Raw genomic sequence first — 143,539 nt, forward strand, 5'->3', positions numbered from 1 at the left:
TGTCTGCAAAATTAGGTTTGATAAATTAAAAAGAAAATGATATTTGACAACTAAAGTTTAAGGCTAAAACACATCTATTTGACGTGAATTGATGAATTTATCTTATCAATTTGTTCTTGGATTTATTTTAATTTTTCTGCCTTTGATAATTCAAGGTAATTTCATTTACCATCAGAAATTTTAAACGTGAACTGAAAATATGACAACATGAATTTATGCTAAATAATATGTTAGCCTAATATATACTTTTCTTTTGATTGTATGTATTTTTTCTTGGAAATTTTCCATAAGCTTGACCAAAAGGTTCGGCTAAACCGATATATTTTACAGTGGGATTGAAGCTAAACAACCAAACTATGCTACTAAAAAAAAGGTGCTCGAGCTCAATTAATCATAAATTAAAGAATATTGGAGTCATTGTGCAAAGAAAATGTAAGTTATCCTAGGTGTGTGTATTTGTTTGTGAAAAATTGATTTTGGTTATGACTCATACTGGACAAAGGGCATGCTATTGGAGTTAAGTTTAAGGTTATTGGAACCATTAGCTATGATACTAGTTTTCCTTATAAAGAGTTCTAGGTAAGCTTGTTCGTTAAGATGACTTGCGATACAAATGGGTATTCGTGGTTAGAATGCTATCGTTGGAAGAGGAGCGTACCAATTCCGAAAGAACTCACCATTGAGAGAGAAATTGTTAGGAATCTAAGTTGTAAGTTCAAGTTTCACATTAAATAAAAATGAGAAAGTAGAACACTGTATAAAGATGAAAAACTCGTTAACTCATTATCTTTAAGATTTTAAATGTTTTTGACATAGGTGGTATCAATCACTTATATGATTAGACTTAGATTTCATTGGTGTTTATGTCTCAAATGACCTTCATCCTCCATCCAACAAGACATGGGGTGTTTCTTCTAGCCCTCTTCAAAGAGAAGGAGAAACCTAATCTTGAAATGTTGTAATAAATCTTTATACTATTAATCTTTATTAGTAACGGTTGAGATATTTTGTCGACATGATTTTGTACTATATTGACCGAAATGGTTTCGTTCATATAGTATAAATTATTTATCAGTAACATATTTGTTTATTTCACATTATTTGTTTCTTTAACCACTCGCTTAGGTAAAACCTCTTGTGGTAAATGATATCTAATTATCTACGTAAGTTGTTATAATGAGTACCAATGTTTTAGTGTAACACGTGAAACTAAGGTTGAACAGGAACTTCTCATTCCAAGTTTGAATAACTGATGTAATTATTGTCTTACATCAGAGAATTTCAAAGACAGAATATGGCATTAGTCTTCTCTGAAGATTCTTTGTTGTCATTTTAAAAGGATACTAATAATATTATCAAACCAGGAACAACTTACGTGCCCATCTGGTTAGAGACTCTCAAGTCTGAACAAGCGGCAAATATGTCTCATCGCTGTTACAGTTTCATTTGATAGTTGGAATATAAATATACAGAAAAAAAAGAAAAACATTGAAGGTGAAGCATTATTTAAATTGTGAGGTTAAGAAACATAGGAAAACATTTAGCTTTAGATAGGAATATAGTATGATGTTTGTGGCATGTGGTTTGTCAGATAAGCAAGAGATAGTGCTAGTTGAAGACTTTGACTAGCTGTACTTGCTCCACCTCCTTCTCATTTGAAACTCCAACCAAAGTAGGGCCAGTACTTGTTAGTTGCTCTTTGAGGTGAATGAATGTGACGGTCAATTTAAAAAAATTCAGTCCCTTTAGTTCTATAATAATTTCTCATATCACAATCATCTAATTAAATATCAACATCACTTCCCACCAATCTCTCTACCCTTAATTCAGGACACAACAGTAATCACTTCTTCAATGCTATACAGCTGCACAGAGGGTGTCTATTTTCATGTTTTCATACCCAAAACAACGATTTTTCTCAAAGGGTGACAACCAAACAAATCAGATTCTCCCTCTGACTCCATTGAATTTTTTATGCCACATTTCAAACCGTGATGCAGTAATGTAGCTCATGCTCATTTGATTAAGGCACTTCAAACAATTTTCAAACTTGTTACTGACGATTTTCTCACGCCCAAATCCTATGTTGGATTTGGTCTGCCAAGTGCCAAAGAGAGAGACAAAATCCTCACCGAAGTTGGCGCTGATGCTTCACTGAAATTTCTATTCTAAAATTCTCATCACCTGATTCAGCTCCACTATCATGCCATGACATATATACAATGGAACTATGGTAACCACTTTAATTTAATTTAATACTGCATTTCAGCAATAGCAGTCAGTAGTCAGTACAAACATGTTCTAAGAATCTACCTGGTGAGAATAAGATGCAATCGTAGAAGAATATCTCGAAACTATCACTAATTATAAATTCAAAGCTCCTGAAAGAAAATGATTCTAACTGTTCAGAGAGTAGTTCTGCATTAAACCATGAAACATCACTCTCAGGCTCCCTGCTTCTCTCTTTCTCTCTCTCTCTCTCTCTCATCTGTCAAATAAGGAAATGATGATTGATGCTCTATATCTACTTCTCTCCAACTTCATTGACTTGGTTAACAAACAACCTCTGAAATTTCATTAGTCTATTCACCAATTAAAGGATAGTGGTACAAAAAATTTGACAATTTAAGGAGCAAAAAGGAGAAAAAGAAAACAACAAGAAAGTAAAAGAAGATGATTCAAGGGAATCAACCAAACCCCTATTAACCTCAGCACTCGAGAGGATTGAAAGTCCTAATTAGACTGATTTTTTTTTTCTTTTTCATCAAACACTTGAGGAATTAATTATCAGTGCCTTAGCTTGATGATTGTGTCTACATTAGAGGACTATTGAGAAGTCCATGCCAGGATGAGTTGAGAGCATTCCAATTAGCCCTTCCTGAGTCAAGCTCAGCCATGTTGGTGTCTCCATTGAGTTGCCATGGGAAACCCCACAACACCCTACTCTCACTTTGCTCCCTGGCATTGCAAAGCTCTTGTTTCATGGTGGTGACTGTGACTGCTTGGGTGGTGGCAACACTCATTTCTTGATCATAAGGCAGCATCATCTCTCCACTAACCCCACCACCACAAGCATTGCCATTGTCCACCTCCCCCATGTCTCCATTCCCATATCCATAGTACAGATTCTGAACATTGCTTTGTGTTCCAAGGAACCCACTTCTAAGAGAATCCAAGAAGCCCGGGTTTGTGGAAGAGTGGTGCATGCCAGGGTTGCCAAGGATATCACATGGGGTGCTTGTGGGATTCCCCAAAATTGAAAAGTCATGCTCATCATAACCCAATTGCCCACATGACTGCTTTTGCAGCCTTGCTAGTGCAAGAGTGAGGTCGCTGGAGTCATAAGACAAGGAAGGAAAACCAGTGAGAGGGTTGTTTGGATTGGGTGTGAATCCTTGATCTTGGATTCTCTTTGAAGATGAAGATGATGATGATGACCTCTTGTTCTTCCTGCACCCTCCTCCCACTGGAACATTCCTCAGTGTTCCTCCTTTGGTCCAATATCTTCTGCAAGACTTGCAGAAGTACCTTGGCTGGGAAAGGCTGTAATTGTTGTAGTAACAAAATTTGGTGTTGGTGGAGTCACATCTGGGGCACTTTAGAGCTTGTTCTGGCTGAGGCCTTGGCTTCCTCTCCTGCTGTGCTTTTGAACATGCCAACATGTTCTCCAATGACTGGTTAGACATTTGCTGCAACAAACAAAACACAAAAAACATCCAAATTAACCAACTCGTCACATGTCAAATGAAACCCAACCACTGACCAACTAATCCTCAACCCAATTTGACTCCATGGTAACATGCATACAAAGGGTTAATTTAAACTTCCAAATTTTGTACTTTATTACATTCAAAGGGAATTTTTCCCTTACTTTTAAGCTCGAGAGACATATCAATTACATGGAAAACACCATGAATAGTAAAGTATATGGTTTAGAATAACGAGGGAGGACAGAAGTTTCCTATAAAAATGTTAAATATAAAACAAAACCGATCACAAACCAAGATAACTGCCATGTTCTCTGTTCCAAACTGATCTCAAGTATGAACTAAAAATTCAAAACCCAAAACCAGACAATAAGAAGCAGCCACGAAAGACACAATTAAAATACGTTGTTTTATATTTACCTGGTGTTGTCCAGTAGAAGGATCCATCCATACAAAGGAAATATATGCACTCCTGATCGAAACGATGAGTTTAACTCAACTAAAGAACTCAAAAGGTAAGAGCTTTTGGTAGATTGTGTATGTGGGTATGCAGTTTGGTGTGTTTGTGTGTATGAGAGTACTTGAGAGAGAAGGGAAAGTGGAGAAAGATAAGTATAGAAGAGAGACCATGCAAAGTGAGGTAATAGAAACCTGTATAGGACTAGTTATATATATAAAGCACCCCACAAGCAATCCCAAGAGAGAGAAAGAGAAGAGAGAGAAGGGAGTTTAATGCAATGATGTTTTTTGCCGTACACGATGATGGATGAGGTTGGCTTGCACGCAGAGAAAGCATTAAGATAGAAAGAAAATTCTAGTGCATTCTCACTTCCTTACTTACCCAATTCTGTTCTGCAACGGTTTCATACGAACCAAAAAAAACACAAAAACAAAAAGAAACATAAACATAAACCCAACATACAAGGTCCCTCTCTCGCGTGGATGCAACTATTCATGGACCCCACCTCACCATAGGTCCCCACACATCCACCACTCTCTCTCTCTCTCTCACTATAATCCACTTCACCACCTTAACAAAATCCAAACACCAAAAACAAAATAAAAAAACCAAAACCTCTGCGATCTTCTCAGCCCCCAAACACAAAACCTCGTCCTCCCGCGTCCCTATGTTCGTCTTCTTTGTTTTTAATTTTAATCATTCCTTCCATCTAATCTAATCTAAACCCATTTGTTCTTTTCAAGTAAAGAAAAGAGGGCAATAAATAAAACGAAGAAGGGTATGTTGCAATGAAAAAAAAAAGGATTTTGTTTGGTATGTGTGTAAGTATGATGAAGTGGGACCAAGAGGGTGTTGCAGGAAGAAGATATTATTAATTGAAATTGATGGAAGGGAAGGATTGTCGTCGTTTGTTGAATGTCCGGGTGATGTGGATTTGTAATGATGTTGGGGACAGGCAAGGGGACACTAATGACAGTGACAGAGGATCTCCATTTTCATCTTCATCCTTCCTTCGTCTTTTTCCTCCCTTCATTCCTTTCTTTTCCATTTCCTCTTCAAACTCCAAAATTCTTCTTCCCATTATTCACATTCCATCCCCACATCACAAAAACTCAACTTTTTAACTCATATTATCCATCAACTATACTTCAAACATTCTGTAGCTGTGTAACTCTGCATAATGTTTTTTTGTTTGAAGAAAACCATGTATATATGTATATATATGTATATATACAAATAACAGTAACGTAAAGACAGATAGATGGAAGGGAATTAACACGTTATATTGGTGGCTGAAAGTTATTGGTTGATTCTTCACACCTAACAAGTACTACTGTCACCACTCACTCACTCATTCACTAACTCACTCACTCCATATTCATGAGTCAATTTTTGCTTTACCTGTTTTGGGGTCACTTGGGCCTTCAATTTTGGTGCTTGTGGTCCCTCTTCCTGATGATGATCAATAATAATCTGAAACACAGTCACTGACTTGTCTTACTCAACTCCCACTTATTGGATTGATGCAATTCCTCCTGCATGCCCTTTCTTTTCCTTCTCACTCCACACGCATTACAATTATTTCCTATTATAACACTTCAAATACTTTACCAAAATTAATTAATACTCTTCTTCTTCTTCTCATCTTTAGTATAACATGTTTTTAACATAATCAATATGCTAAATTCACGGTTTTTAATATAGAACAACACTTTTTCTGTTAATGATTTGAGAAAAACACCAGCACTCATCGGTGTAAATGAGAAAAATAAACACCATGCAATTGAGGTATCTTTTTACATTGCTAACCACTGTCATCATGTCTTATCCCGCTTGTGCGTTTGTTGGAATATCTATCCATGTGGATTCTTAGACCACATTCACTCATGGATTCATCTTGTTGCGATCGTGACATTCACTGTAGAATCGTGCTCGATCTGAATGGACATTTTGCATCCATACGTCTGAATAAACATCTCAGTAAGTAAAAGAAAATTAAATAAGGGTTCTTTTCACAGTGTGCTAAGAACTTCATCTTCAATACTTTCATTAAAAATTACATACTGTTCATGTGTTAGTTTAGTTCAACAGCTGATTAGGGTTTATGTAGAAAGTAAGATTATATATCCTAACTAATCAACATGAAAGATTAATAAGATAATTAAGAGCTAACCAATCTGAATTTATCCATGTAAAAATCCGATAAAAGTAGTATAATTAGAGATAAAAAGATGCTCAGTTATACAACATTTTTTTTTACTTTATTTACATACACACACACTGGCTAGGGCAAATTCTTGTAAATACTGAACTATTAGTCAGTTTTTTTTTCCAACCGTAAGCAACACGATTAATTTAGAAAAACAACAGACTCGAAGATTCATCTGAACCGCCAAATATATTACAGGGAATGATTGAATAATAGTTACCGATATTTGACAATGCAGAAGAGAATGATTCTTTTCGTCTTCTTGTTTTCTTTAATCAATTTGCAGATTAGTAAGATTCATTTCCTCACACATGGCGTTTTGTCGCTTAGCTGGTGGAAAAAAGAGCCACTTCCTTTCTTTTTTTCCACAACCGTTTCTAAAATGATTAGGGAAAAGTTAACGATCATCATTGCATTTTATAAATATTTAATCACTGGTTTACATGAATCATGGGTCACTCTATTTCTTTCTCTTTAGTTACAACAATTAACACCAACATGAACTGATTGCTAACCTAACAATCATAGCTATTATGTCCATATCCCGCATAATAGTTAAAAAGAGGAACACACATAACCATATAAGTTTTGTTGAATTGTAATTATTCCAAGTTAATTATAATTAAAATTCTTTTCATACACCTAATAGTGTCATATCATTTACGATTATAACAATATTATTTTAACGAATTTAAGATCAGAACAACAATAAACTAGTATGACTAAAAAGTTTAAAATTTAAATAATCTATATATGGGTATCAAGTTCAAAATTATAGTATAATTTTGTTACATTCATTAAATGAGTTAATAGAATCACATAGTTTGTAACTTGAAACACCCAAAAGGCTTGATGCTAATATACAACTCACACTAGCACACCGTTTTCAAAAACTTTGCTACATAACATAAGAATCTATAGATTATCCCCACTCAAAAGAGGAAAGAAAAAAGTAGAAGAATGGGCCAATTATGTGGTGCTAGTACGTTGTATACGGTGTGATTTGTTGCTAAATTGGGTGTAATGTCTCCGTAGCAATTGGTATCAGATTCTTCGGAGAGGCACCTAGTGGAAAAGTACACTAGTGCAAAAAAGACCTTTAACGTCACCCTTTAGACGTCTGACCCTCGAATATCCAACATTAAAAATGACCGGTGGCATTTTTCGTAAATAAAACAACTATTTAGACGTCGGTTATGGAAGGGCCCGACGTCTAAATATTCATATACGTCGGCTCCCCCGAATAGACGCCAAAACTAAACGAAAAAGTTAAAAAAAATTAATTTTTTATTCTATTTAGACGTCTGTTATGGAGGGAACCGACTTCTGAAGCACTTTAGACGTCTGTTAATTGGGGATCAGACGTCTAAACCCTAAATCCAAAAATTAAAAAAGTCACTTTTTGACTCCATTTAGACGTCTGATCCCGCCACTCCGACTTCTGAAGCACTTTAGACGTCTGTTAATTGGGGGAACCGACGTCTAAACCCTCAATCCAGAAATTTAAAAAGTCACTTTTTGACTCCATTTAGACGTCTGATCCCGCCACTCCGACTTCTGAAGCACTTTAGACGTCTGTTAATTGGGGGAACCGACGTCTAAACCCTCAATCCAGAAATTTAAAAAGTCACTTTTTGACTCCATTTAGACGTCTGATCCCGCCACTCCGACTTCTGAAGCACTTTAGACGTCTGTTAATTGGGGGAACCGACGTCTAAACCCTCAATCCAGAAATTGAAAAAGTCACTTTTTGACTCTATTTAAACGTCTGATCCCGCCAATCTGACTTCTAAAGCCTTTAGACGTCTGTTAATTGGGAGAACCGACGTCTAAATTTTGGCATTAAAACACCGTGAACGCGAGACAGTTGTTACGCGCACTCATTGTTCATCATCTTTGTCGTGTTTTCTCTCTACGGGTTACACTTTTCAGGTTCGTTTTCTCACTTTTGCACCGTTTTAAATTAATTTTACTCCGATTACATCACTCTTTGATGCATTATCTTTCATTTGAACCGATTAAAATGCGTTTTCGTTGGGTTTTGGTGCAGTTATTCTCGTGTCTTTAGGCGGCGTTCTATGGTGGCGTTCTATGGCGGTGATTTCTTGCGTTTTGTACTCCTCCAATTCCCTCCACTACGTTTTTAAAACCATCCAATAAAAAAAAATGTACAATACATTCTCTTCAACTAAAATATAAAGTTGTAAACTCGAATCACCATGAGTTAGGAACAACCTGAGAGACGTCGAACCTATATGGATCGAACGTCTATATAGAAGTCGGACCTATATAGGTCAGACGTCTATAGAGACGTCGGACCTATATAGGTCGGACGTCTATAGAGACGTCGGACCTATATAGGTCGGACGTCTATAGAGACGTCTGACCTAAAGGGCCCGACGTCTCATTAACGTCACCCATATAGACGTCGGACAGAGATTAGACGTTAAAAGCCCAAAATAACAGACGTCTAAAGTCCTTTTTGCACTAGTGGTAGTATAATATAGTAATTATAATTCATAATTCATAGTGTCATTATCACTTTGTTGAAAAAAATTAACAAACAATGATTAATCCCACTTTGACACATCCTTTGGATCCCATATAAATTTAGCTTTGAGTGCACCCTATGTAACCTTACAAGAAGAGTCCCTTGCTAGCTAGTATTCAAAGTAACCATAGATTGAAAGGAAAAAGAGAACAATATATACATATATATTATATATGCTAATAAATATGTTATCATGTGGTGATTGAAATGAACATGTGTGTGCTGAGCAATGGATATTTGAGAAAAATAATAAAAAAAATGTGGTGGGCCATGGATTGTAGGTGGGGCAATGAGGCATGAACATCATAGGGATCAGTCATGTTTGTTGACTGGTCAAATTTATACAGTCAAAGGAAACACCGAGGGCAAAAAAAAGTAAAAGTGAGTGATGGGAAACTGTGCCCAAACACTCCCTTGTCACACAACACATACGGTAACGTTGTTTGTATTAGCATTTCTGTGAAGAAAAGAATCTGGTTGGTGTTCCCACTTCTTTCTTCCGCGCAGAATCTTTGTCTCTATGGTTGAGGTTGATATGTCATCTCATTTTGTGTGCTCTCCTTCATGTTTAATAAACATAAACCATTCTCATTATTAACAACTAGGATGTGATGGCTTCGTTAGATAATTCGAACGAACTTTTAAATAAATAAATCAATGAATGAACACAATCACATAAAGCAAGATTGTGAAGACTTGAAATTGGAAAGTGGGATTATATTTTGTGGCATACAATTTCGTTGAACTAGCCAATGAACCAAAAAAGACAACAATGTTTGCCAATTACAACGCGTTCTTGGTTCGTAACAACTTCGAGATAACAATAAATAATGATGTTGGACTATTAGTCATCGATGTAAAAAGTCGTTAATTTGCATCGATATCACTTTTTAATTACGGTTCTGGCGAACCCGTGTTGTTTTTACTCATAATTTTACACCTAAGAGAGTCTGTTTTGTTTGTTGGGAAATTTTAACAGTAATAATACAGTGTTATGTTTGGTGATGTCTATTAAATGTTCCATTATGTTGTAAGTTTTACATCAAATCTTATTATTAATTGACCCTTTATTTATAAAATTTGTAATATGTTGGTTTTTTATCGGTGATATATATATACAGTACTTGAGATGTTTCTTTATATTCTATCGCTTTGTTGAATGAATAATGTTAGAGTTCTTTAAGGAAGGAAAAAGGGTCGATAACGGAAAAAAATGAGTTCCGTTTCCGATGTTTTGTCGAAGAGGGAATACTATTTGAAATTTGCTTTAAGTTATTGCGCCTCATTTTTGGAAATACCGAGCATGTTGGAAATAGTACAAACTATTTTTTGTTCTGCACAGAATGCCAAAGAAACATTCTAGAAATTCGACATGCATGAAACTTTCTTTTGAATATAAACTATTTTTTGTAAATTTGCATCAAGAAAAACTATTTTATGATGATTAATCTATGATTTTAAAATTACTTTTCTAATCATGTTTGAAAGATCAAATATTTTTAACTAGTTTCTAACCTAATCTATATACTTTTGAAATATAAATAATGCAAAAGTAATTTATCTTCTTCCGTTAATATCGTATTTCCTTTCCTGACATCAAATCAGAGAGTGAACAGTATACTTGTGCATTAAGATTGTTCTGGCTATGTTGACACGTGTTAGTTTCGCAGCATATGTAGCAAAGGTTATGCTTTGCTTCCCATATTTCGCTTCTTTTGGTTAATTTTTTAATCATGACAGTAATTTATGATTGGTTTGGTGATTATTACAACAACTTCTGCTAGCCACGTGAATAGTCAAGTAAATCTACTTATTTAAGGAGTAATCATACATAAGATTTATATATTTAATTTACACTTTTTTTTTTACATTTTCTTTTCATTTTAATACATGTTCTTCCTTTATTTATTTGGAATATCTTTTAAAAACAAAACTACAATGAAGTTTTGTATTTAAAATATTTTTATTATTGTTTTAGTTAAAAGGTAAAAATATAACTAGTTAGAGCATTTATAAATATGGTATGTTTTTTTTTCAGTTTTTCAAGTCTCTCTTTCTTTGTTTCTGATTTTTTGAGTTTTTTCTTTTTTAACACCGTTTTTATTATTTATTTTTTTAGTTTTTAATGTCTTCTCTTTATCATCTAATCTTTTAAATAATTTAATAATTACTGTGTTAATGATAGATAAAACTCAAATTTTATCCTCATGAATAATGTAATCGGTATTAGACTTATTGTCACACAGCCTCCTAACCTTTAGTTTTCAGCGCGTATGGTTAGAAAAATGTATTATCAACTTATCATGATGAGTATGGAACATTTGAGTCTATCATTATATAGCCCCCCAGACTTTATTAACTCTTCAAAGTGTATGGTTAGACAATTTTAATCGGCTCAAATGATATGTATTCTATTATGAACTCAAATAATGTTTAGGCATCCAAAAAGATCTACTAGGTTGCATGACGACCTTAATATTATATTTTGCAATTTTTAATGTTCTAGAATATGAAATATTAAAATGTTCCCACCTATGGCTCAATGTTCTTTCAAGAATGAATTTAAGTTGTTTGTTTTACCAAGCAAAAATATTATTTCCTTACATAGATTTTTCAATTTTAGATCCCCTGAAAGAAGTTGTTGATGACCAGATTTTAAATGGTTAGCTCTAGACAATGTTTTGTTCTTCCTGTTCACTTTGCTAGAGAAAAATTCATGTATTTTTGTTGTTGTGTTGCTTTTTGAAAAACTTTGGATGTATCATCTACGCTATCTCATGCGAATTGTGGTAATGTTGCTTGTTATCACGATTTCTATTTCAAAATATGGTTTAGAGCATATCATAAAAAATATAAAAGGTAAAGACATCATTTTGTACCTGAAAAACTATAAATCACTTATAAACTTAGAATTCTTTTTGCTCTATTGATAATTCTTCCCATCAAATATGCAAATTAGTAGTTGCCTTGTTTTCCTATTTTAAGAGCTTATTTTCTGCATTGTATCTTGTCCATTTTTTATTCCTTAAGAGACTATATAACTCTTGTCAAATTCTTCTTTATTGCTTAGGATACTTCTTTATTGCTTAGGAGACTGTTGCTCCTATTGGATTTTTTCTTGTTTTCATTTCTTAAGAGATTGGTTGCTCACGTCGAATTTTAGGAGGTTTTCTTTATTCCTTAGAAGAATAGTTGCTCCCTACACTGTATTTAGAAATTATAGATGCTTACTTTAAAGATTTATTTACTTTTTTGAGATCATTAGGGTATTATCCTTTTTCTTTAATGGGTAATGTATTTAAGAGATTAGTTCCTTCCTTAGTAGATTTCAATTTTAGGAGACTCATTGTACCCTTAGCAAATTTTAGTTTTAGAATACTTATTTTTCTCTTATCAAATTTCCATTCAAGGAGACAAATTGCTCTATCAGAAGATTTTGATTCTAGGAGACTGAATGCTCTCAGCAGATTTTGAGATTTTAGGAGTCTGGTTGCTCTTAGCAAATTTTGAGATTTTAGGAGTCTGGTTGCTCTCTTAGCAAGATTTTAGGAGTTTGTTTGCTCCCTTAGCTGATTTTGATATTTTAGGAGACTAGTTTCTCTTTTAATAGATTTCAAGATTTTAGAAGAGTAATTGCTCCCTTCAAATTTTTGCTCATTTTTTCTTTAGGAACACCTTAGAAGGTTTTCAGTTCTTCTTTGTATATGAAAATGTTTTATTCTTGGTGTTGTTTGCTTAAATTGTTATGTTGCTCTCCTCTACAAAGTGAACATGAGAAAAAAAAATCCTATAAGCAAGGGGTTTCATTTATTTGGATTTGAAATGGCACAAAATAAAACATAGTAGCAATCAAAAGAGAGTTAAAATATAACAAAATCCGAAATATTGTTTCCAATATGAGTGGACACACAACATAATATTAAATCACACTTTTAAGGTCTCATATCATATTACATCGATTGTAACATTAACTAATATAGTATCTCCTTCTTTGTAATGATTCTTTCTCTATTAAAACAGGTTGTTCTGAGCTGAGGTTATATTTATATGACATTACATCGATTTTTACCATCAATGTAATAGGTCTTGCATTTATTACATTGCTTATCGTTTCTCATCTCTTGAGTTTTTCTTCTCTTTTAACGACATCTTATCTCATCTTTTCAACATTTAATGACTTGATATTTTAACTCTTTCACTAACCACCATGTTAATGATAGGTAAAATATAAACTTCCTCATTATAAATAAGTTCGATATTGAATCTATTGCTATTAATCTTTCATCACATATATAATAATTAATTATATATTATGCTATTTTGAAATTAAAATATTAAAAATGAAGTTTCAAAAATAAATTCTTATTTAATGAAAAGATTGTTTCAAGATGAATATCTATTAATATAACCTTCAACCAAAAGAGTTTCATAGATTTCGATCTAAGAGATTTTTTTTTAACATGTCAAATAGTTTCATATTCTTACGAATTAATATTAATGAATATAATTCTTTTCTTCTATCCAAGCAATATGACCGGTATTATCTAACCAATGATTAAATTCTCAACTTTTAAGAAAAATATTTTAAATACAATGACCTAATGACCGGTATTATCTCAATTTATCTGAGGGGAGAGTATTCGTTATCACATCTCGTGATTTCTTTCATTGTTCTCTATTTCTTTTAGGGGTCTAATAACATGTAAGACTATGTACAAAATTAATTCCTCCTTCAAGAAAATTTGAAATAATTAGTTTGGATCTTCTGTTTTTCATACTCATTTTTTATAAATTTCATAAAATTTATATAAAAATGAGTGCTTAAATAATATGAAAAATAAAATATAATTTGTATGATATATATTGTTTTCACATTGATGATGTGTGAACTAAGAATAATCGCGTGTTGGAAACCAAATTACGCGCGGCGAGGAAAGTGATTTTTAAGGTTATGGTCGGTGTGAGGTGGGACCCAGCGAAGATGACAGGTGTGTGTGATTTGAACACGTGGCATGGAAAATGCGGCTTGAAAGAGGAATATTGCAGTTTACGAGGAAGAAGCAAAGAACAGTGAAGTGGTGTGCAGTGAATAATAGATAGATATTAGTAAGTTGATTATAGAGAAAGAAAGAAAGAAGAAAAAGAGAGTGTGAAATGCACTAATTTTAGATGAATGAGTAAACAAACACAATAGCATAGAATAATAGAGTAGAATAGAATATAGCACTGTCAAATCTTGGACCCTGTTGCTGGGTGGGACCCACCCTCACTTCTCTCTTCTCAAGCAAAGAATCTATTTCACTATCCAATTCCAACAACCCCCTATGGCTTTTTTCTTTCTTCTTTTTATGTTTTCTTTTTTTTTTTGCATTTTGAGACATGTAATTTCGAAAAATGAAAATTTATCCTAACATCTTCTACTTTTACAATTAACTCCTTAAAAGATAATAATATTGTGAAGACGGTGGTTGGGAGGAGAGAGTGGGAGTGTTGGGTAACGAATTGATCGTAGTCTCTCAAGTGGAAAATGATGAACAATGAACACCATTGTTATGATGGTTTCCGTTTTTTTATTTAAATTTAAAAAATGTTCAATTATGGTTTTTTTAATTTGCGATTTTAATTTGAAAAAGCTAAATTTTAATTAAACTTGTTATTAGAGAGATTGTATACTTTCTTGGGTTTGGGTACCTAAAAAATCACACGTTACTTAAAAATTAAAATCAGAATTAGTTTTTATATGAATGTTTTTTTCTCTTAATCCAGAAAATTACACTACTTAAAGAATCTACCTCACTTATAAAACATAAAATAAATAAAAATAGTATAAACTTAGTTATGAGTTTTTATTTAAGTTTCTACGTAATATGATCATATAGTCGATTATGAATTAGGAAGTCAATAAGCTTTTAGGTTCCGCATAAATCGATCGGTGAATCAGTTGGTCGGATAGTAAACAAAGTTAACGTTAAGAATAATTATATCAATCATATATAATTTTGATATTCTGCTAATTGGTTATTTTCACTACGCATTTATTGTTAACACTTTGGAACAAACACTGACTTTAATATTGAAGTGTTTTCTATATGTAATACTATAATTCAAGGGAATGGTAGAAAGAGGATTGCAGTTAGAACTTTAACCTAAATTTGGAGATTGAAGATTTCTTTTAAAAATATACTAGACCTAAATGTCGACCTCATAGAAGCAGTTTCAGTTTCTAAACATTTATTATTATTATTATTGAAAAAAAATGAATTTCGTAAAATTAATGTGATATTTTGAAAGAGAAAAAAATAAACTATTGTAAGAAATCATTATTAAATATGCCTTGTTATTTCTTCCAAACAAACATTCTCAATATGATAAATGGTAACGGTGATGCTGCAAATTCAATGGATTCAGCCTCTATTTTTTTGTTCTTTGAATCCTTTTCAGATTTCAGCTTATCAGTCGGTCAATTTAAGGCTCTACGTTTTTCATGTTTCAATTCAAGTATCTTATAATACGAAGAAATGTTATTTTAAGAAAATTTCACTTACTTCTTTTATATAATTTTTTATAAATCGTGAGATGTTCTTAAATGAACTGTTCCAGTTTCAAAACCTTTAATAAAGTTTTTTGTTTGAAATATTTCCCCCTAGCAATCCTTTATATATATATATATATATATATAAAACAATAGCCAGCGTTTTTCAATGATTCTTAACCTTTAATTTCATCTTTAATGAACATTTTTAGTTGAAGTGTTTTTTTTTTTCAACCAAGAGTAAAAGAATAGGTAACACTGTTAAGATTTCTTTTAGTGGGTATCATTAGGTGTTATATATTTAAGTATAGAGAAGTAAGATAGTTAATCACTCTTTTGGTTAAAAGATATGATGACTTCTTTTGTTAAAGTATTATTTTCTCTTAGTTTTATTACTCTTATTTATAATCAAGTAAGACAAATTTGTAATCAAGTATCATTTTCAACTTGTAATCTTTTTTCTTAAATTAAGGTTTGTATATATTTAACTTTTATTTCATCCTATTTATCAATATTTATATGTTCATATCTCTAACTAGTCTTTGAAGAATTTAATAATGATAAAAAAAAAAAGTTCTCTTACAACTATAAATTTTACAAACTGAAACCGGGAGCGCGTGGTTAAATTTTAAGGATCAAATTCGTTAATATCATTAGAGCTGTAAAAATATGTAAAAATAGATTATCCAAATACGAATAGTTTTGCTACATTACGATTAAGTATTTAATGAGTAAATTCAATTCAATCCTACTAATTTATTAATAAATTTTAAATTTTAAATTTTGTCTTAATTGTTACCAATTTGTAGATTAAATAAATTTACTTATTTATAATTTTTTGCTTTAATATGGAAAAAATATACAATTTTAATTAAAATTTTAATAAAATAAATTCAAAATAATATTAAGTTTTAAATACAATTTAAAATAACAAAAATACAATATAATCTAAATATATTTAGATAAAAAAATATTTAAAATATTTATTTTTTAATATAATTTAATATTTAAATATATGCCAACTGAATTAATTACGGATTTAAAGTTTTAGTAAATCAGATTTATTTTTTATTTGTATCGAAAAATATAAATTTTTAAAATTCAATTCAGCTAGAACTCGTAATAAGTGTAGTTGACTTCTCCCATATTTACAAATTTTAATAGTTCTAATCATCCTTAAAAATCTACAAAATAATTAAGACAATTTATATTAAAAATTAAATATTATATATGCATAGAAGTGAAGTGCAGAGGGTTAAAGAAAAAAGCGAAAATGGACAAGTCTTCATGATTATGTATTGTTTCTAAATCCCTTTTGTAGTTATTAAAGCCGCAAATCCAAAAATTACATTCCTCATGCCACATTATAATATTGGATTATTAATATTGCTATTATTATTATTATTATTATTATTATTATTATTATTATTATAATAATAGGTGAAGGGTCTCTATTAGAAAAATGAACATTGCATATATCTGTCGGTCTAAGGTGTGTTGTTTATTTGTTTGTAATGGGTTGGTTTGTTTTGTTGGTGTCACAGTTCAAATTTTGTGAGCTGAGCATGCTTGTGTGGTCCATTTGGTAATAGTTTTTTATTGCAGAATATTTCTAAACAATGTTCATTCAAATCTATACAAAACATACACGTATCTTTATCACGTATTTTACAAATTAAGTTAATTTATGATTATCGTTTCATATGATATGATATGATATGATATGATATGATATTCTAATGATGATCACGTTTCAGCTGCTTCTCATTGACGCTTCCACTGCTTCTATTTCGACAACGCATTCAACTATAATTTTCGTATTAACTTTACTTTTATTATTTAATTAAAGGCATGTGTTGTGTATTTGCATTAGATATTTAAAAAAGAAAAGAAATTGCCAGATTTAAATTCAACTGTATGAAAAGTTATAAGTGAATCATATCATTGACAACTGTTTCCTTGAAACTTCTTCGATGGTTTTTTTTTTTTTAATTTGTAATTTAAATTAGATAATTTTTTATATATATTTTTCTCCTATGGATTTGATCTAGCTGGTAACAATTAGAGTAAATAGCAGGTAGGTTACATCAATGTATTTAAAAGATAAATAGTGAATTTTTAAGTGAGTATAGTTGAAAAGGCTTTAAAACATTAAATACTGATATTCTGACATGTGTTTTTAAATTAGGAAGAAAAAGACGAAGAGAAAAAAAGAGAATGAATAGAGGCTGAGATAAACCATCTTTTTGTTTAAATGTTAGTAGTTGGTTTTAGAAAACTAATTAATGAATAGTAATACAAATTTACATATAGAAATATAAAACAATTAATTTGATTATAAATAAAAAGCTGTATATAAATTAAAGAAGTTAATTATAAGCTTTTTCGTTGTCCTTTTTCCTCGTTAATCCCTCAAACATATCTAGAGGTAGTATAAAATTAAATTAATTTTAAGTTTATTTTATTTATTTATTTTCAAATGAATGTTTGAGTTATCCATGTACAAGAAAGATTGAATATGAATTGAATTTAGTAAAATTTTAATTAAATGAAAAATAATGAAATATTTATATAAAAAAATTTTATTTATATTTATTAGGAGTGATAAAAGAGGTTAAACTGACTTATTTAAGTCTAGTCCAATATTGTTAAAAAAAAAAGACGAGTTAAGTTAGTTCATCAATTTAAAAAGGGTTAAACGGTACAATTCAGTTTGTCGAGTTATTAGATTATTTTTTTTTTCATATAAAATTTAATATCACATTAAAATGAATTAAATTTTTTATTTTTTATATCAAAATAAATTGATGCAAAGCTGTCAATAGAAATTTTTCAATTCAATATAGTATGACAAAATAAAAAAGGACAAAAGACACGCAAAATAGAGAAGAAACTAAGTTGTTTTAGTGTAAACTATGAGTTGACTTGTCTATAGTCCACCTTTTTTTTATGAGATTGTTTTTTTTACCATTGACAAAATATATGGTTATTTGTTTACCTGTTTTGTTGATTTCTGGTGTCCATTGTGAAAAATGGTGTATTGGGTATTTTATGGGCTTTCGTTTCTGATTCTTATGGGCTGCTTTTCTAGTCCAAAGAAGATTAAATGGGTCTAATAGGGGTGTTTCATCCTCTACCTCCAATTCTTTCACTTTACACCTCCAAATTTTAAGAAAATGTGAATTTCTCTCTTAATTAAAAATGCATTTAATTTGTAGAAAATTATAAAGAATCTGGTTAAAAATTTTTAGTTCAAGGTGTTTCACTCTCTACCTTCAACTTTTTAAAAAATTCAACTTTTAATTTTATTTTTTTAATTTTTTCTCTACCACTTTAACACTGCACCCCTTTTAACAGAATTTTAAAATATGTGAATTTCAAAATCTCATTCATAACTTTTTAAATTTAAAATTTAATAATAATACAGTTTAATTTAAAATTTTAATATTATTTGATATACATTTTTATCTTAGTAATTATTAAAATATAATTTTTATTATTATAATAGTTATATTAAAAGAAATAACAAAAATAAGTAAAATAAAAGTAGTAATAATGAAAATAAAAATAGAAAAAGTAATATAAAATTTGATTTAATATATTTAAATATATCAAACTACATTACATATTAAATTAAATTAAATAATTATTAAAAATTAAATAAAAAACAAAATTTTAAACAAATTTCGTTAATTGAATATCCAATTCCGATAACATGTTAATGGATTTCAATATCCGATGAACAATTTTTTCTAATTATTTTTTTAAAATCATAATTATTTAATTTAATTAAAATTATAATATTATTTAATATATTATCATATTTTAATAAGAATTTAAAAAATAATTCATATTATAATAATAGTTATATAAAAAATAAAAATAAAAATAATAAAAATAAAAATAATAATGATATAAAAATAATATTAATATAAAATTTGATTTAATATATTTTAATATATTAACTGACAGTTTAAAAAAAAAAATCTAAAACAGACTGACGGAACAAAATAAGTAATCACGTTCAAATCTGTCCCATGGGTTGGTACCTAAGATATGTGAAACAGTTATATGATCATCAATGTATTATAAAATAGCATTCTGTGAATGCTATGTTGATCAACTAGTCCATCAATGCAAATTCTATAAATTATTAAGGTTCCTGGACACAGTCTAGATGTGAGTCAATAGCTCATATTAATAGGTTTAGATTGTGTGAAACAATTCACAAAGGTATACAGGAACACATCTAACAAGCAATAAAGAGCCCAAGAAGCAACAAGAAATTGCTTATTTAATAAAAAAGTTCATGGTACAAAACAGTGAATTGAGATTAATACACTATACACATACAAGGAAAACAGAAAACGAATTTAGATTTGAGATTATGGGCGGTAAAAAATTTTCCGAGAAATACAGCAATTAATTAATTGAAAATGTTGATATAGAAGACATGAATTCAAATTAGGAATCTCATTTTTGGGGAATCCTGGTAAGTGTTGATCCTCAGACCAAAGTTTTCTCACCTGTATCAGTGAAATAAATAAATAAATAAGTTTATATATTCTTCTTCACCTTCTTGTTCTGATAAACTAACAAAAATAAGATATGCTTTAACCTCTATATTATTTGATATTCTTTTATAAGTTAAAAATCATTATGTTAACCTCATGGCTATGAAATGAGGACATGGACACGAACATAGGGATATGGCTAAATTGCTATTCATATTTGTCTTCTGCTGCTTGATGCTAGCCTTGCTTGCCGCCTCAAAATCAGCTTGTAAGTTCTATTTGATACTGTGATTAGTTGGTTTACTTTTTAACTATTGCAAGTCTTGTTGTTTAATACATTGTTCTCTATCATGATATTCATGTCGCATGAATAATGTATTATTCTTTTTCACTTACATATTAGAGCAGCTAGTTTACTTGTTAACTGAATATTGTGAGTGTTATTACATATTTTATACTTGGCCAGTTCAACCATGAACCTCTCGTTTCTCTCGTGATAACTAAATCTTTCTTCTCAAGTCAGTGTCGGGTATGCCCACTGAATGTTTTCAATGGTCATCTATCTTGCACTGTTTAGCCTGCAACTTAATGTAGAAACGAGAATAAGCACACATATTAGTTGACTTCTTCCAACCCATGCTTACTATCTTATTAGTGTTTTCTTTAATCTTTGTTCCAATTAATTACACATCATCATTTACACAATTACATGGTTTTGAATAAAATCTAAGGCCAACAAATACAAACCAAAGCATACAATTACTTAATGATTCCCCAAAATCCACACAGGTTTCTCCTAAACTCTATCCTGCTTCAATCAAAACAAACTAATTATCCAATGTCACCCTGAAAGCCTGTCTAAACATGGAGTTAATATAAAAAACAGAGTTAACCAATTTACCCAATGGACAAAAAGCAAAAAATCATATAACACCCTTCCAAAGCAACAATCTTTCATTAGTTTCCATCAAATTCCTGTAAAAAAGTCTAAGCTTTGAACAACATACATCACTAATAAAACATACATAATCTTGAACGAAACCTAAAATAACCAAAGAAGATAAACACAACACAACACAAGTCATTGAACTGAGGACATTAACTGCTGTCTTTCTCAAAACCCTACAAAGTAAAACAGCAGCACAAAGAGGTGAAAGCAAAAATAAACAAGCTCAAACACAATAATCAAATCACTGCTTACCTTGATGGTCGGTGCGGCAGCGGCAGATCCCCTCGACAAACGACGCAGCAACAACCACGACAAGGACGATTGGAGCAATAGCAAATGTGACAGGGATCCTTGACGACTAGCCTCCCTCAACCCCAACCTCGCTTAGGCCTCAAATGTCAGAGTCACAGAGTGATGTGAAAACATTAAAAATAAGCAAATGGTTTTCAGTTAACTGTACTGAAAAAATAATATGTCCAGTTTTTCTTAACTGAACTAGATAATAGTTTAATTAGTTTTTGGTATAAGTGAATTAGTTACTTTTAGTATAAAATAGTACAGTTAATTATGATCAGTATAGTTAAAGTTATTTTGCCCAGCCCTACTCTTAACTTGTTATTAACACTTGATTCTTGTCTGTCTTGTTCACATACATAGTAATGGCTCATGTTTGTGCAGATTTTGTTCAAGGCAGCAACCAATGCTGTAATGGAAACGGTTGATCCAGACATTACTGCCACATGCAAAAACCAAGAGCTTTAGAAAAGGTTTACCAACTCGCTCTATTATACATCATTGGTTGCTGCCTTGGACAAAATCTGCAAAAAGAGCCATATGTGAACGAGACGGATAAGAATAGTGTTAACAATAAGTTAACAGTGATTTATAGCAACTAGATTTTGCAATCTTGAATAATAAGTGCAGTTTCATGGATATGTATTGGGTATTCTAAATCAAAATTGAATTTTTATCTCAGTAATCTTCTTAATAGAATGTTGTCATTGATTTCCAAAATATATATCTAAGCCCATGAAAATGTGTAGTAGACTCACCAGATGGTGGAGGTTGGATTCATTGTCAACAGCTTTTCTTCCAGTTAGCAAGTCAAGTAAAAGTATGAGACTTTGTGGGGCAGAGGCTTTTGGCAATGCCAAAATCAGTGAGATGGGGCTCAAAGTCTGCGTCCAATAAAATGTTTGATGATTTCACATCCCTGTGAATTATTCTAATAGCTTGTATTTAACTGTCAATTCCATAGTTCATGAAGTCAGTAACTCGTCAAATTATGTTTCAAAGGGTAGAGTGCAATAAAATACTGCCAGATGATTATAAACCTTACAAAATCCAATAGAGTTAAAAGTTGGCGTGTAAACTTTAATGCATACAATTACACAATCCAATCAATTTCAGATTTTCTAACACTGCTGGCTTAAGGTTAGGTACTAAAGTATCTAAAGACAGCTGAAATCTAAAAAACCCCAGCTTGCTCTTTGAACCTATGGTGATTGAAGGCCACAGCTTACAATGTGAGGATGAAACAAAGATAAGTACCTGGTTTGTCAAGTGATCCATCATGAAAAGGAGGAGTGTGTGGTCGGCAAGCTGCCAGAAATACCATTAGAAGAATCACAAGGGCACCGAGAGTAATTCCAAGAATGGCTGCCTTAAATAATGTAACTGCACCCTGAAGATTGTTGGAAGAAAGATTCCTGAGGATGACCATAACAATGTCATGAAGCCATAATAACCAATTAAACAAAAGGATAATTGGTTGAGGCATGGTAGTATAAGTTAAGTGTGCTTGCAGGAGTTCGTGTGTGCGTCAACGTGTTTATAGGAAAGACAGCATTAAAAGAAAAAAAAAACGGAATAGCAAGTCCATTAAGGTAAATGTTGCTCATGTATCAAGGTGAAACTTACAAAGAGGTCATGCTCCAAGCTTTGCAAAGCAGGGGGAATTGTTTCATTCAACTTGTTTCCATGCACATTGCTAAAAGGGTATGAAAGTGTCACCTTAACGCATTAGATAAACTACATTGTAACAAAGTACTAGTGCAAGTTTAGTTGCTTACAGGCGGTTGAGATTTTTACACGAGCTAATATTTCTAGGAATTGTTCCTTCGAGATTGTTATTAGCAACATTTCTGCAAGAATGATGGAATGATGGAATGATGGAATGATGGAATGATGGGTGACTCATAAAACTTACAACAAAAGCAAACATAATTGACGCTTCAAGGTAACCACTCTTACAAGTTGTTCCTGCATATAATGTGTTGGTCCGAGAAACATACCGTTCGGTCTACACTATATACCATACACAAGTTAAACAAATTAGTAAGTTTTCCAAGCTCAGGGGAATATGTCCACTTAAATTATTATCATTCAGTTCTCTGCAATAGGAAAATCATAGAAGGTTAATTCTAGAATAAAATTCCATCCAGTTGAGACCAGTGAACTAACAAGAACTGCCTTGAGGTAGTATGTCATTTTGCAAAGAGGATTTAGGTAAAACATAATGTCACATGCAATAGAATGAATTCCATATATAAGGTGCTAAAGAATTGATGAAAAAAATTTGATGAAAAAAATGGAAACAGAAGAGAACAAAATATTGCCCGTCAACAATGCAGTGCTAAAGAATTTTCAGCATAGGATATTGATTTTCCCATTCTAGAATGCTATTTCTCACTACACATTTTCCTCCTTCCCCACATTTAGCCTAACCTAGCTACAACTTAAACCTCCAAAAGAATATCAGCCAGTCAAAAATCTCTTCTAGAATACAATTTAATTACTCTAAACTAGGTGCAATGTGTGTCACCCACTTCACACCCTGTATATTACAAGACTTCCCTTTTTATAGAGAAAGTCAGAAACAGAAAAAGGAAAAAGAACTAAAAACAAATTTGGAAGCTTCGTGAAGTTTTCTCTGAAACTCGTCTCTACATTTGATTAAGAACCGTTCGCGTCTTCCTCAGTCCTTGGATCTTTTCTTCTTTCTTTCTGCCGGTTTGATTATCTCCTTCTCCTTTATAAATCAACTTCATTACGTGCACTGAGTCCTCTAGTCCAGCAATTACAGAATCATTAACTCGTTGCCAGAATCTCTTCGTAGCTCTTCGAATGAACCTTAGCTTCAAGTAGGGCTGGGCAAACCAAAGTATACTAAACTGTACTTTTAATAAACTAAAAAAACTGAAAAAAAATAATATATAAAAATCTGAACTTATATAAATTAACTAATAATTTAACTACTTAATGGACTGCAGTGGTAAACCGTGTTTGTTGTTCTTCTTTGTCCTCACCAAACTTGGGATCAGAACTTATCTTGTCTTGTTCTGATCCGAAATATGGGGGGGTGAACTTTCTCCAATTGTTACACTCTCTGTTCCTGATGGTAGTGTACGGCGTGTAGGGTTGAAAAAGGCAGACAACAAGTATTGGTTCCGTGACGGTTGGCAAGAGTTTATTCAGCACTATTCCATTGGCGTAGGATACCTGTTGGTTTTCAGATACGAAGGAAAGTCAGGTTTCAATGTTCATGTTTTTAATTTGGCTACTTCTGAGATAAACTATCAATCAGCCATACGATGCAATAATGAAGGGCCTCACTTTGCAAATCTTCTTAAATTTTTTGAAGAAATGTATGATGAAGATTCCATTGAAATCTTGGATTCATCACCTTCCCATCTTGCTCCAAGTTCATTGCAAAATAGAGTTCTTGCTTGTTCAGTAGATTAAATGTCGCCTCCAAAGAGTTATACACCTCCAGCATTACAGAATCTGTTCAATGGATCTAAACTTAATAGCACAAACTGGGGAGAGGATAGTGATGCGCATTGTTCCAAAAGTGCCAATTCATTGGATAATCGATTCACCAGAAACATAGGAGTACAATTTAACGCAGTCGAGTTTAAAAGATCTACTGAAGAATTTAAACTACGTGCTTCCATGGAGGAAAGGATGAAAAAAACTGCAAGAAAGAAGCGAAAATCAGGTCCTAGTAGTAGTCCCTTTTGACTCCTTTTTCTTTCTTGATCTGTGTATCTATAAAGGAAATTTTAAAACCAATACAATTTGTGAAAGTGCAGATGAACAGGAAGCCTCTGCTGAGCAAGAAGAGGAAGTTGAAATGCGCTTCAGATTTTATGAAAGTGCTTCTGCAAGAAAAAGAACCGTGACAGCAGAAGAAAGAGAGAGGGCCTAAAAATGTGCACAAGGTAGCAAGTCTCTCTGGATTTTTTGGTTCCGTGGAAACTATCTCTAAGTTGAAGTGGCCTAAGAATGGTTATAGAAAGCTGAAACCAGTGAATCATTGTCAAGAAACGGATAATGCACTATTACCATCAGCTGGATTGAATGGGGTTTGTGCTTCAGCTGCTTCTGTTTCTTAACAGAGTTTTGCTTGTGTATGTCAATGCTTTTGCTTAATTCTTAATATTTCATGTTTATTTTTCTAAATACAGGGTATCAATGCATACTATGAAAAAAGTAAGACTTGCCTTCATAATTATGAGGAATCTTATGATAAGCAACTCCACGGGTGGTACGGGGCTTTGCAAAGGCAGCTTCAAAGATCTCAATACCAAATGCAATACAATCGGCATATTATGAGTAAAAAATTAGTAAAAATTATGAGTGTTGAGGTTGCATAGTCGTCCATATAGCATGCCCGTTTGGCAGATGGGTTTGAAGCAGGAGGTGGTGGATTTAGAGAATTATCTTCGGCTTAATAGCTTATTTTGTCTCCAGTTATGATGAATTGTGTCAATTAAGTTTCTTCTTTTAAAAAAGTGTCAATTATATCCTCATTTGGTAAAATTTGTCTCAATTAAGTCCCTTCCGTTAAATACTTACAATAGGTGTTAAATTTTTTTCTCTCTCTTCTACTTTTCTGTGCAAAGATGTTTGTGTTATACAACATAGGTTGGTGTAATATTTCATTACTTTGAAAAGTATCAATTCATTTCCGTAAAAAAGTTATTTTTTTCTTCATCATTTAGCATCTGAATAAACAAGTAAAGCATTCTATAATAAATAATAAACATACGTCCCTGCACCCCTCTCCTATTCTCCTTCTTTCTTCTTAAATTTCTTTTTCATTAACCCGCGGGTCCCACTAAAAGCTACTAACCATTCTAAAATTCTTTTCACCCCTCCTCCCCTTCAGTGCCGTCAACATATGATTCTCCTGCAAATCAAGCACATAGCTAACCATCCCACTCAGCAATATGTCTATAAATCCAAACCCCACCAACACAAACAATATAGAGAAAAGTTTAGTGGTTGTGCTATTTGAAGTGATGTGACCATATCCTATTTATTTCTTAATTACTCTAAAATTAAAAATTAAAAATATTTTTTTTTAATAATTTTATTGTTTTTGTTTAAATTTTATGATCAATATAATTAAGCATGCATTTAGTAAGTGAATTTATTCAAAAATAATCATTATTAGCATATTAATAATTAGTTAATTTTGAAACAATCACTAATTATTTTAAATTTATAAAATAAAAAATATATTTTAAAAATTAATTATATATTAATACTAATTTTACCTTTAATAAATATATATTTTTTGGCTTTAATAATATATGTAACAATTCAATTAGATCAATAGAATTCAAACAAAATTAATAAAAATAAAATTTTCTACTAAAACTTTAATTATAATTATTTATTACATTAAAAATAAAATATATTAATGTTGATGGTACTAAATTGATTATTTATCTAAAAAAAATTATAATTACCATAATCAAATTTAAGTAACTTAAAGAAATTAAAATAAAATTATATTTAAATTTTAAAAACATAATTAAAAATACACAACTATATATGTAGTTTTTCCAGTACAATCACTTTTTCTTCCAACCTTAAGCTTCTTTTGAGGAAAAAAAGACACTACCATGAGATTAGGAACTACCCCTGCAACCCTTTGTATGCTGTATAAAAAAGAAATCACTTTTTAAATATATTTATTCAATTTTTTAAGTAATAAATATGAAATTATATAGTTAAAAAAGTCCTCATCATGTTTCTGAACATAATCCAAAGACAAAAGAAAAGGACTTGAGTATAGGCCTGACAAATACTGCTGTTTGCACAGAGGAGCAGAGGGGAGAGAAAAAAAGTTAACGACGTTTCTGTGTACTTAATGGAAAGGACTTGATTGAGGCAAATTTTAGTAAGTGAGGATACAATTGACACTTTTTTAAAAGTAGGTACTTAATTGACACAACTCACCAAAACTGGGGACAAAATAAGCTATTAAACCAATTATCTTCTCTCTTCCTCAGAAAAGGGTTATGTTTGTTGATGTGTGTGTATGTTCAGACTTTATGGAGGCTTTGTTTGTCTTTATGGATCTAATAGGAGGGTCTGAAAATCACATGCAAAAATTAAAACTCACTCATTTATTACAAACAAATGCTAGTCGTTAGGGAAAGATTCGCATAATCTCTTGAACAAATTTAGCACGGAATTAAATTACAAAGAATCCTATAATAGTCTCAACTTTGAATTCTAATAAATCTAGTCGTCGGCAGATTGAGAAAGATTCGTTGGGTTCACGAGAGAGAAGAAGAAATAGTTGGTAAATTCAAAAAGGAATAATAAAATAGAAGAGAAGATGGTGTGATAGATGCAGGGAATGACTTATGATAAAAGGGCGGTACGGTTTTGTTTTGAGGGAGAGAACAGTAGTGAATAAAATGGGAAATTGGAGAGTTTAAGTTCTGTGAGGGGTTTCAGAATAATGTCTAGTAATTATGTTCACAACAACCTACAACTTACATCATTCACATTACAGTAAAATAACAAAAGAAAATAACCCTCCATAACTGTTGAGCAGTTATGCACAAGAAGAAAATAAAACTGTAATGAAGAGTCAACTGCAACATTTCTCCACCTTGACACTTCAATGCAGTTTGTACAACTACTCCCATGAAATCTGATAACTTTTTGGCAAGTATACCAAATCGTTCCAAGTAATATAGAGTAAGTTCAAAGTATTGTTCTCCCAAGGGACTTGTGCAACACATGACAATTCTTTCTTTTATAACTCAATTAGACATCAAAGTGTACAGAAAAACACAAGAAACTCTTTTTGGTATTTTTATCAAACAGTTGGTGTGCAAGAAATTATATTTAAAAGAAACTTTGTTGGAATTGGGTTTATGAATCATATGAAGATAAAACTCTGTACAATATATCATTATTTCATTCAAACATTCACATCAAGGCATACTAGTCCTAATCCCTTAGCAACTAGTTCTAAATTAATATATCAAAATGCTAATCCCTTAGTCAATTTAACATACAATTTGCATTAAGTCCGATGTTAAGAATGACCAAGTTATTGAGTCTATCTCTAGATCCCAAATCACTTAGGTGCTCTATCTATGTTCATGTTCAAAGTTACTTTCCAATGATCAGAAACATTCAAATAACATTATATTTCCATACAATGATAGTAAATTCAAGAAAGAGCATATGAACGAACAACGATATATTGAACAGGAAAATTACATCAGAGTAAGTTCATTACATCCAATTCCAACGAAAGAAAAACTACTCCTATGTTCAGACTTTATGGAGGCTTTGTTTGTCTTTATGGATCTAATAGGAGGGTCTGAAAATCACATGCAAAAATTAAAACTCACTCATTTATTACAAACAAATGCTAGTCGTTAGGGAAAGATTCGCATAATCTCTTGAACAAATTTAGCACGGAATTAAATTACAAAGAATCCTATAATAGTCTCAACTTTGAATTCTAATAAATCTAGTCGTCGGCAGATTGGGAAAGATTCGTTGGGTTCACGAGAGAGAAGAAGAAATAGTTGGTAAATTCAAAAAGGAATAATAAAATAGAAGAGAAGATGGTGTGATAGATGCAGGGAATGACTTATGATAAAAGGGCGGTACGGTTTTGTTTTGAGGGAGAGAACAGTAGTGAATAAAATGGGAAATTGGAGAGTTTAAGTTCTGTGAGGGGTTTCAGAATAATGTCTAGTAATTATGTTCACAACAACCTACAACTTACATAATTCACATTACAGTAAAATAACAAAAGAAAATAACCCTCCATAACTGTTGAGCAGTTATGCACAGTTATGCACAAGAAGAAAATAAAACTGTAATGAAGAGTCAACTGCAACATTTCTCCACCTTGACACTTCAATGCAGTTTGTACAACTACTCCCATGAAATCTGATAACTTTTTGGCAAGTATACCAAATCGTTCCAAGTAATATAGAGTAAGTTCAAAGTATTGTTCTCCCAAGGGACTTGTGCAACACATGACAATTCTTTCTTTTATAACTCAATTAGACATCAAAGTGTACAGAAAAACACAAGAAACTCTTTTTGGTATTTTTATCAAACAGTTGGTGTGCAAGAAATTATATTTAAAAGAAACTTTGTTGGAATTGGGTTTATGAATCATATGAAGATAAAACTCTGTACAATATATCATTATTTCATTCAAACATTCACATCAAGGCATACTAGTCCTAATCCCTTAGCAACTAGTTCTAAATTAATATATCAAAATGCTAATCCCTTAGTCAATTTAACATACAATTTGCATTAAGTCCGATGTTAAGAATGACCAAGTTATTGAGTCTATCTCTAGATCCCAAATCACTTAGGTGCTCTATCTATGTTCATGTTCAAAGTTACTTTCCAATGATCAGAAACATTCAAATAACATTATATTTCCATACAATGATAGTAAATTCAAGAAAGAGCATATGAACGAACAACGATATATTGAACAGGAAAATTACATCAGAGTAAGTTCATTACATCCAATTCCAACGAAAGAAAAACTACTCCTATGTTCAGACTTTATGGAGGCTTTGTTTGTCTTTATGGATCTAATAGGAGGGTCTGAAAATCACATGCAAAAATTAAAACTCACTCATTTATTACAAACAAATGCTAGTCGTTAGGGAAAGATTCGCATAATCTCTTGAACAAATTTAGCACGGAATTAAATTACAAAGAATCCTATAATAGTCTCAACTTTGAATTCTAATAAATCTAGTCGTCGGCAGATTGGGAAAGATTCGTTGGGTTCACGAGAGAGAAGAAGAAATAGTTGGTAAATTCAAAAAGGAATAATAAAATAGAAGAGAAGATGGTGTGATAGATGCAGGGAATGACTTATGATAAAAGGGCGGTACGGTTTTGTTTTGAGGGAGAGAACAGTAGTGAATAAAATGGGAAATTGGAGAGTTTAAGTTCTGTGAGGGGTTTCAGAATAATGTCTAGTAATTATGTTCACAACAACCTACAACTTACATAATTCACATTACAGTAAAATAACAAAAGAAAATAACCCTCCATAACTGTTGAGCAGTTATGCACAGTTATGCACAAGAAGAAAATAAAACTGTAATGAAGAGTCAACTGCAACATTTCTCCACCTTGACACTTCAATGCAGTTTGTACAACTACTCCCATGAAATCTGATAACTTTTTGGCAAGTATACCAAATCGTTCCAAGTAATATAGAGTAAGTTCAAAGTATTGTTCTCCCAAGGGACTTGTGCAACACATGACAATTCTTTCTTTTATAACTCAATTAGACATCAAAGTGTACAGAAAAACACAAGAAACTCTTTTTGGTATTTTTATCAAACAGTTGGTGTGCAAGAAATTATATTTAAAAGAAACTTTGTTGGAATTGGGTTTATGAATCATATGAAGATAAAACTCTGTACAATATATCATTATTTCATTCAAACATTCACATCAAGGCATACTAGTCCTAATCCCTTAGCAACTAGTTCTAAATTAATATATCAAAATGCTAATCCCTTAGTCAATTTAACATACAATTTGCATTAAGTCCGATGTTAAGAATGACCAAGTTATTGAGTCTATCTCTAGATCCCAAATCACTTAGGTGCTCTATCTATGTTCATGTTCAAAGTTACTTTCCAATGATCAGAAACATTCAAATAACATTATATTTCCATACAATGATAGTAAATTCAAGAAAGAGCATATGAACGAACAACGATATATTGAACAGGAAAATTACATCAGAGTAAGTTCATTACATCCAATTCCAACGAAAGAAAAACTACTCCTATGTTCAGACTTTATGGAGGCTTTGTTTGTCTTTATGGATCTAATAGGAGGGTCTGAAAATCACATGCAAAAATTAAAACTCACTCATTTATTACAAACAAATGCTAGTCGTTAGGGAAAGATTCGCATAATCTCTTGAACAAATTTAGCACGGAATTAAATTACAAAGAATCCTATAATAGTCTCAACTTTGAATTCTAATAAATCTAGTCGTCGGCAGATTGGGAAAGATTCGTTGGGTTCACGAGAGAGAAGAAGAAATAGTTGGTAAATTCAAAAAGGAATAATAAAATAGAAGAGAAGATGGTGTGATAGATGCAGGGAATGACTTATGATAAAAGGGCGGTACGGTTTTGTTTTGAGGGAGAGAACAGTAGTGAATAAAATGGGAAATTGGAGAGTTTAAGTTCTGTGAGGGGTTTCAGAATAATGTCTAGTAATTATGTTCACAACAACCTACAACTTACATAATTCACATTACAGTAAAATAACAAAAGAAAATAACCCTCCATAACTGTTGAGCAGTTATGCACAGTTATGCACAAGAAGAAAATAAAACTGTAATGAAGAGTCAACTGCAACATTTCTCCACCTTGACACTTCAATGCAGTTTGTACAACTACTCCCATGAAATCTGATAACTTTTTGGCAAGTATACCAAATCGTTCCAAGTAATATAGAGTAAGTTCAAAGTATTGTTCTCCCAAGGGACTTGTGCAACACATGACAATTCTTTCTTTTATAACTCAATTAGACATCAAAGTGTACAGAAAAACACAAGAAACTCTTTTTGGTATTTTTATCAAACAGTTGGTGTGCAAGAAATTATATTTAAAAGAAACTTTGTTGGAATTGGGTTTATGAATCATATGAAGATAAAACTCTGTACAATATATCATTATTTCATTCAAACATTCACATCAAGGCATACTAGTCCTAATCCCTTAGCAACTAGTTCTAAATTAATATATCAAAATGCTAATCCCTTAGTCAATTTAACATACAATTTGCATTAAGTCCGATGTTAAGAATGACCAAGTTATTGAGTCTATCTCTAGATCCCAAATCACTTAGGTGCTCTATCTATGTTCATGTTCAAAGTTACTTTCCAATGATCAGAAACATTCAAATAACATTATATTTCCATACAATGATAGTAAATTCAAGAAAGAGCATATGAACGAACAACGATATATTGAACAGGAAAATTACATCAGAGTAAGTTCATTACATCCAATTCCAACGAAAGAAAAACTACTCCTATGTTCAGACTTTATGGAGGCTTTGTTTGTCTTTATGGATCTAATAGGAGGGTCTGAAAATCACATGCAAAAATTAAAACTCACTCATTTATTACAAACAAATGCTAGTCGTTAGGGAAAGATTCGCATAATCTCTTGAACAAATTTAGCACGGAATTAAATTACAAAGAATCCTATAATAGTCTCAACTTTGAATTCTAATAAATCTAGTCGTCGGCAGATTGGGAAAGATTCGTTGGGTTCACGAGAGAGAAGAAGAAATAGTTGGTAAATTCAAAAAGGAATAATAAAATAGAAGAGAAGATGGTGTGATAGATGCAGGGAATGACTTATGATAAAAGGGCGGTACGGTTTTGTTTTGAGGGAGAGAACAGTAGTGAATAAAATGGGAAATTGGAGAGTTTAAGTTCTGTGAGGGGTTTCAGAATAATGTCTAGTAATTATGTTCACAACAACCTACAACTTACATAATTCACATTACAGTAAAATAACAAAAGAAAATAACCCTCCATAACTGTTGAGCAGTTATGCACAGTTATGCACAAGAAGAAAATAAAACTGTAATGAAGAGTCAACTGCAACATTTCTCCACCTTGACACTTCAATGCAGTTTGTACAACTACTCCCATGAAATCTGATAACTTTTTGGCAAGTATACCAAATCGTTCCAAGTAATATAGAGTAAGTTCAAAGTATTGTTCTCCCAAGGGACTTGTGCAACACATGACAATTCTTTCTTTTATAACTCAATTAGACATCAAAGTGTACAGAAAAACACAAGAAACTCTTTTTGGTATTTTTATCAAACAGTTGGTGTGCAAGAAATTATATTTAAAAGAAACTTTGTTGGAATTGGGTTTATGAATCATATGAAGATAAAACTCTGTACAATATATCATTATTTCATTCAAACATTCACATCAAGGCATACTAGTCCTAATCCCTTAGCAACTAGTTCTAAATTAATATATCAAAATGCTAATCCCTTAGTCAATTTAACATACAATTTGCATTAAGTCCGATGTTAAGAATGACCAAGTTATTGAGTCTATCTCTAGATCCCAAATCACTTAGGTGCTCTATCTATGTTCATGTTCAAAGTTACTTTCCAATGATCAGAAACATTCAAATAACATTATATTTCCATACAATGATAGTAAATTCAAGAAAGAGCATATGAACGAACAACGATATATTGAACAGGAAAATTACATCAGAGTAAGTTCATTACATCCAATTCCAACGAAAGAAAAACTACTCCTATGTTCAGACTTTATGGAGGCTTTGTTTGTCTTTATGGATCTAATAGGAGGGTCTGAAAATCACATGCAAAAATTAAAACTCACTCATTTATTACAAACAAATGCTAGTCGTTAGGGAAAGATTCGCATAATCTCTTGAACAAATTTAGCACGGAATTAAATTACAAAGAATCCTATAATAGTCTCAACTTTGAATTCTAATAAATCTAGTCGTCGGCAGATTGGGAAAGATTCGTTGGGTTCACGAGAGAGAAGAAGAAATAGTTGGTAAATTCAAAAAGGAATAATAAAATAGAAGAGAAGATGGTGTGATAGATGCAGGGAATGACTTATGATAAAAGGGCGGTACGGTTTTGTTTTGAGGGAGAGAACAGTAGTGAATAAAATGGGAAATTGGAGAGTTTAAGTTCTGTGAGGGGTTTCAGAATAATGTCTAGTAATTATGTTCACAACAACCTACAACTTACATAATTCACATTACAGTAAAATAACAAAAGAAAATAACCCTCCATAACTGTTGAGCAGTTATGCACAGTTATGCACAAGAAGAAAATAAAACTGTAATGAAGAGTCAACTGCAACATTTCTCCACCTTGACACTTCAATGCAGTTTGTACAACTACTCCCATGAAATCTGATAACTTTTTGGCAAGTATACCAAATCGTTCCAAGTAATATAGAGTAAGTTCAAAGTATTGTTCTCCCAAGGGACTTGTGCAACACATGACAATTCTTTCTTTTATAACTCAATTAGACATCAAAGTGTACAGAAAAACACAAGAAACTCTTTTTGGTATTTTTATCAAACAGTTGGTGTGCAAGAAATTATATTTAAAAGAAACTTTGTTGGAATTGGGTTTATGAATCATATGAAGATAAAACTCTGTACAATATATCATTATTTCATTCAAACATTCACATCAAGGCATACTAGTCCTAATCCCTTAGCAACTAGTTCTAAATTAATATATCAAAATGCTAATCCCTTAGTCAATTTAACATACAATTTGCATTAAGTCCGATGTTAAGAATGACCAAGTTATTGAGTCTATCTCTAGATCCCAAATCACTTAGGTGCTCTATCTATGTTCATGTTCAAAGTTACTTTCCAATGATCAGAAACATTCAAATAACATTATATTTCCATACAATGATAGTAAATTCAAGAAAGAGCATATGAACGAACAACGATATATTGAACAGGAAAATTACATCAGAGTAAGTTCATTACATCCAATTCCAACGAAAGAAAAACTACTCCTATGTTCAGACTTTATGGAGGCTTTGTTTGTCTTTATGGATCTAATAGGAGGGTCTGAAAATCACATGCAAAAATTAAAACTCACTCATTTATTACAAACAAATGCTAGTCGTTAGGGAAAGATTCGCATAATCTCTTGAACAAATTTAGCACGGAATTAAATTACAAAGAATCCTATAATAGTCTCAACTTTGAATTCTAATAAATCTAGTCGTCGGCAGATTGGGAAAGATTCGTTGGGTTCACGAGAGAGAAGAAGAAATAGTTGGTAAATTCAAAAAGGAATAATAAAATAGAAGAGAAGATGGTGTGATAGATGCAGGGAATGACTTATGATAAAAGGGCGGTACGGTTTTGTTTTGAGGGAGAGAACAGTAGTGAATAAAATGGGAAATTGGAGAGTTTAAGTTCTGTGAGGGGTTTCAGAATAATGTCTAGTAATTATGTTCACAACAACCTACAACTTACATAATTCACATTACAGTAAAATAACAAAAGAAAATAACCCTCCATAACTGTTGAGCAGTTATGCACAGTTATGCACAAGAAGAAAATAAAACTGTAATGAAGAGTCAACTGCAACATTTCTCCACCTTGACACTTCAATGCAGTTTGTACAACTACTCCCATGAAATCTGATAACTTTTTGGCAAGTATACCAAATCGTTCCAAGTAATATAGAGTAAGTTCAAAGTATTGTTCTCCCAAGGGACTTGTGCAACACATGACAATTCTTTCTTTTATAACTCAATTAGACATCAAAGTGTACAGAAAAACACAAGAAACTCTTTTTGGTATTTTTATCAAACAGTTGGTGTGCAAGAAATTATATTTAAAAGAAACTTTGTTGGAATTGGGTTTATGAATCATATGAAGATAAAACTCTGTACAATATATCATTATTTCATTCAAACATTCACATCAAGGCATACTAGTCCTAATCCCTTAGCAACTAGTTCTAAATTAATATATCAAAATGCTAATCCCTTAGTCAATTTAACATACAATTTGCATTAAGTCCGATGTTAAGAATGACCAAGTTATTGAGTCTATCTCTAGATCCCAAATCACTTAGGTGCTCTATCTATGTTCATGTTCAAAGTTACTTTCCAATGATCAGAAACATTCAAATAACATTATATTTCCATACAATGATAGTAAATTCAAGAAAGAGCATATGAACGAACAACGATATATTGAACAGGAAAATTACATCAGAGTAAGTTCATTACATCCAATTCCAACGAAAGAAAAACTACTCCTATGTTCAGACTTTATGGAGGCTTTGTTTGTCTTTATGGATCTAATAGGAGGGTCTGAAAATCACATGCAAAAATTAAAACTCACTCATTTATTACAAACAAATGCTAGTCGTTAGGGAAAGATTCGCATAATCTCTTGAACAAATTTAGCACGGAATTAAATTACAAAGAATCCTATAATAGTCTCAACTTTGAATTCTAATAAATCTAGTCGTCGGCAGATTGGGAAAGATTCGTTGGGTTCACGAGAGAGAAGAAGAAATAGTTGGTAAATTCAAAAAGGAATAATAAAATAGAAGAGAAGATGGTGTGATAGATGCAGGGAATGACTTATGATAAAAGGGCGGTACGGTTTTGTTTTGAGGGAGAGAACAGTAGTGAATAAAATGGGAAATTGGAGAGTTTAAGTTCTGTGAGGGGTTTCAGAATAATGTCTAGTAATTATGTTCACAACAACCTACAACTTACATAATTCACATTACAGTAAAATAACAAAAGAAAATAACCCTCCATAACTGTTGAGCAGTTATGCACAGTTATGCACAAGAAGAAAATAAAACTGTAATGAAGAGTCAACTGCAACATTTCTCCACCTTGACACTTCAATGCAGTTTGTACAACTACTCCCATGAAATCTGATAACTTTTTGGCAAGTATACCAAATCGTTCCAAGTAATATAGAGTAAGTTCAAAGTATTGTTCTCCCAAGGGACTTGTGCAACACATGACAATTCTTTCTTTTATAACTCAATTAGACATCAAAGTGTACAGAAAAACACAAGAAACTCTTTTTGGTATTTTTATCAAACAGTTGGTGTGCAAGAAATTATATTTAAAAGAAACTTTGTTGGAATTGGGTTTATGAATCATATGAAGATAAAACTCTGTACAATATATCATTATTTCATTCAAACATTCACATCAAGGCATACTAGTCCTAATCCCTTAGCAACTAGTTCTAAATTAATATATCAAAATGCTAATCCCTTAGTCAATTTAACATACAATTTGCATTAAGTCCGATGTTAAGAATGACCAAGTTATTGAGTCTATCTCTAGATCCCAAATCACTTAGGTGCTCTATCTATGTTCATGTTCAAAGTTACTTTCCAGTGATCAGAAACATTCAAATAACATTATATTTCCATACAATGATAGTAAATTCAAGAAAGAGCATATGAACGAACAACGATATATTGAACAGGAAAATTACATCAGAGTAAGTTCATTACATCCAATTCCAACGAAAGAAGAACTACTCCTAGTCATCTAAACGTACACATTTGAAGCAATCCCTTGCAAAAATGGTGTCTTGATGCCTTGAAGTAGTCTTTGGAAGTTCCTGAGATGTTTTCTTTTCTTTCTTTTGTCCGAAACTTCTGTCAGAAGAAGATGTTTCTGTCGCTCTGTCACGTTTTTTAAAGCCACTTAAATTCATTAATTCGCTCAGCGCACATGAACTGGTGCGCTATGCGAATTTTCTTAACTGCTGCACTTTAACTGATGTTATTCGCTCAGCGCACAGGTACTGGTGCGCTATGCGAATTTTCTTCTTCTGGCAGTGCAAATTTTGGGTTTCGCTTTGCGAAAATTGGCTGACAGAGTCTAAATAATACACCATTTTCTGTATAATATTTTACATAACAATCTACTACCTATTACAACTTTTCAATGAGGAACGACATGAATAATTACAAGATTGAGCTCATTTAAAAGTATAAAAACAACTCTTAACATGACTAAAACCCACCATGCTTAAGCATTTTTCTAACTTATTTCTAGGTAACACTTTAGTTAACATATCTGCTGGATTGTCACTAGAGTCAATCTTCACCACTTCAATAGCACCTGAATCAATCACATCTCTAATGAAATGTAGTTTAACATCAATATGCTTGGTCTTTGAATGATACATTTGATGATTGGCTAGATGAATAACACTTTGGCTATCACAAAAGATCTGTACACTATTCTGTTTGAATCCAAGTTCAAAAAGCATTCCCTTTAGCCATAAACCTTCTTTTACCCCTTCAACCAAAGCATTATATTATGCTTCTGTGGTGGACAAAGCTACAACAAATTGGAGATTTGCCTTCCAACTCACAGTTGTTCCAAACAGAGTAAACACATAATCTGAGAGAGATTTTCTAGTATCAGGACATCCAGCATAGTCAGCATCAACAAAACCTTCAATAATGGATTTAAAATTACTCTTTCTCTGATATAGAAGACCCAAGTTTAGATTTCCATTCAAATATCTGAGAATCCACTTCAGAGCTTCCCAATGAGCATGTGCAGGTTCTGCCATGAACTTACTCACAACACTAACAACATGTGCAAGATCTGGTCTAGTGCAAATCATTCCATACATAATGCTGCCTACTCCACAAGCATAAGGAATAGGTTCCATCTTCTTCCTATCATCATCAGACATGATGTCTAGACTCCTTGAGAGTTTCATGTGACGGGCTAGAGGTGTGCTCACCAGTTTAGCTTTATACATTCTAAACCTTTCCACAATCTTTTTCAAATAAATCTTTTGAGACAAAAATAAAGAACTTTGCAGCTTATCTCTGATGATATCTACTCCAAGAATTCGACTAGCTTTTCCAAGATCCTTCATTTCGAATTCTGAATTCAGTGGATGCTTTAGATCATTAATCATCTACATACAACAATAGATACAACCAAACTCCCTTTTCGAGTATATAGACACAACTATCATAGCTACATCTCTTGAAGTTCAACTTCATTAAGAAGTCATCAAACTTCTTGTACCACTGTCTGGGACTTTGTTTTAGACCATACAATGATTTTTGCAAGAGGCATACTGATAGGTGTAAACTTTACTTGTTTTTGTGACTTAAATTGTCGTGCTTTTGAGTGAGTTTTAGTATTAATTCTCTTGAAAAGTATATAATTGTTGATGTAAATTTAGTTTTGATTGTTTAAATGTGTTTTGATGCTTTTGTGTGTTTATTTCAAAGTAGAATAAGGATTGGATACTATCAAAGACTTGGAGCGCGTCACTTGCCAAGCCAGAAGGATCAAATAGTCCAGCCAGCGAGCTAGCCCCTCGCCCAGCGAGCCAGTCGCCCAGCGACCAGGAGATTCTCGCCCAGCGAGTTGCTCGCCCAGCGAGCTGGTGCTGCTCGCCCAGCGAGTGAAGTCTTCTCGCCCAGCGAGTAAAGTCTTCTCGCCCAGTGAGAAATCACTTAAGGTCCTTCTATTTAAAAACGCGATCCATAGGCAGAGAGGAGTAGTTCTGGAGGGGAGAAGGCCAGGGGGGACTCTGCTGCTCACGTCCAAGCTCGTTTTGGGTGCTTCCAAGGTGGAAATTCACCACTTTCTACCATCCAATCCATGCTTTATGGCTTCTATGATGTATATGTGTAGCAAGAACTCCATTTCACTGGGGTTGAGAGTACATTTCTGAAACTCTTTGTAATTTCTATATTAATGCATGATCTTGTATGAATTTTGTGTTCTATCTTTATTATTCATGCTTACGATGAGAATCTGAGCTATTTGAACGGTTAAATCATTGAGAAATGTATGAGACCGTGGACCTAGGATAGAACTGCTAAAGGATTTCGAGTCCTAGACATAGGAGGAAATTTTTAGTCATCTGTGACATTGTGTTTAAGGCAAATCTAAGATCTGAATCTGCTAAGAGATTAGTGATTTAGTTTGAGTGATTTAAAAATAGTCATCTGAGAGATCAGGGCTTATGCGCCTATAATGTCGATGCTAAATTTTGAGGAATTGTGTTAGTAAAAAATTACTTGAGTGATGAACTTGAAAATCAACCCCAGTGAACTTTAATTCATCTGTTTTCACCACTTTATTTTACATCTATATGCTAATCTTAAGTTTGCTACAAAATTACGATTATTATTCGCTAAATTAGTAAACTTTAATCAATCTGTGAATCAAAACAAATCTCTTGGGAAACGATTTCTGGACTTACCGGTTTATTACTTGAACGATCCGGTGCACTTGCCGAGGTCTCAACAAGTTTTTGGCGCCGTTGCCGGGGATTTGTTTTTGTTTTCGTTGATTGTGTTTTGTTTATCTGGTTTAGTTGATTTTAGCTATCTGTTGTTTAAGTGTTTATTGTGATTGTATTTGAATTCTTGTGCATAATTGTTATCATCTGTAGAGATTGTGTCTTTCTGGATTGTCTCTTTTTAGTTTGTGTTTTGTATGAGAAGCAGAGAACAGGTTGAAAATCTACTTTTTGATCCTGAAATTGAAAGAACTGCTCGAAGGAACAACAGCAGAAGGAGAAGACAAAGTAGAGAATCCAGAGAAGCCTATGCTATTTCTGAAGAAATTCTTAACTCTTCATCTGATCAAGAAAAAGAAGAAATGGAAGATAATCGCACTGGAGAAGGTTCTGGGCAAGGAAGACGTACTCTTGCAGATTATAATACTTTCTCAGGACCTCTGCACTTCAATAGTATTACAAGACCAATGGTGAATGCTGCTAACATGGAGATGAAGCCAACTCTTATTCATCTGGTGCAGAACAATCAATTTCATGGATTATCCCACGAAAATCCATACACTCACTTGGCTACTTTCATGGAGATCTGTAATACAGTGAGGATTCACCAGGTTCCAGATGAAGCAATCTGACTCAGCTTATTTCCATTCTCATTGGCTGGTAATGCAAAAATGTGGCTGAATTCCTTTCCAGAGAATAGTCTGACAGTCTGGGATGATGTGGTTGCTAAGTTTCTGAATAAGTTCTTCCCTCAGTCCAAAGTCAATAAGGGAAAGCAGGAGATCTCTTCTTTCCAACAAGATGCTGATGAAACTCTAGGTCAAGCATGGGATAGATTCAAAGGCCTACTGAGAAAAACCCCTACTCATGGATTTGATGAGCCTACAATGTTAAATCTGTTTCTTGGAGGGCTGAAATCTCAAACAAAGTTAATGTTAGATGCATCAGCTGGAGGTAATATCAGATGGAAGACGCCTGAAGAAGCACATGATCTTATTGAAAATATGGCTGCAAATGATAATGAAGTTCAGAGTGAAAGAGCCCAATTTCAACAAAAAGGTGTTCTTCATCTTCAATCTCAAGATGCTTTACTAGCTCAGAACAAGATTATGACTCAGCAACTTGAGACATTAATGAAGAAGTTATCTCAGCTACCTAAAGAACTGCAAAATGTTTCTCAATTTCAACATCAGATGGTTCAGAGTTGTCAATTGTGCGGAGGAAATCATAATAATGGTCAATGTGTAGCGCAAAGCATGTCTCATGAAGAAGTACATTATATGGGAAATCAAGGTCTTCAGACAAACTATGATCAACGTCAAAGTTTTAATCAAGGATGGAGACCTCATCCGAGTATGGGACAAGCTGTTCCTTTCAACAGACCACCTCCACAGAACTTTCAGCAACAACCTTCTCTGACAGAAAGAACTTCAAAACTGGAAGAAACTCTTCAGCAGTTTATGCAGGTATCAATTTCCAACCATAAAAGTACAGAAGCCTCACTGAGGAATTTGGAGATTCAGGTGGGTCAATTAGCTAAAAAGTTGGAAGAAAAACCAGAGAAGGACTTTGGGGCAAACACTGAAGTAAATCCAAAGGAAGACTACAATGTTATTACTACAAGATCAGGAAGAATTCTGGAAGAAAGAAGGATTGAGAAAAAAGTGAGTGAAGAAAAAGACGAGATGAGTAAACAGGGAGATGAAGAAGAAGAGAAAGAGGATAGAGAAAGTGAAAAAGAGAGAGATGGAGAGAAAAAGAAAGAACAGATGTATGAGAAACCTCTTCCATATCCAAAGGTTTTCTCTAGAAACGAGAAGGAAAAACAGTTCAAGAGTTTCATTGATATTTTCAAGAAGTTGGAAATCAAGATGCCCTTCTCAGAAGCACTGAAACAAATACCTGCTTACTCGAAATTCATGAAAGATTTGCTCACAAAGAAGAAAAAGTATATTGAGGAAGAAACTATAGAAGTACATGGTCAGTGCAATGCTATCATTCAGAAGTTGCTTCCACCAAAGTTTAAAGATCCAGACAGTTTTACAATTCCATGCACCATTGGTAAACTGGCTATTGGGAAGGCGTTAATTGATCTTGGAGCCAGCATCAATCTTATGCCTCTGTCTATGTTTAAATAGATTGGAGAATTAGAGTTAAAGCCCACACGCATGACTCTACAATTGGCAGACAGATCGATCAAATATCTGCAGGGAGTAGTAGAAGATGTTCTGGTAAAGGTAGATAAATTCTTATTTCCAGTGGATTTTGTTGTCATGGAAATGGAAGAAGATACAGAAATTCCTTTGATATTGGGAAGGCCATTCATGAAGACTGCTCGAGTGTTGATTGATGTTGATGAGGGAAAGCTTAAAGTGAGAGTTGAGAATGAAGAAGTAAATTTCAATGTTTTTGAAGCAATGTCTCACCCAAATGATGAAGATACATGCTTTCAAACTGATGAACTTGAGGAAGTCTGCATGATTGCACAAAAGACGATGCACATATCATCACCTCTTGAAAGAACTCTTGTTGATGCTTGTGAATTCATACTTGCAGATGAAGAGAAATTAACTGATGAGTGTATACAAAATCTGGATGCTTTAAAGGAGATTCCATCTGATGAAGAAGAGATAAAAGAAAAGAAGCTGGAATTAAAGTTGCTGCATTCACAGAAATCTTCTTAGGGTCAAGCTAAAGATGTTAAACAAGCGCTTACTAGGAGGCAACCCAACTTTCTAACTCTATCTATTTATGTTTTCAGTTCTTTTGGTTGTGTGGATTGAATCTGAATCTGTTTGGTTGTGTGGATTGAATTATGTTTCTGCATTGATTTGTTTGTGAAATTTGTGTTTGAAGTTTGAATTTGAATTTTGAATTCTGTCCATGATAACTGGCATGATTGTGAGATTGTTATTGCAAAATCTGAGTTTTAGAACTTGTGTTATGATTATATATGATTCGTTCTTGAATCTGATTGATTGTGACCCAGAAGTTGAATATCTGAGTGTACTGAGACAGCTTTGAAAGCAAGTGAGAAGTTGTTATTGCTATGAATTTGGTTTTTGCATAATTCTTATTATTACAGATGCATTCTGGTTTAGAAATGAGAAAGGCAGTTGTTTGTTTCTTGAAATTAACTACTTGGCCAGATGACTACCCATATGTGAATATTCATCCATTGTTATCCTGTTTGAGCCTTATATATATTTGTTGTGAACCGTGAGCTTTTTACAGAACAATCTACCTTATCCAACACTCTAGAAGAAGAGAACAAGAAACATATTTGTCAAGAGATAGGTAGAAATTAAGTTTGGGGGAAATCATAATCAGTTGAGTCTTAAACTGATGTTTGAAAAAAAAAAATCTAAGTTAGAGAAAAATTCAGAAAATGTGTTATGTAATGAATGAAGAGGAAGTTGTTAAATAATTTTCAATGTTGTTATGTTCTTGTTCTTCTCTTCTTTAGTGTTGTTTTGTTTCCCTGTAAAACCATGTTTCTTCTAGCCAAGCCAAGTTATAACCTGAGGAAGTCCTTTTGATTTAAATCAGAATGTGTGAATTGTATATGAGATGACTTGCAAAAGTTGATGAAGTAGTTGATGACACTCTGAGCGTGAATTAGAGTGTAAACACTTGCAGGTTGAGGTAAACACTGATTGAGCATATTTGTTTTATTCTTTTTCTGGTTGTCTTATCATTTTGGATTCAAGAACTTGTCAATATAGAAGTTATAACATTTGATCTGAATATTTGGAGGTGTAGGTACAATTCTTACTTTTGTGATAGAGATTATGTGATGGAATACTAACTGCTTTGTTGGGTTCGTTTTCTTTTGTTATTGTTTATTTTCATGAGGACATGAAAATATATAAGTTTGGGGGAGTTTGATAGGTGTAAACTTTACTTGTTTTTGTTACTTAAATTGTCGTGCTTTTGAGTGAGTTTTAGTATTAATTCTCTTGAAAAGTATATAATTGTTGATGTAAATTTAGTTTTGATTGTTTAAATGTGTTTTGATGCTTTTGTGTGTTTATTTCAAAGTAGAATAAGGATTGGATACTATCAAAGACTTGGAGCGCGTCACTTGCCAAGCCAGAAGGATCAAATAGTCCAGCCAGCGAGCTAGCCCCTCGCCCAGCGAGCCAGTCGCCCAGCGACCAGAAGCTGCTCGCCCAGCGAGCCAGTTGCCCAGCGACCAGAAGCTGCTCGCCCAGTGAGCCAGTCGCCCAGCGAGTTGCTCGCCCAGCGAGCTGGTGCTGCTCGCCCAGCGAGTGAAGTCTTCTCGCCCAGCGAGTAAAGTCTTCTCGCCCAGCGAGAAATCACTTAAGGTCCTTCTCTTTAAAATCGCGATCCAGAGGCAGAGAGGAGTAGTTCTGGAGGGGAGAAGGCCAGGGGGGACTCTGCTGCTCACGTCCAAGCTTGTTTTGGGTGCTTCCAAGGTGGAAATTCACCACTTTCTACCATCCAATCCATGCTTTATGGCTTCTATGATGTATATGTGTAGCAAGAACTCCATTTCACTGGGGTTGAGAGTACATTTATGAAACTCTTTGTAATTTCTATATTAATGCATGATCTTGTATGAATTTTGTGTTCTATCTTTATTATTCATGCCTACGATGAGAATCTGAGCTATTTGAACGGTTAAATCATTGAGAAATGTATGAGATCACGGACCTAGGATAGAACTGCTAAAGGATTTCGAGTCCTAGACATAGGAGGAAATTTTTAGTCATCTGTGACATTGTGTTTAAGGCAAATCTGAGATCTGAATCTGCTAAGAGATTAGTGATTTAGTTTGAGTGATTTAAAAATAGTCATCTGAGAGATCAGGGCTTATGCGCTTATAATGTCAATGCTAAATTTTGAGGAATTGTGTTAGTAAAAAATTACTTGAGTGATGAACTTGAAAATCAACCCCAGTGAACTTTAATTCATCTGCTTTCACCACTTTATTTTACATATGTATGCTAATCTTAAGTTTGCTACAAAATTACGATTAATATTCGCTAAATTAGTAAACTTTAATCAATCTGTGAATCAAAACAAATCTCTTGGGAAACGATTTCCGGACTTACCGGTTTATTACTTGAACGATCCGGTGCACTTGCCGAGGTCTCAACACATACCTTATCATCAACTGCAAATCCCTCAGGTTGACTCATATAGATTGTTTCCTCTAAGTTTCCATGTAGAAAAGCTGTCTTGACATCCAATTGCTCCAGATATAAACCAAACTGATTTACAATTGACATAAAAATTCTCACTGAACAGTGTTTCACCACAGGTGCAAAAATCTCATTGTAATCCACACCTTCGACTTGAGTAAACCCCTTTGCCACCAATCTTGCCTTAAATTGAGCCTTCTGAACTCCTGGAATCTCACCCTTCTTCTTGAAGATCCATTTGCATTCAATCACCTTTTGGCCCTTAGGTAACTTTACAAGTCTCTAAGTGTTATTTTTTTCTAAGTGATTCAAGTTCTTCTTCCATTGCACACAACCAAAGCTTTTGTTGTTCACTCTCAAGAGCCTCTTTGAAGTTTCTTGGTTCATCTGGTTCATTTATCTCTTCAGCTGTATTCAAAGCATAACATATTAAATCAACTTGTCCAAATCTCTGAGTTGGTTTGGAGATTCTTCTTTCCCTGTCACGAACAAGTTGATAGTCATTGGTGGCTTGATTGGAAGATGAGTGCTCAATGGTATGTGATGAACTTTTTGGGCCATCATTAAGATCTTGTTGAGTTTTATCAATAGGAGTCTCCACCTCAAATTGTAATTTCTCCATCCCTGATTCCTGGTTTAAAGTATGCATTCCCATCCTTGCTTCATTAAAGATTACATCTCTGCTAATTATGAGTTTTGGTGGTTTTGGATCTAGCCTCCACAATCTGTATCCTTTAACACCTTCTGCATATCCAAGGAACACACATTTCTCAGCCCTGGCTTCTAGCTTGTCTTTCTTTACATGAGCATAAGCCAAAGCTCCAAATACCTTTATATTTGAGTAATCTGCAGGTTTACCACTCCAAACCTCCATTGGTGTTTTATTCTCTATGGCAGATGATGGACTTCTATTTATCAGATAAGCCTCACCCCAAAATACTTTAAGTAATCCAGCACTCAAGATCATGCACCTGACCTTCTCAAGAATGGTTCTATTCATCCTTTCTGCAAGACCATTTTGTTATGGAGTTGCAGCCACATTTTTATGTCTCTTAATACCATGATTATCACAATAGCTATTAAAGATATCAGAGACAAATTCAAGTCCATTATCATTCCTTAATACCTTTAACTTGGACTCCTGCTTATTTTCAGTTTGAATATGCCAATCTTTAAATTTCTGAAACGTTTCAGTCTTATTTCTCAATATATAAACTCATACCCTTCTTGAGTAATCATCAATAATACTCAAGAAATAGGATCCTCCTCCATGAGTTTGAGTCATAAATCTGCATGAACATACTCAAAAGGTCTTCTGGAAGTGTGCTTACCAACTCCAAATTTCACTCTATGAGCTTTTCCAAAAACACATTGATCACAAAACTTCAACTTATGAAGTTTATCACCCATGAGCAGTTGTTGATTCTCCAATTTGAATAATCCCTTCTCACTTATATGACCTAGCCTCAAATGCCATAATCTTGTCTTGTCTTCCATGGACTGACTTGCAATAAATGCATGAGATATAACAGTGGATCCATCCAAGATATACAAGCCATTAACACGACTACCTTTGGCAATTACAGATGCTCCTTTGGTCACCTTCATGAACCCATTCTCAACCTTTGTAGAATATCCCATAAGATCAAAAGCACTTATGGAAATCAGATTCCTTTTCAGTTCTGGAACATACCTCACTCCTTGTAACAACATCTCATGATTATCAAACATTCTCAGTCTAATCACTCCAATTCCCTGCACTTTACAGGCTTTATTGTTCCCAAGAAGCACTGTTCCACACTCCTTCAAAACACGATTCTCAAAATAATCTTTGATTGGACACATATGATATGTGCAACCGAAATCCATAACCCAACTTTTCTGGGAATCATTCGATGAAGCCACCAAAACTCCAGCAGATTCATAGTCATCTGAAGCCTCTGCAACATCAACAATTTCTTTCACCCGAGAGTCTTGGTCATTATTCTCAGGACAATACTTCTTAATATGACCAATTTTCTGACATTTGAAACATCGAACCTGCTTCTTGATTTCTTGCTTCACCTTGCCTGATTTTCCTTCTCTCTTCTTCCACTTTATCCTTGAGACTGCAAGCCCAGAAGATATTTCTTCCATATTCTTGGAATCTTGAAGTTTCTGAAATTCCTTGGTTCTGATAGAAGTGATGACTTCTTCCAAAGTAATCACTTGATCTTTCCCATACAGTAAAGCATCTCTGAAATGCTCAAAAAGTTTTAGGCAAAGCATTTAGAACAATCACAGCTTTATCTTCATCTTCAAGTTTTACCCCGATGTTCTCAAGATCATCAATGATCTTGTTAAAATCAGAAATTTGTTCTTCAATGGATCTTGACTCCATCATCTTGAACGAGTAAAGTTGTTGTTTCAAGCACAATCTATGAGCTAATGATCTAGTCATGTATAATGACTCCAATCTTGCCCATATGCCTGCTGCACTTCTTTCCTTGGCAACCTCTCTGAGAGCCTTGTCACCCAAACATAAGATAATGGCACTTCTGACCTTATCAATCATGTTCTTCTGCTCCGCTTGTGATAAGACTGGTGACATACTTTCTTCACCCTTCAAGGCTTCATCACAACCTTGCTGAATCAAGATAGCTTCCATCTTTATCTTCCATAACCCAAAATCATTTGATCCATTGAACTTCTCAATATCAAATTTTGCTGCCATTGTTTCTAGATGAAGAAAACAGTCTTGCCTTGTTTATTCCCACAGACGGCGCCACTTGTTGGTTCAAACAAGTATAAACAAGATATACAAAGCAGAGAGAACAAAAAGGAAACAGAATAATGTCTAGTAATTCTGTTCACAACAACCTACAACTTACATCATTCACATTACAGTAAAATAACAAAAGAAAATAACCCTCCATAACTGTTGAGCAGTTATGCACAGATATGCACAAAAAGAAAATAAAACTGTAATGAAGAGTCAACTACAACACAAGCCCTTGTGCTGCTCCAAGTGCTATTTTTAGACGCAGATGGAGCAGCCTATGGTTGGTAGGTTGGTTGAGTGGCATGTAATTACAAGTTTGAAGCCTGTTAAAAAACGTAGGTAGTGTTAATGAAGTCCGAGACTTGTACCTAGTCTTAAACGCACACAATCCCCCACCATTTGTGGAGTCCCTAGAAGATCCCTTTCAGACGCAGTGCACATCCTGTGGCAGAGCCAAAAAGTTTGCAGAGAGGCCAAGAAGAAAGAACTGAGAATAAGGAAAGTCCAAATTTGATAAGCTACCCTCACTGCTCCACTTGCTTTTTAATACACAAACATTTAAACCTCTCTTCTCTTCGCCACCTTCATACGTAATTTTTTAATGTGTGCTTTTTGTATTATCTTACGTAATTTTATATATTGACTAAATTTTTTTGATGTATTAGTATTCGAACCCAGCGTTACACAAACTAGTGTAGTATGTTTTATGTAACATATATAGTAGGAAATAAGCCACTTAAAAGTAATATAGTCATAGTTAATGGTTGGGTTAGATATGTTTAGAGGGGAAAAACTGTCAAAATCAATTAAACGGGATAACGTTGATTCTAATGGCAAGACATAGAGAATAACATGTTCCACATTAAAATCTGTCTTATTTGGTACTCGGTGTCTTGAATTTAAGTTTGAGCTTCCTCTATATCTTGATTTATGAGAAGTGTGAATTCGATTGAACCACAACTTTGAATTTCTTTGATGAGGACTATGGTTTACTATACGTTTAGATTTACGTCCAAAGAAAATGGATGCACGTCAAGCTGAAGCAACTAAGTGTTGCTTTTAAGTTAATCAATCTCTTTTTGACGTGAGTTTGCTGCAATACGTGAACACTATTCCAACATTGCTGAGTCTATTTGAGCCATTTGAAGCAAATGGGTGTTGCTTGGGCTAAAAGTACAAAGATGACGTTTCAGTTTGCTATAAAATATGATACCAGATCTTAATAAACTGTAAGGAGTAGATTAACAAGTTTCCCTCTTCTGCTCGATGTTTCAGTCTAACTTTCTTTCTGCCTTTTGTAGTGGTAAACTAGTGGTTAATAACATTCCTATGCTAAAGGACCATCTTTTGGAGTTTCTGGTATAACTGAAAAGCTTTTTATCTTCATTCCGTTGTTAGATACATAGCAACAATGTTATAATTAAATAGTTTTTCTTTTTTTTCCTTTGAAAATTGAAAGGATGAAGGCTATCTTTACAATGATGTTCCAAATAAAAACCAACTTTCTATTTTGTACAAGATGAGAATGTAATAGATAGCTGCCAAATAATTGACATGCGGTTACAACTTACAACAACAGTGTACATGAATAAAATAATGCCTACTGTAAACCTACTCAGGCTTTTACCGCAAGCTCTGGTAAAATACCAAGCTTTTCTTATGGAAGGCTTTCACCATTATTGATGCAGGTAACAATAACATTAGAGAGTCTACATGATGATATCTAGCCTTCTTTGATGTTTAAATCATTGCTTTTAGGTCCCATCGTTCCTTTACTATCATTGTATGCAGACAGACAGGAGCAAATTGACAGTAACCACATTTCCAGCGTTCATCTTCAGGAGGGTAAGTTGCTTCTTGTTCTCCAAGCCAAAACTCAAGACAGGAGTGAATTTGATTCGTTAGCCAGTCATGATCATATGTGAATTTATTTCACCAAGCATGAATGATCTTTCTGATACTCATATCTGACATGGAGCACCCACAACCATAGAATAAGGTCTCATGTACTGCAAACAAACTGCTAGTCATTCTGACGGGCAAATTTATTAACATTATGACCTATCACTATTTCTTGCCTTTCAAAAATTGGGTCAAACTTTCAAGCTTTTTACTCAAAATAAGCAATCATTACTGCCTTTACTCAAAATGTGTGTGCATGCATGTGATTAGGTGAGTCAGTAAGTAGTACACTTCTTCAGAAATTTAAATTGAATAGGGGTGAATATTATAAACATTCCACTCAAAAATCATATTTATTGAAAGCTATCACGAGTTGGCTCAGAGATGCATACCTCAACAAGAGCCGATCATGAGCAGGGGCCGGCATCCTACATGTATTTCTGTAATATCTTACCACATCATCTAGAGTCTGCATTTTCCAATAACGAAATAAGGAAAGAAGATTATGTAAAAGCCATGCTGCAACTGCCAATTAGCTGAAACTTTTATAGCAGAAATCATAATGTAAAAAATCACCTACCGATTGTGGATAAAACAAAATACTAAATGTAAAACTTCTATAGCAGAATATTTTCATAGTGTAAAAAAATCACTTTTTGATTGCGGATGAAAACTGCAAACTCAATGGAAATTTTTTTTATAATATAATCAATCTTACTTAAAGAGAACACTGCCTCCCCCTCCCAAACACATTCTAATCAAGCACTTACCGAAGCAGAAAATTCAGAGTCAGCACTTGTCACTTTTAGATCTTCACATAGATTATGTTGAGGGTTTAAGCCAAAATAAGTGAAAAAAATATTAGAAGGAAAATTATCAGCAACTAAATTGTCCCACAAATACTTGTAGCACATCAATTGAAGCCTGCCAAAATTAAGAACATCCTAAGTATTCAATCCAATTATTTTAAAACAACAATTAACGGAAAACCATGTTTTTCTATTGGTTCTTATAAAAACAAATATCTTTTCAAAAATTTATATTTTTATCAATTTTTCCATAACAAATTTTCATGAAAAATAGCACTATAACTTTCTTGATATAATTCTTATCAAACAAAAAAAAGGCCGAGCTCTTATTAATTAATATTTTAATAGAGATTTTGGTAATTTTTTTTTATTTTTATAGTTATATTTTACTATTAATCTTATATTATATGTTAAAATATTTTTCAAATAAAAAGTAGAAATTTAAATATAATATTAATATGATTGCTTACTCTCAAATATCAACGCATATATATGAGGCCAGCTACTGATCAAAAAATGGGCTCAAAGTAATGTTAAAGCATCAAAATAAATAAAATAACCAGTGTAATGATTAAATAATTAGTATAATATAATAAATACAAAGCAAGAAATAAATAAAAACCCTTATCATACATTTAAAGGTGAGAATTAAATTTAAAAATAAAATATAACTTACTTTTGACCGGATGTAAAAAATAAAATAAACACTGTACTTGAAATAACCTTATGTTTATACAAACTTGAAATAACTTTTTGTAAGTGGTGGAAATTATTAAAATAAATTCAGTGGCACATTTTGAAAATTAATAGATAACTACAGAGGTAGAAAAGGTTTGTGATGTAATGTCAATGTGTAAAATGTGGGAACTTGTAAAAGAGACTCTTTTTTTTCTTTCTTATAATGCATCTTAAATGAAGAGAAAAGTGTAGCATGTTATCATTATTCAAATTTAAAAGATTGTGGTTTTCAAAAACTTAAAAATAGTAGCAATAACGCATGGTCTGGTTAGTCAAAATTGTGATTAAGACATTGGTTGGCTTTCAGTGTGTAGTGAGGCATGTAAGAAAAAAAAGAAAGTAACCGTTTTGATTTTACTTTTCTTGGTGACCATGACTAAGTTGCTAGCTAGGTGACACAGCATAGCATAGTGCAGATTTTCTCCCTTCAGCGGTGATCCACATTAAATTCATTTTTATGTTGAAAGCAGAGAAGAGAGACTATGAATCCATTCTTTCTCTTTGGGGAAAAAAATTAAGTGGTGGAGCTCTGAACTTGCATCGCATTAATTAATTAATTTGAATACTGTTGGGAGTGATATGTTACAGAAAATGCAGTGGGATGCAATTTCACATCCAAAGAGAATGAAATAAAATGGTAGAAGAATAATCAAACCTTCCATTTCTTTGTTGCGGTTTGTTTTAATGGCATCCGAATCTCATCAATGACTCCCACCATCCATATATCTTCTGCAAAGCCTATTCTGATATAAGAAGAATAGTCTATCATCATCACAACTGCTTTAAATCCCACCAGTGATAATTATTTTGTTAATTATCACTGTTTTCCCTTATTATTTGTTTCTTATATTTTAAATTATTCTTAAATATAAATGTATAAATATTGTTGTACAAAAAAAAGGAAAAGAAAAAAGAAAAAGAAAAATGTAATAATCAAATAACCCTTTTAGTTAACTAAGCCTTTTACACAGAGGCCTTCCTGTAACATTACACAGTAAGGCTTAAAATATACAATGGCAGTGCCTACGACAAAACGTCTTTGTCAGCTTCTCGGTTTACACCAGAGGGAGGCTAAATAGAGTAAACAGGAGCCAGTCGACATATTGTTGTCAATCATCAAGATAACAGATATCACAAGTCATTCATATTTCATTGACAGCTAAGTGAACATCATGGGATAGAAAAATTCCAGTGCGTTGCAGCACATGATTGTTGGAGGGAGACATGATTCTTGGATATACTATATGCAACCTAGGGCAAAGACCTTCCCATAATCAATAGAGTAAATCTCAAAACTTGACAATTCAAAATGAAGTGTGACCAATAGGTGAATTGAAGATATGAGATTACAGTTTTATCTTAAGACGCAAGCAAGAAAAAAAACATTTTATGTATCTTAAAACAAATCAGAACTTGAAAGAGTGAGGCGCTGAAAATTTCTGAAGCTCTGGTGGTGGCTGATTCATAGATAGGTGTTCTTTCACTTTTACTGCAGCTTCTATGCATTTTAATCATATTACATCCAAAAATACACATAATACAGATAAAAAAAGGTCATAAATCCTATTGACGGTTGTTGTAGCAGATAGTGCATCCACTACACACTTAAACATCTCAAATAAATAAAAAAATAGTGTAATAAATTTCAAGCATGCAAGTAAAATATCTTAAAATTGACCTTCCATGTCTCGTAGTGTGAAGTTTATATAAATCAATTCCTTCCTCCAAAATGGACTGCACTCGGTTAGGAAGGGGATTCCTGCGCATTGGGAAAAATACAAAATGAAATGTTATTAAGAGAATATATGAATTCAATCTGCTTCACTGACACGAAAGAGACTACGTTTGGCGCGATTCATCGCAACCTTGCTTCGAGGCATGAATTTCTCCAACGTTTCCTTATCTTTTTTATTCAAACCATTCTCTCCCACCGTCTTTAGAATTTTTCTTCATCATTTCTTGCACACTGGTAAATATCTGCCTTTGATAATATCTGCAAGCCATGTATGAGTTCTTTTGCATACACACTGGTAAGACAGAATCATTAGAAAAAAAATGCAGAAAGCACTTACCAAGTGATGCAAGTTGGAATCATTATCCACTGCCTTTCTTTTCTGTTAGTAGCTCAAGTAGAACAATACCAAAGCTATACACGTCAGATTTTTCATTCAACGTAGAACTTCTAGCATACTCAGGGTCAATATATCCTATTGTCCCAACCACAGATGTTGATGCATGTGTTCTTGTAGTTGACAAACATTTGCCAATGCCAAAATCAGAGAGACGAGCTTCAAAGTTCTCGTCTATCAGGATATTTGAGGACTTAATATCCCTGTGAATAATTCTAGGATTGCAGTCATGATGGAGGTAAGCAAGTCCTTCAGAAGCTCCCACAACAATCCTCAAGCGTGCTTTCCAATCAAGTTTTACCGTTTCCAAGGGACTTGTTAGAAAAGAAAGTTAGGCCATAAGAACAATTTTAAGCCACTTTCATACAGATTTACCTTAAAAATAAGATTCAATTGTAAGTAAATATACCATGTAGAAGATCCCACAGAGAGCCATTCTCCATATAGTCATAGAAGAGAAGATTTCCATTATGAGTTAGAGCATAACCATGCAAAGTGACAAGATTCCTGTGTCTGATTCCTTTCAATAGTTTCAGGTTCTGTCTCAAACTCCCTTGAGTTGTGTTGATGCTGGTTGTATAGTAGTTCAATTGCAATTGGCCGGGAATTCTTCAAAACACACTTGTACACGGTACCTGAGGCACCATATCCTACAATATATTTCTCACTGAGATTCTCAGTAACTCTCATGATATCATCAAAGGTGTGGATGGCCAAGCCCATATGAAGAATTACAAGTATGGATGGCCCTGAAGAGAAGGAAGAGAAAGAGAAAAACAAATGAGAATTTCGCTCACATAACAATACTAAACAGTATCATCTTGAACATACCTTGTTCAGTTCCCCTGGATCCTTTAATCAATTCCATGGATTGGGTTGATCTGTAGAGAGCAACAGTTACCATCGCCAATAATATGATGGTACCAACTATGAGACAGAGAACTGCAGCCCGCCCTTGAGAAAACCACTGAACAAAGAAGTACACAATAAGGTCCATTATTAACATTGTAGTCAGATAAATTTTACCCCTCACAAACCAATCCTATGTATAAATATAGTCATCATACATATAATTGTAACTATCAAGTCATCTCAGAATGTCACACACCTCTGGATTTTGGTACGTAAGGATCACATATGGATCCTAACCAATTTCCGCATAACAATGGATTTCCAATAAAGCTGCAACATATCACATTACAAGTCGTTGATAAATGAATTAAGAAACCAAGAAAATCCTACAGTTTCCCTCAATAGCTGTCAGCTGAAAACCGAGAGAAGTTCTTCATTAGAGGAATGACCCCGGATAAGTTATTATATGAGAGATTCCTAAGAAATGAAATAAACATTTAGACCAACCACTCAGACACAAATCTGAAGAAAATAATCAGAAAGGAGGCATTGGCTAGCTGCTAGGAATACACACAGGAAGTTAAGACTTAAGCAATTTGTAACCTGGTCTGGAATCTTCCCGCAAATCATTGTTGTTTAAAATCTTATTAGAATTATAGTGAAACGAATAGTACGTTATTTAGAATATGAGTAGTTTCAAAAAAATCAACTAGGAAATACATCATTGCTTAACATACAAAGACACAAGATTCTGCAGCTGACCAATTTCTGAAGGTACACTACCCAACAGATGGTTGAATATAGCCAATATCTGAAACCTATGTTAGGCTATAAATCAGGTAGGTGATTATTGCTGGATCTGCCTAAAGCTATCCTGTGAATATTAGCACAGAATATTCAACCATAGGATAGCTAATATTCACAGGATAGCTTTAGGCAGATCCAGGAATAATCACCTACCTGATTTATAGCCTAACATAGGTTTCTGGCTATATTCAACCATCTGTTGGGTAGTATACCTTCAGAAATTGGTCAGCTGCAGAATCTTGTGTCTCTGTATGTTAAGCAATGATGTATTTCCTAGTTGATTTTTTTGAAACTACTCATATTCTAAATAACGTACTATTCGTTTCACTATAATTCTAATAAGATTTTAAACAACAATGATTTGCGGGAAGATTCCAGACCAGGTTACAAATTGCTTAAGTCTTAACTTCCTGTGTGTATTCCTAGCAGCTAGCCAATGTCTCCTTTCTGATTATTTTCTTCAGATTTGTGTCTGAGTGGTTGGTCTAAATGTTTATTTCATTTCTTAGGAATCTCTCATATAATAACTTATCCGGGGTCATTCCTCTAATGAAGAACTTCTCTCGGTTTTCAGCTGACAGCTATTGAGGGAAACTGTAGGATTTTCTTGGTTTCTTAATTCATTTATCAACGACTTGTAATGTGATATGTTGCAGCTTTATTGGAAATCCATTGTTATGCGGAAATTGATTAGGATCCATATGTGATCCTTACGTACCAAAATCCAGAGGTGTGTGACATTCTGAGATGACTTGATAGTTACAATTATATGTATGATGACTATATTTATACATAGGATTGGTTTGTGAGGGGTAAAATTTATCTGACTACAATGTTAATAATGGACCTTATTGTGTACTTCTTTGTTCAGTGGTTTTCTCAAGGGCGGGCTGCAGTTCTTTGTCTCATAGTTGGTACCATCATATTATTGGCGATGGTAACTGTTGCTCTCTACAGATCAACCCAATCCATGGAATTGATTAAAGGATCCAGGGGAACTGAACAAGGTATGTTCAAGATGATACTGTTTAGTATTGTTATGTGAGCGAAATTCTCATTTGTTTTTCTCTTTCTCTTCCTTCTCTTCAGGGCCATCCATACTTGTAATTCTTCATATGGGCTTGGCCATCCACACCTTTGATGATATCATGAGAGTTACTGAGAATCTCAGTGAGAAGTATATTGTAGGATATGGTGCCTCAAGTACCGTGCACAAGTGTGTTTTGAAGAATTCCCGGCCAATTGTAATTAAACGACTATACAATCAGCGTCAACACAACCAAGGGAGTTTGAGACAGAACTTGAAACTATTGGAAAGCATCAGACACAGGAATCTTGTCCCTTTGCATGGTTATGCTCTAACTCCTAATGGAAATCTTCTCTTCTATGACTATATGGAGAATGGCTCTCTGTGGGATCTTCTACATGGTATATTTACTTACAATTGAATCTTATTTTTAAGGTAAATCTGTATGAAGGTGGCTAAAAATTGTTCTTATGGCCTAACTTTCTTTTCTAACAGGTCCCTTGAAAAAGGTAAAACTTGATTGGGAAACACGCTTGAGGATTGTTGTGGGAGCTTCTGAAGGACTTGCTTACCTCCATCATGACTGCAATCCTAGAATTATTCACAGGGATATTAAGTCCTCAAATATCCTGATAGACGAGAACTTCGAAGCTCGTCTCTCTGATTTTGGCATTGCCAAATGTTTGTCAACTACAAGAACACATGCATCAACATCTGTGGTTGGGACAATAGGATATATTGACCCTGAGTATGCCAGAAGTTCTAGGTTGAATGAAAAATCTGACGTGTATAGCTTTGGTATTGTTCTACTTGAGCTACTAACAGAAAAGAAAGCAGTGGATAATGATTCCAACTTGCATCACTTGGTAAGTGCTTTCCGCATTTTTTTTCCAATGATTCTGTCTTACCAAACACATTTGTGTATGCAAAAGAACTCATACATGGCTTGCAGATATTATCTAAGGCAGATAACAACAGTATAATGGAGACTGTGGATCCTGAGGTGTCTATTACCTGCATGGATCTGACCCATGTTAAGAAGACCTTTCAGCTTGCTCTTCTTTGCACAAAAAGAAACCCTTCTGAGAGGCCAACTATGCATGAGGTTGCCAGGGTTTTGGCATCACTACTCCCAGCACCTCTTAGCAACATCTTTGCTCCTCCTTCAAAGACCATTGATTATGTACAATTTGTGATTCAAAAGGGAAACAACCTCCATCCCCCACATATGGAAAGGTTACAATCTCAGAAGTGTTCTAATGATCAATGGTTTGTTGGAGAATGTTGTATCAAATAACAGCCTATAGGCAAAAAGCCAAAGGTTGGGGTGAAGAGGGTGGTGAAAGAACTCCAATCATTTTGAAAATTATTTGATAATTTCCCCTGAAATCATTGGATTGTTATAGTTTTTTAGACTACCAAGTCTTCAACATTTAACAGTAAAGAGAATTTCCACTGTATTTTGTACAAGTATTAGTCTTTAGGGGGTAGTCATCCTTTCTTTCCGACAGTTTATGTGAATTGAATTCCAACAACAGTAAGGATGTGCCAAGTAGTGTATATATATATATATATATATATATATATATATATATATATATATATATATATATATATATATATATATATATATATATATATATTCTTATGTATGTGCAAGAAAACTTTAGAATGATATGGTAAAATGTAAATTTTTTTTGAATGTTTCGATTAGAATTAGGAAAAATAACTGATTTGTGTTAAACTATAGTTAATTATACTGTATTATACTTAAAAAAATTAATATATTTTTACTAAAAACTAAATATACTATTTTGTAATTCAGTTTTGAAAAACTGATAAATGATTTTCAGTTCAATTAACTTTTGAGAACTACACGGGTGGTTTTTCTCTTAGTCTCTCCTCTTCAATTATGGTTTTTCCATTACTTCCTTATCTCCAATTTTCCTAAATTGTCAGAGAAAATTTAAGTTTTTTAACTATAAATATGAACACATAATACTTTCTTCATTATCTATAAACATGTGTTCAAGATTATTATTATCTATATTATATATAAATTAAAAATTTTATTATATATACAAATATATAAAGAGATATAACATTTTATTATACCTATTTTGCATATTTTATTTAATCCCTATCATTATAATTTTGAATTATTACTTATTCAGACGATCTAATTTTTATCTATAATGTTGGATTTTCATGTTTTACTTTATTAATAGTTATAGTTCCAAATCATTTAGGTTTTTAATATAAGAATATAAATTACTCAATATTTGATTATTTAATTATTATCCATTATCTATTATTTAATCTCACAATTTTTATTTTTATTTTATTATATTGCAGAGATATTTTATTTTTATCATTTAATCTCATAAATAATTTATATGATTTATATAAATTCTAGAAATATATATAATTTATCTTAAAAACAAACAAAAAATAATATTTAACTCAAAATAAAATATTTACAATAAAGACTACGTGAAAAATTTGAACAGAAGAAAAAAATCTTGTAATAAGTTCTTCTAACCCCACAAACTCAATACTTCCAAGAAAGTATTATTATTTCTAACAAAAACAAACACTGTTTTACCAATTGGTTCTCTGCAGTCCATGAAGTAGTTAAATTATTAGTTAATTGATATAGTTCAATTTTTTAAAACTGAACTATTAAATAATAGAGTTTATATATTATATTAAGTAGTTCAGTTTTTTTAGTTTATTAAAATTACAGTTAATTATAGTTTAGTATACTTTAGTTAGGTATGCCCAGTCCTAATACTGATATTCAACTGTTAAAAATACACTCTGTTTCGTTTTAGTAATTTTTTCTCCTGTAATTATTGCTTATCCCATCACTGCTTTTGTATAGAGATATAACTAAATTGTTATAACTCTTACTATTTTCAGTAAATCTAAGTATTAGTAATCTAAGAACAGCAATACTATTATAGTTGCAGAAAGTATATGAAGAAATTACTATTCTTTCGGAGTGCTGCTCTTGAAGGAAGACTTTGAAGAAGTCTGGATACCTCCCTGCACCAGTCATCGTGCTATTGCTTGCTGTCAAAGAAATGTTGGATCTGCTGTGAAAGGCTTAATCTTTTCCTAACACAAGTTCTGAAAATTTTCAAATTATTTGATCAAGAAATCGAATGCACAAAGACATAATATTCATGATTTAGAATCTGAAGCACGTAATTTATTTATGTTATCATAATAAAATGTTTTCAAATTTGACATCATTTAATTTTTTATAAATATATTAAACAGTAAGAAAAATTTATGTATTTCTAAATATCAAATTATATTATTCATAACAATTAAATGATGAGATAAAATTTTAAATAATTTTAAAATTGTTTGTAGCATAATCTAATTCATAAGAATATATGAAATTAACTGCTGTTACATTTTATAAAAAGTTATTAAAGATATAATTTAACTAAGTTTTTATGTATGGTGTAAATATATCCCAAACTTTATATTATATTATATATACTGTTTATTTCCTAGTTTTCTTTGGAGGGGAAGATGTATTTTTAAGCTTTTTTTAATTTCATTTATTTAAAATAATTTTACTTCAATAAAACAAATTAAAAACATTTTCTCACCAGTAAATATATAATCGTTTTTTTATTAATACCAAAAGAAATAAAGAAAAAACAATAGGAACTACCAAAATGATTACATTAGTGTACGAGAAAAAAAGATAAAAGAAAAAGAGATAACAATTCTAACCAAATGACCATGTATATCAATAATTAATAAAAGGATTTTTTTTTCAGAAATATTATATTATTTTAATTGTAAATGCTAATTTTCCATACTCCAGAAATATAATATTGGCAGTAATCTATTAAGTTTTCTTTTATTAAATTTTTTTTAATTCTAATAATAGTACATTTCAAAACATTGCATACAAACCAACAAATTTAAAATGTAACTTACATTAAAGAAAGGAAGAAATTCTCTAAATTTTACCAAATAGTATTATAATACTAAGATTTTCTTTTTTTCAAAACAGAACTTTGGATAAAGAAGAATTAATACTATTTTTTTTCTCAAAAATAATTTCAATATTTATGCATGCATGGTAGTAGAAAACTGCTGTTCCCTAACCGAACAAAAAACATTAACAATGTTATGATTAAAGCCATATCAAAACTAAGGATAAAGACAGACAAATGAGTCATTCATATTAGCAGCTACCAATAAACTGACACTAAAGTGTGCGAATTAATAGCTTGTAAAAAAAATCAAACTTAGGTTTTTACAAAAAATAAAAAACAAAAGGCACAATGGAACAAACATGGCACAAGAAAAAACCAGAGGAATCAGGTATTTCTGCACTCAGTGTAAACAACATTTTCTCTTCTTATATCAGTAAGACAGTGTTGAAAACCAGTTCTTTCCAACCAATCACAACCCCCCTTTTGAGTCTTTAAGACGAAAGTTGGAAATGCCCTAACTTTTTAAGCTAAAAGTTTACCACAATGATGAAAAAAGTAAAAGAAAAAACATTATGCTTTATATTTGTTCTTACAATTTTGAAAGTAAATCCCATTCAATCGTTCCTTTTTAAGAAAAGGGTGTCAGAAGCAGCACAGAAGGTGTAGTTTTAAACAAGTCTTACATGAAACATTGTGAAGTTAATTACAGTGATACTGAAAACCCTAAATATAAATGGTAGCGAGAGATCATACCAGTGTATGGTTCAGTCACCTCAACTAACAGGAATCAAAGTTAATAGTAATCAGTGAAAATTGGAGCAGTACAGGATTTGGAGCTGACCTTGATTATGCAGAAGATGTTATTGCAGCAGCAACTGTTCACATACCCTAGTGTTTTGAAGGACATACATAGCAGAAGCAATTATCTTTTGGATCTATTTGTTTCCTTTGAGAGGTGCGGTATGAGAGTTTTAAAGGAGAAGAAGAAGGGTAGGGTAAAGTTGTGGCTTTTGTGTGCAATAAGCTTCTCAACTTGAAGATAAGAGTTTTGGAATGAAGATAAGTTTCTGTGATCTGATTCTTATCATAACAAATTAATTCAATGGATGAAAAAGTTATTTATTTTTTTCCTCAAGACTCCAAGAAACTTCTTTTTAAGTGTCTGATGAGCCTCTCGTGATTATTGTGATTCTTTTCTTTTCCCGGAAAATGATTGTGAAAGCATGTCATACAACAGTGAATGCATGGTGCATGGTGCATGTCCAGTACTGCACCAATTATTTCAGTTCAGTGCAGATTGTGGTAATTAGTCTTTCATTTTTATCCTGTGGTCCATGTGAATATTAATGATGCGACTTAAACTAAGAAAAACTGTTATCCAGTGGAGTTTTTTTTTTCAATCTGCTAAGGTTTTTACCCTCTGTCAAAACGAATTGCGGGGGTTTTTCAAACTCCCGTCAGGTTTTTTTTGAAAGGTGTTAACCTCTTTTCTATTATTATTTTGTGAAGGTTTAAAACCTCCTTTATTTATAATTATCAACCTACGTTCATAATTTCTTATGTAACCTCCATGTTGTCTCTCTTTCCATATAAGAACAAACAAAGTATTATCATTCAAATTGTCACTTAAGCATTAGTTACTAAGAACTTTCACACCTACAAAAAGTAGCACACCACTGAATATCCTGCCATACTTTCAATATTCTAAACACTTTTTACATGAAATAAGACTTCAACTGATGGAGAAAGCAACTTATATGATGATAACTAAAATGAGAGTGAAATGCAATAGAGTAGGCAGTGGAGGTGTAGTATACCCAGGCTTGAGTTGCTGCATTTACCAAAGTGGGAAAAAATTCAAACACTTTTTCATTAATTATGAATAAATTATGAGAACACCAATGTGTGAATAACATAGGGTTTTATGGTCAGAGAACATGGTTTTATGGTCAGAGAAATCACAACATTCACAACCACTCAATCAAATTATTCCAACTCTTCAAAAGGAGGACTCTTCAACCATCACCCTACTTATATTATTATTATCACTGTTATCCCATTCTTTTATTCTCAAGCTAGTTGTTTCTCAGAAATTTAATTCACTACATCAGCTAGAATCATTAAAATGATATATAAATTATAAAAGTCAATGAAACCTACACTTCACATACTTATTATCTTACCTTCTAGCACTGAACCTTCAGGAGAACCTTTATATGCTGATTTGCAGGCGGCTTCAATTCCTTCCTTCAGAAGCATATCTAAAAAAACTCACTAAAATGTCGTTATTTTCACTTTCGTTATAATTGATTTGAGATTCTCTACTTTTGCAAAAACCTCAGTTACCAAACTCTCTTCCTTCCGAGGTTTCGCACTCACTATTCACTAACATCCATATACATAAATAACAATTCCAAGAATTGAAGGTAATTAGCTCTATGAGAGTGAGCAAGAGGCGTCTAGTGGCGTCACTGATGGGTTGTTTAGCGTTGCCTAACCTTTCAACGACAACGGAAGCGAACACATTCAATTGGAGCTTGAAGTGGTCGCTAGCTCGAACGGCGGCGGAGTCGAGCGCCTGAAGCGTGCCCTGCGAGACCTTGAAGCTGCTATCCTTCAAGAGATTGAGGCATCGTTTGACGAGCAAAGCGACTTAGACAGAATTGAGGCTCCTCCTAGAAGCTTCGAGAACCTCGGGGAGGCGCTCCACGCCAACCATCCTCTCTCCTTCGCGTCCTTGGCGCATGGGATTTCAAGGGATTCCTCCATCGCGGAGCGTTCGAATCTAGCGCGGCCGCGTGTAGACCTGAAACAACCGTTCCCGGATTCATCACCGGACAAAGAAAGAGAGTGAAAACTGGAAGAACAAACTCGTCTCATTGTGGAGGCGCCGACAGCAGAGAGAGAGGCAAAAGAGGTTCTGGTTGCAGAACTTTGTAACATGAACTGGTGTTTACGATTTTAATTTTGGGAGGAAGTTATAGGGAGTGCTTTCTATATATATTACAAGTGCATTAATAACTTTTGGGCTGCGTATGGTACGTGAGGGGACCATTTGCACGGCTACATAGCCATTTGCATTACTTCACACGTCATGCATCAAGAAGAAGAAAAAAAGCATCTCAACCAAACTTAAATTAACTATTTCTTTTTTCCATTTCTCCTATACTTCCTTCTTCTGCATCTGCTAGCTGACAGCTCCATATATACCACATACTGGAAACCCTTCATACTGCTCATTACCAAAATCACTCATTATCAGTTATCAAATTAATGCTATCTCCAACCCTTTTTCTTCTTACAGATACTGCTAGTGACATGATACATCTAAAGTATTTATGTCATTATTATTTTATAGCTTATGTCTTTTTTTATTTTTTATAACACTTCATAAAGAACATGTGATTACAGTCTGTACCAGTCGTTTTCCTTTTCCTCCATTTATTTAATTAACATCACCCTCATACTCACAAATTCCTACCACATTTTCATTAATACACATGAATTAAAAATATGTAATAAAAGTAATATATTTTATGTTTCGACTAGATCATTGATTCTTTGTGCCTACACCACTAATTAATAGCAGGTATGAAATAAAGATATATTATAGAGAGAGAAAACATTAATTACAATTTAAAATTCTGAAAACGTCAATTATTTTATACAATAAAAACTGAGAAATGTATAATCTCTATATGGTGTATAATATATACTGAGAAATATGTATTATCCACTTTCAATATAATTTACACTATAACCAAATCCTCAATATGAATTTTTGAAATAACTACTTAAAAAAAGTTAACAGCATTTCATCATTTATAATTATAGTACAAATGTATTTTATCTCGTACACTTATTAAGTTTACAATCTATATAGTTTTATGACTTTTGAAGTATTTCCTATTATATTAATTTTTAACAGAATTATTTTTCATACAGTTTTATCTCACTTTTTTCTTCTTGGCCTCTCTACAAACCTTTTTGGCTCTGCGTCAGAGTGTGCACTGCGTCTGAAAGGGATCTTCTAGGGACTCCACAAATGGTGGGGGATTGTGTGCCTTTAAGACTAGGTACAAGTCTCGGACTTCATCAACCAACCTACCAACCATAGGCTGCTCCATCTTCACTCTTATACATGTCGAGAGCCGAGAGAGAGGGCATGTGCATATATTTAATAGAAAAATCACGCAACTTTTTTAATCACAGGATCAATCGATGTCTGAATTTCAGAATGACACAACAGGGGGAAGGAGGTTTTTAAAAAGAGAGTGCAATGAGACAGTAAGCATTAATGATGGTACAGGAACGAGGTTTCTGGCTTCCTTTTTGAACTTCCTCTTCAATTCCTCTGGCCAATTCTATTCACAAGTGAGTCATCCATCAAACTGGTTACCCTTTAGTGACTCACCCAACTCTAATGAGGCCCTATCATCGACGTTCGAATTCATATATAACACTATCACTGGCGTCACTGCAAGTGCAATCAGATTCTCAATTGTTTTCAATCACATCCTTACGCTTCATTTTCTATTCTTCTCACATTTGATTAAGAGTCATTCGCATCTCCACTTGAGAGAGCCATCCATCAATTTAATGTTAAAATTGTCAAAGTACAAAATGAGAATTTGACACCCTTTTACTAATGGAATTTACAACAAAAAATTCTAATAATAATTAAATTTTAATTTATTGATAAATTTTATCGATAGATTTTATTAATACCGTATTATCAAAAAAAAATATTAATAATTAAAATTTTAATTTATTAACATATTTTATGGGCATAAATATATTTTCATAACTAAAATTTTAATTTATTCACATATTTTATCAACAAATTCGTTATTAACAAAAAAAAATTTAAATCTGTCTTTGCCAAGGGATTTATTCTTTCTCTCAAGCTGATAAAGATGACTCATTATCATCTCAGATTCCTCACACGTTAATTCCACCGAAGAAAACTCCGGCACCGGCAAGATCACCGTGTACGGAAAGTTAGTGCCTTCATATAAACGGGATAACGTTGATTCTGTTTCGTTTTAGTAATTTTTTCTCCGGTATATCATTATTCTGCGTATCCTATCACTGCTAAAACTTTGACCATTTTTAAGCTTTCACTGCAAGTAAAACAAAGCGTGATTTAAGTTATTTTATTTCAAGAATTAATGAAATGACTTGTGATTGGGCTGAACCAACCTAATTTCAAACATATCGTTTTGAGATACGTCAAGGGTGATCCGATTAGATGAAACCGATGATTGTAATACAAAATGAGGTTGAAATATTTTATTTTGTATCAGTTTCCCGAAAGAAAGTTAGAATTGAGTTATGATTTTCACAATAAAACATTTCCATGAGAATATGAGAAAACATATATTTCATCGAATGTATTATATATCTAAGAATATTATAAAAAATGTATAATCCTATAAAGATTTAAAAATGCTTGGCTAGATTTCAACGTTCTTACAAATACTTTATTAATTAAAAGTAATAAAAATAAAAGATAAGAATTGGAATGCAAGTTATAGATTTGTTACAACAAACTTATCTCATTTTTTCTTGTAAATATAATCCTTTTCACTCCTTATCAAACGACTTAAAATTTATTAAATCACGGTATAACTTTTTGCCGGAACAGTAACTAAGAAATATGCTTCTAAAACTCTCAACAAAAATAAAAATATTGCATTTGCAAGTTCACAGTCTTATGAATTAGCTTTTTATTTTTTAAAACACACTTCTTGTAACTAAAATTGCGATAGTGAAAAAAAAAAGTGTTAAAATTATAAATTTTAGAATATTATCATAGTTCATTATGAAAAATCATAAAAATAAAACATGATTTATAAAACTGGATTTTGAGTTTGAAAGTGTTAGGATAAAGAAAAGATTAACCCTGTGCAATATTGATATTAAAAAATACATTTAATTAAATGTCTAAAATGTGATTTTTTTTAATGTTTACTTTTTTCAAAATTAAGAATTAAAGAACGAGTAAGAGAAACAATTTTTTTTTTATTTTTGAATATTAGAGTGACATACATTGTTCGTAAGATAATGATTTATTTAAGTGAAAATGTTGATTTTTTTTTAATATTATATTTTTGAATTAATAAAAAAGAAAGGTTCGAATACCAAGACCACACAAGCGTTAACATGAATATTTATATTTATATTTTTTAGGATATCAAAGATGCGAACAGCTATACAAACATCAAAAATAAAAAACTAAAAAGATAGAAAATAGAATTTTAAAGGTTTAATCATTCACGAAATCCCTATTTTCGCATGGAATCTCAATTTAGTCCCTTAGTTTCTGAAATTCTCAATTGAATCCCAAATTTATGAAAATTGCAACAATTGAATCATTTCCGTTAAATTGTGTCCAACGACGTTAGTGTGTGTCTGACGTGGCACGCTGTAGTCAGTTTCTTAACTGACGTGGCTGACTGAAGCAGGGGCAGTGAAGCACGTGGATAATAACAATTTTTTAAGTAAAAAGAAAAGAAATGTTTTAAACCAAAATGGGGATTCAAAATCGAATTAGGGATTAGGATTGTTCTAAGTACTTCTAGGGTTCGGTTCGTCCAAAGTTCAATCCATTTCACAAATTGGGGTATCAATTTGGGTATTTAGGGTTTAATCAAAGTTATCTGAGCTGCTCGGTTCCTGCGTCATTGGCCATGTCCGCTACTCCACCGCTGGCCACTCCAAGCTCGTGAACGTCCAACCCTTCGTCGCCGGCTACCGTTTCGGCTCTGTCCCCGTCGCGCACAATGGAAACTTCGTGAACTACCGCTCCCTACGCGCCAAACTGGAAGACAACGGGTCCATCTTCAACACGACCTTCGACACCGAGGTCGTGCTCCACCTGATTGCCACCTCCAAGCACAGACCTTTCCTACTCAGAGTCGTGGATGCCTGCGAGAATCTGAAGGGGGCGTACTCCCTGGTGTTCCTCACGGAGGACAAGCTGGTGGCTGTGAGGGACCCCTTCGGGTTCCGACCTTTGGTGATGGGAAGGAGAAAGAACGGTGTTGTGGTTTTCGCCTCGGAGACATGCGCGCTGGATTTAATCGATGCGACGTATGAGAGAGAGGTGAACCCGGGTGAGGTTGTGGTGGTGGACCACACGGAAATCCAATCCCTCTGCCTCGTGACTCATCAAGAGCCAAAGCAATGCCTCTTCGAGCACATATACTTCGCAGGTCCCAACTCTGTTGTCTTCGGGAGGTTTGTGTACGAGTCTAGGAGGAAATTCGGGGAAATACTGGCCATTGAGAGCCCCGTTGAGTGCGACGTTGTGATTGCGGTTCCCGATTCTGGGGTGGTGGCTGCGCTTGGCTACGCTGCAAAAGCTGGGGTTCCCTTTCAGCAGGGGTTGATAAGGTCGCACTATGTGGGGAAGACTTAAAAAATTGTTATTATCCACGTGCTTCACTGTCCCTGCTTCAGTCAGCCACGTCAGTTAAGAAACTGACTACAACGTGCCACGTCGGACACACACTAACGCCGTTGGAGACAATTTAACGGAAAGGATCCAATTGTTGCAATTTTCATAAATTTGGGACCCGATTGAGAATTCCAGAAACTAAGGGACTAAATTGAGATTCCACGTAAAAATAGGGACTTCGTGAATGATTAAACCAATTTAAAATTATTTAAATCAAATACTAGAAAAACAGTTCATACTTATAATTTGATGTATTTGACGATTTGGATGATCATACAAATATCGAAAATAAAAGCAGAAAATATATTTTTTTAATTTTTATATAACTTTTTAGGATTTTTATATTTTTAATATATATATATATATATATATATATATATATATATATATTTATTGGTGCACAGACGAAAATAATAGTACTAAATAATTATAAGTGTTGAAATATGAAAATTGAAGAAAAAAAGTTGTAAAAAAGGAAAATAAGAAAAGGCTCCATATGAGTAGTAAAAATATTGGAGCAATTTAGTAAAATAAAGGGCGTAAGGGAAATGATAGAAAATATCGCAGCCCATAAAATAAAATATTGGAATGGGAAAATAAACGTAGCCAGCCCATGAAATCTAAATAAAAAGGAAAAGGAAGGCTGGGAGTGCAGACGACATGAAACAACTATTTTTAATTATTCCGTTATTCTTTTTATTTAATTTTAAAAATAAATTTTATTTATCTGAATGAAATTTAATGTAAATAACATTCTTAATTATAATAACTTTCATAAGAATCATGTAAAGAAATAAATGATGTGACGATAATGTAAAATTTACCATATAATTTAATCACAATCATAAAAATTATAATAAATTTAGGTTTAAATTTATAGGAAAAAGTATATTTTTGATTTTGTTTATTTTCTTGCCTCATACTCGTTCTGTCTATGTAGCTTTAAACAATTAAATTACTTTTTCAAATTATAAAAACATAAAATTTTATTTTGTTTTTATCATAATAATGTTTTAGAAAGAAGTAAGCCCGTTATTATTATTTTTTTAAAATTTGAGAACTATTTCATCAATTTGAAACTACACTAAAATCAAAATTAACATAAAAGTACATCCATTATTTTTTTCCCAAAATTATTATTTATTAATAATACTTATCTTAAAAATTATATCATTAATAATTTTTGTTTGGTTAACCACTTAATCAAGTTCTTCTCGCGACAGATACCAAAACCACTTAATCCACCGTTGTACTCGCAACAGATACCGAAACGCCAGTATTCAAATTGATATTCTAAAAAACACGGTGTTGATTTTTTTAGCACAATATTATTTAAATATCGTTATACAAAATCACATGTACATGGAATAATATGTAAATATGCAAAATTTTAATAAATACGATTAAAGATAATTCAGAACTTAATAATATGTTTTAAGTGTACATGACTTTAATATTTTTCTTTGAAATGCTAAAAATATTAATAGGAAATGATAAAAAGACAATGAAACTAGAATTCAATAAAAAATTATATTAAAAGTGGTCATAAATAATCCTTTATTTATTAACGGAAATATAAAGTATTTGTTTCTCCGACATGTTATCTTTTCTATTAGTAATATTATATTTATGCTTAATTTTTTTCAATAAAGCTTAAAGTGATAACTTGTACACGATAATATTATTAATCTAAATAAAGTATACAAATATTTCTCAACAACCCTTGTCTTTTTAACTGATTTTGTACAATATTTCTTAAAATGTACACTGCAAGACATCACTTCTTCATCTTCACGACAACGAGTTACTTCTAAGACAGTTTTGTGAATTTGATTGATTACTTGGAAACTAAAAAAAAAAATGCAATATTAATATTTATTAAAAGATAAAAAATATTGTGGATATTATATATTAATTTAAAATGAAAAAAATTAGATGCAGCATTTCCACTTAACATTCTTTAACTCTGCAGTGGGGTTGTCAAACAAAGCTCTAAAAACGGACTTTCCAGTCCATACTCTGTAAACCCAAAAGCTGTCTCTGACTGTGTCTCGATGGCAGCGTCGCGAATCGTAGCCCATCCACCGCCCTATCTCCACCGCCAGTGTTCGCCGTCAGACGCCGTGTCGTTCACCAACCCCACGCTTCACGCGAAACGATACCGTAACCTCAGCATTCGTTCTTCTCTTCACGAGGGGAAGCAGAAGAAGAACGATCTCGCTGATAAACCTCACTCAGTCGAATTGCGAACCAGCCCCGACGACGTCGTTTCCCGCGATCCGCTCGTTCTTCCGCGTACCTATTTATAATCTATTCCATGCTTTCTCTTTTTCTTTTTTCTATCTTTCTGGTAGCTATTACTATTGACGATTTTCGCGATTCAATTTTCAGGGCCTTTATCTGCTTCAGTTTCTGACGGTTCTGGCCTTCGTGTGGCATATCAGGTGTTTGCTTGCTTGTCACATTGCATGATTATCAGTGGAATTTTTTTTGTCTGTTTACGCAAACAAGCAATTCTTACATAATTCACTGTATACAAGCACAATCATCAAAATAGCGATAAAATAGACGGTGGATCTTGTTTTAAAACAATTAATTGACATTACTTTCTTGAGGTTTATTACTAGGTGTGGCTGTGCTCATGCATGACTTACTTTATACTCTCAATTGTATGAGTGACAGGAGCTAATTGTATATAGAGTTTATCGTTGGTGTTGACAATCATACTATATATGGTAGTTTATGACTGAATTAGGGTTTAATTCGGTGTATTGTAATTGAAGTCTAACATCCATTGTTTATGATTTCATATAGCTAAATTCTGCTATTTCAGGGGGTTCATGGTGCGTACAGTGAATCAGCAGCACATAAGGCCTACCCAAATTGTGAAGCTGTGCCGTGTGAACAATTTGAAACCACTTTTGATGTAAAGTATTGTTACCCTTTCCTCTTGATCTGTTATCTGTTTTTTATGTTTCTTTATTGATTTCCCCTGTTTTCTTCATGGAATTCATCTTAAAGTTTTTGTCCAGACAAATTTAACTCTTATTGTTTTGCATAACTGCCCGAACCACTTAAAATTCAAAATCAAACGTTCCAGTTCTTAGCTCTTAGTCTTATATTCTTGTTGTTTTTTTGTTATCTAGGTAACCTTTTTGTATAGACATTTTCGAAGAGGTCTAATCTCATTGTTTCTCTCATTTTGGGTTTTCTGTTTTAGGCTGTTGAAAGGTGGATTGTGGACAGAGCAGTTTTGCCAATTGAGAATTCTTTAGGAGGGAGTATCCATCGAAATTATGACCTTTTACTCCGCCATAGTTTACACATAGTAGGAGAAGTAAAATATGCTGTCCGTCACTGTTTGATGGCCAACCATGGTGTTAAACTTGAGGATTTGAACCGGGTTCTAAGTCATCCACAGGTTTGACTCTAACATTTTAAAGCCTTACATTCTTCCAATGACAAACATGTCCCAGACTGACACTTTTTCAGGCTCTAGCTCAATGTGAGAACACACTGACAAAATTGGGATTGGTGCGAGAAGCAGTTGATGATACAGCTGGTGCTGCTAAGGTAAGTGTAGAACTATTGAAAGGTGTCGAAAGACAAAAAATTACATTCATGAGACATTGAAACCACGAGTCTGAACTACACCAGATTGATATCAATGGCAGTAAATACAAATAATTTAAGGATTTTCGCTCCTATATTCTTGATATGATATTCATATAAATCAAATTCTAATGAATCTAATTCTAATAAAATATGTCTATAATTAGAAAGATACTAAATATATAAGTACACGAATCATAAGATATAAAATAAGAGTAAATTCTAAGAATTTGTTTGCTAAAGCTGTGGTTGATAAGCTTGCTGGTAGTTGCTATAAGCTCTTGGCGTATAACTTCCTAGTTGCTTTGGTAGAGTCTATTGAATTAGAAGTGTTTGATAAACTAACCGATAAATAAATGCTTATTAAACTGTTTAGTACTTTTATTTGTTTTTTGAAAGTTGTATATGTTTTTTTTTTATTTGAATAAGTCATTTTGTTTAAATGAACTTAATGAGTATTAATCAAATTTAATTTTTATTTATTTTTTTAAAAATTAAATATTTTTATTTTTTAAATTTAAATTACTGTTACATTGAATTTCTCTCTTATTATTTTCACATTGCATCATGTAATTAAACATTTATTTATTTAATTTGTAATGTTAAGTCTTTTTTAATTTGAACTGCATAAAAAATTAAAAAACTAACCCTACAAATATTGAAAATAGTACACTAGTTAATTGTGTCTATAAGACTGAAATAATTAATAATAGTTAAAGCGAACTTAAAAATAATAAGGAAGTGTATTAAGATATAAGGGAGTAGTGGAAGAAAATTAATTAAGCAAAAAGATGGAAGTTTTCTGGAGTAGCTTATAAGAAACTCCTAAAATAAGCTACTTTGAGGGATTTCCAAAACCCTTAGTCGGTCAAACTAGCTTATATTCTAGTAGCTAGCTTATTGGTCTTAACAAACACACTTTAAGAGATCAATTAGGATGCTCTACCATATTCGAAGATAAAAAAAAATGATATTATAAGATATTTATCGTATGTTGTAATAAAAGATATGTAGCTGGCGTAATTTCTTGTGTTTCTGTTGATCAATGGTTATGCTTAAATTTCTGTACTACAAAGAGTTTGGCATCATTGGAACCATTCCCACTTTTCTAGGAAACATGCTTATTTCCTTTAGATTTGAGAGCATTTTGTATATTTAGACCCTATCCAAACATGTAGAATCTTTTCCCCCCAAGATTTCACTGAAAACGACTCTGGCAAGATCCGTAATCAGTGATACTGTGGTGTGATATTCTTAGGTTATTGTGTAAGGGATCACCATAAAATTAAAAGAGAGAAGTAAAATAAAATCTTTTTCCATTGTTTTGAAAACTAAGGAAAAAAGTTATTTAAGATCACGTAAAAAATTCCAGTTATACTTTATTTTATCTGAAGATGTTTTGTTTTTAAATTTGCATTTAAAACCCAAAGCCAAAAACTTGCAACCATCCCAAACAGAGGCCTTAGTTATAAGTAGGTCATCTTTGGTCAAATTCTAATCTGCTGAGAATTTTGGCATATTCTTGTCATCTTCTGAATACATGATTAGATGTTGTGCCTTGGGCATTGGATTGAGATTCAATTTGTAGTGCTACTACCCACTTATTTTTCAGTATCACTTATCCTAACATTGTTATTGTAGCAAGTTGCCTTGCTCGGACTACAAGATGCAGGAGCAGTTGCTAGTTCTTCTGCTGCAAAGATCTATGGGTTGAATATACTTGCTGAAGACATTCAGGTCTGGGTTCATGGTATCAGTATTTTAACCTGTTGTTGGATGTTTCGGTTCATAGTAGATTTCATTGCTAATAGGTTTGCATTTGCAGGATGATAGTGATAATGTCACTCGATTTTTAATGTTAGCGCGAGAACCTATAATTCCAGGCACTGATAGGCCATTTAAGGTACCCAGAACAAATAGAAGAAATTATTGAATAGAACACATCATATTTCTTCGGATTCCTACATTGATTGGTTTTATGCGTACTAATCAATATTAAATATTGCTATTGATTTTGTCAGACAAGCATAGTTTTTTCTTTAGAAGAAGGCCCTGGGGTTCTTTTCAAGGCCCTTGCTGTTTTTGCATTGCGTCAGGTTAACCTCACAAAGGTTTGTTGTCTCTCTCTTGGCATCACCTGTTATATGTTTTGAGGAGGTTAGCAAGCTTGCTTTTTAGGCCTTTCCAGTTATGTAGTTCATTTGTTTTTCGAACAGATTGAAAGCCGACCTCTGCGAAACCAACCTCTACGAGCATCAGATGATAGCAGCAATTCCAAGTATAATTACTGAAAGTCATAGCTATCTTTTTCTGAACGCTAATACATTCATCATTTAAACTAATCAGTTAAAAACTTAAAATCATTATTTGTGTTGTCTTAAAAAAAGGTATATAGTTAGTGATTATTATGACCGTAGTTCTTATCTTATACAGGTACTTTGATTATCTTTTTTATGTTGATTTTGAAGAATCAATGGCTAATCAGAATGCACAAAATGCCCTAAGACATCTAAAGGTGTGCTTTAATTTAATCCTTTAAAGTATATTGAAAGTATTACTGAGTAGATATTCTAAAACCGATACACATGACAGGAATTTGCTACATTCTTGCGAGTGCTAGGGAGCTATCCAGTGGACACTAGCTCGACGTGAATAATTTCCAAAAGAGGTGAGTGCCATATATCTGAATAATTTTCTGAGATTAGCTTGATTAGTTTACTGAATGTAAATGACCTCCAATTTTGAAACTTTTGGTATACCTTGATTTTTATTGCAAAGCGCGAGCTTTATTCACCATTGCTCCGAACAACTAATCCTTACAGTTTAAAAATGTCATACATGAACTTGATAAATTGTCTCGGTTCCTTGGTTCCGTAATAACACTGCGTCCTCCGTTTTGCCAGAAAAAGAAAATATATCCTATGTAAAGAATAATTTTTTTTTCCTGATAGATGTTTCTCATTGTTAAAATTGGATGAGTAACGTGTTGTTGCCAATAGATTACTGCTTTTGTTGGGAATAAAATCTGGATATTTGAATGGGTTTAGCATGTTTGTTTACTCAAATGTATCGCTTATGATTGCCATTTTATTCTGCACCTTTTATTTAATTAAATTTTTACGCTTTTGCTGTATGCTTTTGGTGATGCAGGAATGCAGAATAGGGTTGCTTTTGCGTGCGATGTGGTACTTCCAGTGGTCAAATCATGTTAATGGATATACAGAGTTTAGATTGCTTCATACTATATATGAACAGAAAATTGTATCAAATGTACAAACTTTTTAAATTTTGACGGGCTTCCCCTACCCTGCCCGCTATCTATGTTCTCAGAGCTAGCTACAATGAATAGTCATGTTTTTTTTTTCTTACACTTTAAATGTTAGTTAAAATATTTTTTTTTCCCTTTACCAATTGTCCCTGAGAAGTTTGCACATGTACTGGCTCTGATATACTTGAATCAAAATAGAATGGACCTAGGGTATGGACAATGGATAAAAAATACAATTATCGTACAGTACATACGTTCTCTTTTCTAATCAAATGTAAAATTTTACTTTGCTAATTTGAATTTAAAAATGGAAAATGTTAGTTTTTTTTATTGCTAAACAAAATTTATTACTTTTCTCATTGCAGATAAGAAATTGAGGATAAAAAACATGAAAAATTCGGTTTGATAACTCTTTTTCAGATATAACTCATTATCATAATTTGATAAATAATTAAATGATTATCAAAAATCAATATCGAATGCTATATCAATACTCGCAAGAGACATTACTTATTACTCACTAACAGATAACAACTAAATCAATCAAATACTTAATTAATTCTCAGTTGATTTAAAGATAGTCATATTTAAGATGATAAGTTTAAGAGCTTAGTCTCTTTAATACTCCAGGTTATTGAATGCTATATCAATACTCGAAAGAGACATATTACTTATTACTCAGTAATTGATAACAACCAAATCAATCAAATACTTAAGTAATTTTCAGTTTATTTTAAGATAGTCATTTTTAAGATGATAAGTATAAGACCTTAAGGTTACAAGTCTCTTTTAATACTCCAGGTTATTAGAATAAATAACATATTTTCCTGCTTTAAAACATATTTTTGGGTCAATTGAAAAATTAATAAAGTGAGAGTCATTTAAATCTTGTGTCAAAATAAAAATTGCAAATAAGACTTAAAAATGATGTGATAAATTGATGATAACAGCTGGAAATATGATCTCACTAATGTTAATGGTTGAAATACTCATACATCAGTATCACTAACTTCTCCATTACATTCTAATTGCAATAAGTATTCGGTTTCAATGATCCATATGCACCGTCATCTTTGTACCTACCGCCCAAGCAACACCCATTTGCTTCAAATGGCTCAAATAGACTCAGCAATAGTGTTCAAGACGAACGTATAGCAGCAAACTCACGTCAAAAAGAGATTGATTAACTTAAAAGCAACACTTAGTTGCTTCAGCTTGACGTGCATCCATTTTCTTTGGACGTAAATCTAAACGTACAGTAAACCATAGTCGCCTCATCAAAGAAATTCAAAGTTGTGGTTCAATCGAATTCACACTTCTCATAAATCAAGATATAGAGGAAGCTCAAACTTAAATTCAAGACACCGAGTACCAAATAAGACAGATTTTAATGTGGAACATGTTATTCTCAATGTCTTGCCATTAGATCTCTGATCAAGGCCAGGATCTCACTTCGCATGCTGGCAACAGCAGAAGAAGTAACCTGTTCCTTCACAGCAGAAAACCACATATCATTCCTATGTGTATTCTTATGATTTGCATGCCAGTTGCATATTGTTCTTGCTGTGGCTGTCACATATAAACCACAATCATAACCATTATCTTGCAAGGGTGAATCAGTGCATTCCTGAAAGCTAACCTCAGAAGCTGATGCAGAGGATCCCATGTATCCAGCAACAGCTTTATAGAGTTTTTTGGCAGGTGCTGCATTCATACCTCTGCAACTATCATGGTGAACAAACACATTAGTATTGCGGCAATATGCAACTAAGCTCCAATGAGAACCACCTTCAGCTCTGTCAACATCATCATTGTCATTGATGGGGAATATAACCAGCGCCTTATCAAGCAAATGAAGAGGTTCTATGAAATCACCAAGAGAGTCAACCACAGGACATTGCATTATCCAAAATGCAATGGATGGTGGAACCAGCAGCATATCCTGAGAGGAATGGCTTGAAGAAAGATAACTGAAATAAAACTCAATAATCCTATCATTCAAATAATATGGACCACTAAGGATTTCAAGATCGGATTGCCTAAGCACCACATCATTGTAGCTGAGAATCTTCTCATCTGTTCGTGATTTCTTCATCCCAGTATGAAGGCTAGTCTGGTGAAAATAAATTAAGACAAGTCTAAGTCAAATTATCACCTACAATTTCCAAAGGAAAAGAAAAGGAACGCGGACATAGAACTAGTACTTTGTGCTATTTCATGGTCTAGTTTAGGCAACAACATGCAATACCTTCTGAAGGCAACACATCCTATAATTGTGAGAAAAATAAATAAATAATCTATTATTGCTTGGGGTTCTTCTACACATCCCCTAAACACTACACTGAATAATACGAATATATTATTTAGTATAAATCTAAGTTGTCAAATTTTTGTTTAAGTTGAAAGATGTTTCTCAAGACATCAGAATTTCTGATGGTAAAACTAAATTACTCGAATCATCAACAGCAGCAAAAAAACAAAAACAAATTCAAGAACAATTTGATAAGATAAATTCATCAAGTCCCGCATAGGAAGTATTCAAATCAATAGATGTGTTTAGGCTTAAACTTTCATTGTGATGCAATTTGATTGAGTGAATGATGGTTTAAACAGTTTATACATTAATTGGGTCAAGAGATGAGTAATCTTATTTCTGGTTATTAAAACTTATCTTAATTTATTGTCATTTGAAATTGGGAAAAGAAATTTGGGGACAAACGATTAAACTCCAAGTTCAAATAATGAGAGAAAACCTTAGTTTTTTTTGTTATATATGAAACCTAATCTTGCAGTAACGTTGGAATTTGAGGTGGAACACATTGGAATAAATGAGAAAATAATGAAAAGAAAGAGAGAATGCAAGAATCAATTAAACCTATACCAGATAATGACTCACGGTTGTAGAGATTGCGTCAGAAGAGGTGAACGAGTGCGATGCTATTGCTTCAGAGAAAATAGAAAGGTGAGAGTACTATTTAGAGCATGTAAGTGTCAAACAGTGCTGCTTTTGGACATGAAAGGTTAATTTTCTTCTGCATTCTCTTTACATTCATGGGTGTAACATGAACAAAGTTTTATAAAATAAAATTTTAAAAACTATAAATTATATTTGCAATTTCAAAAATTTAAATGATAAAATTTAATAAATATAATTTTATTTTAGTTATAATTTTTTTTCAATTATGGTAAAGATGAAAAGGCACTATTTGTATTCTATTACACATTGTTAAAAAAATAACAATAAACTTACTTCTCTACTATTTATATAATTTTCTATCCATTTATACTTTTTATGTTATTTTGGATATTTTTTCTGTCTATTTTTCCTTGTTTTTCATATTTTTCTAGCTCATTTTCATATTTTTTTAATTAATTTTATTTTTTTCTATAAATTTTCTCACTGATTTGTCTTTATTCCTCCAAATCATTTTTTTTTATTTCTTCACTTGCTCGATTTCTTCAGTAACCAATAACTTATAATAGTTAATTTAAAAATTATGTTTTTTATTTAGTATGTATATTTTTTAAAAAATAAGTTTTAAAATTTTAAATTATATTTAAATATTAACATGTAATTCAATGTTTCACATGGTTTTGAATCTTAAGTATTAATTAATTGATGATCATGCTCATACTCTTACCAACTATGAAATTTATATTTAACATCATATGAAAGTCTAAGACTCAATACAAAACTTAGAAGACAAGTGACAAAAGCAAAAGCTAAATTAGTCTAAATTTATAAAAGATGATGACTAATATAACGAAAATGCAATTACATGATAGGCTCAACATGTGAAGACTCATGTGAAAGAAATGTTATTTACATGTATTGTTGCTTGGAATGAGAATAAAAAGATTAAAATGATTAGACTTTCCACAGACAAGTTGTTTTTTTTATGAAAGAAATATAAATAATTTGAAAATGAAATGAATATAAAGGTGTTTAATTAATTGATGGTATCGATAACTTTCTATGTTATGGCAATCTTCAAATGTTATCCAAGTTAATTGTTTGAAGTCTTACATCGACTAGAGATAAGACTAATTTATAATATATAAGTGAGGTGCAAACCTCACTTTACAAGTTGGTTTTGTGGAATTGAGTTAGGCTTTAAAAGTCCACTTCTAATCTAGTATCAGAGCCTCTTATTTTTGCTGTTCAATATTTTTTTTTCTTTAAATTACTTAATAAATAGTAAAATTTTGTTCTAAATTTCTAGAAAAATGATTATATATATGTGTGTTTTCTTTTTTTTTACATTTAATATCTATAATTTTTAACATTATATTATGTTTTAACTTGTCGACTCAAATAACTTGAATAAAGTATTTAATTTATTAGATAAATAATATAAAAATATTATTAAATAGTTAAAATATAAAAGAAAAGTTTTTTGTTAAAGATTTGGAATTTATTTAGTTCTTTCATATAAAGTTAGTATATAATAATAATAATATATTATTATTTACTATTAATATTATCATGTTTATTATTTTGTATTTGCATCTAACTTTTAAGTTTATAAAATGGAAGTGGTAGAAGTACTAATATTATTGAAGTTTCCCGTAAATTTTATATTTTACAATATATCACAAGTTCAAATGTGAGTCGTGTGAATGCTACATTAATGCAGACAGAGAAAGAGAAACAGATAGAGAAAGAGAAAGATTATTGAGGATAATGGGGAGTTGTAGGGTATTTTTGGAATAAAAGAAAATAGTGGGAAGGTGTAGAGTATTTTTAGAATAAAAGAAAAAAGTGGGGAGGTGGGGTGGTGGAGGGAGCAACACCCTTTCTACTATCACGCACGAGATGTCTATACCTCGGCGTGAAGGGAGTGTGTTGGAAGTCCCACATCGACTATAGATAATGTCAAATTATAATATATAAGTGGGGTGTAAACCTCACCTTACAAGCCGGTTTGTGGGGTTGAGTTAGACTTAAAGTCCACTTTTAATATGGTATCAAAGACATGGTTAAAGCCTATCCTAGCGAGTTCTAAGTGGATATTTCTGTTTGTCGGGCCACTATCGGACTACCCATTAATAAGTGAGGTGCAAACCTCATCTTATAAGTCGGTTTTGTGGGGTTGAGTTAGACTTAAAACCCACTTTCTAATATCAATATTTTTATTTTTCAATTATGCAAGTTTTATAGTTCGTTATAATAACATAATTCTCTCAATTTCATATATGTTCTTATTTATTTATATAATTCTCATCACTGATATATAGTTTGTTTCAATACTTGAGTAACTTTATTATCACTTGAGTATCATTCAATCAATAAGAGAAAAAATGTCTTCAAATATTTAAAAGGTTTAATCATTCACTAAGTCCCTATTTTCGCATGGAATCTCAATTTCGTCCCTTTCTTTCTGAAAATATCAATTGGGTCCCAATTTTATGAAAATTGCAACAAATCGATCCTTTCCGTTAAATTGGCTGGACGACGTTAAAAAAATTATGAGTGGATGCTGTGATGACGAACGAACGCTCGTCCACCTCCGAACGAACGCTCGTCCACCAGCGAACGAACGCTCGTCCACCAGCGAACGAACGCTCGTCGACCTCTTACTGCTGGACGACCGTTCGTTCCACACTGGACGACCGTTCGTTCGGTGGTCGACGAGCATTCGTTCGCTGGTGGACGAGCGTTCGTTCGCTGGTGAACGAGCGTTCGTTCGGAGGTGGACGAGCGTTCGTTCGTCATCTCAGCATCCACTCATCAATTTTTTTAACGCCGTTTGACACTATTTAACGGAAAGGATCGATTTGTTGCAATTTTCATAAAATTGGGACCCAATTGATATTTTCAGAAAGAAAGGGACGAAATTGAGATTCCATGCGAAAATAGGGACTTAGTGAATGATTAAACCTATTTAAAACTAGAGTTTTGAGTTATTACACTAGCCTGAAATAAGTCTTACACTAGAATAGACAAAAGCCAATGTTAGAAATGACTGGTGACAATGTTGTAAATAAATGTTCAAGTTAGACATCAAAAATGTCAAATTTTCGACGTTAAAAAGGCGTAAAACGTCGAAAAGCTCAATTTTTTATATTAATTAAGGTTACAAATTCACTTTTTCAATGTTGTATAGTTGCATGAATCATTACATCCTGAATAGAAATGACCCTTAGGCTGCCAAATTATGAATTAGACATCGAAAACCTCATTTCGATGCTAATTAACATTGGAATTTCATTTTTTTGACATTATATGTCCTATAAATTAGGTGAATTCATTAAAATGTTTGGCGCGTAGGTGTAAAATTTACTCACATAAGACATCTGATAACCTAGATTTAGACGCCAAAAACCTATAAGATGTCAGATTCTACATTTTCCGACGTCATACGACCTGTAAAAATTTTATAAAACAAAAACCACTCACATTATTTCCTTACCCTTTCACTTCTACTTCAACCAACATCTTGGTTGATTAGTGTAAGGAAGAACAAAGGTTAGTTTCATGCCACTTACCTCTAGCTAAAGTGTTTTTGTTGCTTTAGTTGGGATATTTCATTAGTTTTGATCGGCTTATATCATTTTTTCATTTAGCATTGACGTCCTAGTGCATTTGTACATGAGTTCAAACTCCACCACTTCCAAGTGAACCAACAACTTCATTCACCAGTACAAGGAAGAACAAAGGTCAGTTTTGGGTTATTTATCATAAATGTACGTGTTTACGCTACCTTGGTTACGATATTGTGTGTTTTAATGGATTATTTCGTGTTTTCGTACTCCATTGAAGGTCTACCACCACGAACAACAATGTCGGGAAGTTCTCCCCTCTCCATTGTTACCAACGACTCCCTTTTATCAAGGTTAGTTTCTTGGTTTTGATATACATTATAATATACTGATATATTATTCGATGCATGATTTTTAGTTTCCCTTATTGTACTTTGTAGGTTATTTCTTGTATGTGTTATTGATTTTTGTATGTTTCTTGCAAGTTGGATAATTTTTTTAATGTGATTTTTAGCATTTTATTTTTTATTCACTTTTTAAAAATAGTATGGATCGAAACTAGATAAATGAATGTTGTATGAGTCAAGAATATGAAAAAAGAGTTTTCAAGTTCTTACAATATGTTCAAGAACACGCAAACTTTTGTGAATGAGAGATATTTATGTCTTTGTGTTCGTTGTCTTAATCAAATATCTCAATACTTGGGCAACATGCATGATCATATATTCATCTATGATATAATGAGGAGTTATACACTTTGGTATAATATATTTTTTAGATTTTTAATTTTAATTTAATTAAGTTTTAAATCTCTAATAAATTATTTTTAGAACCAAAATATTTTATATTTTTCAATAAGTTTATTCGTTAAGAGATCATATGACATCTTTTATTGCATATTATATATCGTATTTGATGAATGTGAAATGATTTTGTGATTAATAAAATAATATTATTGTTCTTACAAAATCAACTATATTTTTTTAAAAACTCCAACTCTAACTACTCGAATCCTCCCTTTCTCTCTCTCTTTGAATCCTCCAAGCTGACACTTAAGAGATACTTGTCCTCTTTAAGACTATTCATCCTTTTCTAATCAGACAAGAATTATGTATGTACTTAAGTCAACCAAGTGCATAAAAAGGTAATAAATGCTATAATTATGGAACATAATTAATATATTTCATATAATATATTATTTATATACAATATTTATGGTTTTTATTTTTTACCTAAATGAGTTTGACTCAAATAACTAATTACCTTAATTAGTCTTTGGTTAACTCGTTTGTTTAATCATACCTTAATCACAATCTTTAAGCTAGTTAACTCAATTAACACTTTTCATTTACCAATTTTCATTGATCCACATGTATTTGGCCAAGTTGTTATGATGTGAGATCATAACATGAGGACCAAGTAAATCTAGACACGGGTGACCAATCCATATTCGGACATATGAGGAACACTATCATGATTAGACGACATGTATTAAACCAAACATCTTTACACTACAACCATACTATAAGAGTTGATAACCCAATATCTTTATATATATATATATATATATATATATATATATATATATATATAATTATAAATATACATGTTATTTTATATTAATACACTCATATTTAGTGAATACAAAAAATTTACATTTACCAAGAATTCAAAATTTAATTAAACTTTTAAGTTTACATATTCATGTAAATACTAAGTACAAGTATATTTAATGAGATATTTTTATTAATATAACATTTTAATATAAATATCACAAAGGTATCTTAAAAAATTTATATTTACAGTACCATATTATTACCTTTATTCATAAGAAAAAATATAAGCAAATTTTCGTTATATATACTGTTATATGTAGACTTTGTTACACCAATTTTCCCTCTCTTCCTTTTTTTTACTCCAAAAGAATAAATTTCTGATTATGGTCATAATAAGCCTTAAATGTTGGCCCACACCTCCAATTGTTAGGTCTTTCCTCTTAAGTTTTATCTAACTCTAATAATAACTAATAAATTATATTATAGGTTGAATAGGAGATAGTATTAGAGTTTATAATAATAATAATTATTGAGTGTATGGGAAGTAAACATTCCTTTCACTTGAAGTTCAATTAAAGTTAAACAATGTTTTTAATATGTTTTATGATAAGAAAAATAAATATTTGTTTAGTACTATAGACACAAAATCAGAAAAAATAATGAACATTGCTTAAAATGATCAATCCATTGTAATTAGTTTACTAAAACAGCTACAAATTAATAACTAAATAATGAAATGTAACATTTTTTATTCTCATGTAATTTTACATAATTAAATTGTATTATTTAACATTGTCGTTTTCCTAAAATTTTATTAGCTTGATGCAATAAAATAAATTTGAAAATAAAAGTTAAACTAAACGTATTAATAATAATTTAAGACACAATTATTTTTTTAGTTTCTCAAACTAAACTATTTGTAGCTGATGTTGATCGATAGTAATTCATACACCAGTTTCTTGATGTTCACCATCATACAATATAAAAAAAAATTGTTTATATAGCCTTCAAAATTTTGTGAGTAAAATATATAAATACATGATTGAGCCTGCTCCCAATTGCACCTATGGTTAAAAAGCCAGGTTTACTTTTCTACATTAAGGGTACACTTATTTCTACTTAATTCTCCTAAATACAAAAAGAAATTACAATAGTTTTATACTTATTTTAAATATATCAGTGAAAACAGAATGTATGTTAACCGATAATAAAATAATTAAATTATTATAATTTTTATTATTATTAAAATTATAATTTTTTTCTTATTGTGAATATTTATTTATTTATTTTATATATAATTTTTTAATTAAAAAATAATTAAATTTAAAAATTTGATCAAATTAAAAAAGGAAACAATTAAATTTTAAAAAAAGTCAATAAAATTAATAAAATAATTATTTTAATTGAAAAACAAAAAAACATTATATATATATATATATATAAGTCTATTCATTGATTAAAAATGCTTATACATAATTTAAAAATAATTATTACAATAGTGAACTATAACACTGTAGGAGAAGCTATTGTGGTTTAAGAAAATGCTATTATTAATATAATTCAGTTAAATTCAATTTTTTATTATAATAAACACTTATCATTGAGTTAAGTAAAATAAAATAAAATAAACACTTGTCACTGACTGAAGTAAAATATAATAAACACCGTAAGGATAAAAAGAAATTCAACTATAGAAAAGCACGTGCACTTTCTTACTTAAGACATAAAAGAGGCAATTGCACTTAGGAATTATAAGCCGAAAGCTATGTTTTCATTTTGGCGAATAAGATTCAGTGGGACTAATGTGAATTTTCCATTTCTAATGCAGTGGCAGTTGCCAAAGGGAAACTGAAACAGAGTGGTTCCTTCTAACAAACCAACACAGCACGCTTCAAATTCAAACAAACAAAGCCAAACAAATAACAAAACGGTTTTCTCAGATCCAGAGCCGAACTTCCATTGCCGGGAAAATGAATCAGTTCGTAGAAAACTTGCCGCCAATGGATCTGATGCGTTCGGAGATGATGACCTTCGTTCAGCTCATCATCCCCGCAGAGTCCTCGCACCGCGCCATCACCTATTTAGGCGAACTCGGCCTCATCCAATTCCGAGACGTAACTCTCTCTGAGATCCAACCTTTCTTCATTTCTTTCAAAAAAAATTTCTCATTTTGTGCGCCTCTTGTTTTTTGTTCTGCGGAAACATGTTTCTCTGAATTAGTTTGGTGTTTGTGAGTGCATGAAGGTTTGACGCGTTTTCCGTTAACGCTTTCCGTTAACGCGAGACATTGTTTTCGTGTGTTGAGTTTTTGGAATCTGGAGCAACTGAGCGGATTTGTTTGAACGCTTTGTTCTCTTTTTAGTTGTTTTGTGGCTGATTTGGATATGGATGCATGCACAAATAGATAGTTTAGATGAAATATGATTTAAAGTTGAAGAATAGATTTTGTATTTTGTCGAATCAAATTATGATTTGAGAGATTTGTTGATGAAAATTTAGTTGCATTGTTAGTCATGTTTAATTTTGTGTTTAAAACTTAGGCATCTATGATCGGGTTCCTCTAAGGATAAGTTGAGTTACTGAAGTAACGGAAAATAGTAATAGAAGTGGGACTTAAAATTTTCTATTGCCTGTCTTGCATTGAGACGGATGATGGTTTCTTTTGAATTCTTCCTTCCAAATAAGATTGCTGCTCTCTTATCGCAGTCTTATATTGTTCTGTGCTGCATATAAATTTATGTTCAGAAGGCTAAATTTAGAAACTTAGATTTTTGGTTTCTTTTTTTACTTTTTCCTCCAATGACTTTAATGGTGAATTCTATTAATGAATGGTTCATTATGTCCGTAGGAGTGTTAGATAACTATAAACGGGTGATCTAGTGCACGAGGCTCTCACCTAATAGGGTTTGGGGTATGCGCAGGCAGATCATAAACTGAGGCTAATCCCGTGATCATCAAGTCACATGCAAAAATATTACTGTTGCACCGAGGCTTACTCTTGTATTAAAGAGCCATACTGTTTAAAATAGTTATTCATTACTATTTGAAGTATTTTGTTGTATAAGAAGGGCTCTCCTTAGAAGTTGTTTCTTTATGTGTGATCATATGAGTAAAAATTGGTGGCGAACCATGGGAGAATCTCTGTATGTGTAGAGAATTGTTGGTCTTTCAGGTCAAGTTTCTGGATATGTGAAAACTTTGATATTAACGTTCAATCATGGTCTATTTTCCCATACATTTTTGAATGGACAAACTAAAAGTGGTGAAGTTATTTAAATTTTCAATTATTAATCTTCTTCGCAATATCATATATTCCTGTATCCTATTACAAATGATATTTTGGATGGGAACTTTCAGGTGTGTGTGCTAGGAAATCTTCAAAGTTGATTTTACTTTTTCCTCTGCTGCCATGTATTCTAAAATTTCAGTTTTAGAATTCTTCTGATATTAATCATTGCATTACTTATGGATTTTGTTTTCTCATTTGTAGTTAAATGCTGAAAAAAGCCCCTTCCAGAGAACATTTGTTAACCAGGTAGTCTACACTGTGCTAATTATTAGAAATTCTATTGCATTTTGAATTCCCTTAATTTTGTCAACTTTTGGAGTGGTAACTCATTAGTATTATTTTTTGAGGTTAGGACTTTGTCTCGTATGGGACCAGATATTATGAAGCTATGCTTTCCATTTTCTAGTTAGAAAAGAAAGGAAATGTCTTGTAATTACCTAGTTTATTTCATGTTAATCAGAGTATTATTTCAAAAATATCCAGATTTCATATTAAAATAAGGTAGAAACTTGGTCAAACTTTTGGAAATAATTTATTTTTTGTTTTCCCTTTATTTTTCTAGAACTAAACTGAATTTTTGGCTTATAAAATATTGTCATTGTTTAAATAATTGGGATTAGGATAGAGGATGTGAAAAGAGATATAAAAGAGAGTACGGAATATGTTCTCCAATGTATATTGATGTGATATGCGACTCAAAAGACAAGGTAAATAATCTTTATATACTTGACCCATAATCCTTATAAATATTGAAACAGATAATGAAATATGGAACCATTATAAGAGATCATCAATGATATTTTAAAATATTCGAAGGACTTTAAAAGGATATATTTTGAGATTTGTAGATATTCTAACAGACAGATTAGCTTTTCATAGATTCTTTGAATATTGGTATCTGTCTCCAGGGTCGGATTGTTGTAATATTCTCCAAATATATATTTTTTGTTTACCAATATTAACTGCATTTTGCTTGACAGGTAAAGCGATGTGCAGAAATGTCAAGAAAGCTAAGATTCTTCAAGGATCAAATCAATAAAGCTGGTCTAATGTCTTCTCCTTCGGTCTTGCAAGCAGATATTCATCTGGAGGATTTAGAGGTCCTTCTCTATTTCACTGGTTTTCCTCCATCGAATGTGAACACTGTCTGTAGGGTGTGCTTGATATATGCATATTGTCTGGTTGCCATCAATAACATGATAAAACTTAAGTTGGTTGTCTGCAATTTTAAAACTTTTGGTGGGTGGTTATCACTTATTACTATTGAATCTGACACTGTGAGTTCTGTTGGATTTCTCTTTAAACAGATTCAACTTGCTGAGCATGAACATGAGCTAATTGAAATGAACTCTAACAGTGAGAAACTTCGGCAATCATATAATGAACTGCTGGAATTCAAGATTGTATTAGAAAAGGTATGATAGATATTTCTATAAGCACATTCTCTTTTAAAGTACGGGAAGTTTTGATACACTAATTGTGATTTTATGTTACAAAGTTTTTCGTGCTTGACTGTAACAAAAAACTAGTTGTTGGAGATATTTTTTACTGATAAGCTTTTCTATTATACTTCTGATTTTAATGTATTCGGTCAAATGTCGCTTATATTTTACTCTGAACTATGGATGTAATTCTGTTCTTTTTATTAGTGAATACATCCTACCTACTCTCTCATTTATGTAAGATATATAATACCGTGCACATGTTTCAGGCATGTAGTTTTCTTGTTTCAAGCCATGGTGCTGTCATTTCAGAAGAGCGAGAATTGGAGGAGAATGTTTTCTCAAAGGGAAACTATGTCGAGACACCATTTTTATATCAACAGGTTCCTTGTAACATGTCTTATTACTGTGGATATCTTTCTACTCTATAAAGTGTAAATTCTGTTACTAGTTTTTTTTTTTTTTCAGTTTTGTCTTGTGATGTAAGTGAGTTATAAATGGTTTATTTTACAGGAAATGACACCTGCACCATCAGATCAATCTGGTTTAAGATTTATCAGTGGGATAATTTGTAAATCCAAGGTTCTTAGATTTGAAAGGATGTTGTTTCGAGCTACGAGAGGGAATATGCTTTTCAATCAGGCACCAGCTGATGAACAAATCATAGATCCTATTTCATATGAGATGGTTATCTTCCTTATTGATTTAAAGAATATTTATCATTAGGCTGTAGTTTTATTAATCTGTACTTAACATGTTATTACTTTCACCAATCCCTTGGTTAGTTTTTTTATTTCCTAATAATTTATTATCAGTCCTCCTGATGACTAGACTATTTCCTGTTCTTTTCAGGTTGAGAAAATTGTCTTTGTTGTGTTCTTCTCTGGGGAGCAAGCAAGAACAAAGATCCTGAAAATTTGTGAAGCATTTGGTGCAAATTGTTACCCTGTCCCTGAAGATATAAGTAAGCAGAGGCAAATAACATCAGAGGTATGTATGCCCAGATTAAGAACATTTTTTCCTCTTTGAACTATTCTTACTATCACAGCATAGGAGCCAGGTGTACTCTAATTTGTAGACAAAAGTTAACTTTTTGCTGTTACAGTTTCTGTGGGGGAAAATTGTCTAAAATTCAACATTATAATATTGTTCGGATCCCACATCAACTACAGATGTATCGTATATTATGACTAATGTAGTCCTTATAAGGCATGGACACTCCTTACCATATAAGCCAATTTTTTGTGTGGTGAGTTAAGCCGTACTTACAAATTCTGAAATTGTATTTGAGTCTATCTTAGATTCGTTACATCACTCATGTTTGTCTGCAATAGATGTTTATTCCTAGGCATGAGGAAATGTTGTTATTGGGTGACCCATGTTTGTCCATGGTTTTGATATAATGTTTTGGGCATGAGGGGATGTGTTTAAATCTTTCATTAAACCAGAGATATGACTATTGTAGCTCTTATAAACCTTGGGCGGTTTCTCCTTACAAAATGGTTTTGTGGATATATAAGCCAAATTTCTGTGAAAAATATCAAACTTTATCCTAATATCTATCTAGAGAACTTGTTTCCCAATCCAAGAGGCTCTGTTTTGGCAAGGTAGTTAAAATTGAGATTATGGTTGGAATTGTGAAGGGTCTACAAAATCAAATTGTGTGATCATAACACAAATAGTAGATTTTTCTTTCTACAAAAATATGCCCACACACACACATATATATAAAACCTACACGGAACCAATCCAAGTTATGTGAAGAGAAGAGATGTTGTAAGTTACAAGTGCCTTAATTGGGTTTTTATTTTATTTGAAACCCATTCAACCAAGAAGGTGAATGGGGCAATAAAAAACACCCTTAATTTTTAATTGGGTTTGAATTTTTTTTTAATTGAAACCCCTATTCACTAAGAAAGTGAACAGGTGTTGTGGCTGCAAAAAACGTGAATTCTAATTGCATTAACTGTTAATTGGGTGTTTTTGCTGCTAACAACACAAATAACAGGGTGAAATTTTAATCATATTAACTTTTAATTAGTTTTAGGTTTTAATTGAACCAAATCCATTCACCTAAGATGGTGAACAGGCAGTGCAATGAACAATATAGAAAACAATGTTGATTTATTTCTCGATTTTGTTAGACATTCCGTTCGATTTTGCGGTGCCATGGTCATGCGTGATATTTGAATCAGAAATACTGTGCAAAATCATGGATAGTACAATTTTAAAAGTTAAATCTCGATTTTAACTACATAGTCTTTTGGTGCTCTTTAATACTTCCATTCTTTAAACGAAACCATAGTGCCTTGTCCTTCAGGTTCTTAACGTTCCTTAATAGAATTACAAGTTATTATTGTTGACTGAAAAATGGGAAGTAGGAAACTGTTCAAATTATTGGGTTTAGGTGTAGGAAGAAGAGAAAAAGAGACTAAATAATGTGAAATTGATGGATTTGATGTGATACTATTGATAAAACGTTTATCCAAATTTAGAGATTACTAGATTTCATTTAGTAATTAAATAAAAGAAATAAATTATGACACATAAGAAGTTTGGAAATCATTGTTAAGGGATATGTAAAACACTCCAAATTAGTACGAGATATAATAGTGATATTATTAGATATTTTTTGATATTTTAACACTCCTCTTCGAGCATAAGTATATCGAACTTGAAGGTTCTTACAATTAAAGTCACCACTGAGACTAAAGGAGAGGTATAACAATGTAGACAGCAGGTAAACAATGTCTACAATTAGAGCCATACTATGTTTTGGACTAGAGTTTGGGGCAAAAGATAGGCATCAAATTGCACTTGGAACAAATGTAGGGGCTAGAATGCTCGGGACAAATATGTGTTTGATGTGAGATACAGTTAAAATGAGTCGATATTCGAATGATCATGGGAGAAAAGTCACCATTGGTATGATCATTAGTGGACTGTTGGACATTATCAATAGGAAAAAAAGGTAATTTTACATTGAGAATAATAACGCTGAAAAAAGATGCACTTAAACCAAGAAAAATAGTCAAGTGTGTATAGAGATAGCAGTAGAACATGGCAGGAGATATGACAAATTGAAAGAAGAAAACAATCGTGGAAATAAAGTGGAGCTCAATATTTAAGGAAATGCAGGAGCTGAACAGTGTGTCATCATGGTGAAATTACTCCTTCAGTATCATGTTTAGATAGTGTTAAAAAGGAAGGGTGAAAATGGAGATTGAATAATCTGAATTTAATATTGTGATAGACAAAGCAGTGAAAAATATTAACATGAATGCTATATTCCTTAGTTTAATTGAATAAAGAATCAATATATAAGAGATATATAAGATATTATGGTAGGGACCTCAGTATTATTGGATGCCTAAGTCTAACATCAAGTAGTAGAAGTATTTGGGTTTTTGGTTTTCTAATCATATTCTAAACTATTATAAGATGCACTAGTGATACCAAGGATATTTTTTTAGATGTTATAATAGAGATTCTATGATTTTAATAGAAAATATAGTTTATGGTTACAGGTTTCGGCACGCCTTGCAGACTTAGAGGCAACTCTGGAAGCTGGAATTAGGCATCGGAACAAGGCTCTAGCTTCTGTAGGAGGCCCTTTAACAATATGGATGGATATGGTAAGAATTAGCTTCTGAATTCATTTTTGTTCCTTGTGATGTATCTGCAAGGCGTTACTAATACCTTATCAGCATTTGCAAGGGATGGACATTTATTATGAACCAACGGTTCTCATTCTTATCATTTTGTGCTAGGTAAGAAGAGAGAAGTCTGTGTATGATACACTAAACATGTTAAACTTTGATGTCACCAAAAAATGTCTTGTTGGAGAGGGCTGGTGCCCTGTATTTGCAAAAACACAGGTATCCCCCTCCCTCAATTTTGTTGGATCCTTACCAATTTCTTTGCGCTTTGATTTTTGAGGAGTTGAAAACATCTTTTATTTATATTATCTATTAAAGAGATTACATCTTTCAATTTTCCAGATTCAGGACTTACCAATTTCTTTGCGCTTTGATTTTTGAGGAGTTGAAAACATCTTTTATTTATATTATCTATTAAAGAGATTACATCTTTCAATTTTCCAGATTCAGGAGGCACTGCAACGTGCAACATTTGACAGCAATTCTGAGGTTGGCATAATCTTTCATTCAATGGATGCACTGGAATCACCACCTACATATTTTAGGACCAACGTTTTCACAGGTCCATATCAGGAAATTGTTGATGCATATGGGTGAGACTAATATTCATTATGTTTATTAGTGGCAACACAATATGTTAATGTATTGAATCAAATTACTTTCTTTGAAGTAATAAATGATGGCAACGTGCTAGCTCATGTAAATATATCAATGAATGTCTTATTAATATACCAAGATTTGGATAAAGTCAGTTTAGTATGGAACCCTTATTTTGCAATTTTTCAATAAAAACTGAAAAGATTCCTAGTCCTAATGATCCCTTGTACTCGGCAGTGTTGCAAGATATCAAGAAGCAAACCCTGCAGTTTATACAGTTATTACATTCCCTTTTCTTTTTGCGGTGATGTTTGGCGACTGGGGTCATGGAATTTGCCTGTTGCTGGGAGCATTGGTTCTTATAGCACGTGAGAGCAAGCTCAGCACCCAGGTTATTTCATTCTAACTTTGGCATAAATAAAGTTGCAAGGGGAGGATTGTGCCAAAAAATGAGTGTGACATCTAATCTTTGTGAAAAAAATTAAATTGAGTTATATCAAATTTGATCAATAGTCTTATCAATTTGATTATAGTAGGATCGTCATTGTCCAATGTTTTCTAGCTGGTAAACAACACAATAATTAAGTTACCTTCTTTTTATGATTATTGTGATTTTATGGCCTTAAGTATCTTGAAGTGCAGTATGGTAATAATTCCATTGTACCGCATACAAGTGCAAAAGGAGTTGCACAATTTCCTTTACTTTTGTTCTGCTCTTGGAATTGAAATTAAAGTGCATAACAGCTCTTCGATTTGATTTCTTCCAGCGCCTTGGAAGCTTTATGGAGATGCTATTTGGTGGGCGCTATGTGATACTTTTGATGTCACTATTTTCTATTTATTGTGGGTTAATATACAATGAATTCTTCTCTGTTCCTTATCACATATTTGGTGCCTCTGCTTACAAATGCCGAGATAATACATGCAGGTGTCTTTTATTTCTCACTTTCCATTGCCAGTTTCAATTCTTTCTCTTTTTTTGGGTGCCATAATGTGGATCCACAATGCATTAGTTGCTGGTGTTTTAGGTTGCCTTTTTTTCCTAAAAAAAAAAACAAACTTGAAACTTATAATCAACCATTCAATTCCTGGTAATGACTCCATGGTTACGAAGATTTTTATTTTTATTTTTAATTTACAAATGTTGGTTCAAATCTTTCTGCTATTCATAAGTTATGCACTTACATCCCAGTTCTAAGATATTATCTCCAAATCTACATCATGACTGATATTATGACTCTTACGTTGGAAAACCAAGTTCTTAAATTGATTCTCATTTTACTTAAAAATGTTTCCTTCAAATTTGCATCATTAGGAATAATTTGTTTTATATCACTTCCACAATTGCCCTCTTTAGTTATGCTCTTGGTCACTCCATCCTCCTTCAAAACTTTATATTGTCAGAGCTTGCAAAGTATTGCTAAGTTGTTTTCTAAGAAGGCTTTTACGTGATGTGTATTTTTTTTATCACTTTCCATCCCAGGGATGCACATACTACTGGCTTAGTAAAATATCGAGAACCATATCCATTTGGTGTGGATCCCAGCTGGCGGGGAAGTCGATCAGAATTGCCTTTTCTAAACTCTCTCAAGATGAAGATGTCCATTCTGTTTGGTGTGGTGCACATGAACTTGGGAATTATATTAAGTTATTTCAATGCTCATTTCTTTGGCAGCTCACTGGATATAAGGTGGACACTTTTCTTCTAACTTCTTCCCACAGTTAATGTTTTTTCTTTCCTTTGAGTATAATGCTGTAATATACTCTTTTTGATGTTTTTAGGTACCAGTTTGTGCCACAGATGATTTTCCTTAATTGTTTATTTGGGTATCTTTCCCTTCTCATCATTGTTAAGTGGTGCACTGGCTCTCAGGCAGATCTTTATCATGTAATGATTTACATGTTTTTAAGCCCTTTCGACAATCTTGGTGATAATCAATTGTTCTGGGGCCAAAGACCACTTCAAGTATGATTCATTTCTTTGCTTCTTTATTGCTTAATAATTGTTCCTTTCCTATTTTACATCATTCTGAGTTACTGTTCATGATATGCAGGTTGTGTTGTTGCTTTTGTCTGTAATTGCAGTTCCGTGGATGCTCTTTCCAAAACCTTTTATGCTAAAGAAGCTTCATAATGAGGTGCCACTTTTGCCTCCCATGCGTGTGTGATTTTATTTCTTGAAAATTGAGAACGTTGTTCACCACATTTTTTGTTTAATTGTTAATATTTTCACATTACACACATATCCTTGTTGGTTTGATTTTCCCCTTTTGATAAAAAAAATTCTTAGGTTATCAAGTTAATTCTCTTGGAGGTCCACGATAAGATCATTTTTCTAAAGACTAAATATGCAAGTTTCAAATCACTTACAACCTCTAATGGCTATACAGACAATTTTTAGCTACACAGTTGCCCCAATCCTATACTTCTGTTAGCATCTATTTATTAAAGAAGTGCTAGGAGTTTATAAAGATTACTAATCTTTTACATTTATGATAATCTAGAGATTTCAAGGACGCACTTACGGTGTGCTTAATTCCTCTGAGGTTGATCTTGAGTTGGAACCAGGTTCTGCCAGGCAACGTGACGATGACTTCAATTTCACAGAAGTCTTCGTTCACCAAATGATTCACTCCATTGAGTTTGTTCTAGGTTCAGTTTCAAATACGGCCTCATATCTACGACTTTGGGCATTAAGGTTTGGTCAGCTATGATTGACTCATTGTCTTGGGTCCTTATTTTATCAAAGTATTCATCCTTGGTTGATATTTTTTACCAAAATGCAGCTTGGCTCACTCAGAACTTTCTACTGTTTTTTATGAGAAAGTCCTGCTACTTGCTTGGGGGTGAGTTTGATTCATAATATTTCGTTAATATGACATACTATTTCCTTTATTATTTTTGGATCCCCCTCCCCAACCAATGGGCATCCTGTGACAGACAAAATTATAATGTATAATTAAAGTTGTCTGAATGGTTACAATGAAAAGCAAATAAAGGAAAAGGTTTTCATAGTCCACAAAACCAAACTTGATCTTTTGAGCAGAGAAGACTCAAAGTACAACACCTGGAAGATGTGATATTTTTGGTGTGAACACAGAGGAAGGGTGGCTGCAATAAATTGCATCATTTATATTTTGTTATTTTGAAGTACTGTTTTATGTTTGATCTATGGCAATAGCATGCATTAGTTTTGATATATTTTTTTGATATTGTGCAAGTAACATCTATAGATTTTGTTTGGAATCTCACATCGACTAGAAGTAAGACAAGTGTTCTAGAGATAAAATCAATTTATAGTATATAAATAGATACAAGTCTCATATCATATTATAAGTCGGTTTTGTTGGGTTAAGTTAAACTTAAAGTCTAGTAAATTGGGATCACGGTATGGAATGAGCAGCATTACTGCATTGGTGACAGTTAGAAACTCGGATAAGTCAGTAAGGTATTTGAATGGTGCAGAGTAATTTTGAACAGATCATGTGCATATGGCTGACATAATTATCTTAAAATTAAACCAGTAGAGCCTTCTGTGTAATGTATTTTGCACGAGCCATTTGCAAATTTAGATTAGCGTGACGTCTGTGATAAGTTTGCATTCCCTTTTCGGCCTTTATCGATTTTAGTATCAGTTTTTAATATTCAATTGTTGATATCATCGCTGGTTGCAATTATAACAGGTATGACAATCTTATCATTCGGTTGCTCGGACTAGCTGTCTTTTCCTTTGCAACTGCCTTTATACTATTAATGATGGAGAGTCTCAGTGCTTTTCTTCACGCGTTGCGTCTTCACTGGGTGGAATTTCAGAATAAGTTTTACCATGGCGATGGATGCAAGTTCAAGCCTTTTTCCTTTGCTTCCTTAACAGAGGATGAAAGTTGATCCATTCTTGTCTGTCTTGGAACAACACTGTTGGCAAATATGTGCAAAAAGCATATATACAAAAGTAGAAGAAGGAACACAATTAGAAATTGTGGGATCCACTTTAGTGGCTATAACTACTGGTTTGCTTGATAATTTCACCCAGCAACAATATTCTAGCTCATTTTCCCATGCCTATGCTGGTGTGACAGATTTAGACCAACAGTAATGAACGGCATCTGTAACAGAATGTTTACTTTCTAATTTTTCTTTTTCTTTCTTAGACTAGGAGAATGGGAAGAGATTAGGGAAGGGAATGGTTAGACTAATTTTGTAAAAAGAAATCCATCATAGTTTATCTATTGGTTATTTGGGGTTACATATACACACATAATGTAGCGCGGGCCTTCATAGGATACAGTCATGTAGGCGTTTACTCTGATTTTTTTCTTGTAATGATTAATGATTAATCACAAGTTATAGAACCACCTATGTGATCTGGTTTGGTATCTGTGCCCTTCTCTGGCAATAAAATAAAGTGATGTTCCAAATATCCTTTTTACGGACAGCTACCGACAGGTTTAATTTATTTATTCATCGTGCTTTATTTTTTTCCAAAAAAAAGTATATATGCATAGGTTATTTATCACTTTTATTCACAGTTCTCTCTGGTTTGGTATTACCTGAGTAATTTCATTAGATTAATTTATGAAAAATAGTTATTAGTTAGTTTAGTCATTTACATTATGAAGAGAGGAAAATTGTCCACCGTAACTAAAATATATAGCATTTTGATAATTTCTGCTGATTTGAGGTAAAAGGTTAAAATCCGTCCGTTTGTGAATTAGAATTACACACTTTTTTTTTCCTCCTTTTAAGAGTGTTTAATAAATATCTTGTAAGTTATCATGGTAGTTTGAGGATTTTTAAAAGTATTTACATTATTAAGATTTTGTAATTTAAATTCAAAACCATTATAAAATATGAAGTTATAAGATTTGAAAGGATTTTATGCATATAAAATAATCAAAGGAAAAGTAAATCAAAAGTATTTTATACTTTTACTCTAAAATACATCTTTATGCATTATTATATTCTAGAAAATTGCATTTTAGTTGTAGACTAATACCAGGGAAAACCATTTGTATAATGTGATATATCGATCGATACATATCCAAGTAAATTAATCATTTGTTCAATAGGACCTATCGATAATTAATAGGTTTGATTATTCTCAACTCTATAAATAAAGGTTTGATGTGTATATTTTGAACTTCTTGAAACACATCTAACTTGAGTGTCGAAGTATTTTTTACAGGTCAACGGTTTGGAGCAAATTGGAGAAAAAGCAAAGACAAGAGGCCCGAGACAAACAAGTCTAAACAACCGTTCATCGACTTTACAAACTCGAAACAAGTTGTATCATCTATACGAAGTTGTATCATCTATATGCATATTTATCATATTATATATATTATATTAGAGAAAAAAATCAACACTTTATGATTTTTTTTTAAATGCTAAATACACCTAAACATAAAAATATTATGACTAAATACATAATAAATCATTATAAATACAAATATTTCGTATAAAAAGATGATACAACCGTATGTATGTAATTTTATTTTATGTCTACTAAAACACGAATTATTTCAAACGATAAATACATAAAAGTTAATTAATCTCAAACTAAATGGAAGACAGATAAATGTTTACCCCATATTTTAGGAATTGTCTATTATTTCTGTTAATAAAAAAAAATACATTGAACAAAAAACATACAAATATATAAAATAAATTAAGAAAACAAACATCAATCCACCTCATCATTCAATTTATAGTGTCCTCAAAATGTAAGCTGATTTGAACTTACTCATTCTTTATTAAATCCGTTGGTGAGCAACCGGATTAGCTTGTTTTAACACTTCTACACGATACAAAATACAGGTAGTTTTAAAAGATGAGCAGGTAGTTTTAAAAGATGAGGAGTGTAGGAAGTAAATATTGAGTTTCAGAAAGTAATTGACCAAACCAAACCCATGTGGGCCCAATTATATTTATTACTACCCACCCTACCGTTGTAACACTCCCGCTCACTGTAGTTTGAAATTCCGAACGAATTTGCAGAAGCAGACACAGTAATCTATTCATTCCAAATCCAATTACCAATTCATGGAAACACAAAGCTACAACTAACAGAAAAGGAGTGATAATATCGTATTATCATGGATTCCGTTTCTAACATTCCGCTTCTAGACGAAGACGATTCGTTGCTCTTCGATGATTCAGCACCGGCCACCGCAGATGTCTTCTCTTGCTCCCCTCTCATACCTATCAGATCGATTCCTCTTCAAACCGGTTAGTATTTTTTGCTATGGAATTCTCTCTTTTTGTTTTCCATTTCTGGATGATTTTTTTTATGAATAATTGTTGATTTAATACTGATTTACGCAATGCACCTGCAGAAAACGGAGTTGCGGATTCTGAAAATCGAAATTCCTCCGTTAGTGACAGTGCGAACAAAGAGAACGCGGATTGGAACAAACTGCAGAAGCTTAGCTTGGAGCCTCATCAAATGAAGAAGAAGAAGAAAGGAGGCGGTTACAATTTGCGCAAGAGCTTGGCGTGGAATCGAGCTTTCTTTACTGAAGAAGGCACTATCTTCTCTCCATTATCCGTTAATTAACAATGAAAACCGATCACTCTAATTGTTCTATTATTTGATTGATTGATTAATTAATTAATTAATTAATTGGTTGATTTGTTCTGAATCTTACTTTTCAGGTGTTTTGAATTCGGAGGAGCTTTCTATGATTAGTGGCACTGCCTCTTCTAAGTCAGGGTTGGATTTGGAAGTGATCCACGAAGAAGAGTACGTAGGTACATCGTTAAATTTGCAGGAGATTGAAGAAAATTTGTTTATGCATTCATCCGATGCTCTTCCTTTTGAAGATAGAAAGATTGGTGCTCGGTTTTCTCCAAAGCCTGCTGCATTAGCCAAAGCTTCTACTGCCCCGGTTTCATCGGTCAGTCTTTATACTCTTTGCGCGAAAGATGATAGTGTATAATTGAACTCTTCTGATTTATGTCACTCGTTACTTTGTTTACTTGTTGGTTAGGCCAAGAGGAAAATAATTACTGTCAATGACTCCGTTGGCAACAGACCTAAACGCAATGCTTGTCCTCCACGGCTGCCAGTAGCTTCGTCCTCATATCCTTGTCATTTCTTGTTTAGGATAGATATTAAGTGGAGTGTCTCTGCTATGGAATTGAGTTGTTTTTTCTTTCTTTCTCTGTCGAATTATGGAAGTGTTTACCTTGACCCCTTTGCAAATTAAAAAGACCTAGCACAGTGAAAGCGCCGAGTAAAGAAGTGAAAGTCGCCAGGACACCTGGTCCTAAATTGGATGTTTCTGCCAGTACAACAACTGCTAGGAGTCGAATCTTGACCTCAGGTTTCTCCAAGAGAAATCAGAATGCACCTCCTGGTATACTGTTCAACTCGCTTTTGTTTCTTCCTTTTTATCTTATGAACTTTGACAAGACTAAATAGAAGAGATACAACTGTTGCATAATACAATGTGAAAATAGATCATCTAATAAATTTATTTTTGATTGAGGTTTGTGATCTCAATGAGCTTTTCTAACTTTTACATGACATGAATTTAGCGGTAATATTTAGTTAATTTTGTTTCTGTTCTACAGCCACTAATCCTCTGAAGCACGCTGGAGTAAAAGCCTTGTCAAAAAATCCTAAAACCATCCCAAGTAACCCTAAGGTTGTTCATGCTGATAAAGGTTCGGTTACCAGAACACTAGCCACGCCAGTTGGGAAACACTTGGTAGGAACTTTAAACTTCTGGAGGCTGTGATTTTATAACATTTATCAAGTTTTCAATTCCTTTTACTTAACTAGTAGTCTCATGATTCGTCTCTTGAAACTTTTTGACTGCAAAGAATAACTCAGTTGAAACACATCCACCAGCCAGAAAGATTCAGTCAGGAACTGAAGCAAATAAGGTGTCAGAAACTAGTCTCTCACGAGGCCCATCTGACGTTAGTGAGAAAAAGCAAGAGACACAACTTCAAACAACAAAATTATCAGGCCTGCGGATGCCATCTCCCTCACTGGGATTCTTTTCTATAGTGTGTGATTTTATTTGGTTCTTTTATTTTATTTAAGTACATGTATCATGAGTAATATAATGCTCATGTGACGATTTCATATTCATGTTTATTACTTATTTGCAGGCAAAAGCTCCCAGTTCACATAGCCAATTACAGAAAACTTCTAAACCTTGCAAGCCTGCTAAGAGTAACATTCTTAAATTACAGAATTTAGAAACAAATTCTGTTAATGAGGCAAGACTCAAACATGCACCTGCGATGAGGTCTGAAATTGTCAAAGGGAAGAATTGCACTGAGGAGTTAAGCCTTTTAGATGAAAAGTCAGAATTGAGCATGCAAGTGGATGATAAGCAGATGACTTGTGTAGAAGCGAAAGATAATTCTGTGGGCTCTGAAAAAATAAGCAAGCAAGAAAATGTTGAAAACATTCTTGGTAATGTCAACGTAACATACGAGGAACACGGAGAACTATGTAGCAGTAATAATGCTTCTAGCGTGGAGGATGCGGTATTTCCTAGACATGAAAAAAAGCTTCTTTCAGAGAGTCACGCTCAAGTGCAATTGGAGAAAGAAACTGGTCAGCCTGATGTTTCGTTAAAAGGGTATCAATCTGTATTGCAGCAACGACTATCGATGCACCATCATGGTGGTGCTGCTGATCTTGTTAAAAGTGGAGGAGATGCTCAAAAACATTTGTTGAAATGGAATCTCTCAGTCAATTGTAGTGAAACGACCGAAAGTAATTTAGAGGCAGTTAATCAACAGTTCCAGGGGGAACAACTTAAGACTACAAGTGCTGTTAGGGTGGGGGAAATCATGTCAACAAGAGAAAGTGAATCTCATGTAAATAGTTGTCAGAAGTCTGCACCAGAAATCAAATGTGCTGCTGCAAGTGAACCAAAAATAGAGAGAACAATTTTATTTGAGGGTGCATTATGTGATATGTATACAAGTGAAAACAGTGCTTCCAATAATCATAGTCAGGCTATGCCTGAAAACAAAGATGGAAATATTTGTATGGATGATTTGCCAATCGATGATGCAAAAGAAGGTTATTCTAACATGTTGCCTTTAGATGAATTTCAACTCAATGGCAACATTCAGAAAATGTCTGAAAACAAAGATGGAGATCTTGATATGGATGATGTCAAAGACGGTTCTTCTGATATATTGCCTCTAGTTGAAGTTCAACTCGATGACAACATTCAGGCCATTACTGAAAACAATGGAAGAAATCTTGATATGGATGATTTGCAAACGGATAATGCAAAAGAAGGTTCTTCTGACATGTTTCTTTCAGTTGAAGTTCAAGTCAATGACAACATTCATGATATGTCTGAAAACAGTGATGGAAACATTGATATGGATGATTCAAAAGAATGTTCTTCTGTCATATTGCCTTTAGTTGAAGTTCAACTCAGTGACAACATTCAGAAAATGTCTGAAAACAAAGATGGAAATCTTGATATGGATGATGTCAAAGACGGTTCTTCTGATATATTGCCTCTAGTTGAAGTTCAACTCGATGACAACATTCAGGCCATGACTGAAAACAATGGAAGAAATCTTGATATGGATGATTTGCAAACGGAAAATGCAAAAGAAGGTTCTTCTGACATGTTTCTTTCAGTTAAAGTTAAAGTCAATGACAACATTCAGGATATGTCTGAAAACAGTGATGGAAACGTTGATATGGATGATTCAAAAGAATGTTCTTCTGTCATATTGCCTTTAGTTGAAGTTCAACTCAGTGACAACATTCAGGCTATTTCTGAAAACAATGATGAAATTCTTGACATGGACAATGCAAAAGAAGGTTCTTCTGATATATTGCCTCTAGTTGAAGTTCAACTGGATGACAACATTCAGGCCATGTCTGAGAACAATGAAAGAAATCTTTTTATGAATGATGCAAAAAAAGATTCTTCTGACATGTTGCCTTTAGTTGAAGTTCGAGTCAATGACAACATTGTGGATGTGTCTGAAAATAGTGATGGAAATCATGATATGGATGATTCAGAAGAATGTTCTTCTGACATATTGCCTTTAGTTGAAGTTCAACTCATTGACAACATTCAGGCTATTTCTGGAAACAATGATGAAAAGCTTGACATGGACGATGCAAAAGAAGGTTCTTCTGAGACATTGCCTCGAGTTGAAGTTCAACACGATGAAAATATTCAGGCCATGTATGAAAACAGTGAAAGAAATCTTTATATGGACGATTTGCAAGTGGAATATGCTAAAGGTTCTTCTGACACGTTGCCTTTAGTTGAAGTTCAAGTCAGTGACAACATGCAGCATGTGTCTGAAAACAATGAGGGAAATCTTGATATGGATGATTCAAAAGAATGTTCTTCGGACATATTGCCTTTAGTTGAAGTTCAAGTCAATGACAACATTATATCTTCTGAACGCATTTCTTCTTCAGCAGTGAACAAAGATTCTTTTGCAGATGTAGTTGCCTGGAAACCTGAGGAGCGTTGTTCTTTAAGTGAAAGTTCAAATTTACCAGCTTCAGATCATCTAACCTTCAACCTAGATGAATTTTCCGATACTGACATGCTATATCAGTCCAAAGGTGGCATTTACTTTGCAGAAGACAACAGAAAAATAATTCACTTGTGAGTATCTTAGTTTATTCTGATATTATTTGGTCAATTACGCTTTGACAACCCTTTCATTTCTACACCTAACATCGTTTGAATGACAGACATGAATCTGCTGCTAAAAGCAAGCAGGAAGTTCTTACAGGGAATCTTCCAACAAATGCTGCTCCATTTTCTGATGAATGGTTTACTGCAATCGATTCCGCTGAACAGGTGACTTATAGATTTATCGACTGCACGTGCATGTTCTTAATGATAGTTTTTTGCATATGGTGGTGTTTCATGCCACTTTGGTGGTTGTTTTTCTGCTTTCAATTCTTACGATGCTTTTTTTTTGGGCTTTAAACGTTGATCCTTTTATAATAATGATTTTTTGGTTTTCTTTGTTGAATTATGGTCTTTTTTTTGTGCATTTAGAAGTTGAATCAAAATCCCCCCCGTGGAGATAGGCGGGAAACTGTTGCTTGTGATACTGAGGTAAGCAATGTTTTTGTGGAAAGCTGACCTTTCAGTGAGAATGATGGAGAAAATCTCCACTTTATAGCCCAACTATTTCCAATGGTGAAAGAAGATTTAGATTCATGTATCAACTAATAACTGCAGTACCATTTTTGAGTTGCAGCTTCGAGATGATGGTTCTTCTAGGGATGCTTCTATTCAGCATCATGTTCACGGTGATGTGACGGGAAACATTGATCAACAAACTAGCACGAGTACATATTCTAAAGCTGAAGAAATGCTTTGTGAGTACAAGGGTTTGGAACCAAATCATGATGACGTGGTTGATCACAATCAATTTTCTGAAGTATGTGAAGATTTCATTTCAAACACCAAAGATTCTATGGGCAGTGGAGCAGAAAAACCTTCTGACCATATACAGCATTCACTATTGGGTCAGTTTGTCGACGAATTTAATCAGACTAACAGAGAAATTGAGGAATCACATTTGACCACACAAGTGCAGTCACTTACTGAAAACCCAGTGTTATACAACTGCAACAGTAAACAATGTCTTGCTGTTTCTTATGGTAAGTTTCCATTGGCCGCCAGTGACAATGTAAATGAAAATTCTCAAGATCCTGATTTTCAAGGGCCTTGTGCTATTGTTGGTGTAGATTTCCAGAATGTTGATGACATACAGTTACCCTTGGATGGTAATTGGCTGTCCACAAATACAGCTTCTTCTGAAGAAACCAAGAAAACAAATTTGTCTGAAAATGCATTAAAAGGATGTGATGTCCGTACAGGTGAGTACAAGGCTTCCAATGACCATATTCAGGCCATGCCTGAAAACGAAGATAGATATCTTTATGCGGATGAGAGGCGAGAGCATTTGCAAACGAATGGTGCAAAGAAAGGTTCTTCAGACATATTGCCAGCAGTTGAAGTTCAACTCAAAGACAACGTTGTATCTTCTGAATGCAATTCGTTTATAGAAGAGAGCAAAGACTCCTTTACAGATGAAGTTGCTTGGAAACCTGAAGAGCATCGTTCAAGTGAAAGTTCAAGCTTACCGGCTTCGGATAATCTTGCCTCCAACAAGAGAGTCCAGCAGGTCTGTGAAATTAGTTTGTTGAACTCTACAACTTTTTCAGAAGAAGCTGGAACTAATATTTTTGAGAAAGACGAGTCTCCTAATACCGACATGGAGCACCAATCAAAAGGTGACATTAATTATGCAGAAGACAGCAACAAAATAATTCATTTGTAAGTTTCTTAGTTCTTGATAATATTTGATAATCAGTTTGGAAATTCCTTCGTTTCTACTTCTGAGATACGGTCTTGATACTTGACAAGTTGAGTGATGCAAATTAATATTTTGAATGGCAGGCAGGAATCCGCAACTCAAAGCAAGCGGGAAGTTCCTACATTGAAGCCTCCGCCAAATGCTGCTCCATTTTCTGAAGAATGGTTAGCTGCAATTGAAGCCGCCGGAGAGGTGACAGATTTTATGACTGATTAATAGCTTTTCGCATGGCGCGATTTTTCATGTCACGTAGTGTTGTTTTTCTATTTTCAATTAGCATCACGGCATTATATAAAGTATGTTCTTTGCAATGTTAGATTCAATTTACACCTGGTGTTGACAGGAGATCTTAACGATGAAAGGCGGTGCTGTACAAAATTCTCCCACTGAGAAGCCTCAGCACGAACCTGGTCCTTGGTCCCCGGTAGGTTCATACTTCGCCCTCTAAACCTGATTCAAGTTTTAAACCTAGAGATCTAGCATGACAATTTACATTTTTTTAATCGGATGATAAAGTAAACTCACATACCTATGAATTCTCTAACTGAATTGTGTATAATTCAGTCTCTATTTTTACAGTTTTAAATAAAGGGGACCCTATCAAGATTCATAAATATTTATGGAAAGATAACACAATGTTGATAGGACGAGGTCACTTGAAACAACACGAATAAAAAAGAACTTATCATGCCTTTGTAGTTTCAGAAAATTTGGAGAATATTTAACTTTTTTTATCGCTTAAAAAGAAGTAATGTGCGTGAGAATTAAGAGCACTTGGTGTTGGAACTCCTGCTACTATTTTGCACATTAGAATTCGGATAATTTAAAAATTTTGGACATTATTTATAAAATATCAAGTTTTAATATCTTTCGAGAAATTATACTAAAGCTGCTCGAGTTTCATGCTCCGAGCTCAGTTTGTAAAGATGAGAAAAATCCTCGCGAAACATCTGGAAATCAAACCGTGAGTATGATATTGCAGGAAACCCTATCAGTTACAGTCAAATGATTGCTATTTTTGAATTGGACTCAACTTTTTAAATATATAATATTAAAACGATTTTTTTAATTAACAAAATTTAAATAATTGTTGGTAAAAGTGGAAAATCAAATGTAGAGAAAAGAACTCATGATATTATTATGTACCAAGTGGAGTAATTTTCTTACCTAGAAAATATTCAAGAAACATATATGCACCCCATTTTTACAACTTTGGGGTTCAAACCCGTTTACCAATCAGTTTCTCTTATGTCATGAATCTCTTTTTATCTCTATATATGTTTGTATTTTGACATTATTGTGTGTAACATTAATTTCTTGTATATTTTTATTTTTATTTTGGTTTTTGCAGGTGAGACGTAAGAATCAATCAATTGGACCCTTTGATTGTACCAAACACAATATCCAGCCTTCCAGTTCATAATGACAAAACTGAGATTCAGTCCTTAGTAAATTACTAACCAATTTTTCTGCTACGCATATAGAATTGCCGGTTACCAGAATCATGCCATAGTCTGAAGATGCCCGATAAATAAATAGTAAATAGTATCCTGATTCAGATTGTTCTCGAATTGTAAATGATATTTTTTCTTCTACTTATTACAAAGAACTTTTTGATTTTTCCACGAGCTATATATTATGAGGGTAATTAATCTCCACTTTTTTTGCATTCATTTTCACCTTCTTTTGCATGATACTTTTTCATTGATAGGAAAGGTTATTCAAACAAGCATGAAAAAGCTTATATCTTATCCATAAAAGATGAGGTTCTGAATAGAGGTTAAGTCATATCCTGAATCTGATTACTTGCATACCTTTATTGTTGACTTAAACTCGGCTAGATGTCTGGAAAACTATAATTAACCCCATCTTTTTACTAGCCTGATGTTATAGATCAAGTAGTTATATAAAAAAAGTGGAATAAATGTAGACATAATATTGTAAGGAGACTCATTGTCACAGAAACATGTTAATGTAAATCTATATATATCATACTCAAGACACACGTTAAACTTAAAAATTAGAAAAGTCAGACCAAGTTTCGTTCATTCAATTTTCTGAACCATTACAGGAACTACTCTTAAGGGTTTGCTCACTGAATTCAAATCCACTATACATATAATATAGCAGAAAATAGATAAAACTAAGATACAAGAAGTTACAATGCAAATAACTTAGGCAGGATACATGATGAGTAACCCAAGCCCAAAAGAAAATAAAATAATAAATAACCCATCAGGGTTAAAAAAAAAATTGTGGAGCCTAATATCGTTGCATGGCACTTTACAACAAAAGGGCACTCACCAAGACGTAGTTGCACCTAACTAGTCACACTGATTGAATAAAATACCTAAGGAGCTTGGCTGGGAACAAGATTGAAATACTTGATACTTTCCTGCTTGTAAGGAGCGAACTTAGTGATTAAAAAATGAAGATTTTTTTTTATTTTTCCTTCTAAAGATACAACTTACAAGTCCTTGATTGAGTCTTTCTGCTTTAAGCATGCTCAGGATTGAGTGCTAATGCTTCCCTGTATATCATCTCTTTTATTTGCTCTTCATCCAATGGTTGTTGCTCAAACTCAAAAGAGAATGGCTCCATGCAGATTGGTTCATCAGCTACATCATGCAGTTTTTCAAGGTATGGATGGGCTAGCGCTTCTTCAACTGCCAATATTTAAACAGAAATATATAAAAAAAATTGCCCATTTTCATTCAATATGTAGGTTTGCATATATCATCAATGTTCAAAATGAACCTACATGTAGCTTCATCCAGATACAAAATTATAAATAAAAAAAAATATGACAGGAATGGGAAAGGTACCTGTAATTCTTTTGGTGGGATCAATTGTCAACATTTTATCAACAAGATCAATGGCTGCGGGATGAACATGGGGGAAGACCTGAGCTAAAGGTTGGCGAGGATATTGAGGAAGCTGTCTAATATATCTTCTTGCGTCTTCATTTTTTACTAACCCAAGGTCAGCATCAGTTGGGGTGCCAAGAAGCTGTGGATAAGACAAGAAGCGTAAGCATGGAAATAAAATTAATTTTTAAAATTGAACTACTGACTATATTATCCATGGTATTAAATAATTTGAAACATGTCATCCTCGAATTTCAAGAGAGCCTACGGCAAGCATTTTATGCAATTTTTTAGGTCATTGTCTTTTCTTGTTTTTTCAATCTCACCTCTGTCAATAGGCGCATCTGATGCACATGGTCTTTGCCTGGAAAGAGAGGTTTTTTATTCATAAGCTCCATGAAGATGCAACCAACAGACCACACATCTATCGCAGAGGTGTAATCTGAGGAGTTCAACAATAATTCGGGAGCCCTATACCATCTTGTGACTACGTATTCTGTCATGAAGTCACTTTCCATAGTTGGTCGGGCAAGACCAAAGTCAATAATCTTCAAGTCGCAATTAGAATTCAACAACAGGTTGCTCGGTTTTAAATCTCTGTGGATTATGTTTGCAGAATGTATATACTTTAGCCCACGGAGAATCTGATACAAAAAGTACTGCAAGTACAAGAGCATCCAATCATCAGAAAAACAAAAGGTTCCAATTTGAAAACATAGTAATCATGATACATAGAAATTAAAAAACAACAGCTTGAGAGCACTCACTTGGCAGTGCTCCTCCGAAAGACTTTGATTAGAGCGAATGATATGATGAAGATCAGTATCCATGAGTTCCATCGCTATGTAGACATCATTAAACTCTCTACGCAATGGTGGAGGAATAACATCTCTCAAACCAATTACCTGATATCCAAACAGACATATTAATCACAACAAATTAGACACTGCTTTTACATTCTATTAATCCACATTTTTTATGATTTTCACTATAGTGAAACCTTAAAGGTGTACCAACACAACCAACTTGTTTCATAAGATAAATTAAATTCAATGTTATTAATAGCAAACGTTTATAACCAAATCCCAGTTCCATGTTATCATGTGTTCCCCAAATTAGGAAGTCATGCTCAATCTCGGGACTTGACCCTGCTAAATCCCAACAAACGAGTCGCCACTCGCTTGTATTTTACTGGCATTTAATGCTTCTACAAGTTTTCGTAAATAAGTTATACAAAATCTCAAAAGAATTTAGGTTTTAATTTCTTCACTACTGTATAAAAATGTCAACTAATGATATAATTTTGAAGATACTGACTGTAAAATTAACAATTTTATCATATCAAGTTGTGATTAGCATAATTTTAATGGGTTGAATTTCTATGTACTGCTATTTTGTACGAAAAATGTCAACTACTCAAAAAACACGACTGATAGGATGTTATGATAAATATAAGGGAAATAAATTTATCACGTTAATTTGTAACTATAAATCAGGATAATTCTGAGTCCATACTCCATTTATTCATTTTTAATTGATTATAAAGTGAAAATTTCAGTTAAATACGTGTCACAATAAAAACAGTTTAAGAAAATAATTTCGCCAACCAAAACCAAGCATGTATTACATTTGTACCATTCGATGATACGATATATCTGTAAGTCAAACAAAGGAGAGATCACTCACATTTTCATGATCCAAATGTTTAAGAAGCTTAATCTCACGGAGCGTTCGCTTAGCGTCCATGTGATTATCGAAAGCGTTCGCTATTTTCTTAACAGCCACCAGCTCATTCGTCTCCGTATTCAACAGCGAGCTTCAAAAATCACATCAACGGACTATTCAGATTTCATAATCTCACAAAAACATTAATAAAATAAAAATAAAAAAACAACAAAACCAAACACTCATGCACTAGCCAACATTCAATCACAACCGAATCGGATTCATATAATCAGAGAACCACACAATCTCTCAATTAAACCAATCGCATTTCCAAAACCACAATAACTCGAAGAAAACGAAGCAGTACCAAACGATTCCGTAAGCGCCGCGTCCAATAGGCATGATTGGAGGACGGTACTTCGTCGTAACCTCGAAGAGGTTGCCGAATATGTTATACTGAATGAACTGTCCGCCGTGCGTCGAAACCGCCGGAAAATCAGCTACGCCATTCGGATTACCTCCGGCCATCACTTTCTCCCTCAATGAAACTTTCCCTCTCTAGAAACCGTTCAGAGAAGAGCGTTTTCTCTCTCTTCTCACTCGCGAACCGCACCACCGCGCTTTCTCCCTCTAACAAACTTTCTCTTTCTAGAAACCGTCAAAGAAGAAAGGGATGAAGATAGAGAGTGGAAGAGGCGAGTGGAGCGGTTTTAACTTAAATAGTATCAACGAACGAGTGAGTCACCGAGTCAGTGTGTGCGTGCGTGCGTACGTGTAACTACTTTCGCTCGGTCAACTCGGCCTGGTAAGCACGTTGAGTCTTCACACTCTTTCGGAGCAGGTGCCAGGAAGACGGGGCGAAAACGCGCCATGAGAAGAAAACTAACAGAACGAACCACACACGCACACGTGCGACGCGTTTGGGACTAATCGGACGGCTCTGATTTCAGCCGCCTCTCATCTACGGCCACCGTTTTGTTCAATTATTTCAACAGCCATCAACCTTTCTTTCCTCTTGTATTATTACGTGATTAGTATTGTATGTTCGTCAAAGCCACCTCGTGGATTTTATATTATAGATTTACATAAATAAATAAATCTATAACAATAAATAAATATCAAATGTTATCCTTAGCCTGAAGAAACTGAATAATTGAGTCAGAAGCGTGTAATTATTTTGTACAAATTTTGACTTGTGCCTATTTCCATATATTTAATGTATAACCAATAAAATTATTTGATTCTCTTGTTTGGGCTTTTTGGACCCTTTCATTCACTTAAGATAAATACTTTCGTTAAATTATTTTTTACTATTGCGCAAATAATTGATTAGGATAATAAACAATTCCATTATTTGCTAATCTATCTCTAACAACTACATTAGACAAAGCTGTGCCAGTGACAATGCCAAAAAGTCCACTGCTTTGTCTCGACTAAGTTCATTATTTTTTATATTCTATTGAAATATTTTAAAGTTGAATTATTAGATAATACATCTTATTATATTGTTTTATGGTTAAGTTTACCCCAAAAAAAGATGTAGGGTTAAATATGTTTTTAGTCCCTAAACTATTGGCCGTTTTTGGTTTTCGTCCCTCTTCGAAAGTAAGGTACAATTTGGTCCTCATTCTTTAGAAAAACGTTCGTTTTAGTCCTCAAAATTTTGTTTTTAGTCCTCGTTTTAGTCCTCAAAACGTTCGTTTTTTCGACTAAAACGAACGTTTTTTAAAGATTGAGGACTAAATTGTACCTTACTTTGGAAGAGGGACGAAAACCAGAAACGGTCAATAGTTTAGGGACTAAAAACATATTTAACCCAAAGATGTATTATTACTGAAAGTTTAAGAATTAATGAACTCAAAACACAAAATTAATTTTTCAGTATACAACTTCTGTGAAGAGGTTGTTTTCAGTATTTAAGAAATTTCATGTGTAAACTTCAAGAGAAATTCCTCTTTGCAAATATGAACATAACCTAAATTTAAATCATTTAAATACATTGGTTCAAATTACTAAATTTTAAATCAGAATATTTTTATAATTATTAATTATGAAAATACTTATATAATTCAAATGTTGGACTTAATTTTTTACATAATGTATTCGTGTCTTTAATTTAATGGAAGGATAAAATTCCAAAATTAAAATTTATCGAATGGTAGTGTGAATTTATTTTACATTATTTGTATCTTTTTATTTAAATCCGTATATTATCCATTTAACAGTCTTTTTAAAACCGTGACGCGTACCTATACTTAAAATCTAAATTTAAATTTTTGTCCATAATTAGAAATTATAGTTCATATATTTGGAGTTTAATCGTAGTTATCAATTATTTGTGATTAAAAAACACTATTTGATTTTATTCCTCAAGCAGTGATTGAATAATAACTGAAGTTATTATGTGTCAACCTTTTCAATCTACATCAATGAAGAATCTTCCCCAAATCGCCTTCTATACTTCTGGGCCCTCGGCATAATATTTAAATTAACACTAATCTCGGTTTAAATAAATAAGGTACAGCATTTTATGAACTTTTATGGTTAAATAACAAAATTCCGCGGAACAATTCACGTGTTAAAAGTATAAATTGACTATATCCTAAAGAAAACATAAGAAAATGACTTGAATAGTATTTAGTATGATGAAAAACACTTAAGCAAGTTCAGACCTTCAAAAAAATTAATAAGTTAAATTACTTTTTCTTAAATGACTTCTTTGTGAAGGATTTTGAAAAAAATTGGGATATCAAAGTAATTTGAGAAATTTTTAGAAAGTTTTTTGTGTAATTTAATATTTTTCAAATTAAGAGTCTTTTAGTGGTTTTTTCTTCTTCTCAGATTCTCTACATTATTGCAATTATTTTTAAAAAACTACTATTTATTTGATAATTTTATCTTTTAGAAAAGTAAGAAAAAAGTGCTGTGCTATAACAAGATCTAGTGGAGAAAGAGAATATAGAATTATGGTGTTTGACACTTATGAATTTATTTGACTTAAACAATTTCTTATAAAATAATAATTTGAAAATGTTAATTAGAAGAAATTTATGTGATAATTAAATCGTTTTTCATATTAACTCTAATATTGTCTTTAACAAAAAGACCAAACACATTGAAATTGATTAACATTTTATTTGAAAAAAAAAATCATATTTAAAGACATTAAAACTGAGTTTGTTAACTCAAGTGATCAATTAGTATATTTTTCATCAATTCTTTATGAAGACTTATAATTAATTATATTTATAATAAACTTAGTACATAAAATTTATATCATTATATGCATAACTTGGGAATGTGTTACATATGGCTCTTACTTACAATATTATGTTTATTGTATGATTGTTCAGTCAGACTGGATAGTCAACCTTTAGTCAAACACGTCAACAAACTATTCTTGTAACCGGATAGCCGTAGAATGTGACCAAATAGTCAATCGATGGAGAGATTAATTCTAATGTTGAGAAAATTAAGGTAAAGGGTAACTACCATCAATTGGACAACAATTAGGTTGTTACTAATCAAATACTCACTCTGAAATCTATAATATAGGTTAGTACGTGGTTGCATTTATTGTGACATTAATATATATGAATTGTCAAACCACCGACTTTGATTTTAACATTAATGCATCTTCTACAGGTGTCCTTTGAATGGTATTGAACGAACACCTACAAAGAACTTAGAGTGAAGATAGCATTTGGATCTTTTAAAGTGTTACCTAGATATTGGACATTGACCTCGACCTTACACCTCAAAAGATATGTATTAATTTTAAATATAATGGACTTGAGTCTATCTCTTTTGTATTTTTCTTTTAAATACTCATAATATTTACTAATTTAAAAGATATACAAAAACTCTTTTCATGTTAAATAAATTTCAAACGTAAAATATAGATAAGTCTTTAACATTATTGTATCTATAATAGTTTCTATCTATACTAATTTAAAAGATATAAAAGACATTTTTACTTAATTACTACGATAATTGTCATTCACCCTCGTATTTATTGCAAATAAAAGCCATGTAGTGAAAGTTTTTGAATTGAGCTTTGCCCTGTCTTATGATTCTAATTCTATGGTTGTAGCTTCCTACACCCTATCAAATTTTTGCCTCATCCCACCCAAAAAATGTTAACATATTCTTGTACTTCACAACTTTCTTCGTGCACCTCCAACTTTTGAAAATATTTCAAATATAACATTCTAACAAAAGTAAAAACTCATTTAACCATGTAAATATTCTTTTGACCAAAATGATTTTTTTTACTTGTCTCTTTGCATGTTTTTAAATTTGATTTTGTTGCTCTAACCATTACACCCACTCCTTGCATCGTTACTTCTTGCCCTTTCCTCCCCCGTTCCTTGCATTGTTGCATCTCATTGGTTTACCTCTCCTCCTTCACCTTGTTTTTTTTCCTCCACTCCTTCCATAGTTTAGTGCATTGGCGGATTTAGGAAGGTTTAGACATCCATCATTCTTCTTCCTCACTACTTGTCCACCCCCCTTCGTCCTTACTACACAAATCAGTAAGCATTAGTTTTAAATTTCGTTTTGCGATTAAGATGTTTAATATTGATTTGAATTCAACATAGTAAATGCCTAGAGAATAGGAGATTTGTATATTCATGGTTCGTGGTTGATTGAAAACGAAAATGAATTGGCATTCGAAATATGGTTAAGGTTTCGCAAACTTTTTAAAGTTAGCAAATTCTTAAACAAATTTCAAAAGTCAGTTAAGCCTCCTCCAAATTTTGAAATTCGTTTAAGCCTTCGACGAATTTTGAAATTAGGTATTATTTGTTTTTTAAAATTTTGAATGTATGTTTTTCCTGATGTTTTATCTTTTGAATTTTGAATGTATGTGCTTGGAGTTTTTTTTAGGTTTATTAAATGCATTCATCATATCATCTAATAAGACTGAGGGAATACATTTGCAATGGTATTCATCGGAGCAAGGTCTTTATAAGTAACAATCATATGTAAATCGTCCTCGGATGTCATAAATAAACCCCTGAATCATGCCAAGTGAAATTATTTTTGGATTCACTTTATAACAATGCAAAGGTGGCTAAGAAGGTCAACCCTATAGATGTGACGCCAATTATCTCAAGTATGGGGAGCCAATATTTGTTTGTCTTGTATGTGGTATCCCATCAAGAACACAATATTAAATCATTCAACAAGTGCATTGCATCAAAATGTGTACAGAAGATATCACTTACCACCTTGAATTAGTCGACACATATACTCCATTGGATATATTTATCGCAATCCAACATCATCATCAGCTACCGCATTTCATTCCCCGACCCTCTCAACGACCGCTTGTATGTATATCTTGCGTTATATATTTTCTTTATTGTTGTCACATTACAATCATTATGTTCTCTAAGAGTGAGTAGAATATTTGAAGGCTTTACTTAACTGTTAGTCATGTCGATAAATAATGATTGTTCAGTAAGATTTAACATGTCAGCAAAAAGGTGACAACTAAAGTCTCAGCCAACTTATGGTTGTGATATCCACGTATTACCTTTAACATACAACACTCTCCATTAAAATAAGGTTTTTCCCTCAACTTAAAGGGACACTCACATTTTCTTGTGTGTTTGATACACTCAGTTAATCATCAAGTTTGTACTTATATTTCTCATTCATTTTCACAACTTAACAACACGAACGTTTTTCTTCCGGATTCACCAATTGAGGTGTTAGATCTTATAATAACCACAACAAATTCAAGATCAAACGTAATCCCTCAAACTCATTCAATTAACTCATCACGTAAGGAAAATATTTTATCGTTTGTAAAATTATTGGTATAACCACCATTTATCACTTCATTGATGAAAAGAGAAAATTTAGACACGAAGTTGGAATTTATTTGTGACTCCATCAACTTAAATGAATAATTGTTCATCTTAAAATATTAGCCACCTATATCATAAACATGTTTGTCACTCAAACACCCAGCTGAATACTAATAATAATAAAATTCTAACATAATCAAAATTAAATAAAAAAAATTAATGACAGAAATAAAACATTAATCTCTTAACCGGCTTTCAAAAGTCAACAAGTTCTTAATTGGATTTTGAAAATTGGTTAAGAGTTCGACGAATTTCGAAAATCTTTGAACTCTTAACTGACTTTGAAATCCGACTAAGAGTTTGTCACCTTTCATGGACGGTCAAGGTTTTAACCTTTTTCAAAAATCATTAAACTTTTAACCAATTTTAGAGTTTGTCAAATTTCGAAAACCAATTAAGAGTTCAACGATTTTCGAAATTCGCTGAATCTTTAATCGATTTTCGAAAACCAACGAACTCTTAACTAGATATTAAAAGTCGGTTAAAAATTCAACAATTTTTGAAACTCGTATTAACATTACATAAGAGAATTTTTGATTAAATTACCTATACCACAAAACTCACAAATGTACTCCAAAGATACCACAAACAACCGTTAATCAGAAAATTACCACAGAATTAAAATAACAAATCACAACATGCACAATCACGAATATAAAAACACCATAGTGAACAAAGCAAGAGGATCACCAGGAGAATTAAAGGTCAACAGAAAATAAAACAAAAATATATGATGAAACGAAAATATATTACGTGAATTAAATTTAGTTGATCAAATATAATACGGTAACATTTAATAACATTTAATTACTTTTTGTATATGAATTTTTTATTTTATTCTAAGGGTAAATGTGTCTTTTTAGAGGTACAGAAGCTCCCAAAAAAATTTTGTCCTAGAGTGAGGAGTGATTTCTTTCCAAAAAGAATTTCCATAATTATTTATTTGACTCCGGAAGTAAATTCCAAATGAGACAGACTGTAAGAAGAAATTTGCCCCGGTGTAAGAAGCAATAAGTCTATTCGTGGCGCACAAGCAGTCTATACTATTTATATAACATTTATTGCAACTTCTATTTTGCTCATGTTAGTTTGTTATTATTTGAAAAAACTACCTTATAAGACCAAATAATTTTGTCAATGTTTCAAAAATAGTTTAACTAATTATAATACTTTTTTTATAATCCATTATTTCATTTTTTAAGTCACTGTTGTGACACAATACGACTACTAATTCCATGACACATTATTTAAAATGTTTAAACCAGGACCAACAATAAGATACTCAATATTATTTATTTATCAAGATAAAATCCTAAATACTAAAGCAAATATGAAACAAATAGTGTTGTGTAGACATGGGATTAAAATCAAGAATATCTGAATTCTTATTTAATTATAATGACACGAGAACCTTAGTTAATTTCATACGAATGTTGGACCAACCTAGTCTAACTTACGAACTAAATAGTAATATGTATATTTTTATACATGTCCACATTTTTTATATAACTTTAATCTATCCTTTTATATAAATTGCGTGCAAAAGTGTTCAGTTAAATAATTTATACAAAAGAGTAACAAAGCTATACAAAGTAATTGAATAAAACTTTGATTTTCACTTACAACAAAGAAGCATGGTATTTTTCAGATTTAAAAAGCATACAATCTTAATATGGAGAAAAGTTTTCCTGAGTCAAAAAATCAAATAAGCTTATTTTAAAGCCAGTCCAAATATTTTCATCACTCAGTTGCTTTTAGGTATACTTCAACAAGGTGAGATAGGTTGGGACTTACAAACTTCTACAATTTAATCGGTTTAGCTAAACAACAATTACTATTTCGGTTTTGAATATTAGCAAAAACAAAAAAAGACCACATAATAAAGATATAACTACTTAACAAAATTCGCATTGGCTATATGAAAACCAAGAATGGTCTAATTCTAACAACGTAAAAAGGCTACATAATAAGAATACCAACAACAAATTACCAGTAGGCGCGTAAGAATGACGTGAGGTCCCAATGAGTTCAACCATTAACTCTTAGCAATGTTATTTAACAAAAGGATCAACCACAACAAAGGAAAAAACAATCCAACTTGCCAATGGTGAAAAATAAAGGGGGGACAAAACACATCCTCACATCGAAATTTAAAACCACTTCTTTTGTTTTCTAGATCTCCAACTGCCTATATGTTGATTAGGCTTCAGCAAACCTGAGGTAAATTTCATACACATAAGAATCCAATTGATAACACATGAACTTAACAACTCAAGTTAGACAAAGAGGTTTTAAATAAGAACACTGAATACCAAGACTTACCCAAGCTCGGAAAGCTTTTGGTGAGCAACTGCGTAATCAGCAAAAAATGCATCTTCGTCCTGAAATCATCAGAAAACCGAGATTAGATACATACACTTGATCAATCAATTTTATCTCCAGTGTTAGGATGATTGTGAAATATACACACAGCTGCATATTTTTCAACAAGAGGGCGGAATACGGGATCTGACAAAAGTGCCTTGTCAGAAGGCAGCTGAAGGAGACCTTCCTTTTCACCACTCAACAACTCCCTAAAACATTTTTGGACATCAATAAAAGAGTTAGGTAAGAATTTTAAAACGGAGAGAGAAGGAAATGTGAAAAACATAAAAGTACTCACTTAAAGTATGAGTTGTCAAAAATAAGAGGATTTGAGGTCCAGGGACCCTCAAATCCTGATCGCTCCTTGTGTGCCGCTCCCTGAAAAATACTTCTGTTAGAATTGCACCAGCAAGGATACAATTTAAAGTACGTTCAATGTCATTTTCAATGTGCCTCTGTTAAAACTCAAAAGAAGAGCACAAAATCACAGAACATACAATGGTGTGACCACCAGATAGAGCAACAATATCCTGATCACTAAGCCCCATAGCCTTGCCGAACACATCCCTAAGGTGATCAGACCCTGCAACAATCAAGGACCCAACGGTAATTACACAAACCCTATGAACGAGAGATTTTGTTGACAATCACCGAGACAGAGTACTGACCCTTGGTTGCATCAGGCAAGCGACCCTCTGGAGGTGGTTCTGGCTTGTCCTACTCAGAAAGAAAATAGTACCATTAAACACTAATCGATCATAAAAATTACTTGCAGAGTAATACCATTTCAAGATAAACAAATTTCATAGTAATTCAGAAACAAAAATTATTTCATGGTAATTCAGAAAAACAAAAGTTCAGAGGACAAAAATAGTATCAAAAATAACCATTTAAAAAGAATTGAGAAATTATCAAAGCAAAATTTGGTGCCATAAATTATGAGCATTACTAATAAAACAAAATATATGAAAAAACATTTCAGACACTGGAACCTTAATCATAGTTTGAATAGCTAAATCCATAAATCAGTCAAACAAGCATGTAATTGTAGTAATTCAAGAAAACAAATTAAGTGCAGTGAAAATAGATCATATGTCTGAAGTGTGCACTGTCAAAGGTTTAATCCAATGAAAGACGAACAGCTTAATCTCCATCAAATAGTAATAAAAGATTAACAGCTTAATCTCCATCAAATAGTAAGCAGTTAAATGCGTGAACACAGTAGAAATAAACTGATATTCAATGAAACTGACAAAAATTACACACTGAATCCATGATCTAGCACTACTAATATTTACACAACCATAAAAAAAAAAAACAAAAAAAAATCATATCATTTTACCAAATAAGAGTGTTACATTATATCAATAATAAGCAGGTATAAAAACAATTAGACATGCAATATTATACCTCTCTGCCCGGGTGAAAAGGAACTTCGGGTCCACCAGTGATCTCAACTGCGACAACGCCAGCCAACTGCGTTTTACAGAAAAGTATCATTACACGCACAATCTCCAGAAATAAAAAACACTTCCCAGATCTAAAATAAAAATATTTTCTCACCTGGTAGAAATCTGCGTAGCTCAAGATAGGAAACTCCGCTTTGATTGGCTCCAAAAGTCTGACAGCAATATCAAGACCGTTGTTGGCACCGTGAGCGAGTTCAGCAGGGTGCTTGATGGTTCCGAAGGGGCCACCGGTCTTGGTGCTAACATCGAAGGTACCAGCAGAGTGCCATCTACACACAAAACGCACCAAAACGAATCAAAACCATAATATACAAAGTCAGAGTGCAGCGTAATGTTGATCTAACTAAAAAAGAGAAAACCTACGCCAAACGGAGCATCAGAGGAGCGCATCTCTTCTCGGCGATGAAACCTCTAAGCTTCTTCTTTGCCTTCTCAATGGCCTTTTGGTAATCGGCGCTGACGGTTGGGTAAGATTTTCCCATGGCTTACGATCCTGAACAAAAATGAGAAATCAGTCACTTAAAACGCATGAACAGGGAATTATGCAAGATAAAGACCAATCAGTTAAAATGTGTATCATGAACAGAGTCAAGGATTCATGCAATTTTTCGAGAAAGATTCCGGCTAACGAACCTTGGAACTGGAGAAGAAATAGAATATGTTAACCCTAGTGACACGAGCAGACCACGAGCCCCAGCGAGTATTTCAGCCGAGAGGAGCAAGGTAGATATAATGGGGAGAAGAGGAGAAAGTTCTAGTAGGTGCTTGTGAACCGTTGGATTTTTCTGATGTGCTGCTTTTGTTGATTTCAGAAACCAATGGCTCAGATGGATTTGCACGTGTAAACTACACATTACACATCGTGGGGTAGGTGAAGAAAGCTTTTATGACTGACCAGTACAGAGAAAGAGAAATAAAAGAGAAAGAAGTGAAGGGTCATTGATTGGATTTTGATCCTCTGTAGTTGCAACTGGGATTGCATTAATCACCTCCATCCAAATAATGAATAAATAATAAATTGATGCTTTAAATTATCTTTTAAGTGATTGCAACGGTTAGATCTGTACGTGGAGGGTTTGCTGTTTGCTTTGGAAACCGCAGAGGATTAGGTTCTGGATGGAAGTGTTGTTTTCGGAAAAAGTGAGAACGGATTTCCTGGCGTTATGCCATAAGGCACTTTGACCATTAAATTTGGGTTTAAATGACGAAGTTACCCTCGTTGACAGGAAGAAACACTCGGGGTGCAGAAGGCAAGTTTTGCAGCTGGCTAAACCTAGTTCTAGAAAAGAAAAAAAAATGTACACTTCATTCTGCCTTGAATTATCTTAATACAATATTAATATCAAACATTTTAAAAGAGTAAAAATAATTATTTATAGTATAAATAAAACCTTTCAAATAATTATCTGTAGATTATTATTTTTTCAGTAATTAATAATAAATAAATTAATGGTCAAACAATTTTTATATTAAATATTGCTAAATATTAACATCTGTACCTAATTTCACATTAAAATAATTATACCTAATTTCAGAAGCAACATTAATTTAAAACTTGCGTTCAGCGTGAGGCTCCATACAAGGATATTTTCGTAATTGAAGATTATATGCATAAATGGAGCGGTAGGCTTGCGTGGCTGAACTGATAAAAAATGTTCAAAATTCAAGTGTGAACGCGTTCCATTCCGGAAGATTCCATATTGGGCAATATTAATGTCACCTGTGAGGTATAGTCACTTCCACAATCCTTCTGTGCTGATGCAATATAATCCCTCTTGGACTAGGATATGTTTGGCTTTTTGTGTTGCCCAAGCTATTTGTATGAATTAATGTAATTATAAATATCGAATTAATAATGATGATCCTGATACTATGTGAAAGGTGATATTGAAATAATGAATATAAATTCAGTATTTCATAAAGATCTGTTACGAATTGTGATTGATATTCTATAATTGTTGCATTAAATCTTTTTTATATTATAACATCTAAATAGGTAAAGAATAATTGGGGTTACAGGTGATCCTAGAATAACTTTTTCTTATTTCAATGGACTCAGCATTTCATACAATATATATATATATATATAAAAGTAATTATCATATTCAAAAACTTTATATATATATATATATATATATATATATATATATATATATATATAAGTAATTATCATTGATATTCAAAAACTTTTGCAAAAGATATTTTTATTATTATAAAACTAAGAAATGTGAGGATACCACGGGCGAAACGTGGTGGTCTGAAATCATTGTCTGTTTTAATGGAATTCTGCATTTCATACTTAGTCTGTAGTCCATGTACACACAAATTAAATAAATTAAAATAAACAAGATTATAAACATTAAAATATAAAATCATTAATTATATGAATTCAATTAATAATTTTAGGATAAAAACACTCAAGAAATATAACAAAAGAAAATAAACATATGACAAAACAAAAATAACCCAATGTTATATAAATATGGATTTGTTCAATTATTGAGAAGTATATGGCGTGTCTTTCTGACCGTTAATTTTTGTAAGTATAGTACAAACACATGTGCTTGTTGTCTGGATAAAACACATCAATTAAAGACTGAATAAGAAGGTTTATGAAATAGGTTAGATTGGTAATCTAGTCATTATCGTTTACAATTAGGGTTTTAAAGTTTTAAACAAGTGATTAAGTTGTTATAAGATGAAATTGTATATCACCTTTGCGTTAACGTATATTAGTCTAGAAACATGTTCATACTAATTTGGAAATATATTTGATTATTAAAAGATTAAATATTTAACACAATAAGTATGGCAATTAGGTTGAAATTATTCTATTCACGGTATAAAATTTGGTGTTGTTGGATTTGGTGTGAAAGCATTGCATCTTCATGATAATTATTTGGAAGGAGTGATTATTATTAATTTATAACACTGCAATATAAAATAGGACACTAGTGCAGAATTGGACTTTAATGTCACTCTTTAGACGTCGAACCACAAAATAACCAACGTAAATTATTGACCAGTGGCATTTTCGTAAATAAGTGAGCATATAGACGTTTGTTAGGAGAGGCCCTGACGTCTATAATATTATAGACATCGGGGCCCTCCTAACAGACGTCTTAATGTCTGACAGGTAGGTGAAAATTTATTTTTTTCACCTTAGAGACGTCCGATCCAGCCACCCCGATGATTATATTTGATGATAGACGTCGGTGTCCCTCCTAACGGACATGTATATGTTTGACAGGTAGATGAAAAGTTATTTTTTTTCACCGTACAAACGTCGGATCACGCCATCCGACGTCTAAATGGCCTGATGAAAAGTTGTTTTGGACGTCATATTAGTGAGGGCCACGACGTCTAGGCCAGAATAAACGTCGGTTCACCTGGGGAGCCGATGTCTAGTTTGCTGTTAAATCATACATCAAACCCATTGTTAGGAGCACTTTATCGTCTTCCTTCTCGCCTTTTCTCTCTGTGGCATTGTTTTTCTAGGTGCGTTTTTATCTTTTTTGAACTGTTTAAACGTATTTTTATTCCGATTATACTAGTTTTTGGTTGATTATCCTTCATTTGAACCGATTAAAATGAGTTTTTGTTGTGTTTTCGTGCAGTTTTTCTCGTGTCTTTGGGTAGCATTGTACCGTATTCTCCCTTTGCTAGTTTTCTCGTAAGAAAAGCTTACGTCTTTTAGATGTCTTATAGCGTTTCAACCCAAAACCAAACTTCGGTCCTTGCCTAGTTCTATTATCACCGTTCGTTTTCATTGGCGATTTTAGTGGAACTAGGCAAGAATTCAGATTTGGTTTTCGGTTGAAATGTCATAAGAGATCCAAAAGACGCAACATTTTCTATGACGAAACTAGCAAAAGAAGAAGGTGTTACTACGCTACCCAAAGACACAAGCTGCAATAGACGTCGGTTAATGTAATGTTTGACGTTTATGGAGCCCTTTAGACGTCCGGATCATGCAGTAACCGACGTCTATAAAACGTCGGACCTGTTTGAGTCCAACGTTTGATTAACGTCATCCACAAGACGTCGGTTTTGGAAGTGACATTAAAAGGCCAAATGTCCTTTATGCACTAATGGGATGAAATAATATATATCACATGTGAGTAATTGTTTCAATAGTTAATAAATAAATAAATAATGAAAAATCCTCCCTTAACGTAAAATGTTGGTAAAAGACCAAGAATTCACAACACGTGCCTGTGACTTTGTATTGTTCATTTTTCAATAATTTCACTTATTGGTTATTATTGTTTCAAAACCATGAAATTCACGTGTTTGGACTTAATCATGTATATTGGAATACCTGTCTTGTTCCTGTTTTAAATTATAAAAATACTGTACAGGTAATTTAGCAAACTTATAATAAAGTTATTAATTGCTTAATTTATTTTTAAGGCACACATTTAATGATTATATATTTTTATATAATTATTTAATATTTATACACCTGTTTTAAATTATAAAACGTAGCAAACTTATATTAAAATTATTAATTCCTTGATTTATTTTTAAGACATATATTTAATGATTATATATTTTTTATATAATTATTTAATATTTATTAAGTTTAAATTTAATATTTATACAGTTATTAATTTTCTTTTTTATATTTAATATTGGAAAAAGGAGATGTGTTTCTTTTTATGGATATTTAATAATATTAAATTTTATTTGTTATAATTTTTACTTTTTTAAAAAATATTTAATTAATATTTAAAACAATTTATAAGTGGAGGGATCCATGTACAAATCTACTCATATTCTAATTTCTAGTAAAAATGAGATAAGAAAAGAAAAACTACTCATTAATTATATAAAACAGAATATGAATAAACTTATTTTTTGAGGATGAAAATAAGATAATTAAACTTGTATCATATCTTCTTTTTTATGTTGTCATTCATATTTTCATCAACGAAAAATAAATAGATACAAATATATATATATATATATATATATATATATATATATATATATATATAAATAAAGTATTACAAAAATTTAAATTACCAAAAATATTAGAACAATTGCCTAGTTTTGATGTTTTAAGTCTAAAAACTTTTAAATTATTAAGAAATGAAACTTTTTTTTCTAGAATGTAAATGTTATACAAATTAACATTTTTTAATCACGTTGAATTTGTTAATGTTAAGCAAAAAATTCTTTGGTATGATAGTTAGCTCTTTCCTATGAAGCGTTACATTTGTTTTCTTGTTTTTTTCTAATTGTTGTAGATAAACATGTATACGACAGCATTAGAAGTTGATGAAAGTATATTCTTTATGTATATAGAGATTCTATTCCACATTCTTATTTGGTATTTAGGTTACCATAACTAAGATGTCATAGTAGACAAGGCTACAAATTAGAGTTGGAATTGAAATTAACAGGAAGCATCTAAAGTGGTGTTTGATGATAAAATTCGAACTGTAAAAATAGGTAAACATGTTAAAATAGGTTAAAATCTATGAATTAATTTAACCAATACAAACGTTGAAGTTGGTCTAAGATTGAAAAAAATTAAACAAAAAAGACAATTGATCTTACCTTTTATCAGAAAATAATTAGGAGTTTGAGATACTTGTGTAATACACGATCTTATCTCAGTTTCATTCTTAGATTGATTATCGGATACATGCAGAATTAAAGGCAATCTCACAAATGATGTTAAGAGGATCCTATACGCTAATTGTAAGGTACACTTAGTTTTGGAATCTAATTTCCAAAAAGAAACACAAATGTTGTTTTAAAGATTACTACATACTATCTTGCTAAGAATCCAACTTCTCGCAAACACATTAAAACGAAGTATAACTTTATATGTAAGTAAGTAAGAAATGGGAAACTAAAGATTGTACATTGCATATTAGAATTGAAGCTACCAAATGTACTAACCAAAGTCCCGTGACAAAATTAGGAAATTAATTGGTGTTGTAAATGTAAATGAAAATTTAATTTAAGGATGTGTATTATTGTTAAGTCAAAAATTGTTTATTATGAAAGTTAGTTTTTTTTTTTTGTATTATTACATTTGCTTTTCATTTCTTCTAAATGTTGTATATAAACTTGTATATGACACATTAGAAGTTAATGAAAGTCTATTTTTTCTGTATCTTTTTTTTATGCCTAACTCTTATAGAATTGTTGAAATGTTAATTGTAAAACTATAGAAAATAACATTTTAGATGTGGTAGTGATTTAAAAAGAGTGAGATTCGATTATTTTAAAATTAAAAGGTTTTAACATAAATAGTTTGGTTATGAATGAATTTCATAATTTTATAACACATTATTTCTCTAAAACTCACTTCTTTAGAGTTCTTTGACTTTTCTTTAGGAATTCTCACTTTTAGATATGACAAAAATACTCGTGCCCGCGAGTATCTACAGATAAAATTCGCGATGAATAGTTGGTACTCAAGAGTATTTATTACCCGTGGGTAGCAGGTAATTGGTAATTTAATACTTGCTTATACATGGGTCGAGTCGTCGCTATCCGAAAAAAATAAAAATAAAAATTTAATTTATATTTTATTAAGTTAAATTTAATTAAAAATAAAATTAATTTATATTTTGTTAGGTTAAGTTTAATTAAAATTAAATTTTAATTTATATTATATTATATATATATATATATTGTAATTTTATTTTGAAAATTTATAAAATATATTTTTTAAAATATTTGCGAGTATCCGCGGGTACTGCGGGTTTTAAAATATTCGCACATATTTTTTAGACAGGTATTTGTGTGGGTAGTAGGTGATTTTTTTTCGGGTCGGGTAGCAGGTAGGCACTATATGTGCCTGACCCAACCCGTTGTCATCCCTATTCACTCCTGGTTCATTTGTTTGAAAATCAAAGACCGCCTAAGTGATTATTGATGAGAGATCTTCAAGTTTATTTGATCAGTTTCTACAAAAGAGTAAGTTGTTTTTTGTTTCTTTCTTTGGTTAGTTTCTTTTTTCCTTTTGCGTGTAAGTTTCTCGTGGTTGCATGTGATGTTTGGGTTTTCTATATGACTTTTTACTAATTAATAGTCATAACGGTATACCTTGATTATATTTTTGTTATTTGTAAAGCAAATAGAGGTTTTTGTGTGTTTGGTGCTATTTAAGGCTTTTTAAATTGTTTTGTTCATTAATAACGTAAGAGAAGATAAATAGCATTGTTCTTAAGTTCTAATGTAATATAATTTGTATGTGCATGATTTGTCGATTGTGATTGATTTGGAATGTATGTTTGCATTGATTTCATCATTGTAAAATATCTTTGAGATTGATGATAGGGTGTAATTTGATATGTTGGAAATTGAAATGAAATTAGTGGTATAATAAGTGAAATCCTGTGGTGATTGTTTATTAAATGAACTTGGTGTTGATGGTCTTAGATTATGAAGTTTAGGACTTTATTAGTTAAATGTGTTGCTCAAATTTGGATAATTGGTATGATGATGAATTTATGTTTGGACTTTGGTTGAAATTGGTTTGATCTGATTGACTGAGTCGTTGGCCAATTGAATAAATTGGTATTCAATCTTATATTTAAACATGTTGTCAAATCAATCATAGTGTCAAGAATACCAATTTGGTCATTTGAATGTGTATTGAGCACAATTAGATCATATTTTGAATTATGCAGTTTTTTGGTGTGGCGTTGAGCAACATTTTGTGGTGTTGAGCGTTGTTAAGATCAGTGAGTCTTTATGCTCTAGGGCGTTGAGTGTAAAACTAAAAGTAAATAAGGAAAATAAGATTTTGTCACTTGATTGGTGAAAATTTCTTGTTGTACAATATGAATAACGTGTTTAAGTGATAAAGATGTGATTTTATTATTTTATCTATTTTGTTTATTAGTTGTGTGTATTTTTTTTTGTTTGAATACACTCTAAAATATGCACAGTATTGAATATAGTGAAAACTATGTATGAGATTAATTTTCCTTGTATTGAATATATACACAATGTCCTCTTTTTATAACAGAAGAAATATAGACCAAACCCAAAATACAAATAAGAAATAATAACAAATTAATTAAAGATAAAACATAAATATAAAATAAAAATAATATATCCAACATTCCCCTTCAAGCTAGTACATACAAGAAGTTTGTTACTGATATAATCAATAAATACTTAATGAAAATATATGTTTTTGCACTTGAGTGACACCAAGTTATTAATGATTTAGGAAGACAATATGAAAGATGAAATATTAAACCAAAAGACTCCCCTAAGCAACAAATATGTTGTTCCATATAAATCTTTTATTATAAGTTGTTGCTAAGGAATGCATGGTTGACATCTAGTGGATAAAGAAGTGATTGTTCAAGAGTCACCACAACTATAAATAAACTAACAAAACTCGTCTTTGTCACCAGAAAAAAAATATATATGGACGAGTCAAACACGATGATGATAAAAGGAAGGTCAGAAGAGATAACAAGGATAAAAACCATAGATGAATAGCAGAGAAAAACCTTAAAAATCTTAGATTCTCCAATTAAGGCACTTGAAAAAGGAAACAAAACAATATCGATGCTTTGAATAGTTGTCTGAGAAGAGATAGGACGTGCGACAATGCACGACAAACCTAAAAAAGGAAAAATAGTGACTTCGATGTTTTGAACCGTTACTTAAGAGGAGATGATACGACAAAAAAAGGAGCAGATCCACAACTTCAAAAGACACTAAAAGCGTATAGGAGCTCTAATGAAGGCGTCATTGACGATATGGTGGTCACCTGGCCGTGATGATCAAAATCGTGTGATTGTCGGTCAAAACTTGAACTCCAGTAGTTGTAGCGCTAAACGACGACGCCAACAGTGGTAGATGGTGTCTAAGGATGACAACGGGTCGGGTCGGACACAGATAGTGTGATACCCGAACCCAACCTGCATGTAAAAATTGTACCCGTTACGCACCTCATTACCCGCGGATACCCGTTTTCCAATAGTGTGTGCATTATTAATCAAGCCCAATGGCCCAGACTGTATTCTCTCTTTTTTTTTCAAAACTCACAAATCCTATATTTGCTCCAAAGCATCTCAAATCTGTAATTCAAAGAGAAATCGGGACTTTAAAAGTTGTTGAGTTCATTTTGTCCAAGCTCAGATCTGCACCAAAGTATCTCAAATCTGCACCAAAACATCTCATATTTGCACCAAAGCATCTCAGATCTGCCTCTCGTCGCAGACTCAGTCGTCACCGTCGTGCGCGCCTCGTCAGTGTACTCCGGGTTGAAAAGAAGAGGTTGAACAGTGGAAATCAAATATCAATCGGTGAAGAAGTGTTTGATCGGTGGGAAAGGTGGAAAAGGACGTTTTAATAGTTGAAAGTATAAGAAGTGGCAGAGGAGATGCGAATATGTGAGGATAATACATGATTTGGAATGGTGAGACGTGAAATAGGTTGGCGACGAGGAGAGCGCTCTTGAGAGAGTGAAATGTTATCTGTTGCGCGAGGGAGGAAATGAAACGTGATTTCTGTGCGAAGGAAATGGTCCTTTGTTGATGTGGTAAAGCACGGGAAGAAACCTCTAAATTCAGGTTTTGGGGTTTGAGCAAACGTTTGCCTCTGCCTGAAAGTTTCATTTATTTTCCAATAGTGAAAGAATCATTGAATGAAGTAGGAGCATTGTAGTAGGAGATGAAAAACATGCTTTGTTTGTTGTTACCATTGATAGTGGTGGGAATGGATATGTTGGTGGAGCGGCTTCTACAGGGAAGCTTCAATGACGCGTACACACGAGAGGATGAAACCCTAAAAAAGGAATTTGGGCTTTGGTCCAATTTTAAAGCAGATTTAATGGAAAAAAAGCCTAATTAAAAAGCTAGAAAAAAAAACCTAATGAATAAAATTGTAATTTGGTACTCGCAGGTACGGATAGTGTGAAACCCGAACCCGATCCGTTAACAAGCGGGTATTAAAATACCCGCTACTCGTGGGTACCTCTTACCTACGGATATTAAATACCCGTAACGGATTTTATCCGCATATATCCAATGGTACATGTTTTTTTGTCATTCCTAATGGTGTCGCTGTTGACAATGATAGATGACATCATTGTTGATAGCGGTATATTTAGTGACATACAACAATTTTTTTTATATAATAACCTTATACTCTAGATATCATGCTGAATATAATAAAAAATTATATGTATATAGTTAATATATTTTTTTTGTAAATACATATAAGTCCTTTATTTATAGGAAGATAAATATGGATTAAACTGATCTATAAGAATTTAAATATATTCTCTTAACCTAAGTCCAATGTTTTTTTATAACAAAATAGAGAATTTTAAATTCTAAAATAGAAAATATATCAATATCTAGATAATTTATCTTAGCGATGTCATCTTAATTGAATTGAAATTAAAATTATTTATATTTATATTTATTTTTGAAAGTTTAAAAACATAATGAAAAAAAGAGAGTATCTTATTAATTTGAAGCAGAACCAAGAGTGGTATTAGGTGAGTGATGGAACGGGGAAAGGTTAGGGTTGCAGGAGGGGAGAAGGGAAATGTTCTGGCATGTGGAAGTACGTTTAAGTATTTTTGGGCAAAGAAAGCAATAAATTTTGATAAGAATTGAGGCATTAATGAAATTCTGGCATCTGGTTCTCAGTAGCAGATGGAGCTGGACTTATCCTTGTCACAGTCTCTCTACTGTCAATGGAAACCTCATCCATATCTTCCCGAAAACAACACTCATTCATTACTCCCTACCAATTCCTTCAACTCTTTTACATTAATATCGTATATATTAATGACCTTAGGCTTTTCACTTTTCCTGTTACATTTTATCTTTTTCTTTTAAAATGTTACTAAAATAATGATTTTTTCTACAGAAGATTGTTATTAATATATATGATATTATTTTAGGTTGGGCATTCTACAACATCTTTGTCTTACAGTACAGTTTGGGTTCAGGAAGAAAAATGTGGGATTGCAGGAAGAAAATCCACATTTGTAAATGTTATAAGTTTTTGTTTATTTCTTTCTACACCCCACAATTACTAACTGCAACCCATTAAAATCAGAAAAAGACTCTAACACTCTTCACCACTATACCACATCACATCATCAGTTTTACCACCGCGGGAAGAAGAACAGAGGGAGAATGCTGCATAGAAAAAAGAAGAGAAAATGCAAAAAGAAACTCATTTTGGAAAATTTTTTCTGAAATATATTTCATGTATTTAAAACTCTTTTCAAAACGTATTTTATGTATGAATATTATGGAAAACTCATTTTGTTTGGCATTTTATGAGTTCTAATTTTGTTTCTTTCAAAAATCACATTCTAGAAAATTTATTTTAGAACACATTTCGGAAATTCTGTTCGGAAAATCACATTTTTCAAATTTTATTCAAAAATTATGTTTCAAAAATATAGTTCTGGAAAGTTTTCAAAATATGTAATGAAAGATAAGATGGCTATTTTGAAATTTTGAAGGGATGAGTGAAGAAATTGTGGGTACAGAAAATAAAAAGCCCGCGTTTTGGCAGTTTTGGAAAACGGTCCATAAAACCCATACTATAAGTGATGTTCAAAAATTTTCTTTTGATGGGATACCATTAGACATTGGTCAAAACTTGAATATGCCAATTTCACCGAGGGATGCACTGGATTAAAAAAAATAGAAAACATTTATTATATAAATTTAAGTTTATAAAAATTAATATAAGTATTTTTTTTATAAAATTGAATAATAATATTTTACTATTTTTACAGTAAAAATATATTTAAGTTATTTATGTATTTTGTTTATAAATTGCAGTCTGTGATATAATTATTTTAAATGATATGTGATTACCGAGTCAACTAAAATAAATAATCAAAATTAAAGCTAAATGAAGTAATGGTTAATAGTTTTGACAATTCATCAAATATTAAGGTGTTTTTCATCTTATTAATTAATTTTGTCATCATATACAAATGATGATGTGTTATGGAATTAATGATTTATGAATAATTTGTGAAAGAAAAGCATTGAAATATCTCTATGACTTGTGAGTCTAAATAACATCACTAATCTTAGAGTGGAAAACTTGCTTTCTATATTTCATGTACATATGTTACAATTTGTGTTTGCCTTCCTTCCAGGATGAAAATGCAATATAGTCCAAGAGCTTCAAAACCCGTTGGAAGCTGCAAAAGGTGCAATAATTTAACATAATTGTGATACCAGTTACATTTATTGTATTTAAAACTAATATCAATTACATTTACTTCTTCATTAATTTAACAATAATATTTATAATAATATAATCTAATTCCAAAATTGTAGTGATAAAATAAAATGTCAACCAATATTCACTTATTTCATCATTTACTATCAATAGTTACTGTTCCGTAAGGTCTCCCAACACTCTTGTGTACCGAACTGTCTCACACCGAACTGTTTCACAGCTCCACTAGACTAGGTTGTCCTCAGACAAGGTAGAACATCAGGCTGACCGACTGATCAGCCAACCACCAAGCCGACTGTCTAGGTCGATCATTTGACCAAACAGTTGACCGTTAGGCCCACTGCCCGTCAGGCCGCCCACCTACCAGGTCGACCGACTAGGCAGTCGTTCAGGGCGACCACATGTTAGATTATAAATGATAATGATTCATTAAGCTCCTAATGCAGATTAAGGATTGATTGGGTCGTTATTAGGCTTGTGAAAGGTAAAGACTCATCACAACTAGTATAAATAAAGGGCTCAGGTATGACTTTGGGATCACGATACACAATATACATGCATTACTTGCTCTTCTAACTGCTCGATTACATTACTAACTTGAGCGTCAGAGTGTCTTTGACATGTGCCCGTCCACACGACTTGGACAAAGGAGGAGGAAGGACGAGCACCAAAGAGCCCGTCCGGCCTACGTGCCAACTAGAGGACTACTAGGCAGCACGTCCGGTCTTCAAGACAACCTGGACTGTTTTGAGCAGCGTTCGTCCAATCTTCAACCTCGAGTGCCTTGGGTAACATCCGTCCGATTTTCAACTTGGAGTGCTTTGAGCAACGTCCGTCCGGTCTTCGACTTGGAATGTTTTGAGCAACGTTCGTCCGGTCTTTAACTTGGAATACTTTGAGTATGAGACTTCAACCGTATACCTGAAATAATTACCATTAAGTTTTCACTATATCTCGTTACGTCATAATTTATATAAGTAAAACATATTATTAACCAATAAAGTGATATAGCAAAAAAAATTGAACCCGTGGCTACCCACGGACGAGGAGACTAGTAACAGTATATAAATTTCTTTACGAGTGTTCAAATCTTTAATTTGATTTTATGATAAAAAAAACTAAATATTGTCAAAGATTTGAGAAATTCATTTATAATTAATTCAAATGTTCAACAATAAGTAGTTTCTTATTAATGAAATAAAATTTTTACGAAATACGTGAATCAACTATAAAATGTAATCACTATTTTAATTAAAAATCTCAATGGCCGATATCATAATGGTTTTAAATATAAAAAAAATATTTTTATATCATTATAAGCGTTTTCAACAATTCTATTAGGTCTTCAAAGTTAAATTTTTAAAAAATTTACAGGAATGTCAATAGAAAGCACTCTCATAATTTACGTTTTGGTTTTTTTCTCCTTTCCAGAAAATCAACTATGAATAGAAGCATTGCTAAAAATAAATTAAAATGTAAATTTAAAATTTTTTTTATTTTAATTAGAAAAAGAATTACGCGCAATGTTACAATCTTTTTATATATAAACTTAATGTTACACTTACAATAAGTTTTGTAAAAACTAAAAGTTAATAACTGAATTATAAAACTCTTTACACAATTTAAATATAATATTAGTAGAAAAAGTCATATAACACTTTTTCTTAGTTATTTTTATACTTCTAAAATATTGAATATAGTTTTTTAAATTATCACTAAATTATTTCTTTAAAAATAAATAGTTGAAATATTTGAGTTAAATCTATATGTATTTTTTTTTCACAATTTATGTCCACACATTTCACTTCCCAATGTACCTGTACTAAAGCCACTTTTATTTATACTTTCTCTTGCTTTATTCCCCTTTTCAAAAGTCATTATCTATTTACCATTTATTTTTATAACTTCAAACCACTTTTCTGTTTGTTTTCTGTCTAAATGATGGCTTCAAAATCATTTGTCTTAAATTTAATTTACTTAACACTTTAAAAGTACTGATAGTTTAATTTAAGCTCATGAGATATTATGGAATTATCCAATCAGTGATACAATATCTTGAAGTAATGGAAGTTAATTAAAAATATGAGTGTATTGAACATCTTTAAGTAACGTCTATTTATTTTGTATTGAATTAGAAAGATGATTTTGATTCTTCTATTGAGATATTATTCTGGTCTAACTATATACACCTTTTTAAATGCGTATAAATATGAATATATACACACCTATTTAAATGTGTAGAAATATGCATATATTTGAAAATGTGACGAGGAGATATTTGTTATATATATATATATATATATATATATATATATATATTAAAAATAATTTAAGCATGAGTGTAAATTTTAAATGAAAATCACATGTCATAAAAAAAACATAAATCCAATAAATTTTTGAGATAAAATTAATTTCAATTTCTTATATAAATTGAATAAAGTCACGTACACATATTAATTTTTCTCATGATATCTCACGTAAAAGTAGATCCACTAGTAATATTATAATCTTTGATTCATCTTGGTGAGCAACTTGGATTATTCTAAAGATATAAAAAAATATATTTATTTTTACATAATAAATTGTAATATTATATCTATAACAATTTTTTTTAGCTTTTTGAAATAGAAGATTTCACAATTATAAATACTAAAATTTGAAGTTACGTTTTAAATATAAATTACAATTTAACTATTTAATTATTTATCTTTAAAAGTCAATATCTTAGAAAATAAAATTCTCCATAGTTTTCCTTAACATTTTCTTTTATTTTTTTAAGTCATTTTTCATCTTCTCTCTCTCTCTCTCTCTCTCTCTCTCTCTATATATATATATATATATATATATATATATATATATGATTTAAGTTGTTAGGGAGGTAATTAAATATAACTTACCTAATCAATGTTTTGGTAGAAGGTAAAAAAGAGAGAGTAGTGTTTAACACAAATTTTAGTTTCTATTTGACTATTGCTTGAATGTTTGAAAGCATATGTTGATCACTAGAGGATAATTGAAATTTAAGTTATATATTGATTTTGGTACACGATTTTGGGGTTATGAGCACGTAATTTTATTAATAGTAAAATTATATTTGGAAAACTCTATTGATTTTTACTTGTTTTTCATATTAAGAAATGTTATAATTATATTTTTCCTAGCCAAAATAATTTATATAGTATACATAGATATAAAAATATTAAGATGGGAATAAACGTTTTTTTCTATAAGAGAAAGTAGAAAAATTATACTTGAGTTACAAATATAATTTTTCATTAATTTGTTACCCAACACACACATATATATGTGTGTATAATTAATTGTTACATAATTAGAATCAAATAATTATTTTTACTAGAAAAACACATGCGTTATCGCTTAACGTGTTTGCGTTTCTGATTTTGAATAAAGGTAATTTTATAATTTTGTATATGTAATCTATATTTTGAATAAAATTATTTTAGAAGAAGAATATAGACTATAATTTGTAGGATTACCAAAAGAATAAGTGTAACTGTCTACTGTTACTTTTTGTAGATATGTAATTTATATATATTTTTAAAAATTAAAAATATAAACGGGTTAAAATAAAAATATTAAAGATGTATATGAAATCGCATTATGTTTTATTATAGACATAGATTAATAATAAGTCTCCATGAAAAAGAAAGCCGTGACTGTATTGTAAAGTGATTGAAGTTTCTGTAATTATTAATTAAAGTGTGTGGAGTTCCTTTTAGAAGATAGGTAGTATATGTTTTTTTTATTATTTAAATTATAACTAAAAATAGAAAAGATGTGAAAAGAAAAATATCAATTATATATTATTGTAGATGCACATATCTTTAAAAAGAAATGTACCTTAGTCGACACAAATATTCTATTTTATTTGTAAAGCACTTCACAACAGAAAATTAAATAATTTATATTTTAGTTTGAAATTTTAAATATTATTACAGTAATTTTGATATGATTTATTTTAACTGATTTGATAAATATTGTTTATCAAATCAATATTAATTTTCTATGAAGCAATTAGTTTAAATAGTTCCTAAAATAAATTAATAATTTTACATGATATTTAACCTGATATTTTAAAAAACCAAAGGTAAATGAATACTATGCAATATATTCACATAATATAACGAATAAATTAGTTATTTTAAAACACGTAAATGATATTTTTATTCTTTAAATCACCATTAATTAATTTTATTTATTTTTTAAATTATAATAATAATTATTTTTTTCTTATTTTAAATCACTAATTATTAAATTTAATTATTTTTAAAAAAAGATACTTATTTGCATATCACATGTTTTCACCAGTTAAATATTATATAAATATAAATAAAACATCTATGACAATTTAAATATGTTTTTCAATTTTTTTAAAAAAAATCGTGATAGAAGATAAATTTCAAAACTATTAATATTTTATATAAGAAGTGATTGATGCTAATAATATTACTTGACTATTGAGACAAAAAATCTAAGAAAAAAGAAAAAATATTTTTAAACTTCCAAACAATATAGGACATAAATCCGGAGCAAAAAAATTTTCTAGTATTATAGTAATATTGATAAGTTTTATATTTCCTTGGCTTTATTAAAATTTAAAATTAGTAGGTAAGAATTTTGAGGATTTTTTTCACCTTAATAAGAAAACCAGTTTTTGTTTTCTATTATTTTAATTTTATTGTCTAGAGAAGTGACTATTAATAATTAAAAGATGGAATTAATTCTTTTTATTTATGCATCCATATCCCAGCATATTGAATTGTTCGACAACCACGTTTGTAGGATCAAAAGACTAGACACGTGTCGCATATCTAATGCACCGCTTAGGGGCGAGTGAAGAGTATGGGTAGTATAGGAAGTGGAACACTGGAACAAGTTGAGGTGTTGAAAAACCCAAAGGGAGAGATGAAATAAAAGAGGCAGGGGCAATTTTCGTAATTAGCCAATAAGATGAGGTTATTTGTTAGTGCAAATGACAGCAACGCGCAAGAGATAGAGATAGAAAGCCAAAAACCAAAAACGCCATCATCCAAACAGCCCCTTCTCTCTCTTTTAAAAGACACCCTGTGGTTTTTCTCTGCCCTCTTAACTTTTTGCCCTCTCTCTCTCCTCTTATCGATTTCACAGACAATCTCCTCCTCACAGTTTCGTCTTCTCGATCTCACTGTGAGTCATCGACTCCCAATTTCTAACCCTAATTTCTCATATCCAATGCGATTTCTGCTTAGATCCCTAATTGCTTCTCAAATTACGGTTAATGTTCTCGCCGTCCGTGTTTTACCCCTTTTCTTGTTAAATATTCGAAGTTCTCGTATCATTGCATATTGAATTTCGTTTGTTGATTTTGTGGGTTTTATTATTGTATGTCTGCACGATTCTTTCTGTTCTTGTTAACGATTTAGTTGATCTGTGGTGTCTGTGCTGGGCCGTACTTCAATGCATAGGTTATTAATCTTTTTGGGAGTGATTTGGTGTTTTTATTAATCAATCAAATGATGTTAGAGTCGAAAGACTGTGGGGGGGTTTTGTTTAGATTTATGTCTAGATTCCTCGATGCTATTATTATTGTTGTTCTTGTAGTCATCATCTTAATGTTGAAATTCGCATGCAAATGCACCAGCTCTCACCTGTATGTTGTTGGTTACGATATTCATTCAGTGAATGATTAACAATCTTGAAACATTGTGAACTTGTTGTATTGACCGGTATATAATAGTTTTCAGTATCACAGCTGTGGTGTGGGTTTTTTTCCCCTCATATTTTTTATCTGGATAGTTTTCAAGAGTATGCTGGATAATATTTTTCATCTTTTTTTTTTTCTTTTTTTTTCTTTTTTTTCTGGTTTAAGTTTTTGATGTCATGGTTTCGTATTTTTATTTGACATCAGTGTTTGTTGTCTATGCCTGTTTTCCTCCAGGGCAATCATGAGTGACAAAGGAGAAAGAACATGTCCCCTCTGTGCTGAAGAAATGGATTTGACGGATCAGCAGTTGAAGCCTTGCAAATGTGGTTATGAGGTTTGATTCTAATTATTTTTTCGATTAATTTTTTTGTGAAGTCAGTGACTTGTTCCTTGGTTTGTAGAAAAGTTTTCCTTGTCTTCTAAAGAATATAATGTTTACCAGAGTTTATGATTTCTCTCTCCCTCTAGCTGATCTAATTAGTTGTGTTATTTTATTCAACCGATAACTGTGCTGAGTAGCATTTGTCTTTTGATTCAGTGTAACTATTATGTTGTTTTAACTGAGTTTTGGTGTTATTTCTCGTATTAGTCAGCACTTTTGATATTATTTCACTCCTAATTAAATCTCATTATTTCATATTTTGGAAATTGACCTGTACATGATGTGATGTAGATGCTGTCTGTGATCTGTTTCTGGGTGATAAGTCTTAATCACAGAGCATCATTATGATTAATGTCAGTCTCATTCCTCCTTGATTGCAGATCTGTGTCTGGTGCTGGCATCATATTATGGATATGGCTGAGAAGGATGACACCGAGGGGCGATGCCCAGCATGTCGTTCTCCTTATGATAAGGAAAAGATTGTTGGGATGGCTGCAAACTGTGAGAGGTTATTCTGTGAGCCCTATTTTATTTCTGTAGGATGGTTTTTGTGTTATTGTTTCTGAAGCTCTCTTCTTCACCTCCTTATTCAATGAGCGTTAATTTATTTGTATAACTATTTGTCAGAATGAGAAAGGGTGGCAACAAAATTTTTAGTAGGTGCTGAGTTTTATCAGAACTCAGGAAATGATGATAGCACTAGCAATGAGTTTTTCATTCTTAATAATTTTCAACATATTGTAGATAATGCATTAACAAGAAGAGTATGTTTGTAGTACTTGTCAAAATAGTCTGTTGAATTCAATTAGATATATATTAGAAACTCTGAAGCTTTCATTGCTTGATATGAAGCAAAAGAGCTGAATTTGTTGTTCCTCAGATCTTATTATTCTATTGGTTATGCATACTGAGGAAACATTAGACTTTTCTTGTGCATTTATGGTGATGCTATTTTTCCTGTAGATTGGTGAATGAAGTTACTATGGAGAAGAAGATGAAGACTCAGAAGGCGAAGTCAAAATCATCTGATGGGCGCAAGCAGCTCAGCAGTGTGCGAGTGATTCAGAGGAACCTTGTTTACATAGTTGGTTTACCTCTCAATCTTGCAGACGAAGATGTATACATTTCACCTCCTTCTCTCTTGAGCACCTGAATGTTTCCATTCTTTTCGTTTGTTCTCTTATTTATTTTGGATATTTTGGGTCTGTTTCTTATTTTAATCATTCATTGTATAGCTTCTTCAGCGGAGAGAGTATTTTGGTCAGTATGGGAAGGTCTTAAAAGTATCAATGTCTCGAACGGCTGCTGGTGTCATCCAACAGTTTCCAAATGATACATGCAGTGTGTAAGTGTATTCTATTCAAGTTTGTGGTTTCAGATGATATTGTGGGTTTCAGTTAATTATTAGCTTGCCACAGTAAATGGAACCTGTACTGTTTAATCTTGTTGTCATTGATATGAATTGAATAGCTTTGGGTTATTGGACATTTCTTTCCACTTAAGAAGGGAGGAATAACTAGAGAAAAGAAGAGTTCATGTACTGTAATCTTTTTCTTTCATGGAAGGAAAACACGAAAAAGCTGCTTTACTTGGTTAAAAAAAAAACTGAGAATGGGGCATCTTCTCCCTTTCTTGATTTATTTCTTGCTGCCATATTAGCACACATGATTATCTTTATCCTTATATTATACTGTATTAATATGAATAGCATAGTTCCTAATAAAAGATTCCTGTTTCAGATATATAACTTATTCAAAAGAAGAGGAAGCAATTCGTTGTATTCAAAATGTACATGGATTTGTGTTGGAGGGTAGACCTTTAAGGTACAAAATATTTGCTTTCACTGAAACTTGTCTTAAATAAGATGCTTAGAATTATGTTTTTGAATTTAAAATTTCAGGGCTTGTTTTGGAACCACAAAATATTGTCATGCATGGCTTCGAAGTGTGGTATGAGAATTACTAGTCTACACAAAATTTTCAAATTATGCAATTAATTGTGCTTATAATTGATGGGAGATCTCCATGACCCAGCCTTGCAGCAATCCGGATTGTCTATATTTGCATGAGATTGGCTCTCAAGAAGATAGCTTTACTAAAGATGAAATAATTTCAGCTTACACCAGGTTTGCGATCTTTGTATTCAAGCTATTTAATTGGTTAAAACGAAGAAGAGTGTTTAAATTATATATTGTGGTGGACAAAAGATGCGTTCTGAAGCATGTTTACTGACTGTGCTTTACTTTACTTGTAATTGCTTGCACCGAATGTAGTGTTTTTCAAATAATTATATCTTGACTCACTTTGATATTTTGAAGAAGTCGAGTTCAGCAGATCACTGGTACAACTAACAATATGCAACGGCGGTCAGGGAATGTATTACCTCCTCCACTGGATGACAATATGAATTCTACTTCTGCAAATCCTATTGTGAAAAATCCTTCAAGTGTAAGACAAATTTTAATCTTCCCTGGAACCCATTTTGTTTGTATATCAGCCTTTGCCATATTGATGTTTAGAGCTCTTTTGAATTTTTTTCTTTAAGGGCTGAACTGAGTTAAGTGTATATACACTCAGTGATGCATTGAAACTGACATTTAATTTTATTTTTGAGGCAGAACTCTGTTAGCACTGTTAGAGGTTCACCTCCGAATGGAATTTATGAGAGACATGTTCCCCTCCCTGCTAGTGCTGCGTGGTATGTACTGTGTATAATTTTGTATTTGGCTTTGAAGATTGAACTTATCTAAAGATAGTTATGGTTCCAAGCTATGTTTATATTTGACAGGGGTACCCCGGCAACAAATTGTCAGCCCCCAGCTGGAGGTCTATCTTATCCAAATGGGCCATCCAAGCCCAAACCTGATACAGGCAGCAGCTCACTAGCATTTTCTGCAGCTGTTACAGGCTCAATTCAGGCTTCTGATGTTCCAAAGAGACCACCATCGAGTGATGGGAGTCATAGTATGACAACTAGAGTGAAAAGTGAATTGTTGAAACCTGTTAAACAATACAACAATAGTGTGGACAGTCTGGTTAGTTCAGGAGAAAAATCTTCATCCTCTGATGCTCCTGTTCCTGTGAATTTGAACAGCCAGTTGTCTTCTCTACCGTTGTCCCGAGATAGTGAGGGCAATTGTACTACAGCAAACACAATAAATTCTACTAACTTGACTGGACATTCTTGTAATTCTGGTCCTGAGGAAGCAATGCCTGCTACCAATGAAGAGATTCCGAAGTTGTCCATTGAGTTGTCCTCAATTAACATTGATGGAAATGCTGAACATTGCAGTATAACCAAACATAATAGCCCGCCTACCGAATATGTCTTGATTAAATCTCCCCAAATTCAAGGATCACAATATGAAGAAAGATTTAGGGATGTAATAACTACAAATGTGGCTGGTAAAGCTATGCCGGATAACGAGGTTTGTAATTCTATGGAACAGGGTGATTGGAAATTGGATTCTCAATCTCAAGTAGCATCAAATGCCATGGAATTCGATGATGATGTAACATCTTTTGACAATCAAAGACTCAAGGATCCAGAAGTTGTTTGTCGTTCTTATTTGCCCAAGTCAACTGGTTTCCTTCATGTATCAAACCTTTCCAGCCCTCGTCTTCTGCAGCATGGTGAAAGTTGTACTGCCATGAGTGCAGGTTCTGTATCTGTTGATGAATCTATATTACATGCATCTAATATATTATGCAACGACCACTCTGATAAATTGGTCAGCAGCAGCTCCTATAGTCTGCTTAATGACGAAATAAATGGTCATAGCATTCAAAGATTAGTTAGTGAAGCAGTAAATTCTGGACATGATGTTACTATGGATAAGGGTGAAAGTAGTATAATTTCAAATATTTTGTCCATGGACTTTGATGCCTGGGATGACTCACTAACATCACCACATAATTTAGCTAAGTTGTTGGGTGACAATACTGAGAACCAGTCTGGTCCTTTAAACAAATCTAGTTCTTGGAAAGTTCACAGTAACAATCAATCAAGATTCTCTTTTGCGAGGCAGGAGGAATCCAAAATCCAAATGTTTGATGCGAATGCTTCTTATGGTGTAAACCATCAACGTCCAAATAATAAAGTTTTCCAGAATTTTTCAGAAAGAGACTTGTATATGGATAAGTTGGGCATTGCGAATGGATTTCGTACAAGTAACTTTGAGGAAGCTGAAAATATTGGTAGTGGTCATTTCATTTCATCTAATAAGCTTTCAGGTGAGTAATACTATCTTCCTTTAGCAGCCTACTATAACTTATTTATATATTCTTTAATATGATGCCATTTCTTATCATTATTTCCTCTGCTGCTGTAACGTACATGTATTTGAAATATTTCTTCATGATATTGTAATCTTAGGCGCATTTTGGTTACACTCTCTTTTCCATTTTATATTATAATTTTCTCTGCCTTTGAAAATTGAAAATTTATAGCTTCCTTGACTTTCTGAATTACTGTTTCTCGTGTATACTTGTTTGCAACCTGATTATTTGTGCTGTTTGTGGCATTTGATTACACAACTGTGCTTTGAAGGTATTCTATGTGCACGTGGAAAGGGGAAAGTTGTATCTTTGTGTTGACTTTTTAACAAGGTTGGAAGACTTTAAGAAATGACATTTTTCTTGGCTTGTGATGTAATTGTCTTCAACTCAATAGTTTCTGAAACTAGTGAGCCAATATTGAGTAATTTTTTTAACGTCACAGGAGTTAAATAACTAAATAGTGAAAATCTTCAGCTGGAAGGGAACTTCAAAGCCTATTTGGCTCGTTTAAAAATTCTGAATAGTGTTGTGTATGTTGAATGATAGAAATTGTATGTTGAGTGTGAGAAAAATAACCGGAGAATTTAAATTTTCAATTGTTTTGATTATTTATTGAATTGCTGAATGTGAAAGAAAATTATGTACACTGTAACAAAATGTGGTTTACCAGCTGCTGGTTCTGTTGCTGGATTGCTTCCTGTAAGGTTAGAGAGTTCAAAACTATTAGCTATGGTTAAGTATCCACTATTTGGGCACTGCATGTTTACTTTTCTCTGAATTTGTGCCTGGCAATGTGTTATATTGATTACAGGTGTCTCAGATTTTTGTTTTCATCTAACGTTTTACCTTGCTTTCATTATGGTTACAGCCATCTCAAGAGCACAAGTTTCGGCCCCACCGGGATTTTCCATTCCAAGCAGGCCACCACCACCTGGTTTTTCTTCCAATGAGAGAGTGGATCAGGCTTTTGACTCCATTTCTGGTTAGTTGGTTAGTTTTGGTTCTTATTATCTTTCTAGACACCCTTTTTTGTAGTATTAGTTGAATTTATTAGTCCTTTTGACAGGGAATTCTATGCTTGATCATTCTTCCCTCTTGAGAAATTCATATCAGTCACCTTCAGCTGGAAACCTTGGTGGTGCTGGGGATATTGAATACATGGACCCTGCTATTTTGGCAGTTGGCAAAGGGAGACTTCAAGGTGCACTGAACAGCCCCGCACTGGACATTCGATCCAATTTTATGCCTCAACTAAATTACTTTGAAAATGATGCCAGACTGCAATTATTGATGCAAAGATCTCTGTCACCACAGCAAAACCATAGATTTTCTGAAATTGGGAATACTTTTTCTCAACTTGGTGATTCTTTTGCTGTTTCTTCAAGGTTAGATCAATCACAAGTCAGTAATCTGAGCCCATTCCAACAGCTGTCTATGCAGCAGTCTGCAAATGCAGTCTTGTCAAATGGGCAATGGGATGGGTGGAATGAGGTGCAGACTGGAAATGGTTTGGGTGTGGCCGAGCTTTTGAGAAATGAAAGACTTGGGTTTAATAAATTTTACTCAGGATACGATGATACAAAATTTCGGATGCCAAATTCCGGGGATCTTTACAACAGAACATTTGGGATGTGACCTTTTGCTAGTTGTGTCATTGTTATTGTTGGAAATGGTAAAACCTAGCAGAAATGGACAAACAATTTTTTGTGTTGCTGAGGATCATGGAAGTTATTCTTGCTGGCGGGTATTGTGCTACCTAATGATGAAGCTCCCCAAAGTATAATTATGGCTACAGTTGGTAATTAGTAAACTTGCTCTGTTTTCATGATTTAATTGGCTTAAAGTGGCTTTGCCCATATTGCATAAAGTTCATGAAAGTGTGTTTACCTACCTGTGCCAAAACGAGATTGTATAAAAAAACTAATACGTTTTTGAAGTGGATTTCATGTTTTCCATGTGAAGATGGCATTGGTGTTTGCTTTTCTTTAGGTGATTGTGTACTCATTTCGCTCTCTTTTCTTTGTAGTTCTGGATTGGCTGAAGTGAGCTTGTTTTGGGATTTTAAGATATCAACTGTCAGTGCTAACGTGATCAAACTGGCAGGTAGATCATAGTTGATCATAGTTGAGTGTTCCTTCATATTACTGAGCATGGAAACTTGATTCAAAATCAAGTAGATCAGTCTTATCTATTGCTTGTAACTTACCATTTAGTTTTATCTACCCTTGTTGGTAGTGGTTGGATGCGACTAGTGAAAGCAAATTTTGTTTTTAAAAGTTTACATGCTAGAGTTTGTCTACTGCTGGGTATGAGATAGATCATTTTCTAACTGGAAAGATCCATGTGATGTGAATGATATACTGTTGCGCTCTGTTATAGCTTATATAGCCATATTTTTCCTTTTACATATGTTTTTCATAGCTATTATTAAATTTACCTCTTCTTTTTCCGTGAAGTTATTCTTATAATCGTTTCATATTATATTTACCGCGAGACAAGTGTCTGATGCACTGCTTTTCCCCCTAAATTTTTGTGCTCCCCGTTTCTTGGTTATTATTTTGGTGGCTTCTGATTTTGATACTGTTCTTCGAACTAATATAACCAGCAGGGACGGCGTGACCCATGCCTTTGTTATGATTAACTTTGGGCATATCTCTATTACCGGTCTCTATTCTGCATTCTCCGGAGCAGCTGAAAACCTTTGTGTATTACATAATGTTGGGGACATGATTGCTCTCTTGAAGTGATCGG

The 143,539-nt window shown here is 32.5% G+C and overlaps 11 protein-coding genes, 1 non-coding gene and 2 pseudogenes across 30 annotated transcripts in view; 8 read left to right on the top strand and 6 right to left on the bottom strand.

The window, feature by feature from the left end:
* Positions 1 to 2,552: 2,552 nt before the first annotated feature.
* Positions 2,553 to 4,536, bottom strand: LOC124849109 (dof zinc finger protein DOF5.3-like). Its single transcript, XM_047326982.2, has 2 exons — positions 4,128 to 4,536; positions 2,553 to 3,689 (listed from the first exon to the last, which is right to left on the bottom strand). Exons 1-2 carry the CDS (start codon positions 4,152 to 4,154, stop codon positions 2,814 to 2,816), a joined length of 903 nt encoding a protein of 300 aa, XP_047182938.1. The 5' UTR covers positions 4,155 to 4,536; the 3' UTR covers positions 2,553 to 2,813.
* Positions 4,537 to 24,267: 19,731 nt separating this feature from the next.
* Positions 24,268 to 25,261, top strand: LOC124849106 (uncharacterized; annotated as a pseudogene).
* A 15,024-nt stretch (positions 25,262 to 40,285) lies between these two features.
* On the top strand, positions 40,286 to 42,226 carry LOC148201741 (uncharacterized). Its single transcript, XM_088109477.1, has 2 exons — positions 40,286 to 41,752; positions 41,888 to 42,226. The coding sequence occupies exons 1-2, from the start codon at positions 40,760 to 40,762 to the stop codon at positions 42,224 to 42,226; spliced, it is 1,332 nt and encodes a 443-aa protein (XP_087965603.1). The 5' UTR covers positions 40,286 to 40,759.
* On the bottom strand, positions 40,860 to 40,962 carry LOC148201742 (small nucleolar RNA R71). Its single transcript, XR_015785374.1, has one exon. It is a non-coding gene; the product is annotated as a small nucleolar RNA R71 (small nucleolar RNA).
* A 7,275-nt stretch (positions 42,227 to 49,501) lies between the features above and the next one.
* On the bottom strand, positions 49,502 to 63,205 carry LOC124838294 (uncharacterized). 11 transcript variants are annotated; one of them, XR_015784947.1, is made up of 7 exons: positions 62,745 to 63,205; positions 62,430 to 62,507; positions 59,274 to 59,413; positions 53,145 to 53,225; positions 52,122 to 52,209; positions 50,312 to 50,388; positions 49,502 to 50,026 (listed from the first exon to the last, which is right to left on the bottom strand). XR_015784947.1 is itself a non-coding variant. In XM_088109340.1 (5 exons), exons 1-5 carry the CDS (start codon positions 57,381 to 57,383, stop codon positions 49,945 to 49,947), a joined length of 369 nt encoding a protein of 122 aa, XP_087965466.1. In that variant the 5' UTR covers positions 57,384 to 57,823; the 3' UTR covers positions 49,502 to 49,944. The 11 variants fall into 11 exon arrangements, 4 of the variants coding, with proteins under 4 accessions (XP_087965466.1, XP_087965468.1, XP_087965465.1 ...); XR_015784946.1 differs by having other exon boundaries at positions 62,430 to 63,205; XR_015784950.1 differs by adding an exon at positions 50,690 to 50,843 and having other exon boundaries at positions 49,502 to 49,984; positions 59,274 to 63,205.
* Positions 56,326 to 57,298, top strand: LOC124838295 (LRR receptor-like serine/threonine-protein kinase ERL1). The gene is made up of 2 exons (XM_088109343.1): positions 56,326 to 56,682; positions 56,777 to 57,298. Exons 1-2 carry the CDS (start codon positions 56,370 to 56,372, stop codon positions 57,262 to 57,264), a joined length of 801 nt encoding a protein of 266 aa, XP_087965469.1. The 5' UTR covers positions 56,326 to 56,369; the 3' UTR covers positions 57,265 to 57,298.
* A 1,262-nt stretch (positions 63,206 to 64,467) lies between the features above and the next one.
* Positions 64,468 to 67,669, top strand: LOC124838306 (amidophosphoribosyltransferase, chloroplastic pseudogene; annotated as a pseudogene).
* A 1,978-nt stretch (positions 67,670 to 69,647) lies between these two features.
* Positions 69,648 to 74,727, top strand: LOC124838300 (arogenate dehydratase/prephenate dehydratase 2, chloroplastic-like). The gene is made up of 12 exons (XM_047313862.2): positions 69,648 to 70,003; positions 70,100 to 70,152; positions 70,542 to 70,634; positions 70,929 to 71,129; positions 71,201 to 71,281; positions 72,962 to 73,057; positions 73,146 to 73,223; positions 73,342 to 73,431; positions 73,537 to 73,598; positions 73,754 to 73,835; positions 73,913 to 73,988; positions 74,471 to 74,727. The coding sequence occupies exons 1-11, from the start codon at positions 69,763 to 69,765 to the stop codon at positions 73,970 to 73,972; spliced, it is 1,137 nt and encodes a 378-aa protein (XP_047169818.1). The 5' UTR covers positions 69,648 to 69,762; the 3' UTR covers positions 73,973 to 73,988; positions 74,471 to 74,727.
* Positions 74,728 to 75,506: 779 nt separating this feature from the next.
* Positions 75,507 to 77,633, bottom strand: LOC124838299 (Cysteine proteinases superfamily protein). 2 transcript variants are annotated; one of them, XM_047313860.2, is made up of 2 exons: positions 77,485 to 77,633; positions 75,507 to 76,701 (listed from the first exon to the last, which is right to left on the bottom strand). In XM_047313860.2, exon 2 carries the CDS (start codon positions 76,681 to 76,683, stop codon positions 75,997 to 75,999), a length of 687 nt encoding a protein of 228 aa, XP_047169816.1. In that variant the 5' UTR covers positions 76,684 to 76,701; positions 77,485 to 77,633; the 3' UTR covers positions 75,507 to 75,996. The 2 variants fall into 2 exon arrangements, with proteins under 2 accessions (XP_047169816.1, XP_047169817.1); XM_047313861.2 differs by having other exon boundaries at positions 77,470 to 77,618.
* A 6,755-nt stretch (positions 77,634 to 84,388) lies between these two features.
* Positions 84,389 to 96,032, top strand: LOC124838301 (V-type proton ATPase subunit a1-like). Its single transcript, XM_047313863.2, has 18 exons — positions 84,389 to 84,741; positions 86,118 to 86,162; positions 86,897 to 87,016; positions 87,224 to 87,331; positions 87,628 to 87,741; positions 87,872 to 88,045; positions 88,211 to 88,348; positions 90,886 to 90,993; positions 91,129 to 91,236; positions 91,462 to 91,610; positions 91,852 to 92,005; positions 92,382 to 92,542; positions 93,098 to 93,304; positions 93,397 to 93,580; positions 93,669 to 93,752; positions 94,119 to 94,312; positions 94,401 to 94,460; positions 95,298 to 96,032. Exons 1-18 carry the CDS (start codon positions 84,598 to 84,600, stop codon positions 95,500 to 95,502), a joined length of 2,457 nt encoding a protein of 818 aa, XP_047169819.1. The 5' UTR covers positions 84,389 to 84,597; the 3' UTR covers positions 95,503 to 96,032.
* A 1,533-nt stretch (positions 96,033 to 97,565) lies between these two features.
* Positions 97,566 to 105,626, top strand: LOC124838304 (uncharacterized). 3 transcript variants are annotated; one of them, XM_088108750.1, is made up of 15 exons: positions 97,566 to 97,842; positions 97,950 to 98,138; positions 98,269 to 98,510; positions 98,604 to 98,695; positions 98,818 to 98,972; positions 99,190 to 99,326; positions 99,442 to 99,630; positions 99,736 to 102,236; positions 102,326 to 102,434; positions 102,639 to 102,698; positions 102,844 to 103,249; positions 103,337 to 103,928; positions 104,052 to 104,160; positions 104,312 to 104,392; positions 105,320 to 105,626. In XM_088108750.1, exons 1-15 carry the CDS (start codon positions 97,710 to 97,712, stop codon positions 105,389 to 105,391), a joined length of 5,067 nt encoding a protein of 1,688 aa, XP_087964876.1. In that variant the 5' UTR covers positions 97,566 to 97,709; the 3' UTR covers positions 105,392 to 105,626. The 3 variants fall into 3 exon arrangements, with proteins under 3 accessions (XP_087964876.1, XP_087964877.1, XP_087964875.1); XM_088108751.1 differs by having other exon boundaries at positions 103,469 to 103,928; XM_088108749.1 differs by having other exon boundaries at positions 102,844 to 103,928.
* A 355-nt stretch (positions 105,627 to 105,981) lies between these two features.
* MPK3 (mitogen-activated protein kinase 3) lies at positions 105,982 to 109,527 on the bottom strand. 2 transcript variants are annotated; one of them, XM_088108752.1, is made up of 7 exons: positions 108,868 to 109,527; positions 108,522 to 108,651; positions 107,603 to 107,740; positions 107,162 to 107,494; positions 106,794 to 106,977; positions 106,440 to 106,634; positions 105,982 to 106,363 (listed from the first exon to the last, which is right to left on the bottom strand). In XM_088108752.1, the coding sequence occupies exons 1-6, from the start codon at positions 109,026 to 109,028 to the stop codon at positions 106,465 to 106,467; spliced, it is 1,116 nt and encodes a 371-aa protein (XP_087964878.1). In that variant the 5' UTR covers positions 109,029 to 109,527; the 3' UTR covers positions 105,982 to 106,363; positions 106,440 to 106,464. The 2 variants fall into 2 exon arrangements, with proteins under 2 accessions (XP_087964878.1, XP_047169830.1); XM_047313874.2 differs by having other exon boundaries at positions 105,982 to 106,634; positions 108,868 to 109,525.
* Positions 109,528 to 116,386: 6,859 nt separating this feature from the next.
* LOC124838303 (L-ascorbate peroxidase, cytosolic) lies at positions 116,387 to 119,000 on the bottom strand. Of its 2 annotated transcripts, XM_047313871.2 has the most exons (10): positions 118,846 to 119,000; positions 118,576 to 118,705; positions 118,307 to 118,481; positions 118,154 to 118,219; positions 117,412 to 117,460; positions 117,241 to 117,326; positions 117,042 to 117,121; positions 116,850 to 116,952; positions 116,702 to 116,760; positions 116,387 to 116,594 (listed from the first exon to the last, which is right to left on the bottom strand). In XM_047313871.2, the coding sequence occupies exons 2-10, from the start codon at positions 118,692 to 118,694 to the stop codon at positions 116,579 to 116,581; spliced, it is 753 nt and encodes a 250-aa protein (XP_047169827.1). In that variant the 5' UTR covers positions 118,695 to 118,705; positions 118,846 to 119,000; the 3' UTR covers positions 116,387 to 116,578. The 2 variants fall into 2 exon arrangements, with proteins under 2 accessions (XP_047169827.1, XP_087964879.1); XM_088108753.1 differs by lacking the exon at positions 116,387 to 116,594 and having other exon boundaries at positions 116,698 to 116,760.
* A 16,456-nt stretch (positions 119,001 to 135,456) lies between these two features.
* Positions 135,457 to 143,539, top strand: part of LOC124838302 (RNA binding (RRM/RBD/RNP motifs) family protein) — an 8,266-nt gene continuing 183 nt past the window's right edge. The window contains exons 1-15 of one of the 4 annotated variants that reach the window (XM_088108875.1): positions 135,457 to 135,612; positions 136,364 to 136,463; positions 136,892 to 137,019; positions 137,475 to 137,628; positions 137,747 to 137,856; positions 138,251 to 138,334; positions 138,412 to 138,460; positions 138,545 to 138,636; positions 138,829 to 138,958; positions 139,129 to 139,208; positions 139,299 to 140,743; positions 141,657 to 141,770; positions 141,855 to 142,586; positions 142,815 to 142,891; positions 143,394 to 143,539. The exon at positions 143,394 to 143,539 is cut by the window's right edge and continues 183 nt beyond it. In XM_088108875.1, the coding sequence (XP_087965001.1) occupies positions 136,371 to 136,463; positions 136,892 to 137,019; positions 137,475 to 137,628; positions 137,747 to 137,856; positions 138,251 to 138,334; positions 138,412 to 138,460; positions 138,545 to 138,636; positions 138,829 to 138,958; positions 139,129 to 139,208; positions 139,299 to 140,743; positions 141,657 to 141,770; positions 141,855 to 142,423 (3,048 nt within the window). In that variant the 5' untranslated portion in view covers positions 135,457 to 135,612; positions 136,364 to 136,370 and the 3' untranslated portion in view covers positions 142,424 to 142,586; positions 142,815 to 142,891; positions 143,394 to 143,539. Of the gene's footprint in view, positions 135,613 to 136,363; positions 136,464 to 136,891; positions 137,020 to 137,474; positions 137,629 to 137,746; positions 137,857 to 138,250; positions 138,335 to 138,411; positions 138,461 to 138,544; positions 138,637 to 138,828; positions 138,959 to 139,128; positions 139,209 to 139,298; positions 140,744 to 141,656; positions 141,771 to 141,854; positions 142,587 to 142,814; positions 143,194 to 143,393 lie in introns of those variants that run through there. The other 3 variants (XM_088108874.1, XM_047313869.2, XM_047313870.2) reach the window with 3 other exon arrangements.

Source organism: Vigna umbellata, chromosome 3, assembly GCF_029865625.1.
Source record: "Vigna umbellata cultivar VRB3 chromosome 3, Vumbellata_1.0, whole genome shotgun sequence".
NCBI lineage: Eukaryota > Viridiplantae > Streptophyta > Magnoliopsida > Fabales > Fabaceae > Vigna > Vigna umbellata.

Excerpts from the sequence above, each read along its gene's own strand:
- LOC124838301 (XM_047313863.2), top strand. The coding sequence starts at position 84,598 with ATGAATCAGTTCGTAGAAAACTTGCCGCCAATGGATCTGATGCGTTCG. Across the intron at positions 87,742-87,871 it reads CACCATTTTTATATCAACAG|GAAATGACACCTGCACCATC; the intron begins GTTCCTTGTAAC and ends TTTATTTTACAG. Across the intron at positions 88,046-88,210 it reads ATCCTATTTCATATGAGATG|GTTGAGAAAATTGTCTTTGT; the intron begins GTTATCTTCCTT and ends TGTTCTTTTCAG.
- LOC148201741 (XM_088109477.1), top strand. The coding sequence starts at position 40,760 with ATGTGGCTGAATTCCTTTCCAGAGAATAGTCTGACAGTCTGGGATGAT. Across the intron at positions 41,753-41,887 it reads AAAGAAGGATTGAGAAAAAA|GTTTTCTCTAGAAACGAGAA; the intron begins GTGAGTGAAGAA and ends CCATATCCAAAG.
- LOC124838304 (XM_088108749.1), top strand. The coding sequence starts at position 97,710 with ATGGATTCCGTTTCTAACATTCCGCTTCTAGACGAAGACGATTCGTTG. Across the intron at positions 102,435-102,638 it reads CAATCGATTCCGCTGAACAG|AAGTTGAATCAAAATCCCCC; the intron begins GTGACTTATAGA and ends TTGTGCATTTAG. Across the intron at positions 102,699-102,843 it reads CTGTTGCTTGTGATACTGAG|CTTCGAGATGATGGTTCTTC; the intron begins GTAAGCAATGTT and ends TTTGAGTTGCAG.
- LOC124838303 (XM_047313871.2), bottom strand. The coding sequence starts at position 118,694 with ATGGGAAAATCTTACCCAACCGTCAGCGCCGATTACCAAAAGGCCATT. Across the intron at positions 118,482-118,575 it reads CCTCTGATGCTCCGTTTGGC|ATGGCACTCTGCTGGTACCT; the intron begins GTAGGTTTTCTC and ends TTTTGTGTGTAG. Across the intron at positions 117,122-117,240 it reads TATCTGGTGGTCACACCATT|GGAGCGGCACACAAGGAGCG; the intron begins GTATGTTCTGTG and ends AGTATTTTTCAG.
- LOC124849109 (XM_047326982.2), bottom strand. The coding sequence starts at position 4,154 with ATGGATCCTTCTACTGGACAACACCAG. Across the intron at positions 3,690-4,127 it reads CTTCTACTGGACAACACCAG|CAAATGTCTAACCAGTCATT; the intron begins GTAAATATAAAA and ends TGTTTGTTGCAG.
- LOC124838294 (XM_088109339.1), bottom strand. The coding sequence starts at position 57,383 with ATGCATAGTTGGCCTCTCAGAAGGGTTTCTTTTTGTGCAAAGAAGAGC. Across the intron at positions 52,205-53,144 it reads CACACTACGAGACATGGAAG|GCTTTGCAGAAGATATATGG; the intron begins GTCAATTTTAAG and ends ATATCAGAATAG. Across the intron at positions 50,038-50,311 it reads CATGATCGGCTCTTGTTGAG|TTTGTTTGCAGTACATGAGA; the intron begins GTATGCATCTCT and ends AATGACTAGCAG.
- LOC124838295 (XM_088109343.1), top strand. The coding sequence starts at position 56,370 with ATGGGCTTGGCCATCCACACCTTTGATGATATCATGAGAGTTACTGAG. Across the intron at positions 56,683-56,776 it reads TCTGTGGGATCTTCTACATG|GTCCCTTGAAAAAGGTAAAA; the intron begins GTATATTTACTT and ends CTTTTCTAACAG.
- LOC124838300 (XM_047313862.2), top strand. The coding sequence starts at position 69,763 with ATGGCAGCGTCGCGAATCGTAGCCCATCCACCGCCCTATCTCCACCGC. Across the intron at positions 71,130-71,200 it reads GGGTTCTAAGTCATCCACAG|GCTCTAGCTCAATGTGAGAA; the intron begins GTTTGACTCTAA and ends ACACTTTTTCAG. Across the intron at positions 71,282-72,961 it reads ATACAGCTGGTGCTGCTAAG|CAAGTTGCCTTGCTCGGACT; the intron begins GTAAGTGTAGAA and ends TTGTTATTGTAG.
- LOC124838299 (XM_047313860.2), bottom strand. The coding sequence starts at position 76,683 with ATGAAGAAATCACGAACAGATGAGAAGATTCTCAGCTACAATGATGTG.
- MPK3 (XM_088108752.1), bottom strand. The coding sequence starts at position 109,028 with ATGGCCGGAGGTAATCCGAATGGCGTAGCTGATTTTCCGGCGGTTTCG. Across the intron at positions 107,741-108,521 it reads AACATTTGGATCATGAAAAT|GTAATTGGTTTGAGAGATGT; the intron begins GTGAGTGATCTC and ends TTTGGATATCAG. Across the intron at positions 106,978-107,161 it reads AGATGCGCCTATTGACAGAG|CTTCTTGGCACCCCAACTGA; the intron begins GTGAGATTGAAA and ends TCTTATCCACAG.